This window comes from Chelonia mydas, chromosome 18 (genome assembly GCF_015237465.2).
Source record: "Chelonia mydas isolate rCheMyd1 chromosome 18, rCheMyd1.pri.v2, whole genome shotgun sequence".
In the NCBI taxonomy this organism is placed as follows: domain Eukaryota; kingdom Metazoa; phylum Chordata; order Testudines; family Cheloniidae; genus Chelonia; species Chelonia mydas.
In genome coordinates, this window is record NC_051258.2 from 1891797 (window position 1) to 2034715 (window position 142919).

General features: G+C 53.9%; 1 protein-coding gene across 1 annotated transcript; it reads right to left on the reverse strand.

The window, feature by feature from the left end:
• Positions 1–53483: 53483 nt before the first annotated feature.
• Positions 53484–110563, reverse strand: TRIM62 (tripartite motif containing 62). The gene is made up of 5 exons (XM_037881270.2): positions 109603–110563; positions 89438–89533; positions 63936–64192; positions 63273–63388; positions 53484–59768 (listed from the first exon to the last, which is right to left on the reverse strand). The coding sequence occupies exons 1-5, from the start codon at positions 110008–110010 to the stop codon at positions 59218–59220; spliced, it is 1428 nt and encodes a 475-aa protein (XP_037737198.1). The 5' UTR covers positions 110011–110563; the 3' UTR covers positions 53484–59217.
• Positions 110564–142919: the final 32356 nt, after the last annotated feature.

Sequence of the window (142919 nt, forward strand, 5' to 3'; positions counted from 1 at the left end):
TGCAAACCACTCTCATGCTGCCAAACACTTCATCCCTTGCCAATCACATGTAGCACTTCTGCAGCAGTTTTCACCCACAGGTGTCAAAGGGCTTCACCAAAGCAGGTCAGTGGCATTACCGCATTTTACAGATTGGGAAACTGAGGCACTAGGGATGGAGGGGAGAAGGGACTTGCCTTAATCTCTGTCCAGCTGATCAGTGGCAGAGCTGGGATTAGAGCCCAGGTCTCTTGATTCCCAGGCCTGTGGTCTAACTGCTACATAATGCTACCTCCCTTTTAACTTAAAAACAAAACCAACAACCCACACCACTCCACGCAGGCCACCGGCCACCCACCCACACATGCTGCAGCCACTATTACAGCTCCCAGGAAGCAGTTGGGGGCGATTGAAAAGTAGCAGGCATGCTGAGAGTCCACTTATCAGAGGGGAACGAGGGCTGTCACTTTGCTCTAGCAGTGAGTAGCCAGGAGGGCTATGGTGCTTTGCTGGAGTACGCTCACCGGTACATGACTGGGGAAGTTGGAAGAAAGAAAACTTCCTAGTGTCTGATGATCACAGAGATTCAATATTTTCCAGAAAAGGGCAATTTGAGGGAGGCCAGATTTTAACAGCGCTGAAGCCTCAACTGATTCCTAGATTCCAGGGCCAGGTGAAACCATTGTGATCATTCTAGCCTGACCCTGGAGAGCACCAGCCAGAGACCTGCCCCACAATAGCTCCTGTTTGAACTAGAGCAGACTTTTCTTTGTTTAAAAATGGTCAGTGATGGAGAATCCACCACAACCCTGGGTAAATTGTTCCAGTGGTTATTTACTCTCACTGTTAAACTGGAGATGGAGTTATGATGTCGGTGTAGGAAGGCACGTCAGCAGGAGCAAGGCTGTAGTGTCCACACTGACATAGTTAGGTCAATATAAGCTGCCTTATGTCAATCTAACTGTGTAGTGTGGACCAGGGCTAATGATGATGTCCCAGTACTAAAGATGACCTCCAACCCAGAAAAACGGGTTTGGGATTTTTTTGCTTCCTTATGAGGCATACAGAAGGCTTGGGAGTGTGTTTAAAGTTTTTTCTCCCCCCTTGCTTCTTTTTTAGGTTAGAAATTCAGGTTTATTGATGTGTGTTATTATTTATTATTATTGTGGAAAATAGTATTATTATTTATATTGCAGTGATGCCTAGAGCTCCCAAACAAGACCCAGGCCCCATTGTACTCGTCACTCCACATACACACACAGGGTCTGTCTACACTACGAAATTAGGTCAATATTATAGAAGTCAATTTTTATAAATCGATTTTATACAGTTGATTGCATATGTACCACAAAGCGCATTAAGTCAGCGGAGTGCGTCCTCACTACCGTGGCTAGCATCGACTTACGGAGCAGTGCACTGTGGGTAGCTATCCCACAGTTCCCGCAGTCTCCGCCGCCCATTAGAATTCTGGGTTAAGCTCCCAATGCCTGATGGGGCAAAAACATTGTCGTGGGTGGTTTTGGGTACATGTCGTCAGTCGCCACCTCCCTCTGTGAAAGCAACGGCAGACAATCGTTTTGTGCCTTTTTTCCGCGCAGACGCCATACCACGGCAAGCGTGCAGCCTGCTCAACTCAGCTCACCCACACTGCCGCTGTTGTGTCCTGGGTGCTGCTGGCAGCAGACGGTGCAGTAGGCCTGCTAACCGTCGTCCTCCACCGCTTCCACTGCAACTCTGCTCTCCTGCTATTGTCTCAATGGCGAATTTCTCCATGGTGTCTGTCATGGGCTTCCAGGTACGTGTGTTCTTCCTCGGGAAATGTGCGCGGTGCTAACCGTCGTCCTCCACCACTTCCACTGCAACTCTGCTCTCCTGCTCTCACGAGTCCGCCTCGCAGGTCGTCTCGTCGTACTCTATAAATATCTACTCTCGTGGCATCCGTCGTCAACCACCGCTTCCGCTGGCACTCTGCTCTCCTGCAGACGCCGTACCACGGCAAGCATGGAGCCCGCTCAGATCACCCCGGCAGTTATGAGCATTGTAAACACCTCGCTCATTATCATACAGTATGTGCAGAACTAGAACCTGCAAAAGCAGGCGAGGAGGCAGCACGGTGACGAGAGTGATGAGAACATGGACACAGACTTCTCTCAAAGCATGGGCCCTGGCAATTTGGACATCCTGGTGGCAATGGGGCAGGCTCATGCGTGGAATGCCGATTCTGGGCCTGGGAAACAAGCACAGACTGGTGGGACCGCATAGTGTTGCAGGTCTGGGACGATTCCCAGTGGCTGAGAAACTTTCGCATGCGTAAGGGCACTTTCATGGAACTTTGTGACTTGCTTTCCCCTGCCCTGAAGCGCCAGAATACAAAGATGAGAGCAGCCCTCACAGTTCACAAGCGAGTGGCAATAGCCCTGTGGAAGCTTGCAACTCCAGACAGCTACCAGTCAGCTGGGAATCAGTTTGGAGTGGGCAAATCTACTATGGGGGCTGCTGTGATGCAAGTAGCCAACGCAATCACTGAGCTGCTGCTATCAAGGGTAGTGACTCTGGGAAATGTGCAGGTCATAGTGGATGGTTTTGCTGCAATGGGATTCCCTAACTGCGACGGGGCGATAGACGGAACCCATATCCCTATCTTGGCACCAGACCAGCTTGGCAGCGAGTACATGAACCGCAAGGGGTACTTTTCAATGGTGCTGCAAGCACTGGTGGATCACAAGGGACGTTTCACCAACATCAACGTGGGATGGCCGGGAAAGGTACATGACGCTCGCATCTTCAGGAACTCTGGTCTGTTTGAACAGCTGCAGGAAGGGACTTACTTCCCAGACCAGAAAATAACTGTTGGGGATGTTGAAATGCCTATAGTTATCCTTGGGGACCCAGCCTACCCCTTAATACCATGGCTCATGAAGCCATACACAGGCAGCCTGGACAGTTGTCAGGAGCTGTTCAACTATAGGCTGAGCAAGTGCAGAATGGTGGTAGAATGTGCATTTGGACTTTTAAAAGCGCTCTGGCGCAATTTACTGACTCGGTTAGACCTCAACGAAACCAATATTCCCACTGTTATTGCTGCTTGCTGTGCACTCAATATCTGTGAGAGTAAGAGGGAGACGTTTATGGCGGGGTGGGAACTTGAGGCAAATCGCCTGGCCACTGATTACGCGCAGCCAGACACCAGGGCGATTAGAAGAGCACAGCAGGATGCGCTGCACATCAGAGAAGCTTTGAAAACCAGTTTCATGGATGACCAGGCTACGGTGTGAAAGTTCTGTTTGTTTCTCCTTGATGAAAACCCGCCCCCTTGGTTCACTCTACTTCCCTGTAAGCCAACTGCCCTCCCCTCCCCCCTTCGATCAGCACTTGCAGAGGCAATAAAGTCATTGTTGTTTCAAATTCATGCATTCTTTGTTAATTTGTCACACAAATAGGGGGATAGCTGCCAAGGTAGCCCGGGAGGGGTGGGGGAGGAGGGAAGCACCAGGTGGGGTGAGGGAGGAGGGAGGAGCCTCAGCATTGCCTCCTGCCTCCTCTTACCACACTGCCACCATCTCTCCTCTTGCTCCCACCACTTCTCTCACGCGTCCCTCGTGTCCTTGCGTTCATTTTGTGCTTTTCTGGACTCTGCCATTGCTTGCCTCCACGCCTTCTGCTGGGATCTTTCAGTTTAGGTGGACTGCATGAGCTCAGAGAACATTTCATCGCGAGTGCGTTTTTTTTCGCCTTCTTATCTGCGCTAGCCTCTGGGATGGAGATGATAGGGAGAGTGTTGAAACATTTGCAGCTGCGGGAGGAAAAAAAGGGAGAGTAGTATTTTAAAAGACACATTTTAGAGAACAATGGGTAGACTCTTTCATGGTGAACCAAGCTGTTAACATTACGTAGCACATGTGCTTTCGGTACAAGGTCGCATTTTGCTTCTTATATTGAGGGCCTGCTGGTTTGGTGTGAGAGATCACACACGCAGGGCTGGGCAACAGAATTCGGCTTGCAGGCAGCCATAGTAAGCCACAGTCTTTTGGCTTCTTCAACCTTCATAAGATGTGGGAATGGTTTCATACAGCAGCGCCCTCCTTTCCCATACCAAGCACCCGTTGGGTTGGCCATTTAAAAGGAGGGGCTGCGGTTTTCACGTTAACGTGCAGCACAAACCTAACTAAACCCCCACCACCACCCAATTCTCTGGGATGATCACTCTCCTGAGGATAACACAGAGAGATAAAGAACGGATGTTGCTTGAATGCCAGCAAACACCGGGACCATACGCTGCCATGCTTTATTATGCAATGATTCCAGACTATGTGCTACTGGCCTGGCGTGGTAAAATGTCGTACCATGGAGGACGGAATAAGGCTGCCCTCCCCAGAAACCTTTTGCAAACGCTTTGGGAGTACCTCCAGAAGAGCTTCATGGAGATGTCCCTGGAGCATTTCTGCTCCATCCCCAGACACATTAACAGACTTTTCCAGAAGCTGTACTGGCCACGAATGCATCCCAAGTCTTCAGGGCAAATTAAAAATTAAACACACTTGCTTTTAAACCCTGTATTATATTTACAAAGGTATACTCACCAGAGGTGCCTTCTCCAGCTTCATGGTCCGGGAGCCCGCCTTGGGAGGGTTGGGAGGGTATTGGCTCCAGGGTGATAAACAGTTCCTGGCTGTCAGGGAGAATGGTTTCTCTGCTTGCCTGCTGTGTGCTATCCTTCTCCTCCTCCTCCTCCTCATCTTCCTCGTCCCCAAAATCCTCATCCCTGTTGCATGAGACTCCCCCCTTGCAGGTGTCCACGGACAGGGTGGGGTAGTGGTAGGGGGCCCCCCTAGAATTGCATGCAGCTCATCATAATAGCGACATGTCTTGGGCTCTGATCCAGAGCGGCCGTTTGCCTCTTTGGTTTTTTGGTAGGCTTGCCTGAGCTCCTTAATTTTCACATGGCACTGCTGCGGGTCCCTGTTGTAGCCTCTGTCCTTCATGCCCTTGGAGATTTTTGCAAATATTTTGGCATTTCATCTTTTGGAACAGAGTTCTGATAGCATGGATTTGTCTCCCCATACAGTGATCAGATCCAGTATCTCCCATTCGGTCCACGCTGGAGCTCTTTTGCGATTCTGGGACTGCATGCTCGCCACCCTGGCCACGCTGGCCAAACAAGAAATGAAATTCAAAAGTTCCCGGGGCTTTTCCTGTGTACCTTGCTAATGCATCAGAGTTGAGAGTGCTGTCCGGAGTGGTCACAATGGAGCACTCTGGGATAGTTCCCGGAGGCCAATACCGTCGAATTGTGTCCACACTATGCCAAATTCGAACCAGCAATGTCGATTTCAGCGCTAATCCCCTCGTTGGGGAGGAGTACAGAAATCAATTTTAAGAGCCCTTTAAATCAACAAAAATGGCTTCATCATGTGGACAGGTGCAGGGTTAAATCGATCTAACGCTGCTAAATTCGACCTAAATTCGTAGTGTAGACCAGGGCTTAGAGAAAGAATCATAGAAGATTAGGGTTGGAAGAGACCTCAGGAGGTCATCTAGTCCAACCCCCTGCTCAAAGCAGGACCAACACCAACTAAATCAGCCCAGCCAGGGCTTTGTCAAGCCGGGCCTTAAAAACCTCTAAGGATGGAGATTCCACCACCTCCCTAGGTAACGCATTCCAGTGTTTCACCACCCTCCTAGTGAAATAGTGTTTCCTAATATCCAACCTAGACCTCCCCCACTGCAACTTGAGACCATTGCTTCTTGTTCTGTCATCTGCCACCACTGAGGACAGCCGAGCTCCATCCTCTTTGGAACCCCACTTTAGGTAGTTGAAGGTTGCTATCAAATCCCCCCTCACTCTTCTCTTCTGCAGACTAAATAACTCCAGTTCCCTCAGCCTCTCCTCGTAAGTCATGTGCCCTAGCCCCCGGCTGGATGCAGTGCACTGGAAAACTTGACACCCCTGCTTTGACTATAGTTACACCCCAGCTGTTGGCATTCCCCCCTCCCCCCCAGTCCTGGACTGGAATGCAATGGACTGCTTTTAAGATGGACTAGCAAGGGTATTTCTTGGGAAGAGACGTCTCTCAGGCTGCCCCCTTAACCAGAGAGAAAGCAACAGAGACTATCCTCCTCCTCCCAAATGAGTTTTCCAAAGGGAAGGACCTAACTATGACTCACATAGCTCACCACGCTCTTGAGAGCAGATGAAAACAGTGCATGATCCACTGAGGCTCTTCCCCAGAATCACCTTCTTCTTATTCTTATTCTTCCTCTTCTAAAGTATCTACCACTCTCCATAGCACCTGCCCTCTTACAGAAATCCCTTTCCTGCATGACTTCCAGGGCTGGCCCTGTAAGTCTCGCAGAACCAATCAGCAGTTGCTCTGAAGAAGCCATTTGGCTGGAGTACCTGTTCGGATTCCTACTGTCTGAGTGCTGAGGAGCTGAAACATTCCCGGAGCAAAGCTTTTTCTCAGCAGGTGTCTCCTGAATGGGAGACTAAAGAGACTCTGTTTGCTCAAGCCAGTGCCGCTCTCCTCTACTGCTTGCTCTTCTGAGATGGGACACAGGAATGGGAGGGAAATTGATCATTTGAAAGATTTCTGGAGGGCAAAAGGAGAAAATATCCAGGAAGAAAATAATCAGACTCAAGAGGGGAAACCCACCTCCAAGGTGACGTGTCGGACTGAAGAGTCACTCTAGTGGCTTTTCCTCACTGGAGGAAAATCCAGATGGCCCAAGTCTAACCCCCTGCATCCAAATATCCCCGATTTCTGCCATCCAGCTAACCGTCAAGCAGCCCTCTTGTTGCATTCTCTTATGGGAGCAGCTGCTGGCAGGGGACTGCTGAGGTTTTTTTATGTATTGTTTATTAAGGCCGGATATTTTCCACAAGAGAGCTTAGCACACAGTGTTCAGAGTGGGGAACCCTTGACAATTCTGGCCATCTGTGTCCTCACAGGGGCAGCTGCTGGGAGCGGAGGCCCAGATCCTCACTGGGAGTTAGGTGCCTAAATACCTTTGAAGATCTGGGTCCGAGTGCTACTAAAAACCAGGCTTCAGTTGTGAGTGTGGAGCTCTTGAATATCAGACCCTGAATGTGTAGTGCAGTTCCAGAGACTCCCACAGTGCAGTCTCCTAGGTGATGATGGGGTGTCTGTGCTGCCCCACTCAAACGATTTTATCAAACATCTAGCGATTTTGGGTGTGTTTCTTACCAGCGCAGCTGCTGAAAGCAGGAGATTGCAGGAGAATCTCAGCTTTCATTTAGGCCTCAAGGTTGCAGAGGAGATCTTGGGAATGTGACCTGAGCGCAACCAAAAGGCTCAGAAGTGCAGGCCAAATCCAACCCCAGGTGTGTCAGTATTTTAAAAACTCTCCTGTTTTTCCATGCTTGTGCGTGGCAATACTGGGTTGTATGGGTGAGATCCTGCTGCCAGGGAAGTCAATGGGGTCTTTGTCAAGGATTTCAGTAGGGCAGGAGTTTATCCTCTGTGTTCTCAGTGTGATGTGTGGGTGGGACAGCAGGGGCCTGTAGGAATGCAATGCACGGTTGCTTCGCTTGGTGTTGTGATGTGTGTTGAGTGTGTGATGCCGTAGGGCTGGGAAAGGTACACAGAGCTTGCACGTTTGTATTTTGAACTATTTCAGCTCTATTGTGTACCAACTAAAGGTAGTGTGCAGGGTGTCGCACTGCAAATTACGCTAGCGTTAGAGTGCATTGCAGACATAGCCTTTGAGTAGGGAATGGGATTTTATAATCTAGTAACTCATTATTTTGACCTTGGCATGTTCACTCTGCAAATACAAGGGGGCAAAATTCAAGTTGAGAGTGAGGTATATAAATGGGGTGTGGTCATGGTGATAGCTGGACTGCCTGAAGGGGAGGGGAGGGGTCGTGGGCTGGGGTGGGGAGTGACTGTTCATTGCCACACTTAATTTTTGTTTTTAAATGTGTAACATTCTCGTAAGTGGGGCGTGAGCTGCGGATAAAACCTGTCTTCAGCATTAACTCCTCTCATAACCAAGTTATTGGATTAGGAATTTCCTTGTTTGTGTAAAAGACATCGTCTGGCTGATGATAAAGCCAGCCAGCTCTGCGCTGTCCGATATCACGAGCCCTCCAAAGGACTCTCCACCTGCAAACATTAGTGACCCACTCTCTGGGTGGACTGTGGCAAATGGAAGGGAGAGAAGCTCTTTAAGCCCTCAATGGTTTAAAAGGCTTCTGGTTTCAAACCTGGATAAAAGCCCCTGTCTCTCCATGCCCCCTCTCCTTTCTGCCCCACGGCTGGGTCTTGTACCAACACCTGAGCAACACGTTTGGAATAAATTTTTTTTCATCACAAATTGGCCTTTTCTCAAAAATGAAAATGTTGTGACTTTTTTGTGTTTTGATTTTGAAACGTTTCTATTAAACTCTGAAAAATGTTCAGACCTTTTAGTTATTTTCCTTCCCTTCTTCTTTTTCAGGGGGAAAGGAAGAAAACCACAAAATCCTTGGTATTAAAACTCTCCAACTTTTGAAAATGTTCTTGTTTTTTTTCCAGCCAGCTCTGCTCTTGCCCCTTCACTGACCCCCATGCCCTGCCAATTCCCCCTTTAGAGATCATTCTGAAACCACCCCTCCATTTGCCCCCCAGTATTCTCCCCTCCCCCACCTCATTGGTGCCTCCAGATTTTCTGTTCCTGGCTCCAGCCCCTTTGCCTTTCCTCTGTACGGCACTGGGAGGAAGGCGCACAGGCTCGAGCCAGCGGAGTATCAGTTTCCATTTAGAATCACTTGAAAGTTATTGTAACACACAATTACTAGTAATAGGGTGTTTGTGACCCAAGCACAAAATAGGGTGTTTAAAGATGTGATGAGCCAAAAGAAAAATGTTTCCCTGTTGTGACTTGGTGTAAAGATTTAAACACCACAACTTTGATATTTTTTCCCAGAACTTCCCAGACAAGCTCTCCCCTGGGCTGAGAGGTGGCATGTGCCATCAGGGGATCCGGTTTCTTTTTGAGGAAGTTAGGAGTGGAGTTTGGTACGTGGATCTAATGGGAAGCTAGCTTCCAACTTTGCTCTGGAGTGGCTGCCATGGCTTGGTGATAGGCCTAGACAGGTTAGGACTATGCACAGAGAACACCCCAAAGAAGCCTAGACAAGAGGAAGTGTACAGGACCTACTGCAGAGATAATCTCCACTGGAGAAGTTGCAGTGAGGGTGCTGGCTTCCCGTTGGAAAGTGTCCTCTTCCAAGCGTAGAACTCCAACAAGTGTGGCTCAGCCTGCCCCAGCTCCAGGGCTCCTAGCAGGAAAGGCAAGTGTGTCTCAGCAAAGGGAACTGGGTGCCCTGTAATGCTACAGGGCCTGGCCACTTCCCTCTCTTCTCCAGCTGCGCAGGTAACCGGGGAGCCCTCTCCCACGCGCAGATGCCTGGGTGGGTAGGTTACGATGTGAAGCACTGCGCAAAGGTTTCAGAGCAGGCGGTTTTATGATTGCAGATGTGGCACTGGGGTATCGGGCTCAAGTTCAAGGACTCCATGTGCTATTTAACTCTTTTATTTGTTGTCTCTAGTCTGTGGCGGGGCCTGATCCAGATCCCCTGAACTCTGGGAAACTTCCATTGGCTTCCAGGGAGCAGCATCAAGTTTAGTACTTTGTAGGCTCTTGTTGTTTCTTTCCTCTTTCTCTGCAGGCAGGAAATAATTGGAAAGAGGGAGGATGCCCTGGAGAGCTCCCAATGCTGTGGCAGCCTTGGGGGCCTGCCAAGTACTCTCTGCACCCGCCTGCAGAGATCGCGTGGGGCTCACGCAGCCTCTCCACTCTCTTGCTGTAGCTGTCAGTAGCACGTGGCACACAGAGGAAAGGCAGGGCAGATAATGTGCTAATAGCCACCGGGCATAGGCGCCGACTCCGTGGATGCTCCGGGGCTGGAGCACTCAAAGGGAAAAATTAGGGGGTGCTCTGCACCCACCGGCACCCAAGCTCCCCGCCCCCCCTCACCTCCGCCTCCTCCCCTGAGCGCGCCGCGTCCCCGCTCCTCCGCCTACCTCCCAGCGCTTGCCGCCGCCAAACAGCTGTAGCAGGCTCCGGGAGGGAGGGGGGAGGAGCGGGAATGTGGCGCGCTCAGGGGAGGAGGCGGGGAAGAGGCGGGGCCAGGTCGGGGACTTTGGGGAAGGGGTTGGAATGGGGGCGGGAGAGGGCGGGGCAGGGGTGGAGTCAGACTGGGGCTGGGGGCAGAGGGGGGCCGAGCACCCACCGGCTCCAGTAGAAGTCGGCGCCTATGCCACCGGGCAAGCTCATTGCCATGCTGCCTGGGAACCAAACTCAGGGGGGGTTGTGACCTGGACTAGCCAGTGACCCATCGGTCTCATTGAACTTGGCTTAGACCAGGGATTGAATGTAGCTCTCCAGAGATGAGAAGCTCTTGCCCAAACCCACTTGCCTTCCTCCCTCTGCCCCCAGATTCTGTGTCTCCAGAATTTACTGAGCCAGCGTAGAACAGGCCTGGGACGGGCGCTGTAGTTACTACGGTGATACATGCAACACACAGAGCACACGGCTCTTGACTTGTCTGCTCTCCATGTCTCATCTCTAAGAATCTCTGTCCTCCCTGCCTTATAATTATGCTGCCAGATTTATCCCGGGAGAAATTTGACTGATTTAACAGAGTTACACCAGCTGTGAATTTGGCTCAATAACCCTATTTTTTAGGTGTAAACCTGGAAAAAAACCCGCCTTGTGTAAATATATTCCCACATGGCCAGACACCAGCTTTCTAGGGCATTTTGCCTGTCTCCTTGAGTTCCCAGCCTGTGTGATGTAACAATAACCCAGCAGACAAACTCACTGTCTCACTGCATGGACTCCCCATCAAGCTACACCTGTCACCCACCTGTGGCACCTGGGACTTTCTCTGGGCTCCAGGAGGTGAGATCTGCTGCTGAAGTCTTCTCAGGTACGTTGCTTTCAGAACTGGTCTAAATCCTCAGTTACCTGGATTTCTTGGGGGGTGGGGGGTGTGAATTTCATTCTTGGCTCCAAAAATGGGTTGTTATTATTTCTTTGGTGTGTGCCCCAGCCATGGACCCATTGCACTTGTGCTGTGCAAACACAGAACAACAAGATGGCCCCTTCCCCAGCGAGCTGACCAACCCCAGTGGAAATGTGGCCAGAGTGTCTGATCTGGGAAGCCAGAACTCCCAGACTCTTCGCAGCTAGTGCCCGAAGGGCTGGCTTCACACACAACCATAGGCATGGCAGCACTCAGCCTTTCCAGTGCCTAGAAAATCGCTGGGACTTACAAAGCCAGAGTTAAGGGCCCAGGCACGCTGTGCCGTGACTGGGGAGAGACCAGTGCCTCCGAGTGGGATTCACAATGGCCAGCATGGTAGGCAGTGCCTGACCTAAATGGGAGGTGCCAAGCTGAGGGGTCTGTGCTAACTGCTGAGCCTTGTTCCTTTCCTGGAGCTACGCACCTTAAAGTCCAGGTTGCAGGAAGGCACCGACTGCCTCAGCTGAACCCTGTCTCGGCATTAGGCAGGGGAAGGGGAGCTCCCTCTGCCCATAGCTCTTAGTCCCGCGGGTAGGGCATATGCCTGGGACACGGGAAGCCCCTGTTCAAGTTCCCCTCCAGCCGAGGAGGGGAGAAGATTTGAACAGGGAGCTGCCAGCTCTCAGGAGGGTGCTCTAACCGCTGGGCTGCAGGTATTCTGCTGGGGGGCTCCCTCAGTCCCTCCTGGAAAGCTGGTCCCCTGGGGATAAATAATGGAAGAGGGACTGGAGCAGGGGACTGGATCCAGGGGCTGCCAGTGGAGTGCTCCAGCCACCTGGCTGTAGAGCCCTTCTCATGCTTGCGTGCGCATTCTCTCGCTCACTCTGGCAAAATGGTTCTGTCATTATTTATCCTCAGGAGGGACTGAGGGAGCCCCACAGCCGAATGCCTCATAGCTTGATGCCTGAAGTGGCAGATCCCTGTTCAGATTGCTTCTCCCCCGCAGGTGGCGGGGACTTGTTCCAGGGTTTGCCATGTCCCTGAGGAATACCCTAACCATTGGGGTAAACGTTGTGAAGGAGGCCCTCCCCAGCCATTGTGTGAGCTCACCTATAGGAGCCCGATCCAGCAGGCTTACCCTGCAGGTGAGGTAGGTGGAGACACGTCCATCTTCACTGGCTTCATAGAATCATAGAATGTCAGCGTTGGAAGGGACCTCAGGAGGTATCTAGTCCAACCCCCTGCTCAAAGCAGGACTGATCCCCAACTTTTGCCCCAGATCCCTAAATGGCCCCCTCGAGGACTGAACTCACAACCCGGGGTTTAGCAGGCCAATGCTCAAACCACAGAGCTATCCCTCCCCCCGGCGCTGGGGCTCAGCTGTCTGTGGGGCTGGGGCACGTGCCCAGAGGCAGAAACACAGGTGCCTAGAGAGCTCCTATTGCGAACGTTTAGGCGCTGAGTGATTTTTAGGCACCTACATGGTTTGGGTGAAGCTGGGAAAGGATCATGCAAATCCCCAGGGGGCCTGATTCTGGGACTTAGGGAACGTCTACACTGTGATAAAAGCCCTGCAGCACTCAGTCTCAGAACTGGGTCAGCTGGCTCGGGCTGTGGGGTATAATATTGCAGTGTAGACATTTGGCCTGGGACTGGAGCCTGGGCTCTGAGACCCTCCCCCCTCGCAGGGCCTCAGAACCTGGGTTCCAGCCAGAGCCTGAACCTGGCGATTTTATAGTGAGCCTGAGTCAGCAGAGCCAGGCCAGCCGCAGCCACGCCGCGGGTCTTGTATTGCAGTGTAGACGTACTCTTAGGCACCTTAGTCCCTTTGTGAATCTAGCCTGAAGTTCCCTTCCTAAGAGTTAATGCATAGGATCGTTTTGAACCAAACTGATCTTTTATATCGGACACCTACCAATGAAACAATTCCTCTTAAGTGTGCACTGAAATGATTAACCGTGAACAAATTTGTAATAAAAGAGGCCTCAGGTTCCTCTTGAGAAACAGCAAGGCGACATAATTTCCTGATGAACAAAGCATGTATTTTATTGAGCTTTCTTCCAAAAAGAAAAGGTTTTCAACAAGGACTGTATGTACAACTTGTGAGAAATGATTCATCTTGAACAAGGTTGGGTTGCAATCTGAAATGAACTGGGGTTGGTTTTATTGATAAAAATGTTATTGAATGTATATCTCCTGTGAGTCTGGAGAAATTACTCTGCATCCGTTTACAATGGAATGATTTATCTTCAAGGAGCTTGCAGTGAAATGAGCTTAGTGGGAATAAATGTCAAACTAGATATTGCTGAACGACTGTGGCAATGAGAAGAATAAGCACCAGCAATTCCTGACCAAAAACATGTTTGTTTTTTTCAGAAAGACTGCAGTACTCTCTGTGCCTTTGGGTTGCCAGCATGATTGATGTCACCTGGCGAGAGAACAGAGCTTCAGATGTACAATTGTCCTTGCTTCTCGCGGACAAAATAAAAACACAGTTTGCCTTTGAAACTTTGGGTGTCATCACTACTTACCTAGAAAATAAAATCTGTTTGTTCGCCATGAGCTATGTGCTTGTATTGATGTCATGATCATAGTATTTAAAAAAACAATTCCTAGACGAAACCTTTGTTAGCTTTCACGTTATATTGCTAAGTTATTTCCTACCTTTCCCCGCCCCCAAAAGCTTTTAATAGCAAATAGTTTTATGAACAGAAAAGGCAAAGGCCCCATGCAAGTCAGACAAAGCAGCCACTTTGCCCTCTCGTACAGTACAGCTTTTCCCTGCTTCTATTGAGCTCCTTATTTACACCCAGTCTTCTTTTTCAATGTTCTGTCTCCTACCAAAACCCGTAGAATCATAGGCCTGGTCTGCACTACGAGTTTATGTCGAATTTAGCAGCGTTAAATCCGAATGAACCCTGCACCCATCCACACAATGAAGCCATTTTTTTGACATAAAGGGCTCTTAAAACCGATTTCTGTACTCCTCCCCAAAGAGGGGATTAGTGCTGAAATCAACATCGCCGTTTTGAATTACGGTTAGTGTGGACGCAATTCGAAGGTATTGGCCTCCGGTAGCTATCCCTCAGTGCACCATTGTGACCGCTCTGGACAGCACTCTGAACTCGGATGCACTGGCCTCGTGTACAGGAAAAGCCCCTGGAACTTTTGAATCTCATTTCCTGTTTGGCCAGGTGAGCTCATCAGCACAGGTGACCATGCAGTCCCAGAATCTAAAAAGAGCTCCAGCATGGACCAAACGGGAGGTACTGGATCTGATCGCTGTATGGGGAGAGGAATCTGTGCTATCAGAACTACGTTCCAAAAGATGAAATGCCAAAACATTTCAAAAAATCTCTGAGGCCATGAGGGACAGAGGCTACAGCAGGGACACGACACAGTGCCGCATGAAACTTAAGGAGCTCAGACAAGCGTACCAGAAAACCAAAGAATCAAACGGACGCTCCAGGACAGAGCCCCAGACATGCCGCTTCTACGCTGAGCTGCATGCAATGCTAGAGGGGGCTGCCACCACTACCCCACCCCTGTCCGTGGACTCCGAGGATGGGATACTTTCTGCCATGGCTGAGGATTTTGCAGATGGGGAAGATGAGGAGGAGGAGGAGGAGCTTGAGGAGAGCACACAGCACACCGTTCTCCCCAACAGCCAGGATCTTTTTCTCACCCTCACTGAAATATCCTCCCAACCCAATGACATCAGAGAAGGGACCTCTGGTGAGTGTACCTTTTTAAATATAATATATGTTATAAAATTAAGTGTTTTTTAATGATTAAGTAGCCCTGAGGACTTGGGATGCATTCATGGCCAGTACAGCTACTGGAAAAGTCTGTTAACGTGTCTGGGGATGGAGCAGAAATCCTCCAGGGACATCTCCATGAAGCTCTCCTGGAGGTACTCTGAAAGCCTTTGCAGAAGGTTTCTGGGGAGAGCAGCCTTATTCCGTCCTCCATGGTAGGACACTTTACCACGCCATGCTAGTAGCAAGTAATCTGGTATCACTGCATGACAAAGCCTGGCAGCGTATGGTCCCGGTGTTTGCTGGCATTCAAACAACATCCGTTCTTTATCTCTCTGTGTTATCCTCAGGAGAGTGATATTGTTTATGGTAACCTGGTTGAAATAGGGGAATTTGATTAAGGGGACACTCAGAGGTGGCCGTTCCTACTGGGCTGTTTGCCTGTGGCTGAAAATAAATCCTCCCTGCAGTTAGCCACGTTGGGGAGGGGGGCATTGGTGCTGAGCTGTTCGCGTTTGGCTAGCAGGGATCTTCCCTGATAGCAGCCAGGCGGTGAGGGGAGGGGAAAAGCGATCATCCCAAAGAATTGGATGGGGGAGGGGGTTAGTTTGGTTTCTGCTGCTACACGTTAACAGGAAAACCGCAGCACTAAATGGCCAACTCAATGTGCTTTGCTTGGTATGGGAGAGGAGGCGCTGCTGTTATGAAGGTTGCAGAAGCTGAAAGACTATGGCTTACCATGGCCACCTGCAAGCCAAATTCTGTTGCCTGGCCCTGCGTGTGTGATCTCTAACACCAAAGCCGCAGGCAGTCAATATAAGATGCAAAATGCGACCTTGTACCAAAATCACATGTGCTATGTAATGGGAATAGAGTTGTTCACCGTGAAAGAGTATAGCCATTGTTCTGTAAAATGTATCTTTTAAAATACTTCACTCCCTTTTTTTCCTCCAGCAGCTGCAAATGTTTCAAGCCTTCCTCCTCCATCCCAAAAGCTCTCTCAGATAAGGCGGCAAAAAAAAACGCATGCGCGATGAAATGTTCTCTGAGCTCATGCAGTCGTCCGGCACTGTCAGAGCTGTGTGGAGGGTCACAATAACAGAGTACAGGACAGTGGCCGATGAACATGAGGAGAGGTGGCGGCAGGAAGATCAGAGGAGGCATGAGGCAACGCTGAGGCTACTGCGGGATCAAATGGACATGCTCCGGCGTCTGGTGGAGGTTCATGAATGGCAGCAGGATCACAGACTGCTGCTGCAGCCCCTGCTTAACCGCCCTCTCTCCTCCCCAAGTTCCATAGCCTCCTCACCCAGATGCCCAAGAACACGGGGTGGGAGGCTCTGGGCACCCAACCACTCCACCCCAGTGGACAGCCCAAGCAACAGAAGGCTGTCATTCAGCAAGTTTTAAAGTGGCCTTTTCCTTCCCTCATAGCCTCCGCCCACACCCCACCCAGGATACCTTGTGAGTTATCTCCCTATTTTTATAATCAATTAATAAAGAATACATGTTTTTTAAACGATAGTGACTTTATTTCCTTTGCAAGCAAGCTGTGATCGAAGGCGGGAGGGCGGGTGGCTTACAGGGAATTAGAGTCAACCAAGGGGGTGGGTTTTCATCAAGGAGAAACAAACAGAAGTGTCACACAGTACCCTGGCCAGTCATGAAACTGGTTTTCAAAGCGTCTCTTGATGCGCAGCGCACCCTGCTGTGCTCTTCCAACTGCCCTGGTGTCTGGCTGCGCGTATTCAGTGGCCAGGCGATTTGCATCAACCTCCCACCCCAACATAAATGTCTCCCCCTTACTCTCACAGAGATTGTGGAGCACACAACAAGCAGCAATAACGATATGCTATGCATCCGATGAAGTGAGCTGTAGCTCACGAAAGCTCATGCTCAAATAAACTGGTTAGTCTCTAAGGTGCCACAAGTACTCCTTTTCTTTTTAATGGGAATATTGGTTTCACTGAGGTCTGAGCGAGTCAGTAAACTGCGCCAGTGACCCTTTAAACATCCAAATGCACACTCTACCACCATTCTGCACTTGCTCAACCTATAGTTGAACAGCTCCTGACTACTGTCCAGGCTGCCTGTGTACAGCTTCATGAGCCATGGCATTAAGGGGTAGGCTGGATCCCCAAGGATAACTATAGGCATTTCAACATCCCCAACGGTTATTTTCTGGTCTGGGAAGTAAGTCCCTTCCTGCAGCTGTTTAAACAGACCAGAGTTCCTGAAGACGCGAGCGTCATGAACCTTTCCCAGCCATCCCACGTTGATGTTGGTGAAACGTCCCTTGTGATCCACCAGTGTTTGCAGCACCATTGAAAAGTATCCCTTTCGGTTTATGTACTGGCTGCCCTGGTGATCCGGTCCTAAGATAGGGATATGCGTTCTGTCTATCACCACACCACAGTTAGGGAATCCCATTGCAGCAAAGCCATCCACTATGACCTGCACATTTCTCAGAGTCACTACCTTTGATAGCAGCAGCTCAGTAATAGCGTTGGCTACTTGCATCACAGCAACCCCCACAGTAGATTTGCCCACTCCAAATTGTTTCCCAACTGACCGGTAGCTGTCTGGCGTTGCAAGCTTCCACAGGGCTATTGCCACTTCCTTGTGAACTGCGAGAGCTGCTCTCATCTTGGTATTCTGGTGCTTCAGGGCAGGGGAAAGCAAGTCACAAAGTTCCATGAAAGTGCCCTTACGCATGCAAATGTTTTGGAGCCACTGGGAATCATCCCAGACCTGCAACACATCCCACGAGTCTGTGCTTGTTTCCCAGGCCCAGAATCGGCGTTCCACGGCATGAGCCTGCCCCATTAACACCATGATCTCCAAATTGCGGGGGAACGCGGTTTTAGAGAAAAGTGTGTTCATGTCCTCATCACCGCGCTGCCGTCGCCACCTCGCCTGGTTTTTCAGGTGCTGGTTCTGCATAAGCTGCACGATAATGCGCGAGGTGTTTACAATGGTCATAACTGCTGCGGTGAGCTGAATGGGCTCCATGCTTGCTGTGCCATGGCGTCTGCTCCTGCTCGGGCAATCCAGGGAAAAGGGCGTGAAATGATGGTTTGCTGTTGCTCTGGTGGAGGGAGGGGTGACTGACGACATGGCTTACAGGGTTGGCTTACAGGGAATTAAAATCAACAAAGGGGGTGGCTTTGTGAGAAATGGAATGGCCCCCTCAAGGATAGAACTCAAAACTGGGTTTAGCAGGCCGTTGATTTCACGGAGGGAGGGAGGAGAAAATGAATACAAGACAAATCTGGTCTATTTCTTGTTTTGATCCACTTCATCTATCTTTATACATCTTGCTGGCAGCAGACGGTGCAGTACGACTGCTGGCCATTGTCGTCTCCTGGGTGCCCGGCAGAAGATGGTGCAGTAGGACTGCTGGCTGGCTGCAGATTAAAAGACAGTGCACTGCCGGGAGGACTGAATCGCCATGAGACGAAACTTAAAAGGGAAATGACCTGGCTGAGTCACTCCCATGTTTGCCCAGGCGCCCCTGACCTCATTGACGTCGGTTAAAAGAGCACCCTGGATTACGTCAATGACGGCTACCAGTCACACTGCACTGTCTGCTGCCAAAAGGCAATGAGCGGCTGCTGTGTAGCAATGCAGTACTGCGTCTGCCAGCACCCAGGAGACATACGGTGACGATGAGCAGAGCGGGCTCCATGCTTGCCGTGGTATGGTGTCTGCACGGGTAACCCAGGAAAAAAGGCGCCGAACGATTGTCTGCCGTTGCTTTCACGGAGGGAGTGAGGGAGGGAAGGGGGGGCCTGACGATATGTACCCAGAACTACCAGCGACAATGTTTTAGCCCCATCAGGCACTGGGATTTCTACCCAGAATTCAAATGGGCGGCGGAGACTGCGGGAACTGTGGGATAGCTACCCACAGTGCAACGCTCCGGAAGTCGACGGTTGCCTCGGTACTGTGGACACACTCCGCCGACTACATGCACTTAGAGCATTTGTGTGGGGACACACACAATCGACTGTATAAAAACGCTTTCTACAAAACCGACTTCTATAAATTTGACCTAATTTCATAGTGTAGACAAGGCCACAGAATATCAGGGCTGGAAGGGACCTCAGGAGATCATCTAGTCCAACTCCCTGCTCAAAGCAGGACCAATCCCCAATTTTTGCCCCAGATCCCTAAATGGGCCCCTCAAGGATTGAACTCACAACCCTGTTTTTAGCAGGCCAATGCTCAAACCACTGAACCAGCCAAAACTAAAACCAAAGTGCGAGTGTTGGTTTTGGGGAGGGGTAGCTAAGCTGAGCCATAGAACCTGGGGAGAAAAGTCACCTGGCGAGCACAAGAAAGTCTTCATCAAATGGTCCAGAACTGTGAGACTTCTCGTCAGGAAGTAACGGCAACAGACCACGCCCCACTCTGGGGGCGGGCGCAGGAGAGAGACAATATTGTGTTGTGCAGCAATCTCCCTGCCATGGATGGGTGGGGCTCATTACAGGAATAAGTGGGTTAATTCCCTGGCCTGTGTTAAGCAGATGGTCAGACTAGATGAGTTAATGGTCCTTTCTGGCCTTAAGTGCTCTGACTCAGGAATGGACATTAGTGACAAACGGGCCCAGGGGGTGAACCCCCAAGTCCCCAGGCAGCCATCTCCATGGCAGATCTTACGTGCCTTGGGGAATGAATACTTGATGGGTCTGACTCTGTTACATCTTGCCCAGATCTATGTAGCTTGTCATGCCAATTAGGGCTGGTTGGGTTGAACGGGGACATAGAGCTGGCTGGGAATTTTTCAGCAAAATGTGTTTTCATTGAAACCTAAACGTTTCACCGAAACCCCAAGGTTTTGCTGTCACGTCTGTTGGGAAGGTTCCTTAGGTACAGGATGGGATTTCTGATCAAAATGAGAGAGAGAGAGAGAAAGAGAGAGCACACCTAGTTCAAGTCCTTTCTCTACCTGCTTCAAAGCAGGGACCTGAACCTCACTTTCTCACAAGTGCCCTAACTGCTGTGGGATTGGCTGTTCTGGATGGGGGCTCTCTCTCCCAGGTGATTTACAGGAACGCTTTGGAAGGTCTTGCTTTTTTTCTGATGGGGAACAAAAATAAAGTTTGGAACCTCAACATTGTTTGCAAAATGGAAAGTTGTTTTCCAGCTAGCATGACCGGAGTGATGTGTTGTCTTGCTGTGGGACCCCGAGGGCCATTTTACTGGGACCGCAGCATTGATGTCCCCAGTTGATGCCACTCACGAATACAGATCTCCATTAGCGTAGTCATTTTTCAGTGACATTGATGATCTGTGCTGTGTGAATGCCAAGGAACAGGTCATGGCCAAGGGTCCTGTTAGCCAGGTGCTGCAGACACTGAAGTCAAAGCGGTTCCTGCCTGAAGGAGCTGATCATCCACATGTAAGAAAAGAAAAGGAGGACTTGTGGCACCTTAGAGACTAACCAATTTATTTGAGCATAAGCTTTCGTGAGCTACAGCTCACTTCATCGGATGCATCCGATGAAGTGAGCTGTAGCTCACGAAAGCTTATGCTCAAATAAATTGGTTAGTCTTTAAGGTGCCACAAGTCTTCCTTTTCTTTTTGCGAATACAGACTAACATGGCTGTTACTCTGCAACATGTAAGAGAAGAGTGTCTGAAACTGAAGTTTCACAAATGGGAGGGGGCAGCAAAGTAGAATTGGCACATGTGCTCTTCCTGTTCGTCTGCCTGGAGCTCCTGGGAGGATAGCACAGACAGGGAGAGCACAGGATGCAAGGGAGGCTAGGTTTGTCTCTGGAATGAGATGGTAAATGGGATTGGCACCATCTGGCTTCCAGTCAATGGGAGGGTTGAGGAGGCAGCTGGAGCTCCCCAGCTCATGGCAAGACAGTGGGTGGAAGGATGGTGTCTGGAGCACAAGGTATGATCTCAGGCCACTTTCTCGTCCATCCTCCCCGTGGAAGGAAAAGGCCAGGGCAGGGACCGTCGAATCGTGGAAGTCAACGAATGGCTACGCAGGTGGTGTCGGAGAGAAGGCTTTGGATTCTTTGACCATGGGATGGTGTTCCATGAAGGAGGAGTGCTGGGCAGAGACGGGCTCCATCTTACGAAGAGAGGGAAGAGCATCTTTGCGAGCAGGCTGGCTAACCTAGTGAGGAGGGCTTTAAACTAGGTTCACCGGGGGAAGGAGACCAAAGCCCTGAGGTAAGTGGGAAAACGGGATACCGGGAGGAAGCACAGGCAGGAACGTCTGTGAGGGGAGGGCTCCTGCCTCATACTGAGAATGAGGGGCAATCAGCAGGTTATCTCAAGTGCTTATATACGAATGCACAAAGCCTTGGAAACAAGCAGGGAGAACTGGAGGTCCTGGTGATGTCAAGGAATTATGACGTGATTGGAATAACAGAGACTTGGTGGGATAACTCACATGACTGGAGTACTGTCATGGATGGTTATAAACTGTTCAGGAAGGACAGGCAGGGCAGAAAAGGTGGGGGAGTAGCACTGTATGTAAGGGAGCAGTATGACTGCTCAGAGCTCCGGTACGAAACTGCAGAAAAACCTGAGTGTCTCTGGATTAAGTTTAGAAGTGTGAGCAAAAAGAGTGATGTAGTGGTGGGAGTCTGCTATAGACCACCGGACCAGGGGGATGAGGTGGATGAGGCTTTCTTCCGGCAACTCGCAGAAGCTACTAGATCGCACACCCTGGTTCTCATGGGTGACTTTAATTTTCCTGATATTTGCTGGGAGAGCAATACAGCAGTGCATAGACAATCCAGGAAGTTTTTGGAAAGCGTAGGGGACAATTTCCTGGTGCAAGTGCTAGACGAGCCAACTAGGGGGGAGCTTTTCTTGACCTGCTGCTCACAAACAGGGAAGAATTAGTGGAGGAAGCAAAAGTGGACGGGAATCTGGGAGGCAGTGACCATGAGTTGGTTGAGTTCAGGATCCTGACACAGGGAAGAAAGGTAAGCAGCAGGATACGGACCCTGGACTTCAGGAAAGCGGACTTCGACTCCCTCAGGGAGCGGATGGGTAGGATCCCCTGGGGGACTAACATGAAGGGGAAAGGAGTCCAGGAGAGCTGGCTGTATTTCAAGGAATCCCTGTTGAGGTTACAGGGACAAACCATCCCGATGAGTTGAAAGAATAGTAAATATGGCAGGCGACCAGCTTGGCTTAACGGTGAAATCCTAGCGGATCTTAAACATAAAAAAGAAGCTTACAAGAAGTGGAAGGTTGGACATATGACCAGGGAAGAGTATAAAAATATTGCTCGGGCATGTAGGAATGAAATCAGGAGGGCCAAATCGCACCTGGAGCTGCAGCTAGCAAGAGATGTCAAGAGGAACAAGAAGGGTTTCTTCAGGTATGCTGGCAACAAGAAGAAAGCCAAGGAAAGTGTGGGCCCCTTACTGAATGAGGGAGGCAACCTAGTGACAGAGGATGTGGAAAAAGCTAATGTGCTCAATGCTTTTTTTGCCTCTGTCTTCACTAACAAGGACAGCTCCCAGACTGCTGCGCTGGGCATCACAACATGGGGAGTAGATGGCCAGCCCTCTGTGGAGAAAGAGGTGGTTAGGGACTATTTAGAAAAGCTGGACGTGCACAAGTCCATGGGGCCGGACGAGTTGCATCCGAGAGTGCTAAAGGAATTGGCGGATGTGATTGCAGAGCCATTGGCCATTATCTTTGAAAACTCGTGGCGAACGGGGGAAGTCCCAGATGACTGGAAAAAGGCTAATGTAGTGCCAATCTTTAAAAAAGGGAAGAAGAGGATCCTGGGAACTACAGGCCAGTCAGCCTCACCTCAGTCCCTGGAAAAGTCATGGAGCAGGTCCTCAAGGAATCAATCCTGAAGCACTTACACGAGAGGAAAGTGATCAGGAACAGTCAGCATTGATTCACCAAGGGAAGGTCATGCCTGACTAATCTAATCGCCTTCTATGATGAGATTACTGGTTCTGTGGATGAAGGGAAAGCAGTGGATGTATTGTTTCTTGACTTTAGCAAAGCTTTTGACACGGTCTCCCACAGTATTCTTGTCAGCAAGTTAAGGAAGTATGGGCTGGATGAATGCACTATAAGGTGGGTAGAAAGTTGGCTAGATTGTCGGGCTCAACGGGTAGTGATCAATGGCTCCATGTCTAGTTGGCAGCCGGTGTCAAGTGGAGTGCCCCAGGGGTCGGTCCTGGGGCCGGTTTTGTTCAATATCTTCATAAATGATCTGGAGGATGGTGTGGATTGCACTCTCAGCAAATTTGCGGATGATACTAAACTGGGAGGAGTGGTAGATACGCTTGAGGGCAGGGATAGGATACAGAGGGACCTAGACAAATTGGAGGATTGGGCCAAAAGAAATCTGATGAGGTTCAATAAGGATAAGTGCAGGGTCCTGCACTTAGGATGGAAGAACCCAATGCACCGCTACAGACTAGGGATCGAATGGCTCAGCAGCAGTTCTGCGGAAAAGGACCTACGGGCTACAGTGGACGAGAAGCTGGATATGAGTCAGCAGTGTGCCATTGTTGCCAAGAAGGCCAATGGCATTTTGGGATGTATAAGTAGGGGCATAGCGAGCAGATCGAGGGACGTGATCGTTCCCCTCTATTCGACATTGGTGAGGCCTCATCTGGAGTACTGTGTCCAGTTTTGGGCCCCACACTACAAGAAGGATGTGGATAAATTGGAGAGAGTCCAGCGAAGGGCAACAAAAATGATTAGGGGACTGGAACACATGACTTATGAGGAGAGGCTGAGGGAACTGGGATTGTTTAGTCTGCAGAAGAGAAGAATGAGGGGGGATTTGATAGCTGCTTTCAACTACCTGAGGGGTGGTTCCAGAGAGGATGGTTCTAGACTATTCTCAGTGGTAGAAGAGGACAGGACAAGGAGTAATGGTCTCAAGTTGCAGTGGGGGAGGTTTAGGTTGGATATTAGGAAAAACTTTTTCACTAGGAGGGTGGTGAAACTCTGGAATGCGTTACCTAGGGAGGTGGTAGAATCTCCTTCCTTAGATGTTTTTAAGGTCAGGCTTGACAAATCCCTTGCTGGGATGATTGGAATGGGGATTGGTCCTGCTTTGAGCAGGGGGTTGGACTAGATGACCTCCTGAGGTCCCTTCCAACCCTGATATTCTATGATTCTATGATTCTATTCTATTAGAGTATTTCTGGGGAGCGGGTTGAGTTTCTGGCTCTATGCTGGTTTGGTGGGCACAGCCCAGTTGATGGCAGATAGTGGTGGCCTTGTGGCCTATGAGAAATGAAGATGAGGTGGAGGGGGGCATTGATCTGAAGATGGGTTGGGGACACAGTAAAGGAGGGTGAGCTCTGGGGAACAAGGTAGTCCCTTTCAGGTTTCCTTTTAGCATTGTGCATGGGAGGATATTGTTGGGTTGTCTGTGTGAGCAGGGGCCTGGATTTGAAGAGCCAGGGGGTCCCCTCCAGCCCTAGGTCTTTGCTGCCTTTCCAGGACTGATGTCCTCTGAAGGAAACACGTGATTTTTGTGTCTTGTTTATCACTGGCACAGCCCTGACAGGCCTCCACTCTTTATCTCCTCCTCAGTGATATGTCCATCTGGCCCCTGGTTCCTCAGGGGGAAACCACCCAGGCAGCCAAACCAAGGGGCTCCATTACTGTGGCTGTGCCGAATAGGAGACACTGACCCATACTCTGCATGTGAGCATGTTGGGAAGCCAAGAATGCCCAGCCCCCTCCCTCCCCAGCCCCTGCTCAGCTTTGGCCGGTGAGTCAGGTGCAATAAAGGCCCATCTGCAGGGGGGAGGGAAAGCTGCATCAGTTGAACTTTAGGTGTGACTTTACGAGGGTTTAACTGCACTGGTGCAACCCCCCATGTGGACATGCTGAATTTGGTTTAAAGCGAGGCTTATTTTGGTTTAGTTTACATCGATGAAGGAGCAGGCTTAAGCTAAAGGGCTATAAGCTGCTCTCAACTAGAGCGGATTGGAAAACTTCCCACACCACGTTCCCTTGTGAATACAGACAGGGCTCCGGAAATGGGCTGGTTTGGACACAGGCTTTGTCAGGAAGGTTTCCCACAGCCAGATTCTGGAAGCGGGAAGGAGAGGGAGAGAGAGAGGCCCCCAGCTGCATCCCAAAGGCTCAGGCCCTCCCCAGGGTGTGGAAGACATAGTTCAAGCCCCTCCTCTGCTAGATTCAAGCAGCAACTTGACCTGGGTGTGACGGGCTCCCCGGGGTATAGCCTGGGACTGTGGGACCGCTGTGCCCCCTGAACTCTCTTCAGCCTGGGCTGTGTCTCACAATGCCTCACTAGGGACTAGCAGCAACCCCTCCAGGCGCTATCATCACTCAACACAACCGCATGTGGAGCCCCACACCCAGCTCTATTGCATGGATGCTCCCAGAGCCACGCACGAATCATGCAGAGAAAGGCCCTAGAGCCAAATCCCCCCAGCTCCCAGAACTGTACCTCAGGAATATACCGTCTTGCACTGCTCAAGATGAGCAATGCAGATTTATTAATTGGTTCACCACTTCATCAATGGAAAGTGGACATACACCAGCCTTTGTAAACCTGAGCAGATTTGCCACACACTTCATACAAATTCACTGGTAAAGGTCAACAGTAAAACAGATTTATTGACTACAAAAGATAGATTTTAAGTGATATTAAGTGATTGGTAACTAACTGACTTTTTGCCTAAGGAAATAAAATACAAGCACGCAGTCTAAATTCTGAACCCTATTGGACATGGCAACATCTAGATTAAGCAGTTTTTCTCACCAGACTGGATACTGCAGTCCTTAATATACAGTCCCTTAAATCTGGGCCAGTCCCCTCAGTTACAGTCTTCGGTCTTCTTCTGAGTATCTTTGTTGCTTGCAGCATAGGTGGGAGCAGGAGAAAGGCCCAGCATGTGGCCACTGTGTCTGTTTTATACCCTCAGTCCATGTGCTTGTAGAACACAAGTCCGGGCATGTCTGGGGCATTGCTGAGTCTCCAGGCAAGGTTGAGCAATTCCCCTGGTGTGACCTCATGCAGATGAGTCATTGAATTGTAGCTCCCTTGCTGGACAATGGCTGTTGATGGGTTGTTTGTTTGACACCCCGCCTGGGCGTTGGTTACTTTCCTTGCTGTTACCCCTGGGGATCTAATAGCTGGCTGATTCCCCAACTTACAGCATGTTTTAGTGACCACCATACAACACAATTCTCATAACTTCATATGCATTAATGATAGAATCATAGAACTGGAAGGGATCTCGAGAGGTCATCCTATCCAGTCCCCTGCACTCAAGGCAGGACTAAGTATTATCTAGACCAGTGCTACTCAAAGTGGTGGTCCGCGGACCGATGCCGGTCCACAAGCCATCGGCTGCCGGTCTGTGCGCACATTGGGGAAAAAAATTGCTGGTCCCCCACATGAGATAGCTTGAGTAGCACTGAGCTCGACCATCCCTGACAGGTGTTTGTCCAACCCACTCTTAAAAATCCCCAATGATGGAGATTCCACAACCTCCCTTCGCAATTTATTCCAGTGCTTAACCACTCTTGACAGTTAGAAAGTTTTTCCTAATGTCCAACCTAAACCGCCCTTGCTGCAATTTAAGCCCATTGTTTCTTGTCCTATCCTCAGAGGTTAAGAAGAACAATTTTTCTCCCTCCTCCTTGTAACAGCCTTTTACATACTTGAAAACTGTTATCATGTCCCCTCTCAGTCTTCTCTTCTCCAGGCTAAACAAACTCAGTTTTTTCAATCTTCCCTCATTGGTCATGTCTTCTAGACCTTTAATTGTTTTTGTTGCTCTTCTCTGGACTTTCTCCAATTTGTCCACATCTTTCCTGAAATGTGGTGCCCAGAACTGGACAAAATACTCCAGTTGAGGCCTCATCAGCATGGAGTAGAGCGGAAAAATTACTTCTTGTGTCTTGCTTACAACACTCCTGCTAATACATACAATACTCCTGCTATACATATATGGATAGAGAAATGACTTTCAGCAGTTCATAACCTTTCCCCGATACCTTACAAGGCATGCTTTATATGTAAAATCACGATTATATAAAATGAGGACTATGCGGGTTCCAGGATGCTCCCCCAAGATATAGAATGTCACACTGGGTCTCTAGTATCCTAGGTGAGTGTCCTGGGCATGGGGGTGTGCCCTGGCCTTGGAGGGTTGTCCTGAACACCAGGCTGGGGGGGTGCCCTGGCCTTGGCAGTTGTCCTGACCACCGGCGGCCAGGAGGATCAGGTTGGGGAGGAGTGTCCTGCTTTTCAGGAAAAATGTCAAGCCAGTGGGATTTGATCTGATGTGGAATTACACCAGAGTTTGAAACCTCCAATGTTTTCCTGTGGTGGAATTGTTGTTTTCCAGCAAGCCCCAAGCCCCACCCTGCCTGAAATCCCTGTGCCCAGGGGCCTTGTGGGGCTGCCCCAATGGGTGTCCAAACTGCAGCTTTCTCATGCGGATGAGCCCGGAGCGTCTGAGCAAAGCTGCCTCCTCGCACCACAGGCCAGTAGCAGCTCCACAGCAGCTCAGGCCGATGCCCTCAGCCAGGGCTGTGTCTGGCGTGTCCTGCCCCACTGACCCTGGCGCTGGCAGGAGAAGCCAAGGAGGGGGTGAACTGGAGGGAGCTCAGACATGCCTGCAGGGTGGGCAAAAGGGGAGCGATGCCCAGGGATTAATGGGGAGGAAATACAGGGAGTGACACTCACCCCCCAGCAGAGGGCCCAGCCCTGGGCCATGGTGCCGTTTAACCACTGATGGCCCTGTGCGGCCCACTGCCTGCCTGGGGCAGTTTTGCCCTGGGTGGGGAGGGGCTCACTGGAAGCATGGGGTAGAGTTGCTGCTGGTGAATACCAGCCACACCCGTGTGTGCCAGAGCCCTGTGCCCTGGCTGGCTATTGGCCGTGCTGGCGTGGGGAGGCCTGTGCACCATGCTGCCCTGTTTGCTTTATAAACACATGATAATGGTGCTGCTCTCACTGCCAGGAGGGGAATGGGGGGCCCAGGCAGCATCGTTTAATCACCAGTACGTTACTTTTCCTGGGGGGATCCGCATTTCTGCAGGGGCAGCTGGTGTGAAGGGGGCACAGATACATTTCAGTGCCATCCCCATGAGCTTGCCAGCAGCATGTCCTGGCCTGGAACACCCTGAGCTGGCAGCCAAGGTGCCCATCAGCCTCATGGGCGCTCTTGCCTGGGCCCTGCGGAGCGCCCTCCAGTGGTGATGGAATTATTCACCAATTTCTCAAGCCCCCTGCACTCCCTTCCCTGCTTCTGCCACTCCCTGGCCAAGGCACCTGGAAGATGTGGGATTTTGCTGGCATTTGGTGACTGTTGGGTGAGGTGTGTAAGGTGGCCATGGCAGGGTGCTCAGCCTCGTTTCCAGTGTCCTAGTGTCCACAGTGCAGCTGGCCCCCTTTCCCCCTCCCTGGGCACAGACCCCAAGGACTGAGCTCCCGCTGTTGCCCCCAGAGCTGGCTGCACCAAGGCAGCAGAGAGGCAAGCTGACTTGGAGGCTGCTTGCCTTGCTGATGCCCAACCATGTCAGGTCTCACTGGGTGTGAGACACACTCCTCAGCCTGCTATCTCACTCCCACTCTCATTCCTAAATTCAGCTCACTCATTTGCAGTGAATCATAGAATCATAGAATATCAGGGTTGGAAAGGACCTCAGGAGGTCATCTAGTCCAACCCCCAACTCTAAGCAGGACCAATCCCCAACTAAATCATCCCAGCAAGCCTGACCTTAAAAACTTCTAAGGAAGGAGATTCTACCACCTCCCTAGGGAACGCATTCCAGTGTTTCACACCCTCCTAGTGAAAAAGTTTTTCCTAATATCCAACCTAAACCTCCCCCACTGCAACTTGAGACCATTATTCCTTCTTCTCTCATCTGCTACCACTGAGAACAGTTTAGATCGATCATCTTTGGAACCCCCTTTCAGGTAGTTGAAAGCAGCTATCAAATCTCCCCTCATTCTTCTCTTCTGCAGACTAAACAATCCCAGTTCCCTCAGCCTCTCCTCATAACTCATGTGTTCCAGTCCCCTAATCATTTTTGTTGCCCTCCGCTGGACTCTTTCCAATTTTTCCACATCCTTCTTGAAGTGTGGGGCCCAAAACTGGACAGTACTCCAGATGAGGCCTCACCAATGTCGAATAGAGGGGAACAATCACGTCCCTCGATCTGCTGGCAATGCCCCTACTTATACATCCCAAAATGCCATTGGCCTTCTTGGCAACAAGGGCACACTGTTGACTCATATCCAGCTTCTCGTCCACTGTAACCCCTAGATCCTTTTCTGCAGAACTGCTGCCGAGCCATTCGGTCCCGAGTCTGTAGCGGTGCATGGGATTCTTCCGTCCTAAGGGCAGGACTCTGCACTTGTCCTTGTTGAACTTCATCAGATTTCTTTTGGCCCGATCCTCTAATTTGTCTAGGGCCCTCTGTATCCTATCCCTACCCTCCAGCGTATCTACCTCTCCTCCCAGTTTAGTGTCATCTGCAAACTTGTTGAGGGTGAAATCCACGCCATCCTCCAGATCATTTATGAAGATATTGAACAAAACCGGCCCCAGGACCGACCCTTGGGGCACTCCACCTGATACCGGCTGCCAACTAGACATGGAGCCATTGATCACTACCCATTGAGTCCGATAATCTAGCCAACTTTCTGTCCACCTTATAGTCCATTCATCCAGCCCATACTTCTTTAACTTGCTGGCAAGAATACTGTGGGAGACTGTGTCAAAAGCTTTGCTAAAGTCAAGGAATAGCACGTCCACTGCTTTCCCCTCATCCACAGAGCCAGTTATCTCATCATAGAAGGCAATTAGATTAGTCAGGCATGACTTGCCCTTAGTGAATCTATGCTGACTGTTCCTGATCACTTTCCTCTCCTCTGAGTGCTTCAGAATTGATTCCTTGAGGACCTGTTCCATGATTTTTCCAGGGACTGAGATGAGGCTGACTGGCCTGTAGTTCCCAGGATCCTCCTCCTTCCCTTTTTTAAAGATGGGCACTACATTAGCCTTTTTCCAGTGTTCTGGGACCTCCCCCAATCGCCATGAGTTTTCAAAGATAATGCCCAATGGCTCTGCAATCACATCCGCCAACTCCTTTAGCACTCTCGGATGCAGTGCATCCGGCCCCATGGACTTGTGCTCGTCCAGCTTTTCTAAATAGTCCCGAACCACTTCTTTCTCCACAGAGGGCTGGTCACCTCCTCCCCATGCTGGGCTGCCCAGTGCAGTAGTCTGGGAGCTGACCTTGTTCATGAAGACAGAGGCAAAAAAAGCATTGAGTACATTAGCTTTTTCCACATCCTCTGTCACTAGGTTGCCTCCCTCATTCAGTCAGGGGCCCACACTTTCCTTGACTTTTTTCTTGTTGCTAACATACCTGAAGAAACCCTTCTTGTTACTCTTAACATCTCTTGCTAGTTGCAACTCCAGGTGTAATTTGGCCTTCCTGATTTACTCCTGCATCCCCGAGCAATATTTTTATACTCTTCCCTGGTCATTTGTCCAAACTTCCACTTCTTTTAAGCTTCCTTTTTGTGTTTAAGATCAGCAAGGATTTCACTGTGAAGCCAAGCTGGTCGCCTGCCATATTTACTATTCTTTCTACACATCGGGATGGTTTGTCCCTGTAACCTCAATAAGGATTCTTTAAAATACAGGCAGCTCTCCTGCACTCCTTTCCCCCTCATGTTATTCTCCCAGGGGATCCAGCCCCTCAGTTCCCTGAGCTTGTCAAAGTCTGCTTTTCTGAGTCCAGGGTCCATAAAGCTTTACATTATTTGTGCTCTGGTGCTGCAAGAGCCAAACAGTGTTTGTAGGTTTGGACACAAACCAGGGTGCACGGAAGTGGGAAGAGCCAGGGGCTATCGGTTCTGCTAACCAGACATTCTTCTGAGTCGCCAGGGCTGCCCGGGCGATGCTCCGCTCCCTTGGAACTGTTCCAGATGGCAGCGTTTGTGACCTTTGAGATTAGGGGGAATGGCACTTTTGAACAGGTTGAGCAGTTTGCCGGCAGATTCCAGCACAGGTTCAATCTCTCCCCACCTGAGATAGAGAAGCTGCAAGAGGAGTTTGTTGATTACCAGTTGCAGCAGCAATCAGCTAGCCCTCCGTGTGCATGGGATGAGGCAGCTGTGACGGTGCTGCCCGTGGGAGCCAGCTGAGGTCACTCAGTCAGGGTGACCTGCAGACAGAGCGGGGCAGACAAACCCCACACGCTGGTGGCTATTCCAATACTGAGATTTGCCCAGCTAGCCCAAACCAGCTTCTGTAGCACCTCCCTGGGTACTCAGACATCCAAATAATGCAGTTCCCTTAAAGTGCCCAGTCTCCGGCCTCCCTCCAGACACACACGTCAAACATAGGATGATAAATTCTGAAAATCTTATTTCATCATAGAAAAGAAAAGGTTCTCCTGACCCCGAAGGACCAAGCCCCAGACCCAGGTCAAATGATAACTCAGATCTTACCCCAAATACACGCTTATGGCCAATTCTTGTTATCTAAGCTAACGTATTAAAAAAGAAAAGAGAGAGAGTTGGTTAAAAGATCAATATACAGACAGACTTGAATTCAATTCTTGAGGTTCAGATACAGAGCAGAGCTGAGCTTGTAGTTGCCAAAAGTCCTTTCAGAAACAGTCCACAGGTTATAGTCCAATGTCCATATTCAGGGTGACTCCAGTCAGTGACTGGGGATCTCAATCCTTATGGCTTAAGGTTTCCCCCTCTTGAAACCCAAAACAGATCTGAGATGAAGAAGGATCGAGTCCCAGAGTTTTTATACATTTCCTGCAGCCTCTTGGCCTGAGAAAACAATAGGCTTAACTTTCCTTCTTCCAAACATCATGGCAATTAGCACAGGAAAATTTATCCATTAAACAGTTCAGATACAGGCAGGGGTGGCAAGTTTGTAGACATTTTGGTGGTGCCCAGAACCTGCCCCCCCCCCAAACTCCACCCCCCACCTGCCTAAGGCTCTGGGAGGGAGTTTGGGTGTGGGGAGGAGGTCTGGGGTGCAGGCCCTGGGCTGGGGATTAGGGTGCAGGAGGGGTGAAGGTGCAGGCTCTGGGAGGGAATTTGGGTGGGGGAGGGGGTCTGGGATACAGGCTCTGGGATGGAGTTTGGGTGCTGGGTGCAGGGTCCGGGCTGGGGCAGGGGGTGGGGGTGCAGGAGGGGATGAGGGGTGCAGGCTCTGGGACAGAGTTTGGGTGTAGGCTCTGGGCTGGGGGTGGGGCTGTAGGAGGGGGTGAGGGGTGCAGGCTCTGGGATGGAGTTTGGGTGCAGGCTCTGGGCTGGGGGTGGGGGTATAGCAGGGGGGAGGGGTGCAGGCTCTGGGAGGGAGTTTGGGGATAGGAGGGGGTGCAGGGGTGAGGGCTGTGGGGCTGAGGATGGGAGGTTTGAGGTGTGGGAGGAGGCTCAGGGCTGGGACAGAGGATTAGGGTGTGGGGGGATGAGGGCTCTGTCTGGGGCTGGGGCTGAGGGGTTTGGGGCGTTGGAGAGGCTCAGGGCTAGGGTGGAAGGGCAGGGTAAGGGCAGCCTGCCCTGCCATTAGTGAAAGGGGGGCACGAGGACCCTGAGGCAGCAGTTGATGCGGGGAGCCGGCAGAGAGGAGTCAGGGTGAGCTGCAGGCTCGGGGCCGGGGGAGGTGAGCGGGGCAGCGAGTGGGGGCCGGGGGACACTCAGGGGAGGTGCGGGGGGGGGCGGCAGGGCTGGGGGAGAGACCCGGCCCCAAACATTGGTGGAGCCGGGCACCCGGGCCCTGAATATTGCTGGAGCCTGGGCCCCACGAGCGTATATAACCCGCTGCCCCTGGACACAGGGTATCACAACCTTCAAAGAGCTAGAGACGTAAACCTGTGTCACTCGAGTCTGTGTTCAGAGTAGCAGCCGTGTTAGTCTGTATTCGCAAAAAGAAAAGGAGGACTTGTGGCACCTTAGAGACTAACCAATTTATCTGAGCATAAGCTTTCGTGAGCCACAGCTCACTTCATCGGATGCATACTGTGGAAAGTGTAGAAGATCTTATTATATACACACAAAGCATGAAAAAATACCTCCTCCCACCCCACTCTCCTGCTGGTAATAGCTTATCTAAAGTGATCTCTCTCCTTACATTGTGTATGATAATCAAGGTGGGCCATTTCCAGCACAAAAGCAGGGTTTAACAAGAACGTCTGAGGGGGGGTGGGGTAGGAAAAAACAAGGGGAAATAGGCTATCTTGCATAATGACTAAGCCACTCCCAGTCTCTATTCAAGCCTAAGTTAATTGTATCCAATTTGCAAATGAATTCCAATTCAGCAGTTTCTCACTGGAGTCTGGATTTGAAGTTTTTTTGTTGTAAAATAGCGACTTTCATGTCTGTAATTGCGTGACCAGAGAGATTGAAGTGTTCTCCGACTGGTTTATGAATGTTATAATTCTTGACATCTGATTTGTGTCCATTTACTCTTTTACGTAGAGACTGTCCAGTTTGACCAATGTACATGGCAGAGGGGCATTGCTGGCACATGATGGCATATATCACATTGGTGGATGTGCAGGTGAACGAGCCTCTGATAGTGTGGCTGATGTTATTAGGCCCTATGATGGTGTCCCCTGAATAGATATGTGGACACAGTTGGCAACGGCTTTGTTGCAAGGATAGGTTCCTGGGTTAGTGGTTCTGTTGTGTGGTATGTGGTTGCTGGTGAGTATTTGCTTCAGGTTGGGGGGCTGTCTGTAGGCAAGGACTGGCCTGTCTCCCAAGATCTGTGAGAGTGTTGGGTCATCCTTCAGGATAGGTTGTAGATCCTTAGTGGCCAATGCCAGGTGCCCCAGAGGAGGTGAACCTAACAGGTAATGATCAAGTGATCTCTCTCCTACCATCCATCTCCACCCTCTGACAAACAGAGGCTAGGGACACCGTTCCTTAGAGTATGGCTACACTTGCAGATGTAGAGCGCTTTGAGTTAAACCAGCCTTCAGAGAGCGCAGCAGGGAAAGTGCTGCAATCTGTCCACACTGACAGTTTCAAGTGCACTGGCGTGGCCACATTTGCAGCACTTGCAGCAGCATTGGGAGCGGTGCATTGTGGGCAGCTATCCCAGCATGCAATTGACTGCAACGTGCTTTTCAAATGGGGGTGGAGTGTGACAGGGAGTGTGTTGTGTGTATGTTGGGGGAGAGAGTGGGTTTTGGGGGGCTGAAACACGTCAGCATGCTGTCTTGTAAGTTCAGACATCAGCAGAACCCCCCCTGCCTCCCGCCTCTCTCGCACACACAGCATTCCACAGTAACGGCTTGCTTCGTCTCGGAGCCAGCTGTCAGAAACGGAGCTTTCAAAGGGCATATCCACATTCCTAGGCGAGTTCAAAACAATGACAAGAGTGGCCACGTGACTTAAGGGGATTATGGGACGTTTCCGGAGGCCGATCAGAGCGCAGTAATGCAACACCTCCTTCACACTGACGCCCGGGTGTTTCAGCCGAGGCGCAACAAGCGTTAATCTTCTCGCTGAGGTGGAGTACCAGCGGCGCTCGAGCCGTGGAGTCCGAGCTCTCTACATGCCTTGCCAGTGTGGACGGGGAGTGAGCTAGGGCGCCCAGGGCTGCTTTAATGCGCTCTACCTCGCAAGTGTAGCCAAGCCCTTCTACCCATCCTGGCTAATAGCCATTAATGGACTTAACCTCCATGAATTTATCGTCCATCCATGCAGCTCTCCTTGCTGGCTAACCTGCCTCCCACACCCAGCCTGCTTCATTAGCCATCTTCCCCTGCATCACAGGCTGGGCTACCTACAGTACTACGGAGCAGCAACAAAGAACACGTCTGGGTAAAAACAAGCCCTGGCTAATGTGCTGCTCTCTCCAATGTGCGCCTGGCTTTAGCAACATATTTAATTAGTCTCCACAAACTTCATTTCCTCGCCTGCAGATTCGAGTGATCTCAGCGCAAACGGCCCTGGAATGCGATTCCTTCCGAGGACGTGCTCAGTTGAGACATAATGACGTTGACTTTGGGTGCAACAGAACATAGTAAGAAGAGCATGGAATGGATTTTATTAACACTATTGAGCTGCTTGTGAATGATTTGGTGACTACGCCTGTTGGTGACGTCTTTCTCTGAACGTCACTGTCATTGGCAGTGAAAGTCGCTAGATTTGTCACTGGTCACTTGGACACTTATTTGCTCGCTGAGGAAACCAAAAAGTCACTAAATCTAGTGACAAAGTCGCTAAGTTGGCAACTCTACGGCAGCTCCTAGCTCCACGGGCTGCCTCTGCTCTGCCCCAGGCCCTGGTTCTGCAGCTCCCATTGGCTGGGAACCGTTGCCAATGGGAGCTGCGGGGGTGGTGCCTGTGGGAGGAGGCAGCCCGTGGAGCTAGGAGATGAGGGAGGGGAGCGCTTGTCGGGAGCTCCCTGCAGGTAAGCACCATCCGGCAGCCCAGCCCCCAGCCTTGAGCCCCCCCACCACACACACACCCAAACTCCTGCTGCTGTGGGGCAGGGAGGCCAAGACTGCCCCAGCAGACTGCCCCCAGGCCAGGTGCACTGGCCACTGCAGAAGTCACGGAGGTCACAGAAAGTCACGGAATCCGTGACTTCTGTGACCTCTGTGACAAACACGGAGCCTTAGAGATGAGCAATAACCTGGGTCTCTAGTATCCTAGATGAGTGTCCTGACCACCAAGCTGTGGGGGTGGGAGGGGTTCCTGACCACCAGACTATGGGGGGGGAGCTGTGGGGGTGTTACCCCAAATAGTATTTGGACTGTAAGGTGTTTTTCAAATGGATGAGTGCTATGACCAGGTGATATGCAAAATAAACATATTGTTGTATTGATAAAACACTTTTCTTTTTTAATATCTTTTTGAATATAAAACAAGCTTATTTTTGAATATTTCTCTTGTTCTGTCCACTAACTCTGTGTTTAAACCAGGGGTTAACAACTCTGGGCCTCAGGGATCTCCAACCACCCAAGTTTTTGTTCCAACCAGCAAATAATTGTTTTTATTAAAATCCACTAGTTTGCCCTGTACAGAGAATTCTCACATGCCCCAGCCTTTAGTATGAACTCAGACATGGAAGTGCTGCAGACTCATGGCCCCCGGGAGGAGCCAGCTCCCGTATATTCCTGTGCAGGTAGCTCCCCCCGACCCCCCAGCAATGTGGCTGTGTCCTGCCGTGGGGCTGCTGGCTCTGGAAAGGGCAGAGGAGACATCTTGTCAACACGCCACTCTCCCAGCCCAGCTGCCCCCCACGCTACATCCAGCCTGGCTCCCTGGCCCCCCTGGCATCCTGCCACCCTTCCCCAACCCTGGCACCCAAGGTTCCAAGGGCTTGGCTGGGCAGTGCCTCCCTGGGGGAGTCCCAGCTCTGTCTTACCAATAGCCTCCCTATTCGCAGGGGAAGCACCTGTGGGAGTCTGTCTCACTCACCCTGCTCCTCTGGCATTGCAGGTCGGAGGAGGGGGCGCGGGGCCTGAGAATCCCCTTCCCGCGTCCAGGCAGCTGCAAAAGGAACCAGCAAACCAAAGGCTAAGCAGGCTGCCCTGCCGGTGGGTAATGACACCCGGCTGCAGACACTGCTTGGTGTTCCTGTGTCAAATCACACGTTCTCCCAACGCCCACAGGAGGCTGGAATGAGGCCTTGGCCCCTGGAGCTAGGGAGATCCGCCTTCCCTTGGTCCGCCTGTGGGCCAGCCACTCGCTCACACAGCCAGCGTGTTACCATGTGCCTGGTGCTTCCAGAGAGGCCAGGCAACTGGGGGTGGCGGGGGCGGGGGGGAGAGACAGAAATATCCCAGCAAGAGGCACTGTCCCCTCCAATGGCCATGAGCTCTGGGGTGTCTTGGGTTTCAGAGGTTGCTGGGTGCCAGAGGACAGGTTGAATCCCTTCACCTGTGGGCAGCAATTTACCAGGCAAACATCCTGGTTGGACTCCATGGCATTTATAAATTGATGACAGACTCAGAGAGGCTCTAGCATAGGACTAGGGAGACCATGGTTCAAATCCCTGCTCTGCCACAGCTCTCCTGTGGGAGCGTGAGTAAGGTACTTCGCTGCTCTGTGCCTCAGTTTCTCCCATCTGTACAATGGAGATAACAGCCCTGTCTTGCCTCGCAGGCGGTGTGAGGATAAATCTGTTAAATATGGTGAGATGCTCAGATTTTGCAGCAATGGAGGCTACATAAATCCCTTAGCTGCTTTTCTAATGCAGGCTCATAAGCTGCTTGGAGGACTTGGCACATGCAGTGTTGTAGCCATGTTGGCCCCTGGATATCAGAGCGACAAGGGGTGGAGGGGATACCTTTTACTGGACCAACTTCTGCTGATGAGAGAGACAAGCTTTTGAGCTACACAGAGATCTTCTCCAGGTTGGCATCAGACTTAGGGCTTGTCTACACTAGAAGTGGTACATCAGCGCAGCTGCACTGATCCAGATGTAGTGCATCTGGTGAAGATGCTCTATGCCGATGGGAGAGCTGTCTCCCGTCGGCAGCATAAGAAATCCACCTAGGTGAGAGGGGGAGCTATGTCGGTGGGAGAAGCTCTCCTGCCAACATAGCGCATCCACACCGGCGCTTAGGTCAGTGTAACTTATGTCGCTCAGGGGTGTGATGTACGTTATTCCAAAGTAAGGTCTAGTGTGGACCAAACTTTAGAGACATTCTTGTCTTGTCAAACCTATGGCTGGCTGCTCATCAGGTGCGAGCCATAGACAGCAGCTTTGCCACCTGGATCTGCTTTTGTTGTAGACTTGCAAAAAAATTCATATTACATTTCCATTTATTAATAGCTTAGAAAGGGTTAATAAATTATTAGCAGATGTTGACCATTTGTGTTAGAGGCCCAGGGATCATTAGAAGGGTTGAGTCACATATTGTTTGCATTTAGGACAGAGGTGGGCAAACTACAGCCCACGGGCCACATCCGGCAGGCGAGATCATCCTGCCCGGCCCCTGAGCTCCTGGCCAGGGGGGCTAGCCCCCGGCCCCTCCCCCGAAGCCACACCGCCACACGGGCAGTGCTCTAGCCCGCCGCTCCTGATGGGCAGCGCGGCGGCATGGCTGACTCCGGCATGGTAAGGGGCAGGGGGTCCTCGGGGGCAGTCAGGGGACAGGAGCAAGGGGAGCTGGATAGGGGGTGGGGTCCTGGGGGCGGTTAGGGAGGAGGGTCCTGGGAGGGGGCAGTCAGGGGTCAAGGAGCCAGGGGGGCCATACAGTTGCGCAACCCCGATGTGGTCCTTGGGCCAACAAGTTTGCCCACCCCTGATTTAGGAGGAACATGCAGCTTTTAGCATGGACTGGCCACTTGAGGGGGCCACCTGCCCGCAGGCTGCAGTCCATTGTATCTCTCTAAGTAGAGCACAGCAGTGCCTCCTCCACGCCACTCTTGTTGGGTGTTAGGGTTGTGATTTCTGTCCACTGCTGTCTTGCAGAGCCATAGGGAATTTGTGCTGTCAGGAGGTCTGAGATGTCTACTGTCCGTCTGTCTGATGTTCACTTCCCTAGTTTTTAACATTCCTCTTTGGGGTGTACTGAGGGGTTAGCAGCCCGCAGCTTTCTCACAATGTAGGGCGTGGGGGGATTGGAGGGGGGATATTTTGTTTTTCCTTTGAATTTCCCAGCTTTTTGCTCATATGTGGCATGTTCTCTGATGAAAGGTGGCAGACACAAATATCAGCATACCTGGCAATTCTAATGTCTTTAGACACTTACATTTAAGGAGCTAGTGTTCAGGATAACATTTCTGCTCATATGGCAGGATAACATTTCTGCTCATATGGTTTCCTGTGTGCAAGTGTTTAATTAGCCGGTTGTAAAAAGGAAATCTTTCACAAGAGAAGCATGCATTATTATCGAGGCAGCTTGTTGAAATGCTGTCATCTACAAACCCTACTTTGCAAATATATCTCTTTTGTTGCAAAGTGTGTTCCCATGGAATGAGTTGTCAGCTGTTTGAAGGTCTCCCTTTAGAATCATAGAACACAGAATCTTTACGCTTGCTTGTCTCTTTGTGCTCACTTAAAGAGGCCAGAATTTGCACATCTGTATACCCTAAAGTGTGATTCCTCCCCATCCCTCTAAATTTAGCTTCATTTCCTCCTCCCCATTTTGATCAAAAACATTCTGTTACCCTGGAGAAGAGTCTATCACTTGCATCCTGTGTAGCTATGAGCATCCAGCTGTCTACCCCATGGTGCCTGTGTGTTGGGGGCGGGGTGGGGGAGGAGGGGGAGAAGGAGGCAAAGTTCCCTGCATTCTGCTGTTGCTAGCCTCTCCACTTCAGGAGACTAAAGATTATTTCCCTTTTCCTCAAACTCTGGAGACATCCCAGGGTACTTTATGTCAAGATGATCAAGTAAGTCATCTTCCTGTGATCACATCGTGGGTGCGTACAGGGTCTCTCAGTCCACTGTCTCACTTTAACCAATAGAATTAAGGCATGTAAATTAACGGATGAGGAATTATGATGATTGGTTGAATTATCTCTGTCAGAAGTTGTGGGAGTAGGCCAGGTAGCCGTTGGTGAAAGACAAAGTAATGGACCATGCAGGGTTCCGCTGTAGCCACCTAATTTGACATTCCTGCATGTACCCCAGAATTTGACAGTACTGCATCAGCTGTTTTGTATGTGACACTTTGTACCCCAAAGCAACACCCTGGCACCCCACATTTACCATGGTGATATGATTATGATTTGTTTTCAGGGGGAGGGATAGCTCAGTGGTTTGAGCATTGGCCTGCTAAACCCAGGGTTGTGAGTTCAATCCTTGAGGGGGCCATTTGGGGCAAAAATTGGGGATTGGTCCTGCTTTGAGCAGGGGGTTGGACTAGATGACCTCCTGAGGTCCCTTCCAACCCGGATATTCTATGATTTTAAAAGTCTTGATCTGTTGGATTGATATGCTGTCATTGGATGGGAAGTTATGAAGTTTTGCTATGTGTGTGTTACTGAAATGTGTTGTAAGGTTGGGAACACCCACAACCAGCTTTTCAGGTACAACAGTGGGGCAGGCAGACACTGATGATGGCCCATTAAGGGGACTACACACTCACAGTGACTACCCCAGGAACTGTGTACAATGGAGACCTCTCAGAGAGAGCACATAGACAATGGAGACTGCTTAACTCACCTCATAGCAAAAGATCTTTTCAGCAAGCTGGAAGAAGCTATAAAAGGGGCAAGTGACGTCATCGCTTGTTCTCACTCCCCTCACAACTCAACACCTGGAAACATGTCTGGAGAACAAAGACTTTGAATGGGAGAGGGGGGGTCCCAGTTTGAAAAGAGGAATCCCAGCCTGTGTATGAAGGAGCTACACCATCAGGGTGAGACACTGCTTGATTCAAATCCTGTCTAGTTTTAGAAGTCAGATTGAGATTTTACTTTTATTTCTTAGGTGACCAACTTTGATCTGTGCTATTATTACTTACAATCACTTAAAATCTATCTTTCTATAGTTAATAAATCTGTTTTATATTTTACCTTAAACAGTGTGTTTTGCTTGAAGTGATTGGGGAATCTGCTCAGGAACAAAAGCTGGTGCATTGTCCTCTCCACATTGAGGGAGGGGCAGACTAGGTAATACATTTACAGTGCTCGGGCTTCTGACCAGGACAAGACGATACAGCTCTGGGGTCTTAGGCTAGGGAGCTGGGGGAATTGGCTGGAGCCTCTCTATTGTTGTTTCATGAGAAGCATTCATGTAACTCAGCTGGGTGTGTCCCTGCCTGTGGATGTCTGTACAAGTTATTACCTGGAAAGATTTGCAGCTTCTCACAGCATCACAGTGTGAGAGGGAGCCCAAGATGGTGAGACAAAGGGCTCAGCGGTACCCCAGTTCCAGGTTGCACCCCGGGGAACCTCTCACAGTATGTTCAACCACTGCCAGATGAAACCCAAACATCATAGAATCATAGAATATCAGGGTTGGAAGGGACCTCAGGAGGTCATCTAGTCCAACCCCCTGCTCAAAGCAGAACCAATCCCCAACTAAATCATCCTAGCCAGGGCTTTGTCAAGCCTGACCTTAAAAGCCTCAAAGGAAGGAGATTCCACCACCTCCCTAGGTAACGCATTGCAGTGCTTCACCACCCACCTAGTGAAAAAGTTTTTCCTAATATCCAACCTAAACCTCCCCCACTGCAACTTGAGACCATTACTCCTTGTTTCGTCATCTGGTACCACTGAGAACAGTTTAGATTGATCCTCTTTGAAACCCCCTTTGAGGTAGCTGAAAGCAGCTATCAAATCTCCCCCTCATTCTTCTCCTCTGCAGAATAAATAATCCCAGTTCCCTCAGCCTCTCATCATAAATACTGTGCTCCAGCCCCCTAATCATTTTTGTTGACCTCCGCTGGACTCTTTCCAATTTTTCCACATTTTTCTTGTAGTGTGGGGCCCAAAACTGGTCACAGTACTCCAGATGAGGCCTCACCAATGCCGAATAGAGGGGAACGATCACATCACTCGATCTCCTGGCAATGCTCCTACTTATACAGCCCAAAATGTCGTTAGCCTTCTTGGCAACAAGGGCACACGGTTGACTCATATCCAGCCTCTCGTCCACTGTAACCCCTAGGTCTTTTTCTGCAGAACTGCTGCCTAGCCATTTGGCTCCTAGTCTGTAGCGGTGCATGGGATTCTTCTGTCCTAAGTGCAGGACTCTGCACTTGTCTTTGTTGAACCTCATCAGATTTCATTTGGCCCAATCCTCTAATTTGTCTAGGGCCCTCTGTATCCTACCCCTACCCTCCAGTGTATCTACCACTCCTCCCAGTTTAGTGTCATCTGCAAACTTGCTGAGGGTGCAGTTAACACCATCCTCCAGATCATTAATGAAGATATTGAACAAAACCAGCCCCAGGACCGACCCTTGGGGCACTCCACTTGATACCGGCTGCCAACTAGACACAGCTAGAAATAGTTTTAGGACCCTGAGGGGCAAGGCCATGCAGCTGCACATTTACAGCTCTGCCAATCAGACTGGGAGGTTGGGACAGACTACTGCACTGGGCAGCACAGCATGGGGAGGAGGTGACCAGCCCTCTGTGGAGAAAGAAGTGGTTCGGGACTATTTAGAAAAGCTGGACAAGCACAAGTCCATGGGGCCGGATGCGCTGCATCCAAGAGTGCTAAAGGAGTTGGCGGATGTGATTGCAGAGCTATTGGCCATTATCTTTGAAAACTCATGGCGATCGGGGGAAGTCCCAGAAGACTGGAAAAAGGCAAATGTAGTGCCCATCTTTAAAAAAGGGAAGATGGAGGATCCTGGGAACTACAGGCCAGTCAGCCTCACCTAAATCCCTGGAAAAATCATGGAGCAGGTCCTCAAGGAATCAATTCTGAAGCACTCAGAGGAGAGGAAAGTGATCAGGAACAGTCAGCATGGATTCACCAAGGGCAAGTCATGCCTGACTAATCTAATTGCCGTCTATGACGAGATAACTGGCTCTGTGGATGAGGGGAAAGTGGTGGACGTGTTGTTCCTTGACGTTAGCAAAGCTTTTGACACGGTCTCCCACAGTATTCTTTCCAGCAAGTTAAAGAAGTATGGGCTGGATGAATGGACTATAAGGTGGATAGAAAGTTGGCTAGATCGTCGGGCTCAATGGGTAGTGATCAATGGCTCCATGTCTAGCTGGCAGGCGGTATCAAGTGGAGTGCCCCAAGGGTCGGTCCTGGGACCGGTTTTCTTCAATATCTTCATAAATGATCTGGAGGATGGTGTGGATTGCACCCTCAGCAAGTTTGCAGATGACACTAAACTGGGAGGAGAGGTAGATACGCTAGAGGGTAGGGATAGGATACAGAGGGACCTAGACAAATTAGAGGATTGGGCCAAAAGAAATCTGATGAGGTTCAACAAGGACAAGTGCAGAGTCCTGCCCTTAGGACGGAAGAATCCAATGCACCGCTACAGACTAGGGACCTAATGGCTCGGCAGCAGTTCTGCGGAAAAGGACCTAGGGGTTACAGTGGACAAGAAGCTGGATATGAGTCAACAGTGTGCCCTTGTTGCCAAGAAGACCAATGGCATTTTGGGATGTATAAGTAGGGGCATTGCCAGCAGATCGAGGGACGTGATCGTTCCCCTCTATTTGACATTGGTGAGGCCTCATCTGGAGTACTGTGTCCAGTTTTGGACCCCACACTATAAGAAGGATGTGGAAAAATTAGAAAGAGTCCAGCGGAGGGCAACAAAAATGATTAGGGGACTGGAACACATGACTTATGAGGAGAGGCTGGGGGAACTGGGATTGTTTAGTCTGCGGAAGAGAAGAATGAGGGGGGATTTGATAGCTGCTTTCAACTACCTGAAAGGGGGTTCCAAAGAGGATGGATCTAGACTGTTCTCAGTTGTAGCAGATGACAGAACGAGGAGTAATGGTCTCAAGTTGCAGTGTGGGAGGTTTAGGTTGGATATTAGGAAAAAAATTTTCACTAGGAGGGTGGTGAAACACTGGAATGCGTTACCCAGGGAGGTGGTGGAATCTCCTTCCTTAGATATTTTTAAGGTCAGGCTTGACAAAGCCCTGGCTGGGTTGATTTAGCTGGGGATTGGTCCGCTTTGAGCAGGGGGTTGGACTAAATGACCTCCTGAGGTCCCTTCCAACCCTGATATTCTATGATTCTATGACAGGGAGTTGCGGTTCCCTGAAAACAGAAAGAATGTTTGGACAGCTGGCTTTGGTTTTAGGCACCTCTGACATGTAAGGTTTATTGTTGTTATGATTAGAAATGTTTTGTTGATAAGGAGAATAGTGAATTGTTACTGGCTGTTGCTAGGGAAATTATTAGCCTATTGGGAGCTATTATGAGTTATGTGCTTTCTTCTGAGAAAATGTGTAAAAAGTTTAGTTAGAAAGTGTGCTTTGTAGCATCTGAAGGAACTTTTCTTTGGGCAAGGATCTGACACCTAAGTTCCCCAGCAACTAGATGGAAGGTGCCTCCTCCTTCCCCTGCAGAACCCGGCTGCTGATTCCTCAAAACCATCTTAAATTTGGTAAATATAAAGATTTAAGATGCTCTGAACCCACTGCTACAGCATGTGTGTGTAGTTTTAGGTGAAAGCACTCTGGTTTGCATCAATCATTTATCAGCCAGAGGAGCTGTTCCCCCATTGATTTATTCCTGACTCTGGCTGGAGAGAAACAGTTAGTTACCACTGCTTTGGGTTCTGTTAAACCCGGGTAACATGCCACCAGAGGGCACCCACATCACCACAGGAGCCTGATACAAACTAGGGCCTTTTGAAAATGGTTTTCTGCAAGAATTTTTTGAAAAATCTTTTTTCCCCTCTAAATTTTTAATCAAAAGTTCAGGTTTTGAAATTGAGAAAAAATCTTTTTTCTTCCTCCTCATCTTCTTCCAGGGAAGGATTTTCACTCTCTCAATGCTAAGGGTGCTGGGTGACACTATGAAACCCTGATAGAGAGATGGCACCTCTCACTGTGTCTCATCTGGCATTTGACTGGCCTTCCTCTTCTTCGGGCACTTGTGTCACTTAGTCAATCCAAGCCAGACAAAGGGCTCTCGGACCATCTCCAGTCCCCACCGCAGGCTTAGCCCTCCACTCTTCCGTTCATAGCCAGCCTGGCTCCACCCTATCCTGGCTGTCCATCAGACTTAATTTCTTGACCCTTGATTCATTGTCCCTTTGGCAGCTGCATCCACCCTTGTTAGAGCAACAATCAGGGTCCTCTGGGGACTTGGGGAACATTTGTCAATTCCCCCTGTGCATGAGAACATGCAGCTTACACTTCCCTTGCTGGCCTATGGGTACCACCTAGGTACCTGATTGATCCTTGAGAGCCTGGCTATTAACTGCTCCACTCCAGCCCCTTTCCCTGTGGGTCTGGCAATATGGCTGGTGAGCGATGCTGTGGGCCTGCAGTGCCACTGGGAACGCCAAGCCCCAGCCTTAGGGTGGCCATATTTCCAGATGGGAAAATGGGACACTGTGCAGGGCTGGCCCTCGCCTTCCCCCCCACAGCCACTCGCCCCTCCCCCAGCCACTCGCCCTCACCCCCTCCACCCCTTCTCCTCCAGCCACTCACCCTCCCCATTCCCTCCCCCCAGCCACTCGCCCTCCCCCCCAGCCACTCCCTCCCCCCGCTGGGCAGGCCCCAGCCGCTCACCTGACCCCCCCCATGGGAGACCCCAGGCATGAGTTCTATCTCCACCTGGTGCCTTGGCACCAGCAATATTCAGAGCCCAGGGGCCCAGCTCCACCCATATTTGGGGCTGAGCGTCCCCCCCCCCCGGCCCCACCTGCCGCCCCCCCGCACCTCCTACGAGTGTCCCCCAGCCTCTGCCCTGCAGCTCCAAGCGCCTCCCTGCAGCAGCTGCTGCCGCAGAGTCCCAGTTCCCGCCAACTCGACTGCCAGGGCAGACTGACTCTGAGCCTGCCCTTCCCCCTCAGACCCTTCCCTTTTCCGCCGGGACCCTCCACCAGCACAGGGGGCCCCCCGCCCGCAGTCACCGCTCCTGCCCCACGCTGGGCAAGGGGCAGCCCATCCCCCACCCCCAGTGAGGCTACGGTCAGGGACAACAGCACGGGGGGAGGCGCACGCAGCACCCCCTGGCACCCACCATGGGGGAGGCGAGGGAGATTCCTGGGCCTGAGAGGGGCCCTAGGATCACATGCAGTGACAGTGGTGGGGGTGAGTGTGCTGCTGGGGGGGCGGGAAAGGGGGGCTCCTCCCCCAGAGCTCGCTGCTGCCAGCAGGGAAAGGGCTGGGGGAGTCCTCCTCTCTGGCCCCCGTCCCGGAGCAGCCTGCCTGCACCCCAAACTCCTCATCCCCAGCCCTGCCCCACCCCAGAGCCCACACCCCAGCCAGAGCCCTCACCCCCCCACCGCACCCTCAACCCTCTGCCCTCGCCCTGAGCCCCTCCAGCACCCCAAACACCTTATCCCCAGTCCCAGCCAGAGCCCTTATCCCCCTGCACTCCAATCCTCTGCCTTAGCCCTGAGCCTCTCTAAGCCCCCAACCCCCCCAGCCCCAGACAGAGCCCTCACCCCCCTCACTCCTACTCTCACCCTGAGCCCATCCCACACCCCAAATCCCTCATCTGCAGCCACACCCCACAGCCCTCACTCCTGCACCCCCTCCCTCCGCACCCCCTCCCATCCCCAAACTCCCTCCCAGAGCCTGCACCCCAATCCCCTGCCCCAGCCTAGGGCCTGCACCCCAGATCTCCTCCCCCACCCAAACTCCCTCCCAGAGCCTTGGGCAGGTGGGGGGCGGAGTTTGGGCAGGGGCAGGTTCTGGGCACCACCAAAAATTATACAAGACTGCCGCCCCTCTCCCTAGTCACTCAAGCCCCCCCACTCGAGGCTGTCACTGGTCACTCAAACCCTGCCTGTCCCCCGCATGCTGGAATCCTTCCTCCCTCCTCCCCCGCCACGGGACCTCTGCTTCTCCCCCTGCATGGGGCTGGCATCTCCCTCCTGACCCACACCCCACTTTTTTGACGAAAGTGGGCATCTGTCCTGTTTGCTCTTGCCAACTGATCAAGTCAGCAAGAGAAATTGGGACAAATGCCCACTTTTGCCAAAAAAAAAAAAAAAAAAAAAAAGCCGGGACGATTGGGACAGGGGTTAAAAAAGGGACCGTCCTGGCCAAAACGGGACGTATGGTCACCCTACCAGGCTGCTACGAGAGCACGGAACGGAAGGGGGCTGAAATACGTCTATACCCACAAAAGTGGTCTAAAAAGGCTCTGGCAGGGACCCTGTTCATTCCCCATCCTGGGATCAGCTGCAGCAGGCTCCATCCCCAAGACACTGGGGGATTTTCCAGCTGTCCAGCACAGCCGACTGCCCTGGGCTCTGCAATCCCTTCTCAGCCCTCCGCCGCCTCAGAGACAATGACGCTGGGGTCGGCACCTTACCTGACTGCCCTGGCGACGCTGCAGGAGGCAGAACAGCCACCAGCCAGCTCCCCCAGGGCTGGGCCAGTCCCTGCAGGGCTGGCAGGAATCATCACGTTTCTGGGGCGGTCCAGCCAGCTGAGTAAAAAGGGGCCGTGAGACTTGCTCAGCACAGGAGCCATCACAGCAGGAAGCGACCGGCCCATGCTTGCTGAGCAGCTGCTGCAACCCAGACCTCCTGCAGCTAACATCAAACCCACACCCAGTGGCCTCATCTCCTCTGAGCACCCAGGCAGCCAGACGGAGGGTTCCTCTAGCCGCGGCTTTATTCCACTCCATTGCCTCAGGGAGCGTCTGCTCTCTGCACCCCTGAGCTCAGCTGGGGTAAGGGAGCTGGGGAGGCGGCTGGCAGCTGCAGGCCTGATGAGGAAGGGTTGTATGGACTTGGACAGAGCAGAATGCACTGGAGGTTGGCTCTAGCCACTTGAAGAAAATGGTTCTGTGTCCCGAGGGCCAGGTGCGTGTACCAGCCCTTACCTGGGCATGGCACTTCAGGGCAGGGAATACCATCGGCACTAGGCAGACTCCTGGCGGGGCCAGGTGCTGGGCCCCACCTGACAGCTTGGCGCTAGCCCAGGAGACTGAAATCAGAGCAGGTTCAGGCTAGGCAGAGCAAGCGTCCCGCTGCCACCCATGCCACTGGGCTGCAAAGCTGAGCTGGAGGAAGTGGAACCATTCCTGGAGGAGCTGGAATTCGGCCTCCATGCTGGGAATGCCAACCATTCTGGCCCTGCCCTGACTCCATCCCTGCCCCGCCCCCTCCCAACCCCATTCCAACCCCTTCCCCAAAGTCCCCCCCAACTCCCCCCTCCCTTATTCGACCCCTTCCCCAAATCCCTGCCCCAGCCCTGCCTCTTCCCCACCTTCTCCCCTGAGCGCGCCACATTCCCTCTCCTCCCCCTCCCTCCCGGAGCCTGCTACAGCTGTTTGGCGGCAGCAAGCGCTGGGAGGTAGGCGGAGGAGCGGGGACGCGGCGCGCTCAGGGGAGGAGGCAGAGGTGGAGGAGGAGGTGAGGTGGGGCTGGGAGGGGAGCTTAGCTGCCGGTGGGTGTAGAGCGCCCACTAGTTTTTCCCCATATTCCTCATTTTTATATAATCATGATCTTGCATCTAAAGCAGGCCTTGTAAGGTATCAGGGGAAAGGTTACCATCTGCTGAAAGTCATTTCTCTATCCCAGTGGCTCTCAAATTTTTTTACTGATGACCCCTTTCACATAGCAAGCCTCTGAGTGTGCCCTCCCCCATAAATTAAAAACACTTTTTAATATATTTAACACCATTATAAATGCTGGAGGCAAAGCGGGGTTTGGGGTGGAGGCTGACAGCTCATGACCCCCCCCATGTAATAACCTCGCAACCCCTGAGGGGTCCCAACCCCCAGTTTGAGAAACCCTGACCTAACCATAGATGTGTATCATTAATGAATATGAAGTTATGAGAACTGTGTTATATGGTTGTCACTGAAACATGCTGTAAATTGGGGAATCAGCCCGATATTAGATCCCCAGAGGCAACAGCAAGGAAAGTAACCAACGCTCAGGTAGGGTGTCAAACAAACAACGCATCAACAGCCATTGTCCAGCAAGGGAGCTACAATTCAATGACTCACCTGCATGAAGCCACACCAGGGGAATTGCTCAGTCTTGCTTGGAGAGACTCAGCAAAGCCCCCCAGACATGCCTGGAGTTGTGTTTTCCAAGCACATGGACTGAGGGTATAAAACAGACACAGTGGCCACATGCTGGGCCTTTCTCCTTCATCCATCTGAGCTGCAAGCAACAAAGACACTCAGAAAAAGACTGAAGATTCCAAGTGAATGGACTGGCCTGGTTTTAAGGGTGAAATCTGTGTACTATGAACTGAAATATCCAGTGGGGTGAGAAAAAACTGCTTAGTCTAGACGTTGCCCAGTCTAATAGGGTTGAGAGTTTAGACTGTGTGCTTATATTTTATTTCTTTTGGTAACTAACTCTGACTTTTTGCCTATCACTTAATATCACTTAAAAGCTATCTTTTATAGTCAATACATTTGTTTAACTATTTATCTTTACCAGTGAGTTTGTATGAAGTGTGTGGCAAATCTGCTCAGGTTTTGCAAAGGCTGGTGTATGTCCATTTTCCACTGGTGAAGTGGTAAATTTGCACTACTCGTCTTGAGGTACAGTGCTGGGAGCTGGGGGGATTTGGCTCCGGGGCCTTTCTCTGTGTGTGGCTCTGGGAGCATCCATGCAATAGAGCTGGGTGTGGGGCTCCACATGTGGTTGTGCTGAGTGATCACAGCGCCTGGAGGGGTTGCTGCTGGTCCCTAGTGAGGCATTGTGAGACACAGCCCAGACTGGAGAGAGTTCAGGGAGCACAGCGGTCTTACAGTCCCAGGCCTCACCCTGGGGAGCCCGTCACACCCTCCCTACCTCTCTCCAGGAAACCTGGTCTCTTCTCTGCAGGCTGCCTCAGCTGCCATCGCCACCGTAATATCTGAGCCGCTGGAAGCTGTGCACTGATGGACAGCTGCCACGGGGGGAGGGGATCATTCTCTCTTTTCTCCTCCCCCCAGGGAGAGAACTGTGGGTGCAGCCCTCCTCCTCCAGACTCTACCAGGCACTTCCTCAGTGTGGGTGGAGCTGGCACTGGGGATAAATCCAGCTCCTGACCCCGCCCTGATGCCATGAGCCTGCCAGGCGCAGAAGCACTGACCACAGGGACCCGCTTTAGGATGAGAGCGGGGTGTGTGTGTGTGTGTGTGTGTGTGTGTGACATTATTGACACAAACTGGGACCGTATAGATGATTGTTGCAACCAAGGTCCTGCAGTGGCACCAAATCTTGTATAAAGGATGTCACGTAAGGTGTCTAAGACGAGGTTATGGTTGGCTGGTTAGGATTATGCTGTCTGTATGCAGGTATCATTTTTATATTTAAAGTTATAAGTATTGACTCTATGCTGTCTGTATATCAAACTTGTGCTATGCTTCTGGGTGACACCCCAGACATTGTGACATCAGCACTGCCTAGCCTGCTTGATGGCCCATTAAGGACCATCAGCTACACAACTGACCCACTGAGGGAAGGCAGACACGCCTGGGGACTCAGCAAGGTGTGCAGGGACCTGCCTAGGGACAGAACTCTGAGGTGTTTCCAGGCCATGGGATGGACAGCGTGTCTTTGGGACAAAGGAAGCAGAGACCACATGGCAAGAGACTATAAAAGCTGCTGCCGCTCCTCCATTTTGTCTTCAATCCTGCTTCTTACCTCTGGAGCGACTTTGCTACACTGAAGCTCTGAACAAAGGACTGAACGACCCATCCCAGCTGGGGATGTTCTCCAGAGACTTGATTTAAGCCAGCAATTTATTCCATCTCTGCTACAAGCCTGAACCAAGAACTTTGCCATCACTGTATGTAATTGATTCCATCTAACCAGTTTTAGCTCTCATCTATATTTCTTTCCTTTTACGAATAAACCTTTAGATTTTAGATTCTAAAGGATTGGCAACAGCGTGATTTGTGGGTAAGATCTGACTTGACCTGGGTCTGGGGCTTGGTCCTGTGGGATCGAGAGAACCTTTTTTCTTTTACTGGGGTATTGGTTTTCATAACCATTTATCCCCATAACGAGGGGCACTGGTGGTGATACAAGGGAACTGGAGTATCTGAGGGAATTGCTTGTGTGACTTCTGGTTAGCCAGTGGGGTAAAACCGAAGTCCTCTCTGTTTGGCTGGTTTGGTTGTGCCGTAGTAATAAAGGACACTCAACTTTGGGCTGTGACTGCCCTGCTCTCAGCAATTTGTCCTGAACTGATACTCTCAGTTGTGTCCTGCCAGAGGCAGCATCATTACAGGTGGGAGAGCATCAACCTGCTGAATGCCTGGGGGTGTCTGCAGAAAGGGAGGGTTCTGTTGCTTCAAGGGGAACAGAAATGTAGAGCCACCTCTCCGACTGGTGCAAGCCCATTGACATCACTGGAAGCAAGCCTGATTTTCACCAGATGAGACCAGTATCAAGCCCACAGTTGGTGCATTAGTGTTCCTGCAAAGGTTTTGGGCTGTGGGCTCTCGGGACTGGCAGCTCTGCTCTGTCCAGCACTGGCAGCAGCCACAAAGCACCGCCAGCACTGACTCCCTGTGAGGCCCAGAAAGGCAGCCAAGTGGCCCACATGGCCCTTGGTCTTGCTTCAAGGTGGCTAATTAGAGGAGTAATTAGGAGAGTAATAAACTTTCTCCGCGGGTTCATTTCAGCCGAGTCCAGCTTGTACCGAGAGACTCTTTGGCAGTAGAGAAGCGCGGCAAATCCTCCTAGTGGAGACGCGGAGCGCTGTGCTAGTGACGCTTGCAGCCGTTCCCCCCGCAAACTAAGCTGTCCCAGCAAAAGCCCTTCTCTGCCAGTGTACCTGTGTCCACGCAAGGCCTTTGCCAGGACAGACATGTTGCTAAAATTAAAATCACACCCCTAGGGAGAACTGGACGGGAATTTGTTGTTAAAAAATACTAATTCATTGAGGGTGTGTAAGCATGGGCTTCCCACATCCCTGCTGAATGCCCAGCCCACCAGTTGGACTCTCCCAGGCTAGAGTCACATGGAACATGTGGAAAGGCTCAGCTTCAGCCCAATGGGATATCGGACCTTTTTTTTTCGAAACGCTCAAAGTTTTTGCTGGACAGGAAAGCAGTTCCCTGCCCGTCGCTCCCTGTAGCCCACTATACTGGCACCAGCTTCCAGTGCAGCACTGGCCTTCGTCTGGGCTCTCGGGGCCTGGTTCTGCTCCACAGCAGCCGGCTGAGCCAGTCAAAGAGCCCCAATGATCTTTTGCAGGAAATTTCTTTGGTCTCTTTCTTTTGAATTTTTATGGGAAAACTTAATGACCCCCTCCCACCCCCCAGCGATTTTTTCAGTAACAATTTTTCTGGGTTTTCGTTTTCAAAAAACAATTGGGTTTTCGTTTTCAAAAAAATCTTGGCTTTTGTAAAGCAACAAATGTAAATTTCTAAACCCCCAAATGAAAACTTTAGCTGAAACTGTTTACTGTGGAGTCCCTTTGGCTTTGCCCCATTTGGTAACTGAGGGCAGAATCTGCATTTGTGGCTCCACTTGGTCTGTGCAAATCCTTTGTTCCTTATTTTCCCAGAATCTATTTTCTCCCTCGCTTGTTTGCAAGTGCACAAGGAGGCTCTGCCCCCTCACGAGCTGGCTTGAGAGTCAGCACTGACAGCAGCTTTGCAATTCAGTTGGCGCCTCTGAATGCAGGCCCAGGCGTGGCCACGCTGAGCTGACAGATGATGTCCTTAACTGCAGATGGCACTGCCAAGGCTCCCTCTGGAGAAAGTCCTGGTCGTGGTACAGAGTTGGCTAGCTGCAGCTCGCCCATTAGGAAGAGGAGTTGGTAAGAGAGCTCATTTTGTCAGCAGAGATGGGGGTGGGGGGCGCTTAGCTAGTCCTGCATTTTCTGTAATCCTGGATGGCTGGAGGAGCCAGGCCAATGATGCATAATACCCAGGAGACTCCATCCAGCTCCTCTCCCCCAACCCTCGTCTAACACAGATGGAATTGTCTTAGCGAGACAGCAGCAGAGAGGGAATCAGGGTCCCTGTCACTGACTAGCTCTGAGACCTTGGGCAAGTCACTATCTTGGCACAAATATGGCCATCATTGCAGTATCAGGGCATTCCCGGTGCCTCAGTTTACCTATGCATCTTGAGTTGTCTGGCTGTGCCTTAGGGCTGGCTGGCTCTTTGTTGTTGTGATGGGGTGCTGGGCAATAAGGGGTTAAGGGATTATTTTGGGCTCAGCCAGCCCCACCCCGCCACACCTGCAGCAAATACTCCATCTGCTGAAGGAATTAAAAGGCCGGGAATTAGCTCATTTGGGTGGCAGAGCTGGAGGTGAGCAGATCTGCAGCCCACAGCTCCAGCAGCGCAGAGGGAAGCCTAACGGCTCTGACAGCTGCCCAAAGGGGCCCTGCCTGAGGGAAAGGAGGACCCACCCCACAGACAACCAGAGAGGGAAGGATCCAGTGGACATGGGTAATCTCCTCTTACTCATTGTGGTTTGGATCTCCCCACCAGAGGAAAGCCTTGGACTGAGCTGACCCCAGGGAGGTGGATGAGAGGAAGAGGCCCAGGGTGGACAGCCTTGGTTGCCAGACTACCAGTAGCCCAAAGGGCCCTGGATCAGAGCTCAGTGGAGTAGGAGCGCCTGGGCTCCCCTCCCACAATCCCCTTGAATGTCAGGACTTGCAGCCATGACCACACGGCCACGCTCCCCAAGAGAGGAGCATTACAGTTGCCAACAGCAGTATTTTGTAACTGAGGAGGATCAGGTCCCATGGCTACAATAGTGTAAAACCCAGCGTGTGTGACTCCACTGAGTCAGGCCTGTGGTGTTGAGACCTCGTGGTAGAGCCTGATTCCTGTGGCACATAGATAAAGGACCCAATCTGCCCTCAGAGTTATCCATGAGTGGTCACTTGATTCAGGTCAATAGAATTGCACCAGTGAGAACAGAATCGGGTCCAAGAATGGTGTATCATGCCTGCTACCTTGGCGGGGGGGGGGGGGGGGGGGGTGCGTGCGGTAGGAATGTTATGAACCAATGGAGATCCATTCGGCAGAACAATAGCATGCGAATGGCAGCCTTTCTGCAGGTCTGGCTGCCAGCTGCAGTGTTGTCCTTTGTCTGTGTTTGCATGCAATCCGCGGGGCGTCTGCAAGGAGATGGGCCAGGAGGGGAAGGCAGGAGCTCCGGGGGCGGCTGCATTGCAGAAACAAGTTTCCATTCCTTTTTTCAAAAAATTGCCTTTATTGCAGCAGTCAGAGACTACGTGCTACGGAACTAGGAATAAATACAGAATCCATCAGCTTCTGAAAAAGGAAAAACCACAGCACTGGCGGAGCCCGCAGGCAGGTGGTGGAGATGGAAGTGCACCCAGCAGGCACTGGAGTCACTTGGATGGTGAAGCCAGGAAGGGCCGACTCATGCCAGGCACTGAGCTTACCTTGCAGGATCGCAGCCCGTGGGTGCACTACCCTGCCACACTCCATCCTGCCAGGCTACAGAAGGATGCTGTCCCCCTACCACACCAGCTCTCTCCCTGCAGCTCCTGTCCATACCTCGGGATTTCCCAGTGACGTCAACAGAGCAGCCTCCTTGCCAAGAGGCTGAACCTGCTCAGACGAGTAACCTCACGGGGCTGCACCCCATAGGACTCCCTACACACAGAAGGAGTTTTCAGGATTCATCCCCAAAGTGGGATGGGGCTGAGTTTCAGCACCTCCCTCCAAATAGCGTCCTCAGCCTGGTCTGCAAGCTGGAGCTCTTTTTCCCAGAAAGAACTGGGCCAGGATGGGGCAGACACCACATGTCACCAGTGATGTTGGGTTTTGCTCCCCTACATCCACCAGGCTGTGTGCAATGTACTCAGAGAGGGGAGTAGCTCTCCAGGTGGGGGAGTCTGCAGCCAGGCACTCAGCACAGAATGGCCAGCTGGTGCCTTGGAGTTGGGCTTTCTGCCCTCCTGGTAGGAGGAAGTGTTGCTCATCAGCTACCTCCAGTGGAAGCCGTGAAATGGGGGAGCATTATTCATCCCCTCTCTGTCACCAAGTGAGCAGCCAGGCCAGGCTGCAGAGCAGCAATTAGTGTTGGCCATTCACTGAACAGAAAGTCTCCAGGGAGCCTGGTGGCTGACAAGACATGGCCCCAGAAGGGGCAAGAAGCAAATCACACTGCATGTGATCCAGCTCACAGGGGTAGGAGGACAGGAGGGCCTGAGTCCAGTCACAACATCTAGTGTCCTCTGGATCTTGAGTCCTTATGGTGGGCGGCTCATGTCTCAGCTGGATCTCTGGAAGGGGAGAACGGGCTCTTCATACAACCAGAGCAATCCCTGTCCACGCCCTTCTCCCCTCAGTGCACGGAGCAGATGTGCCCAAGGCAGCGATGTACCAGGCTGCTGCGCACACTTGTCCAGAGAGTGAGCACAGCTGGCTGCTTCCTCCTTGCTCAGACCAGAGACCCTGACATGTCCCAAGTTCGTTCATTTACAAAGCAACATGATCAGCCTGGAGTCCCCAGATCCAAGAAATACCAGTGGGGAACACCCCGTTTGTCTCTCCAAACACCTGCAGACAGCGGCTCCTTGGGGCTCACAAAACCTGGACTTAGCAAGTCTGTTGCCACGTGAAATTCACCACACGCCAGCTGCCTTGGGCCGGGCTGGAGCCACACACGTGTGGGGCTGCCACCCTACCCGTCATGTTGCCACATTGTCTCTGCACCCATTGCCCATGGGACCTCCTGGCTGCCATTCAGACACTGCTACCATGGCACTATGGCCCACAAAGGCACCACAGCAAGTCCAAGTTCCCTGTGCTTCCACTGGCTTCCTGGTGCAGTGAGGGGGAGGGTCTGGTGACATCCATTGCCAGCAATGGACTTCTCCCCTTGGGGCACCTAGCCAAGCCCAGCCTGGGTCTGGGGGAGGTGACAGGGCCCAGAACCAGGAATCTGCTGTTGGTATCAGTCCCAGAGTTGCGTGGGACTCTGGCCAAGTGCCTTCCCCTCTCTGTGCCTCAGTTTCCCCAGCTGTAATGCAGATCGTGATGCTGTTGCTCTGTTGTCGGATGCGTTGAAATCAGTGACTATAGAGTGGAAAGTCTCATCAGCCGCCTGCCCTTCTCAAAGCCCTGGTGTGCAGGGCCCCACCTGCCTCCGTGGGGGTCTGTTTCCCTGCCTCAGGGTTCTCACCATTATGGAACTGATTCCCAGGGGCCTGTCACAAACACGCTCCTGCCGAAGGCTCAGAGCCTTTGACCTGAGACAGGAGTAAGGGCATCAGGCCAGCACCAGATGGGCTCCAGGCAGCCTCAAGAGAACTACCTCAATGTTCAGCTTTGTGCCTGCTCCCCACCATTGTGCATAGCTCCCTGCTGCCCCATGAGGATCTCCACAGACAGGGCCCGGCTTTGACATCTCCTGTCCAGATCTGTCCTTCAACCCCTTGCCACAGCCCCAAGGCAAATCTGCAGGCTCCACGCCTCCCGGTAACAGGACTTCCCCCAGCTAGCCTCCCCGCTGCTCTGGGTGCAGACCAGTGGCCCCGGCTCCTGGGCCAGCTATGGGCTTAGTGCCCACTGGGCTAGGTACTACCACTAACTGGCTACAATGTGAGGCCTATGTCTTCAGTCATAGCAGCTGCTTTTGTGTGCCTGTTGTGAGCCCCTTTTGGCCTGTTCTTCCAGGCTCTAGCTGGTGTTGATGGGCACTGGTGGTGTTCGCTCAGTGCCCCTGGATATCAGGCCCAAGGGGCCCCCCAAAACAGAAGCCCCTGTTAGGAAAGTCTAGGTCTCAGCCTCTCTAATGTTAGCTACTCGATCCAGATTCCCGGCCAAGGTCCCTACCTGTACGCACTGGAGCGCTTCCCGTCCCCCTTGGCTGCTGGGCTGGCAGGAGCTGATCGCACTGACTACTCGGTGTGTGTTGGCCACCCGGGTCACGTGCTCTAACTTCTGCCCCGTGTGGAGATGGTATGATGGGATAAAGGTTTTGGTAATTAAATATTCATGTTAATAGGCCCAATGGCCTGTGATGGGATATTAGATGGGGTGGGAGCTGAGTTACCCAGGAAAGAATTTTCTGTAGTATCTGGCTGGTGAATCTTGCCCATATGCTCAGGGTTTAGCTGATTGCCATATTTGGGGTTGGGAAGGAATTTTCCTCCAGGGCAGATTGGAAGAGGCCCTGGAGGTTTTTCGCCTTCCTCTGCAGCATGGGGCACGGGTCACTTGCTGGAGGATTCTCTGCTCCTTGAAGTCTTTAATCATGATTTGAGGACTTCAATAGCTCAGACATAGGTGAGAGGTTTTTCCTAGGAGTGGGTGGGTGAGATTCTGTGGCCTGTGTTGTGCAGGAGGTCAGACTAGATGATCATGATGGTCCCTTCTGACCTAAATATCTACGAATCTATGAATCATGAACAAGGAGCCCAGCCCGTCATGCTTCCTGGTACGGGCCTTTGGAGGACACAGCGCTTGGAGCCGGTGAAGGTGCCAGTACTGAGGGTGGCTCCGCGCGGAGACCCAGGCGGGCTAGGCGATCCCAGCCCCTCCCACGGCAAGGGTACTTGCCAAGGCTGCTGCCTTCTGGCTGCCTCTGTATCACTAGCAGTGCCTGGCAAAATGCCATTGCCCAGGTAGCGTGCGAGCGCGTCCCTCACGGGCCAGGAGCAGCGCCTGCCAGGCCGCACTGGGCTGAGCACTGTCCCATCACCTGTCTGCCCCACCGTGCACGGGGAGAGGCCACGGCACAAAGAACCAGGAGCTGCTGATTCCTGGGGCCCTGCTCAGGCTGCTCCAGCTGGAGAGAGGAAATTGGACTCCTTGCTTATTGCTGTCACCCGCCTCACACGCTCCTATCCTATCCTCACACACCTTGCCTATCCCCACCCTTTACTCTGATATCCCTTGTTCCTCTCCTCCAGCCCACCCCCACCTCCCCAGGGTCCTCTTCTCCAGCCCCCTCTGCCCTTGCCCACTGCACAGCTCAGGCGTTTGCCCGAGTCCAGGCAGCTGCAGGCATTCCCCCAAGAGGTGACCTCCACCCGGGAGAGGGTGCGGGGGAACCTGAAGCACATCTCGCTCACTGACAAGAGCCAAGGAACTGGTTCCAGAGCGAGGTGGAGGGAGGAACGTACGCCTCCGGAGCCGGGTACACGGTCACAGTCACAGATCTGTCCTGGCAACCCGCAGGTCAACACTCCACTCCGTAGAAAACAAACTGCGCCAAGGGGCGCGGCCCACACTGCACGTGCACCGTGCTCAGTAACTGACACTCACCTGATCCACCTGCAGCACCAGGGAGCTGTGCCAACGCACCAGGTGCATCCGTGCTCTGCTACCTAGGTGTTGGTAGCAGTGCATTCTGGGAAAACCTAAGTTGCTGTCCCACCATGCTTGAGCAGGGGCAGAGGGCCCCATGGGCATGCACGCAGAGCAGCACCAGCAACGTGTTCGGCAGTGTCACACTACCCGTGACGCCAGGAGGACCAGCCAGCCTGGTTACACAGGTGCAGTGACTGTTCTGTCCACACAGGGCTCTGGGCAGGGAAGCCCACAGGCAGCTGCCACAGGACCAAGCCATGATCACGGCTGACCATTATTCCCTGGTGCCAAACTGGCTTCAGCGAGGACTGTGGCATACAGTGCCGGAGCAGGCTCCACCGGTGCTGGGCTGAGGGTCATGCACCTCAGCTGGCCTCTACCCATGGCAGATCTGGGGCCAGGCACCAGCAATGTGTGCCCCTAAGGCAGCCATCAGACTGCGGAGCCAGGCTGGCTCCCAGGGTACTCCAATCCAGGCTCCTCTTGGCAGATTTTGCCCCAGCCAACGAACCTGGTGAAGGGGACAGCTGGGGGGGAGGGCCTCACACAAGAGGGAACTGGCCTGGGGGAGGGTGGCCTCGTTGGGGTCATGCGCACACCCCATGCCCTGTACTGGGATCAGCTGAGGGAGCCGTTCTGCTGCCTTCTGCAGTGGGTGGGTCACTTGCCAGGGTTACCTGGGTGTATCTCAGTCATTTCCCCGCCATCAGCCCCGCCTGTGCTCTGCCTGGGGCACTGCCAACCCAGGCTCCTGTGGACTGAGCACCTTTGGTCTCATTTCAGTTGCTGGATTCAGGATCGGGTGCGGGGTGGTGCTGGTGCTGGTGACATGCAGGCGGTCAGGCTTGATGACCTGGTGGCTCTATGGCTTTACCTCTGGCAATCTGAGCCCTCTGCTCTCAGGGAGGCACACGGCAACGCTGCCTCAGCCTCCAGCTGCTGCTAAAAGGAACTGCAAGCCCAGCTGGCAAGCCCAGACTGCAGCCCACTCTGCAAAACATGCTCATCTAACCCTCCCCCTTGTCCTTCCCCACCCTCTCCGCCTTAGTTGCACCTTGTCATAAACCTAGATTGCAGCTCTCTGGGGAAGAGGCTGCCACCCACTTCTTTGCAGAGGGCCTAGCAGCACGGGATCCTGACCCCTTGGTGCCAGGGGCCCCTGAGTGCCAATGTAACACATACTAAGTGCAGATGCTGCCAGGTCACTAGCCCTGTGCAGGATGGTTCATGCTCTGTCCGTAGGAGCAAACCCAGCTAGGAGCTCACAGGTGAGCTGAGATACCAAGCAGCGGTTCAGCAGCAGCTCTGCTCCATGCCAGCAGGAGGCTCCAACAGCACAGGGTCCCACCTGCATCCATCCTGGCAGAGTGCCCATGGCAATGCCGGGGTCATGCCAGGGATAGCCAGCTGGATGTCCACACTCAGCCCGGATCCTTGGGTTAGTCTGGAAACTGACGCAGACAGGGAGGCAGGAATGCTGCATCCTCTCACACTGAAATACCAACAGTTCCATGGCCTCCCTCCATCCCCACAACCCCCCAGCCCCAGCCCTGCACCCTCCTGCACCCGGATAATGCCAGGAGGTCAGAGCTAGGAATGGCACAGCCCCGGAGCCTGCAGAAAGGAGTACATGGGAACTGTCTTAGCAGGGACTCTGGACTCAGCCTGCCGGCCAGGAGGCTCTATACAGCTCCAGGCTCCCTTCCCTGCTCCCTCCTAGATCCGGACGGTGTTTATGCGGAGTGGCTGCACGTTCTTGCCATTGGCATGGCTCTGGCCAGGACTAAAGTATGAGCAGAGCTTGCCGGGGAACTTCTCCCGGAAGGTGTACAGCCACGACATGTCATCAGCATTGTAGAAGATCAGGAGGCCTTTGTCATAGTCCAAGAAGACGCCGACTTTCTCTAGCTTGCTCTTAACATTGAGCCGGGTCCAGGGCTGGGTGCAGGCGCTGTACTGGTTGCCGTCGTGCATGACGATGCAGTAAAAGCCGCGGCTGGGCTGGATCTGAATGCTCCCCTTGCGGGTGACAGCCTCGTGTGCCAGCCCGATCATCCACTGGGTCTTCTCCGAGACGATGACCTCCCAGTAGTGCACGCCGCTGCCGAAGGCCTCTGAGCCCAGCACCGACACCTCCACGTCAAAGCGCTTGGGTGAATCCTGCAGCGGCTGCGGGTGCAAGTTGCCGTAGGCCACGATGGTGCAGTCATCCGACAGGATGAGACGCTGGTGAGCTGTGACGGGGTCCAGCGTGAGGGCTGCTGGCACTGGGAAAGCAGAGGGACAGGAAGGGGCTCAGAACCTAGCCACACCCCACACGGCTAGTCAATTACCGGCAAAGCACTTGCTTATGCAACGGGAATGTAAATGCCCCCAAAATAGGGGCCTACAAGCACCCACCCAGCCACCCCTCACACAGACAGCACTTCACAAAGAGCCGCAGGGACACCAGAGGGGGCTGTGCTGAGGGACGTGTGATGGGGTCAGTCAGGTGGCTCGGCAGCCAGCCCCCTGTAACTCCCCATCTGCCCTTGTACTCCGCACAGGGACTGGCCCCACAGGCGGTGAAAGCTGTTGGAGGGACCTTCTTGCGCCCTGTAGCACGGGAGAGGCAGTATAGCTAGCTAGGCTCTACCAGTGCCTCGGCTGCATTTAAAATCGCACCCGTGACGCTGCTTAGCAATCCCTTTGGCACTGAAGCTTCCTTTAGGAGGAGGAAGATGCAAAGAGGTAGGGAATGCTCTTGCCAGAGTACAGACCACATGCACAGATGTGCCAGGGCCTCGGAGATGGGGGCTGATGCTTTGGGGCCTTTCTGGGGGACCCCACACCACGGCTACATCTCTGAGAGCTCACCCAGTGGTGGGAGTTAGACACACAGATCAACGCCCTGGGTGAGCTGATCTGGGGTGGGATAACAAACACACCAACCAGGTGTGTCACAGGGCTTGGCTCTGCTGGGCTCCCAGCTCGAGATGTACCCAGGCTAGCTCTGACTGAGTGAGCACACTAAAAATAGATAGGTAGCCACGGTGGCACCAGAGGCCAGCTGCCCCACATACAACCTCCCTGAGACCCTAGGTGCGGACGCAGGGCGGCTAACCCTCCCCCATCTGTGCAGCTGCGGCTGCAGCGTTATTTGCAGCGTTCTAGCTCGATCAGAGCTAGTGTGGGTATGCCTCGAAATTACACCCCAGGGCCAGTGCAGGCGTAGCCTCAATGTGGGATGCTCCAGCACAAGCAGCAGCTTCCTTGGTGTCTGTGGTGGGATCCCCGCAGCGAGCTACAGAGGCTGACAGCCCCTGCCCCAACCCTGCCTCAAGAAATCTTTGATGAGGGTGGGTCTATGGATATAGGGGGAAAAGGGGAGAGTGGAGCCAGGAGGCCCGAGAGGGCAGGAATCTTGCTGCAAGGGGGAGTAGGGCACTGGAGAAGGAGAAGGTGGGGTGGCTGGTGGGAAGCACCAGAGCTCCCTGCCTGCTCCATCTAACAGACCTCCTGGGGTTTGGCAAGAGGGGCCCCACGCTGCTCGGAGCCACAGGGCAGGAGTACAAGGTCAGCTCCAGGCTGGCAGGGGCAGTAGATTCCTGGGGCGCCTTGCTGGGGGCCCCAGGATCCATAGAGACTCTGGCTCCCTCACAAGCTTTGGACAAGCAGTTCTCTCTTCCCACCACTGCCCAGCCCCCAGCGAGGGGGTTCCTGTGGGGAAAGGCCCACAGCCTCCTCTATGGAAGCTCAGGTCCCCAGCGCTCACAGATGCCCCGCGCTGGGCTTGGCAGAGCTGATGTTGCCCAGCGATATTAATTAACACCATTGGTGACTTCACATTCGTCAGCGAAAGGCTGGTGCCAGGCACTCGAGCTCAGTGAGGGGAGCCAGGCACGGTGATTTCATCCCTCTCCTTTCTCTTGGTTTTGCTGCAGAGTGGTAAACTCCACCTCCCACAGGCGCTTTTGGAATGGTGTGGAATGCCTCCGTGGTTAGACAGTCATAACTCAGGAAGCCCTTGTCCAAGTCACTTCAAAATTTGTAGACAAATTTGACCAAGGCACCAGGTCTAACCTACCAATTCTGAGGCCAATCTGACTTATTTTGTGGATGGGGGAGGGGGGAGGGGGAGAAAACTTGGTCTAAAAGGGAAACCCACAGTCACAATGGGCGGGCACCACTCGGAGTCTGGCTCTTTGCAACCCAGCTCCCGCCAACCCACCAAAGGAGCTCGTGCCCGCTGGGGCCGCAGGCAGTGCGTCAGCTCAAGCCGGGCTGCTGCTGTGCGGAGTGCAAAGGCAGATGGGTTGGGAACAACAGGAGAGCTGGCACAGAGCAGTTTTAGCCACATCCAGGCAAGTGTAATGGTACTCGACAGACCTTATGCCCGGGCAGGACAGAGGGTGGGGCCCGAATAAACAAGAGCAGAAAGGCCAGCAGGCCTGGAGCAAGCTCTCTTACAGGTCACTGTGTCTCAGCAGAACACTCCATGTCCCAGGGGATGGATCGGCTAATTAATAACCATGGGTTGCGAATGTCTGTATCAGACACTGAGCTCAGTGACGAGAAACCCAGCTAGAAATGGAATTAACCCCCACCTCCCTGGATTAACCCCCCACTCCCCAGCCTGCCTCCAGGGCCCTGCCTCCCACAGCCAGTCTCCAGGCCAGCTCCATCTGGGGCCCTATCCTTGCACTGCAGGCCCCCAAGCTCCCGTTACCATAGCAGTGGGAGCAGCCCTGCGGAAAGGGCCTTTGTCAGCCTCTGATGCATTCTCCCTTCTCCCAGGAACAGGAGCTGGTGTCTGGGCTGCACACTAGGACATGCATGGCCCTGGCTGGGGGAACAGCAGCAGCGGTTGCGGGGGAGGGGGAAGGGAAGGGGAGGGTGGTGCATAGGCTCTGGGCCCCGTCCCTGCAGGATCTCAGGACCCCCCAGACACAGGGTGTTCTCCCCAAGGCACTCTCACCCCACTGCAGTCAATGGGCGCTTTGCTGCCTCGGTGCTCAGCCTTCTGCCCATTCGGATTTTGCATGGGTCCCGGAGCAGCCACATGCAACTACTGGAGGGGGCGGCATTTGAACCAGTGACCTGGAGGCAAAGGATTCTGTCCCCTCACCAGTCTGCCACTTGCAGGTCCCTAAAGGGGAAGCCCCCAGCACTCCCGCAGAGCCTTAGAACAGGAGAAACATCAAACCACACAGCCGGGGCCCCTTTGACAGAGGCGCATCGTGGACAGGCCAGGTGCTGGATCCCAGGCACTGCTGCCCAGCAGGCACCGGCACGTCACACACCGTCTGCTGCTGCTCGTCCCCAGCTGACGTGCTGAGTCCTGCAGCCCTGAATGCACCCGATGAAGTGAGCTGTAGCTCACAAAAGCTCATGCTCAAATAAATTGGTCAGTCTCGAAGGTGCCACAAGTCCTCCTTTTCTTTCTGCAGCCCTGTGACTTCCAGTTCAGAATCTGGCCCTACGTGCAGGGTTTTCCTGCCGGCGTCAGACCACAATGCCCTGAGGAGGCCACCGCGGCCATCTGTCTGCAGTTTAATCCCTCCTAGCACAAAGGCTGGGCCCAGCAGCCTGTATTTACCTAGCTGAGGCGACTCTCCCCACACGGCAGGTTTGCAGGGAGGCTGAGCCTCACCGCCCTCAGACCAGTAGACTTGTGGGTGCTCAGCACTTCTGATAATCAGGCCAGAGGCCCCGGCTGCCACATTGTGCCAGGAAAGGCCTGTAGTATGTTAGAGGGAGCAGGCTGCTCTCCCTGGGCTGGGGAGCCATACCTGGATGGATGTCCTGGAAGAGCGATTTCCAGATCGTGTACTGCAGGGGGCCCATGTATTTGGAGGGAGGAAAGTCTTCGTACGTGAGGTTTGTTTCATGGATCTTTCCCTCGAGCCTGGTTGGAGAGTCAAGCTGGTTAGCACGGAGCCCCTGCAGCTCCCCCACTGCAATGTGGGGTTTGCTGGTGAGGAAGGGGAGAGGTTACGGGGTAGGGGGTCAACTGAGTGAGGGCCTGGCCTAGAGGCAGGAGCTCTGGCAGGAGCATAGGGCACTGCCTCTTGCGTCACAGCCACGTGGGCCCTGGGGTGCATACAGCATGGGAGCGCTGAGCGAGGCCAGGCGCTGTGCACACCTGGCAGTGTCCCGTTGGTGCCAGGGTGGGTATGGGGAGCTGCTCTGGACTAGAAAGGTCCTGTCCTCACCTACTAAACCCTTCGGTGGGTGTGGGGCTAAGCAGGGCTTCAGGATGACCAGGGACTAGGAATGGATGGGAGGGAGCCATAACAGGAAGGGCTTTGTCCTGCACTGGGCTGGGCCGGTCTGGGCTGGGTGCTGACGAGAGGGAAAAGCTGCTGTCCAGGGAGATGCACTGAGACGGTGCTGGCTGCAAAGGCCATATGCACCTCTCTGAGAGCCAGGTGATGCCCCCCAGGCCCCAGTACCTCTCCGAGAGCGAGGCGATGCCGGCCAGGAAGGCATGCCTGTCCATCTCAGCCAGCCGCTCCTGCAGGATCTGGCTGCCCTCCTGCACCTTGCGCAGCTGCTGGCTGTAGCGCTGGATCTTCTGCTCGATGTCGGTCAGAGTCCTGGCGGTGTCGGCCTCCAGCTCCTCCAGCATGGCCTTCTGGCGCTCGCGCAGCAGCCGGTGCAGCCGCTCAAAGGCCTCCCCAATGGTGGCTCGCAGGCTCTTGGCAGACGACTGCACAGGACAGACAAGCAGAGAAGAGTCACAGCAGAGCCACACACCACCCTCATTCCTTCCCCGACAGCACCACCCAGCTCTGCCAGTGCCCCCCACGCCTGACCCACAGCGTGCCCGGCCTTGAGCTCCCCACACCCAGCTCTGCCAGTGCCCCCCACACCTCACCCACAGCCCGCCCGGCCCTGAGCTCCCCACACCCAGCTCTGCCAGAGCCCCCACTCCTGACCCAGAGCGTGCCCGGCCCTGAGCTCCCCACACCCAGCTCTGCCAGTGCCCCCCACGCCTGACCCACAGCCCACCCGGCCCTGAGCTCCCCACACCCAGCTCTGCCAGTGCCCCCCACTCCTCACCCACAGCCCGCCCGGCCCTGAGCTCCCCACACCCAGCTCTGCCAGAGCCCCCACTCCTGACCCAGAGCGTGCCCGGCCCTGAGCTCCCCACACCCAGCTCTGCCAGTGCCCCCCACGCCTGACCCACAGCCCACCCGGCCCTGAGCTCCCCACACCCAGCTCTGCCAGAGCCCCCACTCCTGACCCACAGCCCGCCCGGCCCTGAGCTCCCCACAACCAGCTCTGCCAGAGACCCCACTCCTGACCCAGAGCGTGCCCGGCCCTGAGCTCCCCACACCCAGCTCTGCCACTACCCCCCACTCCTCACCCACAGCCCGCCCGGCCCTGAGCTCCCCACACCCAGCTCTGCCAGAGCCCCCACGCCTGACCCACAGCCCGCCCGGCCCTGAGCTCCCCACACCCAGCTCTGCCAGAGCCCCCACTCCTGACCCAGAGCGTGCCCGGCCCTGAGCTCCCCACACCCAGCTCTGCCACTACCCCCCACTCCTCACCCACAGCCCGCCCGGCCCTGAGCTCCCCACACCCAGCTCTGCCAGAGCCCCCACTCCTGACCCACAGCGTGCCCGGCCCTGAGCTCCCCACACCCAGCTCTGCCAGTGCCCCCCACGCCTGACCCACAGCCCACCCGGCCCTGAGCTCCCCACACCCAGCTCTGCCAGAGCCCCCACTCCTGACCCACAGCCCGCCCGGCCCTGAGCTCCCCACAACCAGCTCTGCCAGTGCCCCCCACTCCTGACCCACAGCCCGCCCGGCCCTGAGCTCCCCACACCCAGCTCTGCCAGTGCCCCCCGCGCCTGACCCACAGCCCGCCCGGCCCTGAGCTCCCCACACCCAGCTCTGCCAGTGCCCCCCGCGCCTGACCCACAGCCCGCCCGGCCCTGAGCTCCCCACACCCAGCTCTGCCAGAGCCCCCACTCCTGACCCACAGCCCGCCCGGCCCTGAGCTCCCCACACCCAGCTCTGCCAGAGCCCCCCACGCCTGACCCACAGCCCGCCCGGCCCTGAGCTCCCCACACCCAGCTCTGCCAGAGCCCCCACTCCTGACCCACAGCCCGCCCGGCCCTGAGCTCCCCACACCCAGCTCTGCAAGAGCCCCCCACTCCTGACCCACAGCCCGCCCGGCCCTGAGCTCCCCACACCCAGCTCTGCCACTGCCCCCCACTCATCACCCACAGCCCGCCCGGCCCTGAGCTCCCCACACCCAGCTCTGCCAGTGCCCCCCACGCCTGACCCACAGCCCGCCCGGCCCTGAGCTCCCCACACCCAGCTCTGCCAGTGCCCCCCACGCCTGACCCACAGCCCGCCTGGCCCTGAGCTCCCCACACCCAGCTCTGCCAGAGCCCCCACTCCTGACCCAGAGCCCGCCCGGCCCTGAGCTCCCCACACCCAGCTCTGCCAGAGCCCCCACTCCTGACCCAGAGCGTGCCCGGCCCTGAGCTCCCTACACCCAGCTCTGCCAGTGCCCCCCACGCCTGACCCACAGCCCGCTCGGCCCTGAGCTCCCCACACCCAGCTCTGCCAGAGCCCCCACTCCTGACCCACAGCCCGCCCGGCCATGAGCTCCCCACACCCAGCTCTGCCAGAGCCCCCACTCCTGACCCACAGCCCGCCCGGCCATGAGCTCCCCACACCCAGCTCTGCCAGAGCCTCCACTCCTGACCCAGAGCGTGCCCGGCCCTGAGCTCCCCACACCCAGCTCTGCCAGTGCCCCCCACGCCTCACCCACAGCCCGCCCGGCCCTGAGCTCCCCACACCCAGCTCTGCCACTGCCCCCCACTCCTGACCCACAGCCCGCCCGGCCCTGAGCTCCCCACACCCAGCTCTGCCAGAGCCCCCCACGCCTGACCCACAGCCCGCCCGGCCCTGAGCTCCCCACACCCAGCTCTGCCAGAGCCCCCACTCCTGACCCACAGCCCGCCCGGCCCTGAGCTCCCCACACCCAGCTCTCCCAGAGCCCCCCACGCCTGACCCACAGCCCGCCCGGCCCTGAGCTCCCCACACCCAGCTCTGCCAGAGCCCCCACTCCTGACCCACAGCCCGCCCGGCCCTGAGCTCCCCACACGCAGCTCTCCCAGAGCCCCCCACGCCTGACCCACAGCGTGCCCGGCCCTGAGCTCCCCACACCCAGCTCTGCCACTGCCCCCACTCCTCACCCACAGCCCGCCCGGCCCTGAGCTCCCCACACCCAGCTCTGCCAGAGCCCCCACTCCTGACCCAGAGCCCGCCCGGCCCTGAGCTCCCCACACCCAGCTCTGCCAGAGCCCCCACTCCTGACCCACAGCCCGCCCGGCCCTGAGCTCCCCACACCCAGCTCTGCCAGTGCCCCCCACGCCTGACCCACAGCCCGCCCGGCCCTGAGCTCCCCACACCCAGCTCTGCCACTGCCCCCCACTCCTGACCCACAGCCCGCCCGGCCCTGAGCTCCCCACACCCAGCTCTGCCAGAGCCCCCACTCCTGACCCAGAGCGTTCCCGGCCCTGAGCTCCCCACACCCAGCTCTGCCAGAGCCCCCACTCCTGACCCACAGCCCGCCCGGCCCTGAGCTCCCCACACCCAGCTCTGCCAGAGCCCCCACTCCTGACCCACAGCCCGCCCGGCCCTGAGCTCCCCACACCCAGCTCTGCCAGAGCCCCCACTCCTGACCCACAGCGTGCCCGGCCCTGAGCTCCCCACACCCAGCTCTGCCAGTGCCCCCCACGCCTGACCCACAGCCCGCTCGGCCCTGAGCTCCCCACACCCAGCTCTGCCAGAGCCCCCACTCCTGACCCACAGCCCGCCCGGCCATGAGCTCCCCACACCCAGCTCTGCCAGAGCCTCCACTCCTGACCCAGAGCGTGCCCGGCCCTGAGCTCCCCACACCCAGCTCTGCCAGTGCCCCCCACGCCTGACCCACAGCCCGCCCGGCCCTGAGCTCCCCACACCCAGCTCTGCCACTGCCCCCCACTCCTGACCCACAGCCCGCCCGGCCCTGAGCTCCCCACACCCAGCTCTGCCAGAGCCCCCACTCCTGACCCACAGCCCGCCCGGCCCTGAGCTCCCCACACCCAGCTCTGCCAGAGCCCCCCACGCCTGACCCACAGCGTGCCCGGCCCTGAGCTCCCCACACCCAGCTCTGCCACTGCCCCCACTCCTCACCCACAGCCCGCCCGGCCCTGAGCTCCCCACACCCAGCTCTGCCAGAGCCCCCCACGCCTGACCCACAGCGTGCCCGGCCCTGAGCTCCCCACACCCAGCTCTGCCACTGCCCCCACTCCTCACCCACAGCCCGCCCTGCCCTGAGCTCCCCACACCCAGCTCTGCCAGAGCCCCCACTCCTGACCCAGAGCCCGCCCGGCCCTGAGCTCCCCACACCCAGCTCTGCCAGAGCCCCCACTCCTGACCCACAGCCCGCTCGGCCCTGAGCTCCCCACACCCAGCTCTGCCAGAGCCCCCACTCCTGACCCACAGCCCGCCCGGCCATGAGCTCCCCACACCCAGCTCTGCCAGAGCCTCCACTCCTGACCCAGAGCGTGCCCGGCCCTGAGCTCCCCACACCCAGCTCTGCCAGAGCCCCCACTCCTGACCCACAGCCTGCCCGGCCCTGAGCTCCCCACACCCAGCTCTGCCAGAGCCCCCCACTCCTGACCCAGAGCCCGCCCGGCCCTGAGCTCCCCACACCCAGCTCTGCCGGTGCCCACTCCTGACCCACAGCGTGCCCGGCCCTGAGCTCCCCACACCCAGCTCTGCCAGAGCCCCCACTCCTGACCCACAGCCCGCCCGGCCCTGAGCTCCCCACACCCAGCTCTGCCAGAGCCCCCACTCCTGACCCAGAGCGTGCCCGGCCCTGAGCTCCCCACACCCAGCTCTGCCAGACCCCCTACGCCTCACCCACAGCCCGCCCAGCACTGAGGTCCCCACACCCAGCTCTGCCAGAGACGACACTCCTGACCCAGAGCGTGCCCGGCCCTGAGCTCCCCACACCCAGCTCTGCCAGAGCCCCCACTCCTGACCCACAGCCCGCCCGGCCCTGAGCTCCCCACACCCAGCTCTGCCAGAGCCCCCACTCCTGACCCACAGCCCGCCCGGCCCTGAGCTCCTCACACCCAGCTCTGCCAGAGCCCCCACTCCTGACCCACAGCGTGCCCGGCCCTGAGCTCCCCACACCCAGCTCTGCCAGTGCCCCCCACGCCTGACCCACAGCCCGCTCGGCCCTGAGCTCCCCACACCCAGCTCTGCCAGAGCCCCCACTCCTGACCCACAGCCCGCCCGGCCATGAGCTCCCCACACCCAGCTCTGCCAGAGCCTCCACTCCTGACCCAGAGCGTGCCCGGCCCTGAGCTCCCCACACCCAGCTCTGCCAGTGCCCCCCACGCCTGACCCACAGCCCGCCCGGCCCTGAGCTCCCCACACCCAGCTCTGCCAGAGCCCCCACTCCTGACCCACAGCCCGCCCGGCCCTGAGCTCCCCACACCCAGCTCTGCCAGACCCCCTACGCCTCACCCACAGCCCGCCCAGCACTGAGCTCCCCACACCCAGCTCTGCCAGAGACGACACTCCTGACCCACAGCGTGCCCGGCCCTGAGCTCCCCACACCCAGCTCTGCCAGAGCCCCCACTCCTGACCCACAGCCCGCCCGGCCCTGAGCTCCCCACACCCAGCTCTGCCAGAGCCCCCACTCCTGACCCACAGCGTGCCCGGCCCTGAGCTCCCCACACCCAGCTCTGCCAGTGCCCCCCACGCCTGACCCACAGCCCGCCCAGCCCTGAGCTCCCCACACCCAGCTCTGCCACTGCCCTCCACTCCTGACCCACAGCCCGCCCGGCCCTGAGCTCCCCACACCCAGCTCTGCCAGTGCCCCCCACGCCTCACCCACAGCCCGCCCGGCCCTGAGCTCCCCACACGCAGCTCTCCCAGAGCCCCCCACGCCTGACCCACAGCGTGCCCGGCCCTGAGCTCCCCACACCCAGCTCTGCCACTGCCCCCCACTCCTCACCCACAGCCCGCCCGGCCCTGAGCTCCCCACACCCAGCTCTGCCACTGCCCCCCACTCCTGACCCACAGCCCGCCCGGCCCTGAGCTCCCCACACCCAGCTCTGCCAGAGCCCCCCACGCCTGACCCACAGCCCGCCCGGCCCTGAGCTCCCCACACCCAGCTCTGCCAGAGCCCCCCACTCCTCACCCACAGCCCGCCCAGCCCTGAGCTCCCCACACCCAGCTCTGCCAGTGCCCCCCACGCCTGACCCACAGCCCGCTCGGCCCTGAGCTCCCCACACCCAGCTCTGCCAGAGCCCCCACTCCTGACCCACAGCCCGCCCGGCCATGAGCTCCCCACACCCAGCTCTGCCAGAGCCTCCACTCCTGACCCAGAGCGTGCCCGGCCCTGAGCTCCCCACACCCAGCTCTGCCAGTGCCCCCCACGCCTGACCCACAGCCCGCCCGGCCCTGAGCTCCCCACACCCAGCTCTGCCAGAGCCCCCACTCCTGACCCACAGCCCGCCCGGCCCTGAGCTCCCCACACCCAGCTCTGCCAGACCCCCTACGCCTCACCCACAGCCCGCCCAGCACTGAGCTCCCCACACCCAGCTCTGCCAGAGACGACACTCCTGACCCACAGCGTGCCCGGCCCTGAGCTCCCCACACCCAGCTCTGCCAGAGCCCCCACTCCTGACCCACAGCCCGCCCGGCCCTGAGCTCCCCACACCCAGCTCTGCCAGAGCCCCCACTCCTGACCCACAGCGTGCCCGGCCCTGAGCTCCCCACACCCAGCTCTGCCAGTGCCCCCCACGCCTGACCCACAGCCCGCCCAGCCCTGAGCTCCCCACACCCAGCTCTGCCACTGCCCTCCACTCCTGACCCACAGCCCGCCCGGCCCTGAGCTCCCCACACCCAGCTCTGCCAGTGCCCCCCACGCCTCACCCACAGCCCGCCCGGCCCTGAGCTCCCCACACGCAGCTCTCCCAGAGCCCCCCACGCCTGACCCACAGCGTGCCCGGCCCTGAGCTCCCCACACCCAGCTCTGCCACTGCCCCCCACTCCTCACCCACAGCCCGCCCGGCCCTGAGCTCCCCACACCCAGCTCTGCCACTGCCCCCCACTCCTGACCCACAGCCCGCCCGGCCCTGAGCTCCCCACACCCAGCTCTGCCAGAGCCCCCCACGCCTGACCCACAGCCCGCCCGGCCCTGAGCTCCCCACACCCAGCTCTGCCAGAGCCCCCCACTCCTCACCCACAGCCCGCCCAGCCCTGAGCTCCCCACACCCAGCTCTGCCGGTGCCCACTCCTGACCCACAGCGTGCCCGGCCCTGAGCTCCCCACACCCAGCTCTGCCAGTGCCCCCCACGCCTCACCCACAGCCCGCCCGGCCCTGAGCTCCCCACAAGCAGCTCTGCCACTGCCCCCCACTCCTCACCCACAGCCCGCCCGGCCCTGAGCTCCCCACACCCAGCTCTGCCACTACCCCCCACTCCTGACCCACAGCCCGCCCGGCCCTGAGCTCCCCACACCCAGCTCTGCCAGAGCCCCCACTCCTGACCCAGAGCGTGCCCGGCCCTGAGCTCCCCACACCCAGCTCTGCCAGTGCCCCCCACGCCTGACCCACAGCCCGCCCGGCCCTGAGCTCCCCACACCCAGCTCTGCCAGAGCCCCCACTCCTGACCCAGAGCGTGCCCGGCCATGAGCTCCCCACACCCAGCTCTGCCAGTGCCCCCCATGCCTGACCCACAGCCCGCCCGGCCCTGAGCTGCCCACACCCAGCTCTGCCAGAGCCCCCACTCCTGACCCAGAGCGTGCCCGGCCCTGAGCTCCCCACACCCAGCTCTGCCAGACCCCCTACGCCTCACCCACAGCCCGCCCAGCCCTGAGCTCCCCACACCCAGCTCTGCCAGAGCCCCCACTCCTGACCCACAGCCCGCCCGGCCCTGAGCTCCCCACACCCAGCTCTGCCAGAGCCCCCACTCCTGACCCACAGCCTGCCCAGCCCTGAGCTCCCCACACCCAGCTCTGCCAGAGCCCCCACTCCTGACCCAGAGCCCGCCCGGCCCTGAGCTCCCCACACCCAGCTCTGCCGGTGCCCACTCCTGACCCACAGCGTGCCCGGCCCTGAGCTCCCCACACCCAGCTCTGCCAGAGCCCCCACTCCTGACCCACAGCCCGCCCGGCCCTGAGCTCCCCACACCCAGCTCTGCCAGTGCCCCCACTCCTGACCCACAGCCCGCCCGGCCCTGAGCTCCCCACACCCAGCTCTGCCAGTGCCCCCCACGCCTCACCCACAGCCCGCCCAGCCCTGAGCTCCCCACACCCAGCTCTGCCGGTGCCCCCCACTCCTGACCCACAGCCCGCCGGGCCCTGAGCTGCCCACACCCAGCTCTGCCACTGCCCCCCACTCCTGACCCACAGCCCGCCCGGCCCTGAGCTCCCCACACCCAGCTCTGCCAGTACCCCCCACTCCTGACCCACAGCCTGCCCGGCCCTGAGCTCCCCACACCCAGCTCTGCCACTGCCCCCCACACCTCACCCACAGCCCTCCCGGCCCTGAGCTCCCCACACCCAGCTCTGCCAGTGCCCCCCACGCCTGACCCACAGCCCGCCCGGCCCTGAGCTCCCCACACCCAGCTCTGCCAGAGCCCCCACTCCTGACCCACAGCCCGCCCGGCCCTGAGCTCCCCACACCCAGCTCTGCCAGTGCCCCCCACGCCTCACCCACAGCCCGCCCGGCCCTGAGCACCCCACACCCAGCTCTGCCAGTGCCCCCCACGCCTCACCCACAGCCCGCTCAGCCCTGAGCTCCCCACACCCAGCTCTGCCAGTGCCCCCCACGCCTGACCCACAGCCCGCCCGGCCCTGAGCTCCCCACACCCAGCTCTGCCAGTGCCCCCCACTCCTCACCCACAGCCCACCCGGCCCTGAGCTCCCTACACCCAGCTCTGCCAGTGCCCCCCACGCCTGACCCACAGCCCGCCCGGCCCTGAGCTCCCCACACCCAGCTCTGCCACTGCCCCCCACTCCTCACCCACAGCCCGCCCGGCCCTGAGCTCCCCACACCCAGCTCTGCCACTGCCCCCCACTCCTGACCCACAGCCCGCCCGGCCCTGAGCTCCCCACACCCAGCTCTGCCAGAGCCCCCCACGCCTGACCCACAGCCCGCCCGGCCCTGAGCTCCCCACACCCAGCTCTGCCGGTGCCCCCCACTCCTGACCCACAGCCCGCCCGGCCCTGAGCTGCCCACACCCAGCTCTGCCACTGCCCCCCACTCCTGACCCACAGCCTGCCCGGCCCTGAGCTCCCCACACCCAGCTCTGCCACTGCCCCCCACACCTCACCCACAGCCCTCCCGGTCCTGAGCTCCCCACACCCAGCTCTGCCAGAGCCCCCACTCCTGACCCAGAGCGTGCCCGGCCCTGAGCTCCCCACACCCAGCTCTGCCAGTGCCCCCCACGCCTGACCCACAGCCCGCCCGGCCCTGAGCTCCCCACACCCAGCTCTGCCAGAGCCCCCACTCCTGACCCAGAGCGTGCCCGGCCCTGAGCTCCCCACACCCAGCTCTGCCAGTGCCCCCCACGCCTGACCCACAGCCCGCCCGGCCCTGAGCTCCCCACACCCAGCTCTGCCAGAGCCCCCACTCCTGACCCACAGCCCGCCCGGCCCTGAGCTCCCCACACCCAGCTCTGCCAGAGCCCCCACTCCTGACCCAGAGCGTGCCCGGCCCTGAGCTCCCCACACCCAGCTCTGCCAGAGCCCCCACTCCTGACCCACAGCCCGCCCGGCCCTGAGCTCCCCACACCCAGCTCTGCCAGAGCCCCCACTCCTGACCCACAGCGTGCCCGGCCCTGAGCTCCCCACACCCAGCTCTGCCAGTGCCCCCCACGCCTGACCCACAGCCCGCCCGGCCCTGAGCTCCCCACACCCAGCTCTGCCAGAGCCTCCCACGCCTGACCCACAGCCCGCCCGGCCCTGAGCTCCCCACACCCAGCTCTGCCAGTGCCCCCCATGCCTGACCCACAGCGTGCCCGGCCCTGAGCTCCCCACACCCAGCTCTGCCAGATCCCCCACTCCTGACCCACAGCCCGCCCGGCCCTGAGCTCCCCACACCCAGCTCTGCCAGTGCCCCCCACTCCTGACCCACAGCCCGCCCGGCCCTGAGCTCCCCACACCCAGCTCTGCCAGTGCCCCCCACTCCTGCCCCACAGCCTGCCCGGCCCTGAGCTCCCCACACCCAGCTCTGCCAGTGCCCCCCACGCCTCACCCACAGCCCGCCCAGCCCTGAGCTCCCCACACCCAGCTCTGCCAGAGCCTCCACTCCTGCCCCACAGCCTGCCCGGCCCTGAGCTCCCCACACCCAGCTCTGCCAGTGCCCCCCACGCCTCACCCACAGCCCGCCCGGCCCTGAGCTCCCCACACCCAGCTCTGCCAGTGCCCCTGGCTCGACCCACAGCCCACCCAGCCCTGAGCTCCCCACACCCAGCTCTGCCAGTACCCCCCACTCCTGACCCACAGCCTGCCCGGCCCTGAGCTCCCCACACCCAGCTCTGCCACTGCCCCCCACACCTCACCCACAGCCCTCCCGGTCCTGAGCTCCCCACACCCAGCTCTGCCAGGGCCCCTGGCTCCAGACGTGCAGCCCTTCCACTCTATTTTCAGGGCTCATCTCTCTCATTCCGAATTCGAGACGTGCTCTGCAGACTGGCTGGGTTCTGAAAGCTCGGCTCCAGGAACTGCCCAGTAGCTCAGACCCAACGATTACCGAGCTCTCCTGGAGTGGAATCTATGAATCATCTCTACAGGTTTGCTGAGACCCCTTCTCCAGACCTGCGTGCCCAGAAGTATTCCACCCCTGGGCTCCCCACACACCTCCCTGCTCTGGCCATTATTCCCTCACTATAGCACCCAGCCTTGCTCTCTGGCTGTGCCAGGCACTGACACTGCACCCTGTGTCTTCATGGCACTACACCTAGTCACTCTGCAAGGCTGGTCAGTGTTACAGCTGGGGAGCCTCTGGCACCTCACCCCACAGTTGACTCAGTCTCTCCTCCCTACAGCACCCAGCACCGCTGACCTTCCCCCTCCCTCCCAATTGCTTGCCTGTGGAAAGAACGTTAAGGATATTTAACAACACCTTTGCTGCCCTTAAATCCCAGCTTACTTCCCTTCACCGCACACCACTCTACTCCTCCCTCCCGTGGAATCATGCTGTCCCCACCCCTGAGAGCAACCTCAGCCTGCCTCCAACACCCATGTGACGCTTTGCTCCGGAATCCACTATTTCAGAATCGCACTGCTACTGCAAACCCTGCTGATGAGATTTTTTTCCCAAGGGACACAGTCAGCTTGAAATCTAGTCGCTTTAAAATGGGAGGGTCAGGTGTGTTTGCCTCCATCCCCTTGTTGCAATCACATTTCCCCATTGTTTAAAAAAAAATGTTCTCTCCCCTATCACTGTCAAAAGATCCTTGCAGACTGGGGTGGATGGGTGGAGTGACTTACTGAGAACACCCAGGAGAAGCAGTGAAACTGACTATAAAAGAGAAAGAGGGGAACCGACTATACACCGACGTTTTCCAAAGAGCTGTTTCCACTTAGGATGCTCAGGGACTCGGCATGCTGGGTGCAGGGCACTTTTGCCAGCCCAGCCATAAGTGTCAGAATGGGGGCTGCTGGAAGCAAAGTGCTTGTGCAAACTCGGACCTTATCCAATGGGAGCTGAGGTCTTTGGAACATCTGGCCCCAGCTGTAAGGGTTGAGCCCTTGGAAATCTTGCTTGGGGCTCTTTGGAAAATCTGGCCCAGCGCGCTATCAGATGTAGGAATTCTGGTGATTTATTACTGGTATTGTGAGAGCACCTGGCCAGAACCCCATGGCTCTAGTGCTGCACAAACACAGAACAAAGAGATGGCCCCTGCTCCCCGGAGCTCACAGTCAAAGTCCGAGACAAGAGACAGCAGATGGACGAGACAATACTGGCCAGCACATTGGGCTGTGGTCCTAGTTGCCTAACTACTGCCAGTTAAGCCTCTTGTAAGCATCTCAGCAAAGGAGTTTTGAGACGGGATGGGCCGACCACGTGACTTGTAAGCACAATGGGCACAACGTTTTCAGGTTTTCAAGTGAGGCTGTTCCTGTTAATTCAGGCCCAACATTTTGATGTAATAGAAAAGGGCTCTTAGGAGACATAATTCTGACTAGGAATAGGGCTATGTTTTATTTTTAATTTCAATGAAAACAAACGGCTTTTTCAGCATGGCCAACTCTTGTAATTTTATTGCAAGTCCAGTGATACTTGCAGGTTTTCTTAAAGCTCCTGCAATCATGTGACTAAGTGAGACTCTCAGCTTTCATTTAAAGGAAGTAAGGAAGGCTGGATCCACAAAGGTCTTGGGCACTGTGACGCCAAACATCATGGCGCCAAACTTTTAAAGGTGCCTAGGAAATCTCAGGAACAATACTGGGATCTGTAACGCTGAATCTGCTGCTTAGGCTCCCTATATAGTGAACGGAGAGAGCCAGGTGTCCTAGACTGTGATCCACAAACTGGGGCAACATAGTCATTCCTCTACCTAACTTGCACGCAGGGCTCAGTCTGGCAGGCGTTTCAGAGGCTGCCTAGCTCACACAAAACAGATGGAGGAGGAGGAGGAAAAAAGAGAGGCCCACCCTATAGGCTTTAGCCCAGTGGTTCAGGTACTCGCTCAGGCTGTGGGAGATGCTTGGGTCATGTCCCCTCTCGGGGAGAAGGAATCTGAACAGGGATCTGCCACCTTTCAATGAGGGCTAGGGGCTATTCTGAGGGGGGTCTCCCTCAATTTCTCCTGTTGAAGTAGTTCCAGTTTAATTGAATAATTTAGTATTATTTGGGCCAGAAAAAGAGTGAGAATCATAGAAATGTCGGGCTGGAAGGGACCTTGAGAAGTCATCTAGTCCAGCAACCTACACTGAGGCAGGACCAAGTAAACCTAGACCATCCCCGAGAGGGGTTTATCCAACCTGTTCTTAAAAACCTCCACTGACGGGGATTCCATAACCTCTCTGGGAAGCCTGTTCCAGCATTTAACTACCGTTATACTTAGAAAGGGTTCAGAGTAGCAGCCGTGTTAGTCTGTATTCGCAAAAAGAAAAGGAGTACTTGTGGCACCTTAGAGACTAACCAATTTGTTTGAGCATAAGCTTTCGTGAGCTACAGCTCACTTCATCAGATGCATACTGTGCAGTTTCCACAGTATGCATCCGATGAAGTGAGCTGTAGCTCACAAAAGCTTATGCTCAAATAAATTGGTTAGTGTCTACGGTGCCACAGGTACTCCTTTTCTTTATACTCAGAAAGTTTTTCCTAATATCTAACCTGACTCTCCCTTGCTGCAGATTAAGATCATCACTTTTTGTCCTACTTTCAGTAGACATGGAGAGCAACTGAACCCCATCCTCTTTATAACAGCCCTTAACATATTTGGTGACTGTTATCAGGTCCCCCCCTGTTATCTTTCCTCAAGACTAAACGATCCCAGTTCTTTTTTTAACTTTTCCTCATAGGTCAGGTTTTCTAAACCATTTCTCATTTTTGTTGCTCTCCTCTGGACTCCCTTCAATGTCTTCACATCTGTAAATACAGCCCACAGTGATATCAGCCTTTTCACAACAGCATCACACTGTTGACTCATATTCAATTTGTGATCCACTCTAACCCCCAAATCCTTTCCAGCAGTACAACCACCGTGCCAGTTATTCCACATTTTGTAGTTGTACATTTGATTTTTCTTTCCTAAATGCAGTACTTTGCACTTATCTTTATTAAATTTCATCTTGTTGATTTCAGACCAGCTCACCACTTTGTCAAGGTCATTTTGAATTCTAATCCTGTCCTCCAAAGTGCTTGCAATCGCTCCCAGCTTGGTGTCATCTCCAAATTTTATAAGCATACTCTCTGCTCCATTAACCAGGTCATTAATGAAAATATTGCATAGTACCAGACTAAGGACTGACCCTTGCGGGAGCCCACTATATGTGCCCCTCTCCACAGTTTAATAGCAAACCATTGATAACAGCTCTTTGAGTACGTTCTTTCAACCAGCTGTGCACCCACCTTATAGTGGCCTAATCTCATCTCGGCCACAATTCACTAGTTTCCTTAAGAGAGCATCCCGTGGGACTGTGTCAAAAATCACTTTAGCAAAATAAGAATGGCCATACTGGGTCAGACCAAAGGTCCATCTAGCTCAGTATCCTGTCTGCCAACAGTGGCCAATGCCAGGTGCTCCAGAAGGAACAGGTAACCATCAAGTGATCCATCCCATTGCCAATTCCCAGCTTCTGGCAAACAGAGGCTAGGGACACCCTCCCTGCCCATCCTGGCTAACAGTCATTGATGGACCTATCCTCCATGAACTTATCTAGTTTTTTTTTAACACTGTTATAGCCTTAGCCTTCACAACATCCTCTGGCAAGGAGTTCCACAGGTTGATGGTGCATTGTGTGAAAAAATACTTCCTTTTGTTTGTTTTAAACCTACCGCATATTAATTTCATTTGGTGACCCCTAGTTCTTGTGTTATGAGAAGGAGTAAATAACACTTCCCTATGTTGCCAAGAAGGCCAATGGCATTTTGGGATGTATATGTAGGGGCACTGCCAGCAGATCGAGGGACGTGATCGTTCCCCTCTATTCGACCTTGGTGAGGCCTCATCTGGAGTACTGTGCCCAGTTTTGGGCCCCACACTTCAAGAAGGATGTGGAAAAATTGGAAAGAGTCCAGTGGAGGGCAACAAAAATGCTACCACTGTTCTCAGTGGTAGCAGACGACAGAACAAGGAGTAATGGTCTCAAGTTGCAGTGCGGGAGGTTTAGGTTGGATATTAGGAAAAACTTTTTCACTAGGAGGGTGGTGAAGCACTGGAATGCGTTCCCTAGGGAGGTGGTGGAATCTCCTTCCTTAGATATTTTTAAGGTCAGGCTTGACAAAGCCCTGGCTGGGATGATTTAGTTGGGGATTGGTCCTGCTCTGAGCAGGGGGTTGGACTAGATGACCTCCTGAGGTCCCTTCCAACCCTGATATTCTACAATTCTATGATTTTCTTTCTCTACACCAGTTATGATTTTATAGACCTCTATCATATCCCCCTAGTCATCTCTTTTCCAAGATGAAAAGTCCCAGTCTTATTAATCTCTCCTCATATTGCAGCCGTTCCATACCCCTAATAATTTTTGTTGCCCTTTTCTGAACCTTTTCCAATTGCAATATATCATTTTTAAGATGGGACGACCACATCTGCACACAGTATTCAAGATGTGGGCATACCATGGATTTATATAGAGGCAATATGATATTTTCTGTCTTACTATCTATCCCTTTCTTAATGATTCCCAATGTTCTGTTTGCTTTTTTGACTGCTGCTGCGCATTGAGTGGATGTTTTCAGAGAACTCTCCACAATGACTCCAAGATCTCTTTCTGAGTGGTAACAGCTAACTTAGACCCCATCATTTTATATGTATAGTTGGGATTATGTTTTCCAATGTGCATTACTTTGCATTTATCAACATTGAATTTCATCTGCCATTTTGTTGCCCAGTCACCCAGTTTTGAGGAATCCTTTTGCAGCTCTTCGCAGTCTGCCTGGGACTTAACTATCTTGAGAAGTTTTGTATCATCTGAAAATTTTGCCACCTCACTGTTTACCCCTTTTTCCAGATCATTTATGAATATGTTGAATAGGACTGGGCCCAGTATAGACCCCTGGGGGACACCACTATTTACCTCTCTACATTCTGAAAACTGACCATTTATTCATACCTTTTGTTTCCTATCTTTTCACCAGTTACTGATCCATGAGAGGACTTTCCCTCTTATCCCATGACAGCTTACTTTGCCTGAGAGCCCTTGGTGAGGGACCTTGTCAAAGGCTTTCTGAAAGACCAAGTACATTATATCCATTGGATCACTCTTGACAACATGCTTGTTGACCCCCTCAGAGAATTCTAGTAGATTGGTGAGGCATCATTGCCCTTTCCAAAACCATACTGACTCTTCACCAACAAATTATGTTCATCTGTGTCTGACAATTTTGTTCTTTACTATAGTTTCAACCAGTTTGCCCGGCACTGAAGTCAGGTTTACCAGCCTGTAATTGCCAGCATCACCTCTGGAGCCATTTTTAAAAATTGGCGTCACATTAGCTACCCTCCAGTCATCAGGTACAGAAGCTGATTTAAATGATAGGTTACAAACTACAGTTTGCAGTTCTGCAATTTCACATTTGAGTTCCTTCAGAACTCTTGGGTGAATACCATCTGGTCCTGGTGACTTGTTACAGTTTAGTTTATCAATTTGTTCCAAAACCTCCTCTAATGACACCTCAGTCTGGGACAATTCCTCAGATTTGTCGTCTAAAAAGAATGGCTCGGGTTTGGGAATCTCCCTCAAATCTTCAGCTGTGAAGGCCGATGCAAAGAATTCATTTAGTTTCTCTGAAATGGCGTTATCGTCCTTGAGCATCCTGCTAAAACATCTCAATCGTCCAGTGGCCCCACTAACGGTTTAGCAGCTCCCTGCTTCTGATGTACTTCGAAAAAATGTGCTATTACTTTCTGAGTCTTTGGCTAGCTGTCCCTCAAATTCTTTTTTGGCCTTCCTAATTGTATTTTTACACTTCATTTGCCAGTGTTTATGCTCCTTTCTATTTTCCTCACTAGGATTTAACTTCCACTTTTAAAGGATGCCTTTTTGCCTCTCACTGCTTCTTTTACTTTGTTGGTTAGCCACGGTGGCACTTTTTTGGTTCTCTTACTATGTTTTTTAAATTTGGGGTGTACACTTAAGTTGAGCCTCTACTGTGGTGTCTTTAAAAATTTTCCATGCAGCTTTCAGGGATTTCACTTTTGGTGCCATATCTTTTAATTTCTGTTTAACTAGCTTCCTCATTTTTGTGTAGCTCCCCTTTCTGAAATTAAATGCTACAGTGCTGTGCTTCTGTGGTGTTTTACCGCCACAAGGATTTTAAATTTAATTATGTTACGGTCACTATTACCAAGCTGTCCAGCTATATTCACCTCTTGAACCAGATCCTGTTCTCCACTTAGGCCTAAATCATAGAATATCAGGGTTGGAAGGGACCTCAGGAGGTCATCTAGTCCAACCCCCTGCTCAAAGCAGGACCAAGCCCCAACTAAATCATCCCAGCCACGGCTTTGTCAAGCCTGACCTTAAAAACCTCAAAGGAAGGAGACTCCACCACCTCCCTAGGGAATGCATTCCAGTGCTTCACCACCCTCCTAGTGAAAAAGTTTTTCCTAATATCCAACCTAAACCTCCCGCACTGCAACTTGAGACCATTACTCCTCGTTCTGTCATCTGCTACCACTGAGAACAGTCTAGATCCATCCTCTTTGGAACCCCCTTTCAGGTAGTTGAAAGCAGCTATCAAATCCCCCCTCATTCTTCTCTTCCGCAGACTAAACAATCCCAGTTCCCTCAGCCTCTCCTCATAACTCATGTGTTCCAGTCCCCTAATCATTTTTGTTGCCCTCTGCTGGACTCTCTCCAATTTGTCCACATCCTTCTTGTAGTGTGGGGCCCAAAACTGGACACAGTACTCCAGATGAGGCCTCACCAATGCCAGATAGAGGGAAATGATCACGTCCCTCGATCTGCTGGCAATGCTCCTACTTATACAGCTCAAAATGCTGTTAGCCTTCTTGGTAACAAGGGCACACTGTTGACTCATATCCAGCTTCTTGTCCACTGTAACCCCTAGGTCCTTTTCTGCAAAACTGCTGCCTCGCCACTCAGTCCCTAGTCTGTAGCAGGGCATGGGATTCTTCCATCCTAAGTGCAGGACTCTGCACTTGTCCTTGTTGAACCTCATCAGATTTCTTTTGGCCCAATCCTCTAATTTGTCTAGGGCCCTCTGTATCCTATCCCTGCCCTCCAGTGTATCTACCTCTCCTTCCAGTTTAATGCCATCTGCAAACTTGCTGAGGGTGCAATCCACGCCATCCTCCAGATTATTAATGAAGATATTGAACAAAATCAAGAATTGCCTCTCCTCTTGTGGGTTCCAGGACTAGCTTCTCGAAGAAGCAGTCATTTAAGGTGTCAAGAAACTTTATCTCTTCATCCCATCCTGAGGTGACATGTACCCAGTCAATATGGGGATAGCTGAAATCCCCCATTATTATTGAGGTTTTTTATTTTAATAATCTCTCTAATCTCCCTGAGCATTTCACAATCATTATCACCATCCTGGTCAGGTGGTCAGTAACATATCTCTACTGCTATATTCTTATTATTAGAGCATGGAATTACTATCTATAGAGATTCTGTGGAACATGTGGATTCATTTAAGATTTTTATTTCATTTGATTCTACATTTTCTTTCACATATAGTGCCACTCCCCCCGCTGCCCCCCCCCCCCACGACCTGTTCTGTCCTTCCGATATATTTTGTACCCTGGAATAATTGTCCCGTTGATTGTCCTCACTCCACCAGGTTTCTGTGATACCTATTATGTCAATATCCTCCTTTAACACAACACACTCTAGTTCACCCATCTTATTATTTAGACTTCTAGCATTTGTGTACAAGCACTTTAAAAAATGGAAACTTTTAGCTGTCTGCCATTACATGATGTAATTGAATGAGACTCTTTTTCATCTGTGATTCTATGATTTGACTGTTTCTGATCAGATCCTACCTGTATTTTATCATCTTTCATCCTCTCCTCCTTACTAGAATCTCCATTAATCGATCCTCCCCTAAGAGGTGTTTCTGTCCGAACCACACGCTCTTCCGCACCTGTCAGCTTTCCCCCAGCCCTTAGTTTAAAAACTGTTCTACAACCTTTTTAATGTGAAGTGCCAGCAATCTGGTTCCATTTCGGTTTAGGTGGAGCCCATCCTTCCTGTATAGGTTCCCCCTTTCCCAACAGTCTACCCAGTTCCTAATAAATCTAAACCCCTCCTCCCTACACCATCGTCTCATCCACGCATTGAGACCCTGCAGTTCCACCTGGCCCTGCACGTGGAACTGGAAGCATTTCAGAGAATGCTACCATGGAGGTCCTGGACTTCAATCTCTTACCTACACCAGCCTAAATTCGGTCCCCAGGACCTCTCTCCTATCCTTCCCTATGTCATTGGTACCTACGTGTACCACGACCACCGGCTCCTCCCGAGCATTACACAGAAGTCTATCTAGATGTCTTGAGAGATCTGGAACCTTCACACCAGGCAGGCGAGTCACCATGCGGTTCTCCTGCTCATCGCAAACCCAGCTATCTGTGTTTCTAATGATTGAATCCCCCATAACTATTACCTGTCTCTTCCTAACTATACCTATCTCTTCCTTTATAGTCCAATAGTTTGCACACGCACGTGAAAGGGATCAGATCTCTGTTTAAATCCCTTCTCCTCATTAGACATAGGGAGGACTTGAACTGAGGGTCTCCCACATCCCAGGTAAGTGCCCCAACCACTGCGTTAAAGGGACATCTTCCACCACCTTATCGGAAGTTAGGCGGCCTCTGAGCATGCCTACCAGAGCAGGCCCCTCAGATGAGTTGGGTGGCCGAATGCCTATCTTCCCCCAGTTCATGAAGTTCTCTGGAGCTCGGATGGAAGATCAGCCCCTAGATGTCCAGCAGTGTGCATGGTTGGAGGCAGAAACATTGGCACCTAAGGAACTTTTGCTGCAGAAACGTAAGTGAGTTTAGGCCCCTACAGAGTTAGATGGTAGCTAAGGGGAGTTCTGTGATCCCAGAGTGGCACCTAGAAACTGGACTTAGGTGGCTAAGTACCTTTGGGGATCAAGCCCTAAGTTTCTAGTCCTCCTGGTTTATTAGAAAAGCTTAAAAAGGGGACCCCTAAAGGTTCAAGAAACAGAAAGCAAAAGAAAAAGTACCTCAGTGTTATTTATTATTGTTTACAATTTTATAATAAGTATTTACTAATAGTTTATTTCATTTCAGGAATTGTAAGTCTATCATGCATTTTTAGGGCCTGGCTCACGATTTTAGGAAGCAGGGGTCTGGCAATACCAAACTGTCCTGGAATGTAGGGAAGGAAACAAGATCAGAAACAGGAAATGAAACTGACTAGAAACAAAATGAAATTGACAAGTCTCCTTGCAGTACAAAATGTGAAGGCTAGATTGTACAAGCAGTGAAAAGTAAATCCAAGGTTTACGGTTCTTTCCGCTTCCACAATCTGAGGCATTTTAGGGCAGCCCTGCAAAAATCATCTTTTTAAATATGATTTTTTTTTTATCTTGATAGGGTAATTTTAAGCAAAGGAATCTGAATATCTGAAATGGGATATTGGATGGCCTAATTCTCTGAATTCAGAATATCTCCAAATGATTTGATTTAAACCACACATTCCATTTTAATTTCCTCTCTGGTGCAGGCCTTTGTATAAAAAAAATATCATGGCACATTACGCTGTCCTGTCTCAGCAACAATCCCAGTTCTGGTGGCCTCCCATCATCTAACGGTAATTTACAGTTGTTACGTTTTATTTGTTTTAAAAAACAAATGTCCTGGGAAGTGAACATGGCACCTCGCTCCAGGCGAGTTACAAGGAGCCTGACTGGTGAAACATAATTCAGAGAGTTTAGGTAGCACTTTATCCCAATGCACCAGGACTGTAATTGTGGAGAGGTGAGTTCAATCCTTTTAAGTTCATGTGTGAGGAGAGTTTTGGAGATTCCCCTTAGGCTCTAGGGAATCCACATCCCCAAAACCCCCCACAATTCGTGCCAGTCCCTGCAGAGGAGAGGTCCAGAACTAGAATAAGGGGGGCAGGGGAGTAGAAGCGAGGGGCATCAGCAGAGCTGGGTGAGCGGAGACCCCAGGGCTGGAATAGCAGGGGGTTGTAGGTAGGGACTGAGGAGCTGTGGGAAAGCAGTGGAGCCCCAGGACTGGAACTGCAGGGCAGAGTGGGGTGCGGGTGAGGAGGAAATTGTACCAACAGAGCTTTGTGTGAGAAGCCCAGGACTGAAATAGCAGCAGGATGTGCAGGTCAGGACCAAGGTGCCCTGGCAGAGTTGGGTGTGGGAAGGCTGCGTGGGCAGGGGCACAGGATGCCGGGGTTCAGCTGCCAATCCCTCACTTTCATAAGCACTAAATTCATTCACAAACTGCAAGAAAAAGCAGCCTCTTAAACCTGGCATCTGAAAGAGGCAAGACCCAAGCGTGCCGCCGTGGCTGATACAGCCTGAGAAGTGGTTTCACCACCAATGACAGAGGGTGAGATCATCACCCCCACTCCAGCCCCTTTACACCAGGTAAAAGGGCTGGAGCAAAGTAAAGGGGCTGTAAAGGCCCCAGATCCAGCTGGGGGAAGATGTGCCTACAGCAGGCACTGCGGAAGAGAGCAGCGAGGCCGCCCTCTGGGGACCCCCACAGAAGCCCTGCTGCAGGGGTGTGCTGGGGGCAGGAGTGTGGCATGGCAAGGCTGTAGCACAGAGGAGATTCTGTCCCACTTTGCAGCGCACAGGCAGCCCGGGCCAGGATCATGGATCAGCCAAGAACTGGGATGGCATAAAGGTGACAAAGCTACCTTAGCCTCCCTGCCCTGGGCTATGAGCTCTGATCTGTGCTTCTAAGGGTAGGTCTGCACTAGAGTCAGAGGTGTGACTGCAGCATGACACCAGCTACCTCTGACCTAGCCAGCGTGAACAGGAACAGCAGTGACGCAGCGGCAGCATGGACTGCACAAGGCTGCCCAGGACCCTGGGTGCGTATTCGAGTGGCTGCTGATGCAGCGTCACTGCTATTATTACCGGAGCTACTGGGATCAAAGCTAGCCGGGGTTTGTCTACATATGCTGCAGTCACACCTTTGACTGCAGTGTAAACCTACCCTCAGCCTCTCAGCCTAGTATTCCACTAGCCCAAGGCCTGGGATCAGCCACACCCAGGGTGACTGAGAACAGGCAAACAATTTGGACACCAAGTTCCAAATTCGGAAAAGGGAACCCACATCTGTTCCAAGAACACAACGCTCCTGGTATGAGCCAAGGTCAGACTTCCCCCAGTTGGGATTGTTCCCTGGTGGTGCCAACTTGTATGATTTTACTCCAAGTCTCTCAATATTTGTATGCTGTCTTGTTGTAGCCTCGTCAGTCCCAAGATATTAGAGACAAGGTGGGTGAGGTAATATCTTTCACTGGATGAAAGCTTGTCTCTCTCACCAATAGAAGCTGGTCCAATAAAAGATAGCATCTCACTCACCTTGTGCCTCTCACAATATTTGGTATTTTGGTTAAAGCCCCAGCTTCTGGAGTCACATTATTATATGAAAATCTTGGCTTTCATTAAAAATAAAGGTGTCAGAGTAGTAGCCGTGTTAGTCTGTATCCGCAAAAAGAAAAGGAGGACTTGTGGCACCTTAGAGACTAACCAATTTATCTGAGCATAAGCTTTCGTGAGCTACAGCTCACTTCATCGGATGCATTCCGTGGAAAATACAGTGGGGCGATTTATACACATAGAGAACATGAAACAATGGGTGTTACCATACACACTGTAACCAAAGTGATCACTTACAGTGAGCTATTACCAGCAGGAAAGCAGGGGGGAAAAACCTTTGTAGTGCTAATGAAGGTGGGCCATTTCCAGCAGTTGACAAGAACGTCTGAGGAACAGTGGGGGGTGGAAGGGGGGAATAAACATGGGGAAATAGTTTTACTTTGTGTAATGACCCATCCACTCCCAGTCTCTATTCAAGCATAAGTTAACTGTATCCAGTTTGCAAATTAATTCCAATTCAGCAGTATCTCATTGGAGTCTGTTTTTGAAGTTTTTTTGTTGAAGAATTGCCACTCTTAGGTCTGTAATCGAGTGACCAAAGAGACTGAAGTGTTCTCCGATTGGTTTTTGAATGTTATAATTCTTGACGTCTGATTTGTGTCCATTTATTCTTTTATCATGAATAGGCCGGAATATGAACAAGAGGCTGCTAGGCTGCTCTCCAACACCACTTTCTACAAGCCATTACCCTCTGATCCCACTGAGGGTTACCAAAAGAAACTACACCTTTGCTCAAGAAACTCCCTGAAAAAGCACAAGAACAAATCTGCACAGACACACTCCTGGAACCCCGACCTGGGGTATTCTATGTGCTACCCAAGATCCATAAACCTGGAAATCCTGGACAACTCTCCTCCCAGTTTAGTGTCATCTGCAAACTTGCTGAGGGTACAATCCACACCATCCTCCAGATCATTCATGCAGATATTGAACAAAACCAGCTCCAGGACCGACCCTTGGGGCACTCCACTTGATACCGGCTGCCAACTAGACATGGAGCCATTGACCACTACCCGTTGAGCCCGACAATCTAGCCAGCTTTCTATCCACCTTATCGTCCATTCATCCAGCCCATACTTCTTTAATTTGCTGGCAAGAATACTGTGGGAGACCGTGTCAAAAACTTTGCTAAAGTCAAGGAACAACACGTCCACTGCTTTCCCCTCATCCACAGAGCCAGTTATCTCGTCATAGAAGGCAATTAGATTAGTCAGGAAGGACTTGCCCTTGGTGAATCCATGCTGACTGTTCCTGATCACTTTCCTCTCCTCTAAGTGCTTCAGAATTGATTCCTTGAGGACCTGTTCCATGATTTTTCCAGGGACTGAGGTGAGGCTGACTGGCCTGTAGTTCCCAGGATCCTCCTCCTTCCCTTTTTTAAAGATGGGCACTACATTAGCCTTTTTCCAGTGTTCTGGGACCTCCCCCGATCGCCATGAGTTTTCAAAGATAATGCCCAATGGCTCTGCAATCACATCCGCCAACTCCTTTAGCACTCTCGGATGCAATGCATCCGGCCCCATGGACTTGTGCTCGTCCAGCTCTTCTAAATAGCCCTGAACCACTTCTTTCTTCACAGAGGGCTGGTCACCTCCTCCCCATGCTGTGCTGCCCAGTGCAGTAGTCTGGGAGCTGACCTTGTTTGTGAAATCAGAGGCAAAAAAAGCATTGAGTACATTTAATTGAGTACATTAGCTTTTTCCACATCCTCTGTCATTAGGTTGCCTCCCTCATTCAGTAAGGGGCCCACACTTTTCTTGACTTTCTTCTTGTTGCTAACATACCTGAAGAAACCCTTCTTGTTACTCTTAACATCTCTGGCTAGCTGCAACTCCAGGTGTGATTTGGCCTTCCTGATTTCACTCCTGCATCCCCGAGCAATATTTTTATACTCTTCCCTGGTCATTTGTCCAAACTTCCACTTCTTGTAAGCTTCTTTTTTGTGTTTAAGATCAGCAAGGATTTCACTGTGAAGCCAAGCTGGTCGCCTGCCATATTTACTTGTCTTTCTACACATCGGTATGGTTTGTCCCTGTAACCTCAATAAGGATTCTTTAAAATACAGCCAGCTCTCCTGCACTCCTTTCCCCCTCATGTTACTCTCCCAGGGGATCCTGCCCATCAGTTCCCTGAGGGAGCCAAAATCTGCTTTTCTGAAGTCCAGGGTCCGTATTCTGCTACTCTCCTTTCTTCCTTGTGTCAGGATCCTTAACTTGACCATCTCATGGTCACTGCCTCCCAGGTTCCCATCCACTTTTGCTTCCCCTACTAATTCTTCCCGGTTTGTGAGCAGCAGGTCAAGAAGAGCTCTGCCCCTAGTTGGTTCCTCCAGCACTTTCACCAGAAAAGTGTCCCCTACACGTTCCAAAAACTTCCTAGATTGTCTGTGCACCGCTGTATTGCTCTCCCTGCAGATATCAGGGTGATTGAAGTCTCCCATGAGAACCAGGGCCTGTGATCTAGTAACTTCTGTTAGTTGCCGTAAGAAAGCCTCGTCCACCTCTTCCCCCTGGTCCGGTGGTCTCTAGCAGACTCCCCAGCACGACATCACCCTGAGAAGAAGAGGAGCTGCTGGGTGGGGGCACATGATCCTCTGCAATTAATCTTTCCAGGCCTTGACTCCCCATCTGTACATGGGGTCATAGCACCCCCCTTCTCCCACCCGCTGTCTGCCTCAATTGCTTACACAGCAAGGTCAGAGCCACACCAGCATTTAGGCTCCTCACCTCTACTGATTTCAGATAGAGGTAGGACCCAAACTAGAATTGTGGAGCTGGCCTAAGCTTTTTGGGGCAGCCCCTAGCATCATGGGGCCCTGATCTCAGCCAGGGCCTCGAGGGTCTCCTGTAACACACAAAAGGGATCCATGAGAGGTGCTCAATGGGGGGGCAACAAGGGCGCTTTCCTCTGGACTGTGAGGCACAGACGGCACCAAGAGCCCAAGGGCCACAGGCCAGGCAAGAGCAAACCTCTGCTGCGTCCGCACATGATGCAAGGCCTCTGGCTGCCCTCCCGAGCCGCCCCCCGACCGGGCACACCTCAGGCCATGGCAGCCTGGGGCTGTGATGCCCGACCACAGCAGGTGGCTGTCCAGATTTGTCATGGCCAGCTGGGCTGTGGCGTCACCGGCCTCAGGGAAGGGCCTACTGCTGGGACACCGGGAACAAGGCAAGTGCAGCATGAGAAAATGGTCCGATAGGAACAGGCCTGCGTCGGGCAGCCGATGGGACCTAACGGGTCTGCTCGGTCTCTAGGGACCAGGTAAAGGTATTTAGGCACCACCATCCCATTGACTTCAGTAGGAGTTTGGCATCTGAATACCTCCGATGATCTGGCCCTAGAACCTCTAGTCTGCAGTTCCTGGGAGTACACACCACAGCCACCGCTACACAAGCCTCCCGGTTTGGAGAGAGCTGGGCTTTTTTCTGGAGGCTGACGGGGACTGGATATGGCAGGGGTTGGGGGAGAATGAGGCTGTGAAAGGTCTGTCGCCCCATCCACGGACTGCAGCTCCTCCCAGTCGGAGACACTCAAGCTCACTGAGACCTTCATCTCCACAGGCCACAGCTGGGCGATCATGATCCACCCCCCAACCAGTGGGGGCTCTGCACCTGAGTCAGTTACCTTGGTCTCGGCTAGCTGGCGTTTGAGCAGGTGCAGGGCCTCAGTGTGGCCGCACTCGCTGTCCTGCAGTGCCTGGAGCTGCTCCTTCAGTTCTCTCTGAAACACAAGGCAAGGAGACAGACAAAGAGTAGTCAGGCAGGGCCAGAGCCGTCCAGCCTCATTGCTCCGAGCAGGGTGGGTTCTCTGAGCTACGATGCAGCACCTAAGCAGAGGACCCAGGGCCACTCAGGAGAGAGGTGACCTCAGGTGCCATTGCCCAGAACACCTTGCATGGCAGTAAGGGACACAGAGACTGTTCAGGTGCTGATCTGGATCCAGAGCATTTTAATAAATCAGAGGGACTTTTACCCAGACAGATCTCAGCACAGGCTTGCCAGCCTTCTGCCCAACCACCCCTGGGGCTGAGTAGGGATCACGAGCCCTGTCCTACAGAGAGGAAGCAGTTTGTCCAAGGCCACGTCAGGGCCAAGGCTAGAACCCACGAGCTCTGGGCAGCCAGGCCAGTGCTCACACCACTAGATCACACTGCCTTGCTGTGCTTACAGCTGTCCTCTCTCCAAGCCCATCCCCTCACTCCCCACAAGCTCAGACTTCCAGGCTCACAGGTGACCAACTTGATGTGATGGACCCCCACCCCGTCCGAGTGACCCACTGTCTGGGCAAAGGTTTATGGATGGGAGATTTAGAGCCAGAGAGAATGCATGGGGGAGCGAGGAAGAGCCTCCATTGCTGGGGTGTGCGATGCTGGCACCCACAATCCAGTCCGTCACGACCCACCCTGTGCACACTCGGCTCACTAGTGCTGGACAGGCTGTGATTTTCAAAGCAGCCCGCGGGCCCTGGGAATGTTGTGCCCAGTCCAGATCCCCACGGCAGTGATGGAAATCTCAGCCAGAGCGTGATGGAGGAGTAGCCACCCATCCTGCACTCAGGGAGAAGCAGCCATGACAAGCACCCCTCTCTGGCTGCCACATAGCTGACCCCCTCACTAGGCATCAGTGCAGGACATGCCAAGCCCAGATGCCAGAGCACCTCCTGCTTCTCCCCTGCAGACAGCGCCATGCACTGGAGAGACCACTCCTGGGGGCAGTCAGGATGCAGTAAGCTGCAGTGAGGATGGAGGTGCACCCCCCGGGCTGGATCTGGCCCATTTCAGCCACTACAGCTTTTGATTTTGGAGGAGCCAACAGATGTGCTCGGTGCCAAAGGGGAGAAGCCAAAGGGCTAGCGCTGCTATTGAGGCATTAGCCCCTCTCCCCACAGCACCATCCGAGCCAGGAGAGGGCTGCTCCACCCTGGGCTGGCCCCGCCTGCTGCAGTGTGATGCTCAGGCACTTGTCACAGAAGGGACCATAGTGCCTGCGACAGGCCTCCAGCCTGGCAGTCAGTGCTGGGCTGCGTGTGGTCCCCATTCAGTGCAGGAGGGAATTCAGCTCTGTGCGCTCTGCCACAATCACTCACGCCCGCTCTGTAGCATCTAATGGGGAGGCTTGGCCAGGCCTGGGGAAACAGAGTGTGATGGCGCAGTAGCGGCCATGTTCAGAACAGAGACAAGTGCAGGGGCCAGGAGCTGCCACCCCAATACTTCCTATATCCCCCCAAACACACCCCTAAGTTCCCCCTTAACACACACACTTCCCCACCCCCACAAATACACAACCCCTCAACATCCCCCCACACACACACCCAGCACACATGCTCCCATCAGAAAGTTTACAGTTAATACAAACAACTCTATGTCCTGTAAAAGGAGCCTGCTAAATACTTTCCGGGTTACTCCAGCCCTGATGCTCAGACGACCCCAGAACTGAAGTGTGCTTATGTCTGGCCATGGCAGACCATGGCAAGGTGCCGCCAGCCAGCACAGCACAGGACACCACACCCAGGGTGCCCAAAGCCCTCCTAGTGCTGGTAAGTCTGCAGAGCCAGGCAGCGATCCCTAGAATCAGGCCCGCTCTACCAAACGTACAGGCCTCTGATTTCCCAGCTTTTGCACATCTCCCTGTAGCTGCAGGGGGGAATGAAGGTTGTATCAAAAAGATCTCATAACACTTTGCCCTTTCCCAATGCCCTTCCTCTGGGGAGCTCAAAGTGCTTGCCAAACATCAATACATTTAGCCTCCCTGCTCCCCTGAGACGTGGGGCAGTATCACCTGGGTTAAAGCAGAGGTACACATCGACCTGGCCTTAACCTCTCAGCTGTCCTGAAGGGACCCCTCTTCTGCACAGTCAGTTCCAGCCAATGACACACTTCCCACGACCAGGTCAGGTGACACTTTGGGGCTCCAGGACAGCAGCCAATCCCATCCCCATACATTAGCTAAAGGGCAGCTGGGCCATTAGCAAAACTCCCACAGGAAAGGGGTGTGACGGGTTCGGTCAAAGAGACCCCCTTGGGACTGTCACCTGACATGCGAACCAGCGGAGTGGCGAACAGCAGAGAGGCTAACAGAGGGAGTTTGCCTGGGATCTGCCTGAGAGGAGGTACGCTAAGGGCTGCATTAGGGAGGCTGTGTTGGTGAGTATGTGAGTATCTGTTGTGGGGACAGTTTGACCGTGTGCTTGATTGGTTGTTTGAAAAGTGTGAATTGGGTGTGCTTTGTTCCAGGTGAGCCTTGAGTGGGCCTGACTGGTATAAAAAGCCAGTCAGCTGCGAACCAGCGAACAGCAGAGCGGCTAACAGAGGGAGTTTGCCTGGGAGTTCGTCTGGGGAGAGCCCACTGAGGCTTACATCTTGCCAGCTTCTCCAAGTAGTCACTACAACTCCTGAGGAAGCTCGTAGAAGGAAGGTAACATGGATGAGGAGTGTTCAGCTGTTGTGACCTGCACTGGATGTGCCATGTTTGTCTTTCTTCCACAGGACAGAAGCGACTTTGTACAAAGTGCAAGCTGGTCTCCATATTGGAAGAGAAGGTTCAAGGTCTGGAGCGTTGCATAAGAGAAACGGAAGATTTCCTGGACAGACGTCAGGATATGCTTCTACGGGCACAACGTTCTGAAGATTCAGAGCAGGCTGCGCAGCGGGGACAGGAGGACAGGGAAGAAATTTGGCAGCATGTGACTTCCAGAAGAAGAAAGGGGAGCGTCCATGTACCAGCAGCGCAGATACAGGTAAGCAACCGTTTTCGTGTTCTCTCCACAGGTACTAATGTGGAGAGTGGACCAGATGATACATCTGAGGGAAGGGAACAGAAGGAGACTCCGCCGATTGGAAGGCATGAGATGCACTGTCCCAGGGATGGGGGTTCCACGACCACCGCTCCCAAGAGGAGGAGGCAGGTGGTGGTGGTCAGGGACTCTCTCCTCAGGGGGACTGAGTCACAGAATCATAGAATATCAGGGTTGGAAGGGACGTCAGGAGGTCATCTAGTCCAACCCCCTGCTCAAAGCAGGACCAATCCCCAACTACATCATCCCAGCCATGGCTTTGTCAAGCCTGTCATCTATCTGCCGCCCTGACCGGGAAAACTGAGAAGTCTGCTGCTTGCCAGGAGCTAGGACTCAAGATGTGACGGAGAGACTGCGGAGAGTCATCAAGCCCTCAGATCGCTACCCCTTCCTGCTTCTCCACGTGGGCACCAATGATACTGCCAAGAATGACCTTGAGCGGATCACTGCAGACTACGTGGCTCTGGGAAGAAGGATAAAGGAGTTTGAGGCACAAGTGGTGTTCTCGTCCATCCTCCCCGTGGAAGGAAAAGGCCTGGATAGAGACCGTCGAATCGTGGAAGTCAACGAATGGCTATGCAGATGGTGTCGGAGAGAAGGCTTTGGATTCTTTGTCCATGGGATGGTGTTCCAAGAAGGAGGAGTGCTAGGAAGAGATGGGCTCCACCTAATGAAGAGAGGGAAGAGCATTTTCGCAAGCAGGCTGGCTAACCTAGTGAGGAGGGCTTCAAACTAGGTTCACCGGGGGAAGGAGACCAAAGCCCTGAGGTTAGTGGGGACGTGTGATACCGGGAGGAAGCACGAGCAGGAGAACGCGAAAGGGGAGGGCTCCTGCCTCATACTAAGAAAGCAGGACAAACAGCAAGTTATCTCAAGTGCCTATACACAAATGCAAGAAGCCTGGGAAACAAGCAGGGAGAACTGGAAGTCCTGGCACAGGCAAGGAATTATGATGTGATTGGAATAACAGACTTCATGGAATAACTCACATGACTGGAGACTGTCATGGATGGATATAAACTGTTCAGGAAGGACAGGCAGGGCAGAAAAGGTGGGGGAGTTGCACTGTATGTAAGGGAGCAGTATGACTGCTCAGAGCTCCGGTATGAAACTGCAGAAAAACCTGAGTGTCTCTGGATTAAGTTTAGAAGCATGAGCAACAAGGGTGATGTCGTGATGGGAGTCTGCTAGAGACCACCGGACCAGGGGGATGAGGTGGACGAGGCTTTCTTACGGCAACTCACGGAAGTTACTAGATGGCAGGCCCTGGTTCTCATGGGAGACTTCAATCACCCTGATATCTGCTGGGAGAGCAATACAGTGGTGCACAGACAATCCAGGAAGTTTTTGGAAAGTGGAGGGGACAATTTCCTGGTGCAAGTGCTGGAGGAACCAACTGGGGCAGAGCTCTTCTTGACCTGCTGCTCACAAACCGGAAAGAATTAGTAGGGGAAGCAAAAGTGGATGGGAACCTGGGAGACAGTGACCATGAGAAGGTGGAGTTCAGAATCCTGACACAGGGAAGAAAGGAGAGCAGCAGAATACGGACCCTGGACTTCAGAAAAACAGACTTTGACAACCTCAGGGAACTGATGGGCAGGATCCCCTGGGAGAATAACAGGACGGGGAAAGGAGTCCAGGAGAGCATGGGGAGGAGGTGACCAGCCCTCTGTGGAGAAAGAAGTGGTTCGGGACTATTTAGAAAAGCTGGATGAGCACAAGTCCATGGGGCCAGATGCGCTGCATCCGAGAATGCTAAAGGAGTTGGTGGATGTGATTGCAGAGCCATTGGCCATTATCTTTGAAAACTCATGGAGATCGGGGGAGATCCCGGACGACTGGAAAAAGGCTAATATAGTGCCCATCTTTAAAAAAGGGAAGGAGGAGGATCCTGGGAACTACAGGCCAGTCAGCCTCACCTCAGTCCCTAGAAAAATCATGGAGCAGGTCCTCAAGGAATCGATTCTGAAGCACTTAGAGGAGAGGAAAGTGATCAGGAACAGTCAGCATGGATTCACCAAGGGCAAGTCATGCCTGACTAATCTAATTGCCTTCTATGACGAGATAACTGGCTCTGTGGATGAGGGGAAAGCAGTGGACGTGTTGTTCCTTGACTTTAGCAAAGCTTTTGACACGGTCTCCCACAGTATTCTTGCCAGCAAGTTAAAGAAGTATGGGCTGGATGAATGGACGATAAGGTGGATAGAAAGCTGGCTAGATTGTTGGGCTCAACAGGTAGTGATCAATGGCTCCACGTCTAGTTGGCAGCCGGTATCAAGTGGAGTGCCCCAAGGGTCGGTCCTGGGGCCGGTTTTGTTCAATATCTTCATAAATGATCTGGAGGATGGTGTGGATTGCATCCTCAGCAAGTTTGCAGATGACACTAAACTGGAAGGAGAGGTAGATACGCTGGAGGGTATGGATAGGATACAGAGGGACCAGCCAAATTAGAGGATTGGGCCAAAAGAAATCTGATGAGGTTCAACAAGGACAAGTGCAGAGTCCTGCACTTAGGATGGAAGAATCCCATGCACCGCTACAGACTAGGGACCGAATGGCTCGGCAGCAGTTCTGCGGAAAAGGACCTAGGGGTTACAGTGGACGAGAAGCTGGATATAAGTCAACAGTGTGCCCTTGTTGCCAAGAAGGCCAATGGCATTTTGAGCTGTATATGTAGGGGCATTGCCAGCAGATCGAGGGACGTGATCGTTCCCCTCTATTCAACATTGGTGAGGCCTCATCTGGAGTACTGTGTCCAGTTTTGGGCCCCACACTTCAAGAAGGATGTGGAAAAATTGGAAAGAGTCCAGCGGAGGGCAACAAAAATGATTAGGGGACTGGAACACATGAGTTATGAGGAGAGGCTGAGGGAACTGGGATTGTTTAGTCTACAGAAGAGAAGAATGAGGGGGGATTTGATAGCTGCTTTCAACTACCTGAAAGGGGGTTCCAAAGAGGATGGCTCTAGACTGTTCTTAGTGGTAGCAGATGACAGAACAGGAGTCATGGTCTCAAGTTGCAGTGCGGGACGTTTAGGTTGGATATTAGGAAAAACTTTTTGACTAGGAGGGTGGTGAAACACTGGAATGCGTTCCCTAGGGAGGTGGTGGAATCTCCTTCCTTAGATATTTTTAAGGTCAGGCTTGACAAAGCCGTGGCTGGGATGATTTAGTTGGGGATTGGTCCTGTTTTGAGCAGGGGGTTGGACTAGATGACCTCCTGAGGTCCCTTCCAACCCTGATATTCTATGATTCTATGACATGCTGAAATTACCTGCTGAGCAATTTTTAGTTAACGTCGGCAGCTTTGGGGGTGTGGACCAGACCTGGGTCTGTATTTTATCAGGCTAGCGTGTCTGGCTCAACAAGGCAGGGTTCTGGAGTCCCAAGCTGGCAGGGAAAAGAAGCTCATGGCCCCAGAGGGCAGCCCGGGTGTGTTGGGAATTTCCCGTGTCAGGCTGTGAACGGACCTGCTCCTGAGTGGTTTGCATGCCAGAACAGGTGCCAGGAGAGCTGAGGATGGGACTTGGGCTCAAGCAAACACAGTGAGGGTTTGAGGCTGCAGGAATCTCTACGCCTTCATCGCAAGCACCATCCTGCCTTAATCCCTGCAGCTAACACTCTCTGGCGTAGCACTGTTGTGATACTGAGAGGTGTGGCAGTGAGAGCAGGGAGACAAACGCCAGAGCCAGGAACAGGGTTTCCACATGCTCAACCTTGTGGATTCGGGGGTCTCGGGAGAAAAGCTGAAAGGAAACTATAACGTATCATACCATGGCCCTACGTGCAGGCACCTCGGTCGCCGGAGAGCTCTGCACGCCGCATCATCTGCTTGGGCAATAACGCACCACCCTGGCTTAGCTGTTAGAGCATGTCTCCCGCTAGGGCTGCCCTCTCTGACTGACAGCCTGCTCCTGACAGCAGCGGACCGAGTGGCTTGTTAGCTCCAGGAACAGGGGCTTGAGGTCACCGATTTGGTCCCTGCCAAGGACTGTAGCACCTGCATGTGCACAGCCATGGTTTGTGAAAACAAGAGAGGAGACGAGGGAAGCATTGTCATCATGTAAAGAGAGATCAGAGAGGGAGGGTGCAGTGAAGGGAAGGGAGGAAGCCTTCAAACCAAGATGTGCAGCAGAAGGAGGGAACTAAACTAGCAGAGAAAGGGGGAAGATGGTGAAAGTTAATTATTTAAACAATACAGCTATAATGCAACAGAACTATTTAGAAGCAGTGAGGCCTAATGGCCAGGGCACTGACCTGGCACCCATGAGAGCTGGGTTCTACTCCCAGCTCTGCCACTGGCCTGCTGGATGACCTTGGGCAAGTCACTTTGCTGCTGTGTGCCACCGTTTCTCCATCTGTACAATGAAGATAATGATCCTCACCTCCTCTGTACAGTGCTCTGAAAGCTAGAGTGAAAAGTGCAATTACTATAACACTGCCCTTGAAGCAGTATTATACTTGTACAGCTATTACTTAGCAACAGGTTCAGTGCAATTCTGCAGGACTTGTGTTAGAGGAAGAGACAAAAGCTCTTTGCCTCCCCATAGGACCACCCCATCTCTGCCTGGGACTAGCCAGAGATACTGCGACAGGCTCAGAGCCATTCCTGGGCACCCCTGCCCTGGTACATAGCAAAGAAGACCCTTCTTTATTCTGGCAAGAGATTTGCCAGTCCTGGAACAGCCCCTAAAAACCAAGGGAGCCAAGAGGGAACTGCAGACAGAGGCAGGAGGCCATGTTCTCACAGTGACCAGAGAAGGTGACTTCAGCCAGAAGGAAAAGCAGCGTAGATGGCTTGTACCCTTGCTGCCTCAGCCTGTGCACTAGCTTCATAAGCCAGATAAGGTCACAGCCTTCATCGGTGCTCGGGTGGGAGACCTCCAGAACAACCCGAGGTGCTGCATTCAGTAGCTATCGCTCTTCCTTTGGCTTGATAGTGAGCCAGTGCAATGGCAGGTAGGGAGATGCAGGCTTTAGGATGGGACATAAAACTGAGGCCCTGAGTATTTGTCCTCAGAACAGATCCTACGGAACTTCCTGCCCAGCAATAGCTGGCCCAATAACCCAGGATTATCATTACTTGCCTCCCTGACATCCCCTCGTACAGTATTTGCAAGTCTGGAACTGCTGGGCAGTGCTGTTGTGTACGGCTGCAGCGCCCCACCCCAGAAGTAGTTGCTGTTAAGCAGTACATGAGGCAAGTCCTCTATGGAGGGTTTATACAGGAATTCAGGGTGAAAGAGACAAGGTATGCATGAAGTGTTATGCTTGGCCTGGTTTCTGGAGAAGGCAGGGGACTGAGGGGTGCAATGGAGAAGCCAGGGGCTGGGATCCTGGCCAGCGAGGGAGGCCTCTCCTCTCTCTAATCGCTCTGCCCGCCTGATCCGGGGAGCCCGTGCTGCAGCAGGCGCCACGTGGACAGCTCCCATCAGCTGTACACGGCAAGGTGGCCATGACCAAAGCTGGTGCTGGCAGCAGTGTGGACACTCGCCATGGGGCTGAATCGGGCTGAGCAAGCAACCGGCTCCTAGCGCCACCTCCCCCGTGCGTGTTCGCGCCGCCTGCTGTCATGTTCCCACCAAGGCATACAGGAGCAACAAGCCCTTTTGTTCCCGCGCCGTGCTCCACCTCCCTGCCGCAAGCGCCCCGACATACGCCAGCCCCCCCGTTAACACCGCCTGCGGAGCGAGGCCCATCAACGTCTCCCCCTCCTGGCAGCTCAGCGGGGGCTGTGCAGAGTGCTCTTCCTCCACGGCAGTGTGGGAAGCAATCAGCGAGAGGCAGCCCATTCGCAAGCCCCACCGCCCCTCCCCCGGGGCAGAGGGAAGGAGGCTGACGCCGGCCTCGCAGAAGTGGGTTTGCGGGGTGGCAATCAGGACCCCCCAGTCGCCTGCTAATGACACGTCATCCTGTCGCCCTGGAGGTACCATGTCAGCTGAGAGCCAGCAAGCAGGGAGATCCTTGCTGTGCCAGCAGCACCGCTCTTGCAGAAAGCCCCCGTAGCTGAAGGATGCTCATTCTCACCAGCAGCACCCAGGGAATCAGTGGCAGTGGGACGGGCACTTCAGGGGATCGGATCACTCCTGCTGCTGTGAGTCAAGGGTCTCTATGGAGGTGGAGGTAGCGGCAGGCCCCAGCTGCTGGAGGGACGCTTCTCACTGGCCGCTTTCAAGATTCCCACTCACCCTGGTTAATTCAGTCAGGCCAGAGCCTCACCCAGCCGATGCTGGCCCCTTCCCATCTCCCCCACCCTGCACCACAGTGCAGCTAGGCCCCATCATGAGTCACTGCATTTGCATGAAGACTGTAAGCCCAAGATTTCCTGAGGGCTGGTCTCTATCACTCCATCAGTGCTAGGCACTCACACAGATAATGAGTTTGCTAGGCCTCTGGCTTAGATACCCTTCACAGAGATTAAACTCTCCAGGCAAAGTGCTTTCACGCCTCATGCTCCCAGCCGGCCTGCAGCCCAGAGCCAAGCTAACCACAGGCCTGGCCTCCACTGGGTGCCTGTGCTGGTCTCCAAGGCTGGCCTGCACTGCAGGGACAAGCCAGGTTTAACGAGTGCTAGGTAGGGATCTGCTTCCCCGGCAGGCAATGGCAGCCTGGATTTCGGTGGGACCAGGGTGGGGCTCACCGCCAGTCTAGGGGGTTAGGTAGAGGGGGCTGCAGGGCGGGGCTGGCCTGGAGTGTACGTCAGAGCAGCCCCAAGTCTTCCTCTAATTCATAGCAGCTTCCACAGCCACTAATGGGCTGCTCTGTAACTCAGGACCCCTGCGAGCAACTGCATGATGGGGGTTGCCGAAGAGCCAGGTATGCCAGCTCAATGCCTCCCCCGGCCTGGGGCTATGCCCTGGAGGCAGGTTAAGCCGACTCTGGGGGCCCCTGACGGCAGCTGAGTGGCTACAAAGGAGCCACAGCAGAGCCAGGAATGGGGGGCTCAGTTTCTAAGCCAAGGTAGATGAGGCCCTACCCTGCTTGTTCTCCTTAACATGGGAGCCCTTGCTGTGCGCCGGCTCTGGGGTGTCTGTCACCCAGGGCTCCAGGACAGCCCGCAGGAGGACACTATTAGGCCGATTCTGCACTGTGCCAGGCTAAAGCACAGACTCCCTCAAGGGCCAGGGTGCTATTGCGGGTGCACTGACCCCCCCAACAAAGGAAGCACGCCTCCATTGACGTGTCCCATTGGTAGAACAGCACAGGCCTGGCTGGTAGCCACCTCCCTTTAGCACTGGCCTCTGCGGGATTCTGCTAATTGTCAAGAAGATTATCACGCAACAGCAAGGCTGGGGAGCTGGCCGCTGGCGCTCAGCAGAGGCGCTAAGCCATCCCTAATCCCCAGTCCTGAGTTCCAACAGCCAGTGCCAACCCACTCCGGCTCCTCCCCACTTCCAGGTGCGGCCAGGCAGGCTGGGCAACCTGCTTGCATGGTCACGTTCTGCAGCTGGCGTTCCCCATCCTGGGCTACTGATCACACTTTGCATGCAAACGCATTTCCCTTTGGGTTATCCTCTAGCACCCTACTGCAATGGATGAGATGCATGTGCTGCAGGGGGTGGGTAAACCTGGGACCGAGGGGTAGAGCTGCAGCTCCCCAAGGTGAACTCTGCTCAGCAGCCTAAGAGGGGGCTTCAGGAAGACAGCTGGGCAGAGACAGAGGCCACCTGCCCTTCTAAGCACCTGCCTAATCTCATTAGATGGCTAAATCGCCCAGGTCGCCTGCAGAGGGCAACGGCCAGCGTGGCCGTCAGGCCCAAAGTTCAGTGGGTGCCAGCATGCGACAATCCACCTTGACCCAAGCAGCCAAGCCCCACTGCACCCTGGGAGGCCTCTGGGACTACACCACCCTCCCAAGGGAGAGCGGCTGCAGTCCGTGGCACCATGCATGTCTCCGAGGAAGTTACCAGTGTGGCCCTAGGTTGGACCCTCCTGACCTATAGCCAACCTTATTCCAGCAGCCCAACCCCACTCCCAGCCCTCCACATACTGCACCCTACAGGTCCCAGGGGTTGAGATGCACCGGGTTATACAGTCCTATATAGACACAGGAAGGGCCCTTATTGAGGAGGAACAAGGCCTTTCAGCTCAAGTCCACAGCAATCAGAGGAGCAGCTGAGGAGCTGCTTCTGGGGCCAGGCAGAGAACATCCTCCCACCCCCAGGCGATGGCGCTGCACACTTGGCTGCACAAGGAGAGTTAAACGCTTTCCCCTGACTGTACCTGGACCACCTGGGTGAAACAAGGGGAAAATTTCTGATGGAAATGACCATTTCCTCCTGCAAACACCATACAGATCCCTTAGCAGCCTCCCTCTCCCCAGTTAAGTCTCTCATTAGATCCCACTGCTAGAGCCCTGATCTCACTGTTGCCACCCTTCACTGTCTATATTGCATCAGCAAGCTCTTTGGGGCAGGGCCCTGGCATGACTGCGTTCACAACATGCCATGCCCAATTACCATGTGATGCAAGTAACGAAGACTAACTCGGCTACCTGGCCTTGCAGCATGTATGCTAGACGTGAGCTACCGCACCAAGGGGGTCGCTAGCCAACGGCAGCGCTGCATCTCGCACTGGGCGGACAGCGTGGGTGGAGCAGAAGCAGGACACACTGGGGGGCTGCAGACACTGCTGATTCCTTCGGGACAGCCAGCGATCCCTGCTGGAACAGAATACAGCTGCCCCCCTTCTCCACAGCTCAGGCTGCCAGGAGCACATCAGGCCGTGGGACAGCCCCTCCACTGGCTCCCAGTTGCTTTCAGTGCCAATTTAATGCCTTGGTCCTAATTTTAAAAGCAATTTATAGCCCAACCCCCAGCTACATCAGCGACTGAATTCTGATCCATGAACTACTGTAACAGCTGCGCTTTTCGGGGACAATGTGGAGCGCTAAGCCCAGGACAAAGCACGTAGGAGTAGGGGACAAAGCAATCTTCCAAGCCGAACGGGGGAATCCTGAATCGGACCATCTTTAGGAAACGCTGCAAAAGTTTCCTTTCTGAGAAGCCCTTTCCACGACAAGAATGAAACGCACAGCACGACATCTCCTCTACCTCAAGCCCCTACCAGCAAAAAAGAAAAAACCTACCCCAGCCAGAGTTTGGGTCCTGAAAATGGAGAAATGCCAGAGACCTCTACTAGGGACTCCACTATTGCTAAGGATTTTACACTGAAGGTGTCCAGATACTATCATGATGAGTGGCAGGATAAAATCCTAAGATACGATACGAGTTCTGAGCAGCCAAGCCCCCAGCCATTTCACAGCTAATGCGACGAGTGCCAACACACCACTATGGCAAGAGGAGAAATGTCCGGAGCCTCATCCGGATTCTCCAAGCAGGAGAGGTCGCTGTTCCTGGCCATGCAAAGCAACCGCTCAATCTAGCATAGGCAGTGGAGGAAGCTGCTCAACCAGGCACAGCTACCATCCTGTGCTGGGATGCCACAGGATTCCTGACCTAGCAGAGAGCAAGGCAACCAGATTCAGAGAGGATCAGCAAGCCTGGCAAACCCCTCCCAGCTCCAATCAGCCCCCAATCGATCTCAGGGTATGTCTACACTACAAAATTAGGTCGAATTTATAGAAGTCGATTTTTAGAAAGCGATTTTATACCGTTGATTGTGTGTCCCCCCACACTAATGCACTAAACGCATTAAGTCGGCGGAGTGCATCCACAGTGCCAAGGCAAGCATCGACTTTCGGAGCGTTGCACTGTGGGTAGCTATCCCACAGTTCCCGCAGTCTCCGCTGCCCATTGGAATTCTGGGTTAAGCTCCCAATGCCTGATGGGGCTAAAACATTGTCGCAGGTGGTTCTCCGTACACGTCGTCAGTCGCCACCTCCCTCCGTGAAAGCAACGGCAGACAATCATTTTGCGCCTTTTTTCCGTGCGGGCGCCATACTGCTTTCAGCAGACGGTGCAGTAGGACTGCTCACCGTCGTCATCCACTCTGCTCTCCTGATGCTATGAATTCACCTCGCAGGTCCTCTATGACCGTTGTCATCCACCGCTTCCGCTGGCACTCTGCTCTCCTGGTGGTCTCGCAGGGCGGCTTCCGCTGCAACTCTGCTCAGCTGCTCTTGTCTCGCCATACCACGGCAAGCGTGCAGGCCTCTCAGCTGTTGTGTCCTGGCAGCAGACGGTGCAGTAAGTCTGCAAAACTGGTCATCCAACCACCACTTCCCCTGCAAACCTGCTCTCCTGCAGACGCCGTACCACGGCAAGCATGGAGCCTGCTCAGATCCCCACAGCAGTTATGAGCATTGTAAACACCTCATGCATTATCATACAGTATCTGCAAAAGCAGGCGAGTAGGCGATGGCAGCGCGATGACGAGAGTGATGAGGACATGGACACAGACTTCTCTCAAACCACGGGCCCTGGCAACTTGGACATCCTGGCAGTAATGGGGCAGACTCATGCTCTGGAACGCCGATTCTGGGCCCGGGAAACAAGAACAGACTGCTGGGACCGCATAGTGTTGCAGGTCTGGGACGATTCCCAGTGGCTGCGAAACTTTCGCATGCATAAGGGCACTTTCATGGAACTTTGTGACTTGCTTTCCCCTGCCCTGAAGCGCCAGAATACCAAGATGAGAGCAGCCCTCACAGTTCACAAGTGAGTGGCGATAGCCCTGTGGAAGCTTGCAACTCCATACAGCTACCGGTCAGTCGAGAATCAATTTGGAGTGGGCAAATCTACTGTGGGGGCTGCTGTGATGCAAGTAGCCAACGCAGTCACTGAGCTGCTGCTATCAAGGGTAGTGACTCTGGGAAATGTGCAGGTCATAGTGGATGGCTTTGCGGCAATGGGATTCCCTAACTGTGGTGGGACGATAGACGGAACGCATATCCCTATCTTGGGACCGGACCACCAAGGCAGCCAGTACATAAACCGCAAGGGGTACTTTTCAATGGTGCTGCAAGCACTGGTGGATCACAAGGGACGTTTCACCAACATCAGAGTGGGATGGCCGGGAAAGGTTCATGACACTCGCATCTTCAGGAACTCTGGTCTGTTTCAAAAGCTGCAGGAAGGGACTTTATTCCCAGACCAGAAAATAACTGTTGGGAACGTTGAAATGCCTATAGTTATCCTAGGGGACCCAGCCTACCCCTTAATGCCATGGCTCATGAAGCCATACACAGGCAGCCTGGACAGTAGTCAGGAGCTGTTCAACTATAGGCTGAGCAAGTGCAGAATGGTGATAGAATGTGCATTTGGATGTTTAAAAGTGCGCTGGCGCAGTTTACTGACTCATTCAGACCTCAGCGAAACCAATGTTCCCATTGTTATTACTGCTTGCTGTGTGCTCCACAATATCTGTGAGAGTAAGGGGGAAGACATTTATGGCAGGGTGGGAAGTTGAGGCAAATTGCCTGTCTGCTGATTACACACAGCCAGACAGCAGGGCGCGGTGCGCATCAGAGAAGCTTTGAAAACCAGTTTCGTGGCTGACCAGGCTACAGTGTGACATTTCTGTTTGTTTCTCCTTGATGAAAACCCACCCCCTTGGTTCACTCTACTTCCCTGTTAGCCAACCGCCCTCCCCCCTTCAATCACCGCTTGCAGAGGCAATAAAGTCATTGTTGTTTCAAATTCATGCATTCTTTATTAATTCGTCACACAAATAGGGGGATAACTGCCAAGGTACCCGGGGGTGGGGGGTGGGGAAGGAGGGAAGCACAGGGTGGGGTGGTGGATGAGGGGAGGAGGGAAGGACAAGGCCACACTGCACTTCAAAACTTATTGAATGCCAGCCTTCTGTTGCTTGGGCAGTCCTCTGGGGTTGAGTAGTTGGGTGCCAGGAGGGCCCCCCCAACCCACCGCGTTCTTGGGCGTCTGGGTGAGGAGGCTAGGGAACTTGGGGAGGAGGGTGGTTGGTTACACAGGGGTTGCAGTGGCAGTCTGTGCTCTTGCTGCCTTTCCTGCAGCTAAACCATACGCCGGAGCATATCAGTTTGATCCTCCAGTAGCCTCAGCATTGCATCCTGCCTCTGTTATCATGCTGCTGCCACGTCGCCTGTTGCTCCAGCCATCTGTCCTCACGTTCATTTTGTGCTTTCCTGGACTCTGCCATTTTCTGCCTCCATGCATTCTGCTGGGCTCTTTCAGTTTGGGTGGACTGCATGAGCTCAGAGAACATTTCATTGTGAGTGCGTTTTTTTCACCTTCTTATCTGCACTAGCCTCTGGGACGTAGATGCTAGTCGCAGTGTTGAAACATTTGCAGCTGCGGGAGGAAAAAAAGGGAGGTTAAAACTGAAAAAGACACATTGGCCATTTAAAAGGAGGGGCTGATGTTTTCGGGTTAACGTGCAGCACAAACCCAACTAACCCCCCCCACATACACCCCCCCCAATTATCTGGGATGATTGCTTCACCCCTCCCCCGACCGCGTGGCTAACAGCGGGGATGGTTTCTTTTCAGACACAGGCAAACAGCCTAGCAGGAATGGCCACCTCTGATGTCCCCTTAATAAAATTCCACTATTTCAACCAGGTGACCATGAACGATATCACTCTCCTGAGGATAACACAGAGAAGTAAAGTCTCGGAATGCCAGCAAACACCGGGACCACACGCTGCCATGCTTTCTTATGCAATGGATTCCAGACTATGTGCTACTGGCCTGCCGTGGTAAAGTGTCCTACCATGGATACAATAAGGCTGCCCTCCCCAGAAACCTTTTGCAAAGGCTTTGGGAGTACTCCAAGACAGCTTCATTAAGATGTCCCTGGAGGATTTCTGCCCCAACCCCGGACACATTAACAGACTTTTCCAGTAGCTGTACTGGCCACGAATGCATCCCAAGTCTTCAGGGCAAATTAATCATTAAACACGCTTGCTTTTAAACTGTGTATTATATTTACAAAGGTACACTCACCAGAGGTGCCTTCTCCGCCTTCAAGGTCCGGGAGCCCGGGTTGGGAGGGTATTGGCTCCAGGGTGATAAACAGTCCCTGGCTGTCAGGGAGAACGGTTTCTCCGCTGGCCTGGTGTGCGCTATCATCTTCCTCATCCCCAAAATCCTCATCCCTGTTGTGTGAGACTCCCCCCTTGCAGGAGTCCGCGTACAGGGGTGGGGCAGTGGTAGGGGCACCCCCTAGAATGGCATGCAGCTCATCATATAAGCGGCATGTTTGGGGCTCTGACCCTAAGTGGGCATTTGCCTCTCTGTTTTTTTGGTAGGCTTGCCTGAGCTCCTTAATTTTTACACGGCACTGCTGTGGGTCCCTGTTATAGCCTCTGTCCTTTGTGCCCTTGGAGATTTTTTCAAATATTTTGGCATTTGGTCTTTTGGAACGGAGTTCTGATAGAACGGATTCGTCTCCCCATACAGCGATCAGAACGAGTACCTCCCATTCGGTACCGTCGAATTGCGTCCGCACTAACCCAAATTCGACCCGGCAATGTCGATTTCAGCGCTAATCCCCTCGTCGGGGAGGAGTACAGAAATCGATTTTAAGAGCCCATTAAGTCGACAAAAATGGCTTCGTTGTGTGGACAAGTGCAGGGTTAAATCGATCTAACACTGCTAAATTCAATCTAAACTCGTAGCATAGACCAGGGCTCAGATTCCCATAGTCTCCCAGAGCACCCGCCTTCCCAGCCAAAAGCCCTAACCCCAGTCCTGCTACTAAATACCAACAGCTTTCAAATGCAGCAAGATAGAGCCTGAGGAAAGGTCATAGTCACCAGTCATGGAGTTGTTCCCATGATGACCAGCCCGTTAGAGATTCACTGAGTGACAGAAGCTACTTATGTTTGCAAAATACGTATCTTCTGAAATCAGGCCGATTTGCCTGTCACAGGCTGAGCAGAGTGCGCCGAGCAAAGCAGCATACACCAACGCCAGTGTGAACACCTTGTGATCCTCTCGCATTCAATTCCCTGGAAAGAGGAGCTCCAGTCACCCTTCCTAAGAACAGGGAGGCAGCTCATAAAGTTGAAAGCCAGAAAAACCTAAAACGGATCCTAACAAATATTTCTCTACACAGCGCAGTATTGACCCCTGGAACCACAAGATATCACATAGTTCAAGAACTTATTAGGAGACCTAAACAAAAAGAATGAGAGGTTTATATGGATGAGGGCTATAAATCCTCCTGCTCCATGCATCAGCCAACCACTGAGTAACAGGGGTTAGGTAAAAACATCCCTTGTGGGCAGGTTATTCCATAACTGAAGGCTCTTTGCACCTTCCTCTGAAGCAACTGGTACTGGCCATGTCAGAGTCAGGATACCAGGCTAAACAGGTCCCTGTTCTGATTTGGCCGGGCAATGCCTGTGTTCCTAAGAGACTTTTCAGTCTGGGGTCCCTCAGTGCAAAGCAGAACCAGCACTAAGGAAATTTTCAAATTTGATCTCTGAAATGATTTCAGAATCCATGGCAGTTGCTGGTTAGCTGCATAAGTCACCCAAGCAGGAACAATACTATGTGACTTCTATTGCTAACCAATAAAGAACCTGATTTCACAAACTCAGTGGGCAAACAACCCATAGGGAGAGAATAATTCGGAGGAGGAATTTGGGAACAATTTTGAATCATGAATGAGCCCAGGAACTTCATGCTAGGGGTACTTTGGCCACTCCCAAATAATCAGCATTCTCCACTGGAGAACCCCCCACACTAGTCTCCCTCCTGAACCACCCCTTGCCTCACAGCCCAACTAGATATATCTCCCACCCCGCAGGCATCCTAGGACAATCCAAAGCACACACAAACTCTGAGGCCCTGTGATTTTTTGGGCAATTTACTACAGGCTACCCCTTTTATCTTCACCAACACCCCACCATCCCTATCCCCTTCCCCACCAATAGTTCTGGGACCCAAAGATCCTAAAGCCAGCTCCGATACCACTCGGGAGTGGAAGGGTAATAACTGTACCCTAACGCTGAGATCTCAGGCTGCGTGCCACCCTGATACCAGCCAGATGTATCCTGAATAAGGCGATAAGTGCTGTTATCAACTGGGAAGCAATTAGTTGGTGGGTCTGAGGCCAGTGTCTGGCTCTTACCCAGTGCAGAGATCTTAGCCAGTTTCACTTCATAGCCATAAAAAACCCCAGCTCCCCTGGTTAAAGTCCAATGCACAGAGAAAGAGGAAATTTGCTTTAAAAATCCCAAAGAGTACTAAGCAGCAGGAGACTGAGACCAGGCCCCCAGCCTCCCTCTTGCTAGATTATTAATCCAAAAACTAAAACAGATATGTGGTTTCCAGCTTCCTGCCCAACACGATGCCTCCAACGATACTGGCAGAGCATGCGCTGTAAATCATCCACTGCGCTGTGCCCAGCTACGTGACCCATTGGAAATGCAGGAGACAGGCTCATGGATGTCTCAAGTTTGGGAATCTCAGCTCAATCTCTTGCCCTGGAGGCAAGCAAACTTTGTCACTGAGAGCAGAGGGAGATGTAGACACCCACCACTCACATCCACCCAAATGAACCTCCGCAGCAAAGCGTCACACAGAGGAGGTCCATCATGTCCTGTATCCTGGCACCTGAGGCTCCAAGAGGAAGGGGAAAGAAAAGCCCCATGATGTCCCAGGCCAATTGTGCACTGCTGCACAGGAGGGACACAGTTCCTTCCTGACCCTGCAAAGCATGGCATTCAATCATCCCTATCTTAAATCTCAACCTCTGCTGCTCACCCCCAAAGCATGGCACACTGCAGACTGGAGAGAAAGCTGTTTACCTTGCTATCCCTTTCAGCAGCACTCAGGATAGAAGGAACACCATATTACTCCCCAGCAGAAGGAAGTGGATTCATTCCACAGGTCTATTGGTCTTTCTGCACCATTTGGTCTTTGGCATCTTCCTTGTGGGTATTTCTAGCTCTGTGGACCGCACGATCCTGGGAGGTAGTATACAGCCAGTCCATGTCACTTACAATGTTACTCAAGTCAAGCACCATCTGAATCACTGGACGGTACCGGGGAGCTGAGATGCCGAGGCGCATGCTCAGACAGATGCAGAGCAGCAAAGCAGGCAGGCTGGGGGTGAGAAGAGAACTGCGGGTGGGGGATGGAGTCAAGAGGAGGCGCAATTCGCTGAGGGTTGTTGTGGGGGCATGAGCCCTGCTAAACGGCTCAGAAAGGGGCTGGCTGCTCCTTTTGTTAAATGAGGGGTTCACCACCCCTCCTTGTGAAGCAGATGGAGCACAGCATGCCCTGCCTGGGGAACAGGCCCTCCTGGGGGGCTGGCTCCAGTCAGAAACCCCAAAAACAAGAACGGTGGTTAATGAAACAAGGGGAGGGTAGAGGATGAGATGAGGCTGCCGCCTCTGGGGAAGGGACAGAAGGGGGGCGTGTGGCACCATCTGTACCCTCAGCAGAAGCTCTCTCCAGGAGCTCGGCATAGGGCTGAGGTGCTAATGCTGGACCTGCCACACAGCGCTCCCTCCCTCCCTCCCCCGGCACAGGGCAGAGGCTCTGGGCTCTTGTCAGCTGCCCCAGGAGAGAGCTACTGCCTGAGCCAAGCAGGTTCAGGGCTCCGGACCGACCCAGAGCCGGGCTGGGGGCAGGCACCGCCCGGCCGCAGGAATGAGAGCCTAGGTCTGGGCGGAGCAGCAGCTGGCCAGCCAGGCTGAGCGCAGGGCTTTAGCCCACGGGCACCTCCTCGGCAGAGCTCAACGTGTAATGAAAGAGGTGCCAGGGCTTTTTACATTCACAACTGAGTACCGGGGGGTCGCTGTGTCCGTCTGTACCCACAAAAACTACGAGGAGTCCGGTGGCACCTTAAAGACGAACAGATTTATACCCACTCCTTCAGATGGGTGGCGGGAAGAAAGGGGTTTTTACCCACCACAGCTTCTGCCCAGATCAATCTGTTCGCCTTTGAGGCGCCACCGGACTCCTCGTTGTTTTTATTCCCGACTGAGGCAGCGAGCGCGGGGCTCGGCCCTGCCAGGCAGCGGGGCCCCCCAGCACCGGGCACCGCCCGGGAGGCTCGGCCGGGGGCAGGGCCCTCCCCGCCTGCAGCCCGGGGCGCCCACCTGCAGCTCCTCGAAGGCGTCGTCCACGTTGGTGACCTGGTGCTGCTCGTGCACGGCGGGCTCGTCGCAGAAGAAGCAGACCACGGCGCGGTCCGTGAGGCAGAAGAGTTTCACCTTCTCGTGGTCCTTGCAGGGCGCGGGGCGGCGCCGCGCGCTCAGGATGGCGTCCAGCGGGAAGGCCGCGTAGCGCTCCACGATGTTGGCGAGCTTGAGGCTCGGCGCCAGCGCGGGCTCGGCGAAGGTGCGGCGGCACTCGGGGCAGTCGCGGGCGCCCTGCTGCTCCTGCCGGACCCAGTGCTCCGTGATGCATTTCCGGCAGAAGTAGTGCTCGCAGCCGAAGCTCACCGGGTCCTGGTAGATGCTCAGGCAGATGGAGCAGAGCAGCTCGTCTTTCAGGCTGCAGGCCATGGCGGGCGGGCGGGCGGCGCCGCCTCCCGCGGCGGGGATGGCCCGCGGGGCCCGAAAGCGGCTCTGCCCCCGCCCCGGCTCCCCGCGCCTCCCCCGGCGGGTTCAGCCGCCCGCCCCCGGGCAGCCTGGCCCCGGCTCAGGGCGAGGCGCCCCCCGGCGCAGCGCGCACACGCCCAGCCTTTGTGCCCCTGCCTCCGCGGAGCCGGCCGGCCGCCGGCACTGCGCGTCCACACCCCCTGGGCGAGCTGCCGCGGGGCCGGCCCGAGCTGGGGACGCTGCCGCGGGGGCTCGGGCCCGCCCTGTCCCGCGGCTCCAGCTCCGGAAGCGGCGGCAGAGCGGCGCCGGCAGCCGCGAGCACGGAACGAGCCGCGCCCGGCTCGCTGGGCGGTCGGGTCGGGTCTGGCTCCCCGCCCCGCCCAGCCCCGCCGCCAGGACAAAGGGAGACCGCGGGGCCCCGCGCCTGCTCCCCGTGCCGCGTCAGGGGCGGGCGGCCGGGGAATTTCCGCCCGGTTCTGCGCACTGGCGGGGCGGGGGCTAAAGGCGCAGGGATCCCGGCCGCCGGGGCGGGCTGGGGGCGCTCCGCCCGCCGACAGGGAGCCCCGCGCGGCGCGCTCCTGCCCGCGGTCCGCGGAGCCCGCAGCAGCCCGCACCCCCCGCCTGCGCCGGGCGCGGCCGCCCTGGGGGCTCGGAGTTGCACCCCGCTGGGGGGTTGCATGGGACCCGGCCGCAGCACACGGCTGGCTGGCTCTGGGCGTGGGGCTCGGGCGGCAGGAGCAGCTTGTGCCCAGCCGGGGTCAGTGTCCCCTACATGGGCCGTGCCCTCCCCCCGTCTCGGCACAACCCGCACGCGTCCCGACTCACTCCGAGAGCTGGCGGGGGAAATTCCAGGAGGAAAATGTTTGGTTGGAATTTGCTGATTTGGCGAAGTCGTGGGACTGGCTCCATTTCGCCCAAACTCCCGCAGAAATCAGGCGGGTTTCCCCGCCCGGCTGCTGGACAGCCCGCCAGGCAGGTGGCTGGGTGCTAGCCGGGCGCAGTGCCCTGCCCTGCAGCTGGGGCTCTGTCCCCCCGGAGACTTTAGAGCTTCGGGGCTTGGCTTCAGGTCGGACCCAAACCACATTCTGACATTGGAACCCCCTGAAAGGGAAGGACTGGGTCCAGCTCTAGTCAGGGGCTTCCCCTGGCCTGAGACCCTGCCACCATCTGTGGCTTAGCGGGCGCATCCGCCCTGCTGCCAACCCTAAAAGTTCAAAAATCATGACTCAGATCCCCCAAAATCATCAGATGGTTTTAATAAGATGATTCTGGTTTTTTTCCCCACACTCCCCAACCCCCCATTGCATAGGGTGGAGGCAGTTACAGCTCTGCCAGCCCCCCTCCCCATGCACAGTGCTGGGGCAGTTACAGCTCTGCCAGCCCCCCTCCCCATGCACAGTGCTGGGGCAGTTACAGCTCTGCCAGCCCCCCCCCCCGCCCCCATGCACAGTGCTGGGGCAGTTACAGCTCTGCCAGCCCCCCCCCCGCCCCCATGCACAGTGCTGGGGCAGTTATGGCTCCGCCAGCCCCCATCCCCATTCACAGTGCTGGGGCAGTTACGGCTCTGCAAGCCTCCCCCCTCCCCATGCACAGTGCTGGGGAAGTTACAGCTCTGCCAGCCCCCTTTCCCCCATCCGAAGCGAGGGCAGTTGGGTCCCAGTTACACCATAGTCCCAGTTCCATTCCCAGCTCTGCCCCACCTGCAGCTGTGGGGCCCTTGAGCCCTCCTCAAGGTCTAGGGCACCACAATGGGTTCCTCGTCTCCCCTGTCCCATGCCTGGGTGGGGGCAGCTCCAGGGCTCTTTACCAGCCACTCCAGGGAAGGAAGGGCTGCTCCTCTCCCTCCTCCCCTACCCCAAACTCCTCTGGCTCCTGAGGGAAGGGGGGAGAGTGCTGCATGCCTCCTGCAGTAGCTCTGATGGGTTGCTTTTCAAGGGAGGATGAGGAACAGAGGGGGTTTCTCCAGGGCAGGGCTGGAAATCCCTTAGGGGTGAAGCTTCTGCTGTGATTGATTTACTACAGCAAAGGTCAAAATCCCTGCAACTAGAAAGTAGGCATTTGTACCTTCTGTCCCTGCCCTATCGCTGGGCCTGAGGTCCCAATAAACAGGGGGAAAGCAGCAAACTGCCTTGGCTCAAATGCAGGTGGGATCCTGAAAGTCTAGGGCCTAGATCCATAAAGGTATTTAGGCTCCTAACCTCCCATTGCAATCAACAGCGCATGTCCCATTGACAACTGGGCTTGTGCTCCTAAATCAATCCGTTGCTTTGGAAAAGACCACGCTCCTCTCTGGCTGTTCTAGTCACCTTATATGTTACTTGTAACAGCAAATACATTTTCAGACCAAGGAGTGATTTTAAAATTGTCCTTCGAAGCTTTAAAGCCTCCCCCAGCCCCCCAAGGTAATTATTATTGTCCCAATTTCATCAGCGGGGCTACTCAGCTCCTGAGATGACTTGCCCAGTAGCAGTGGTGGAACCAGGGCATGAACCTGGATCACAGTCCTTCCCGCAACTGGGAGCAGAACCCTAGAGTCCTGACTTCCGCTTCTCAGCTTTAATGACTAGAGCCCACTCTGTACACCACACAAGGCTGATACTACAGAGCATGAGACCACAGCCTGAGCTGGATTTAGAGCCTTAACCGAGGGACATTTCAGTGGGTAGGAGGGGACAGTATTTAATGTTATACTTCATTTTAAAATACAGTGTTCTTCTTTGTTTTATCCCTATCCCTTCAACCCATTTCCCACACTGTGTCTTTGCTCCTCTGTACCACGTGCTTTATTTCAGGCCCCTGATATCTATCTATCTATCTGTCCCGAAACAGCCCCTCTCTCTATCCATCTATCTATCCCTATACAGCCCACTATCTATCTAATCTGACTCAGGTGACCTCACACCTTTGTACTGACCTATCTATTATTTTTTACAGTATGTGTACAGTGCCATTGTTGTGAATCTAATTAGCTGTCTGTCTGTCTTCCTCCCCCACATCTGTCTCGCCCCTCTTCCAGACCCCTCACCTATCCCCTCGCTTGACAGTTTGAAATCTCACAACGATTTGCATCCTCAAAGGTCCCTAAAGGGACTCTTGTTCCTTACTTTACAGATGCCACGTTCTTATTATGACAACAAACGCTGAGCAATTTAAGGCTGGAAATCCAAATCCAAAAAGCGTATTACCGAAATCCATGCCTAATGACAGTGTAATCAGACCAGAATCACCTAACATGCACCGGATGCGTCTCTGACTCCAGATGAAGATGCTCAGCACGTAGTCTGCCTGCAAATAATGGGAAATGAAGTATGCAGCGCATCGTAAGACATTGTTTCCCCACTGACGGCACCGGGAATACAAAGTTTGAAAGGGAGCTGTGACTTCTGAGCCAGAGACACAAGGGAGGAGCTGCTGGGGGTGCAGCTGCGTGAATGAGAGAGGCTGGTCCTCTGGGAGGAAAGCCACTGAGTTCACAGCTGGGAAGGCTGTGCCCTTTCTGAATGCTGGCAGGATCTGCAGCAGGCCCGGTCTCTTTCAGCAGCTCCCTAGAGAGATGTAACCCAGCTGGTCTCCACTTCAGGGGAAACATCAATCACAGGCCTTTCAAGCTCCAGTGAATGCATCCGATGAACTGAGCTGTAGCTCACGAAAGCTTACGCTCAAATAAATTAGTCTCTAAGGTGCCACAAGTACTCCTTTTGTTTTAGTGAGGATAACGACATTGATGGAAACCATGACAGTGAGTGAAGTTGAATGATGATAGCTTGTGAGAGGAAATCAAGAGCTGTCCGGCTCAGACTCCCTGATTGGACCTGATTGTTGTGTCCACAGCACCCGCAGGAGCTTGGGGAAGCGAGGAGTCAAGTGAGAATCCAAAGGCTGGCTCTCACTTTCTGCACTATGGGAGTGGCTGGTGCAGGGACTAGCCCAGAGCAGGTTTAGGACTCCGAGCTGGATGGAGAGTAAGGATGGTTTCTTTACAGCATTTTATGTCCACCTTTAAATCAGAGCAGGACATGACAGACCTGATTCACCTCAGCGTTCTGCGACACTGCTGTCATGAGAAGACAGTCCGTCACACTGCTACTGGGGCTGCCAAGGAGGGATAGCTCAGTGCAAGGGAGGGATAGCTCAGTGGTTTGAGCATTGGCCTGCTAAACCCAGGATTGTGAGCTCAATCCTTGAGGGGGTCATTTCTGCCCACCCATCCCTTTCCACAGCCCTCCCTCCTCCCCTCTCTTTCCCAGCTCTTTCCTGCTGTCTCCCACCCTGGCTTGCCCTAGCAATATCCACAAGGTAGGCACCTTCTACTGCAGGGCAAATTTTTTGGCCCAAAGGCCACATCGGGGTTGTGAAATAGTATGGAGGGCCGAGTAGGGAAGGCTGTGCCTCTGCAAAGAGCCAGGCCTCCTCCCACTTCCTGCCCCCTGACTGCCCCCCTCAGAACTCCCAACCCCCCCACTCCTTGTCCCCTAACCGCCCTCCCCGGGACCCCACCCCCTGTCCAACCCCCCCTGCTTCCTGTCCCCTGACTGCCCCGACCCCTATCCACACCCTCCCCACAACAGGCCCCCAACCCATCCAACCTCCCACCCCTCCACTCCTTGTCCCCTGACCGCCACCTCCTGGGATCCCTGTACCTAACTGCCCCCCCCCCCCCCAGGACCCCACCTCCATCCAACCCCACCTGCTCCCGGTCTCCTGACCCAGCCCCCGAACTTCTGCCGCATCCAACCACCCCCTCTTCCCTGACTGCCCCTCAGGACCTCCTGCCCCTTATCCAACCCCCCCTCCTCCCCCTGCCCCCTTACCATGCTGCTCAGAGTGGCAGGACAGGCTTATTGGAAAGCCTGGGAAGTGGGCGGGTGCAAACCATGCTGCCCATGTGGCGGTGTGACTGCGGGGGAAGGGGGACAGCGGACGAGGGGCCTGGGGCTAGCCTCCCCGGCCGGGAGCTCAGGGGCCAGGCAGGACAGATGTGGCCCACGGGCCACAGTTTGCCCACCTCTGTTCTACTGGCAGCATTGCCCCTGTGCTGATTGGGCCCTGTCATAACCATACAGCCTAGGGTAGCCTAGAATTCCTCCTTACCCGTAAGGGGTTAAGAAGCTCAAATAACCTGGTTGGCACCTGACCAAAAGGACCAATGGGGAAAGAAGATACTTTCAAATCTGGGGGGGCGGGGGAGACTTTTTGTGCTCTGTGTTGTGTGTTCTCTTGGGAAGCCGAGAAGCATCAGGTCAGAAAACTCCTTCTCATATAAACCATCCTAAAAGTCTCTCATATTACAAAAATTGTAAGTAAAAGCCAGGCAAGGCGTGTTAGGTTATCTTTTGTTCTGCTTGTGAATTTTTCCTTTGCTGGGGGGAGGTTTATTCCTGTTTTTTGTAACTTTGAAACTAAGCCTAGAGGAAGTCCTGGTGTGCTTTTGTTACCCTGTAAAAATATTTTCCATCCTGATTTTACAGAGGTGATTTTTACCTTTTTTTTAAAAAATAAAATCCTTCTTTTAAGAACCTGACTGATTTTTCTATTGTCCTAAAACCCAGGGTTTGGGTTTGTGATCACGTTGTAACCAATTGGTTAGGATATTATTCTCAAGCCTCCCCAGGAAAGGGGGTGTAAGGGCTTGATGGGATATTTTGGGGGAATAGGAACTCCAAGTGGTCCTTTCCCTGATTCTTTGTTAAATCACTTGGTGGTGGCAGCGTACCCTCCAAGGGCAAAGAATTTGTGCCTTGGGGAAGTTTTAACCTAAGCTCGTAGAAATAAGCTTAGGGGGACTTTCATGCCGGTCCCCACATCTGTACCCCAGAGTTCAGAGTGGGGAGGGAACCCTGACAGGCACGCTCTGTGCTGCCGCCACACCTGGAGCACTTCCTATGAGCAGCTTTGCAGCAATCCACATGTGCCTGATGTACCTCATGGTCACACAGTGCGGCTCTTCGATGAGTCTGCTGCTGCCTGCAGGGGACCTTGCCCTTCAGCTCAGGCACTAGAGACTCTGGGTTTGAGGTCCCCAGGTCATAGGTTCAGTCCCTGTAGGTGATGACTTACCAGCAATTTTATTACCCAGGCTAGATGAGTAGCCTGAGTTGAGGGGAATGCTGCAGGGGCAAAGCCATTTCAGAGCTGATCCCAGGGGAGGGGAAGGAAACAAGTTCATTGCTCCAGGCCCATGATATGCTTCTCTCTCACATACACCCATTTCTTGATTGCTCCTCCAAGACCAACTGGTCCCTACAATTACCCTGCTGCTGCTCAGAGTCCAGTGATGGTATCTGAGGTCAACAGCACTAAAATACTGCTCTGGTGTCAATAGTTCTTGAGACTGCACATTGGGAGGTGTGGCAAATTCCCCACAGCTGTTCTAGCCCAGGGTGATGACCACTGCTCACAGGCAGTCAAAGCTTTGTTCTCACCCATAACTATTTCACATTTGGGGACAATGTATACCTTCAAATCAGCGGCACTGCTTTGTGGCCCCACAGCATGCCAACATTTTTATGGCTGACTTAGAACAACGCTTCCTCAGCTCTCGTCCCCTAATGCCCCTACTCTACTTGTGCTACGTTGATGACATCTTCATCATCTGGACCCACAGAAAAGAAGCCCTTGAGGAATTCCACTAGGATTTCAGCAATTTCCATCCCACCGTCAACCTCAGCCTAAACCAGTCCACACAAGAGATCCACTTCCTGGACGCTACTCTGCTAATAAGCGATGGTCACATAAACACCACCCTATACCAGAAACCTACTGACGGCTATGCTTACCTACATGCCTCCAGCTTTCATCCAGACCACACCACATGATCCATTGTCTACAGCCAAGCTCTACGATACAACCGCATTTGCTCCAACCCCTCAGACAGAGACAAACACCTACAAGATCTCTATCAAGCGTTCTTACAACTACAATACCCACCTGCTGAAGTGAAGAAACAGATTGACAGAGCCAGAAGAGTACCCAGAAGTTACCTACTACACGACAGGCCCAACAAAGAGAATAACAGAATGCCACTAGCCATCACCTTCAGTCCCCAACTAAAACCTCTCCAACACATCATCAAGGATCTACAACCTATCCTGAAGGACGACCCATCAGTCTCACAGATCTTGGGAGACAGGCCAGTCCTTGCCTACAGACAGCCCCCCAACCTGAAGCAAATACTCACCAGCAACCACACACAACACAACAAAACCACTAACCCAGGAACCTATCCTTGCAACAAAGCCCGTTGCCAACTGTGTCCACATATCTATTCAGGGGACATTCATTAAACCAGTGGGAGAACACTTCAATCTCTCTGGTCACTCGATTACAGACCTAAAAGTCGCAATATTACAACAAAAAAACTTCAAAAACAGACTCCAACGAGAGACTGCTGAATTGGAATTAATTTGCAAACTGGATACAATTACCTTAGGCTTGAATAAAGACTGGGAGTGGATGTGTCATTACACAAAGTAAAACTATTTCCCCATGTTTATTTCCCCCCGTCCCCCACTGTTCCTCACACGTTCTTGTCAACTGCTGGAAATGGCCCACCTTAATTATCACTACACCAGTTTCCCCCCTCCCTGCCTCCCCCCCCCGCCGCTTTCCTGCTGGTAATAGCTCACGTTACCTGATCTCCGGAGCTCCGGTACGAAACTGTGGAAAAACCTGAGTGTCTCTGGATTAAGTTTAGAAGTGTGTGCAACAAGAGTGATGTCGTGGTGGGAGTCTGCTATAGACCACCGGACCAGGGGGATGAGGTGGATGAGGCTTTCTTCCGGCAACTCACGGAAGCTACTAGATCGCATGCCCTGATTCTCATGGGTGACTTTAATTTTCCTGATATCTGCTGGGAGAGCAATACAGCGGTGCATAGACAATCCAGGAAGTTTTTGGAAAGCGTAGGGGACAATTTCCTGGTGCAAGTGCTAGGGGAGCCAACTAGGGGGGGTGCTTTTCTTGACCTGCTGCTCACAAACCGGGTAGAATTAGTGGGGGAAGCAAAAGTGGATGGGAATCTGGGAGGCAGTGACCATGAGTTGGTTGAGTTCAGGATCCTGACGCAGGGAAGAAAGGTAAGCAGCAGGATACGGACCCTGGACTTCGACTCCCTCAGGGAACAGATGGCCAGGATCCCCTGGGGGACTAACATGAAGGGGAAGGGAGTCCAGGAGAGCTGGCTGTATTTCAAGGAATCCCTGTTGAGGTTACAGGGACAAACCATCCCGATGAGTCGAAAGAATAGTAAATATGGCAGGCGACCAGCTTGGCTTAATGGTGAAATCCTAGCGGATCTTAAACATAAAAAAGAAGCTTACAAGAAGTGGAAGGTTGGACATATGACCAGGGAAGAGTATAAAAATATTGCTCGGGCATGTAGGAAAGATATCAGGAGGGCCAAATCGCACCTGGAGCTGCAGCTAGCAAGAGATGTCAAGAGTAACAAGAAGGGTTTCTTCAGGTATGTTGGCAACAAGAAGAAAGCCAAGGAAAGTGTGGGCCCCTTACTGAATGAGGGAGGCAACCTAGTGACAGAGGATGTGGAAAAAGCTAATGTACTCAATGCTTTTTTTGCCTCTGTTTTCACTAACAAGGTCAGCTCCCAGACTGCTGCGCTGGGCATCACAACATGGGGAGTAGATGGCCAGCCCTCTGTGGAGATAGAGGTGGTTAGGGACTATTTAGAAAAGCTGGACATGCACAAGTCCATGGGGCCGGACGAGTTGCATCCGAGAGTGCTGAAGGAGTTGGCGGCTGTGATTGCAGAGCCCTTGGCCATTATCTTTGAAAACTCGTGGCGAACGGGGGAAGTCCCGGATGACTGGAAAAAGGCTAATGTAGTGCCAATCTTTAAAAAAGGGAAGAAGGAGGATCCTGGGAACTACAGGCCAGTCAGCCTCACCTCAGTCCCTGGAAAAATCATGGAGCAGGTCCTCAAAGAATCAATCCTGAAGCACTTACATGAGAGGAAAGTGATCAGGAACAGTCAGCATGGATTCACCAAGGGAAGGTCATGCCTGACTAATCTAATCGCCTTTTATGATGAGATTACTGGTTCTGTGGATGAAGGGAAAGCAGTGGATGTATTGTTTCTTGACTTTAGCAAAGCTTTTGACACGGTCTCCCACAGTATTCTTGTCAGCAAGTTAAGGAAGTATGGGCTGGATGAATGCACTATACGGTGGGTAGAAAGCTGGCTAGATTGTCGGGCTCAACGGGTAGTGATCAATGGCTCCATGTCTAGTTGGCAGCCGGTGTCAAGTGGAGTGCCCCAGGGGTCGGTCCTGGGGCCGGTTTTGTTCAATATCTTCATAAATGATCTGGAGGATGGTGTGGATTGCACTCTCAGCAAATTTGCGGATGATACTAAACTGGGAGGAGTGGTAGATATGCTGGAGGGGAGGGATAGGATACAGAAGGACCTAGACAAATTGGAGGATTGGGCCAAAAGAAATCTGATGAGGTTTAATAAGGATAAGTGCAGGGTCCTGCACTTAGGATGGAAGAATCCAATGCACCGCTACAGACTAGGGAGCGAATGGCTAGGCAGCAGTTCTGCGGAAAAGGACCTAGGGGTGACAGTGGACGAGAAGCTGGATATGAGTCAGCAGTGTGCCCTTTTTGCCAAGAAGGCCAATGGCATTTTGGGATGTATAAGTAGGGGCATTGCCAGCAGATCGAGGGACGTGATCGTTCCCCTCTATTCGACACTGGTGAGGCCTCATCTGGAGTACTGTGTCCAGTTTTGGGCCCCACACTACAAGAAGGATGTGGATAAATTGGAGAGAGTCCAGCGAAGGGCAACAAAAATGATTAGGGGTCTAGAGCACATGACTTATGAGGAGAGGCTGAGGGAGCTGGGATTGTTTAGTCTGCAGAAGAGAAGAATGAGGGGGGATTTGATAGCTGCTTTCAACTACCTGAAAGGGGGTTCCAAAGAGGATGGCTCTAGACTGTTCTCAATGGTAGCAGATGACAGAACGAGGAGTAATGGTCTCAAGTTGCAATGGGGGAGGTTTAGATTGGATATTAGGAAAAACTTTTTCACTAAGAGGGTGGTGAAACACTGGAATGCGTTACCTAGGGAGGTGGTAGAATCTCCTTCCTCAGAGGTTTTTAAGGTCAGGCTTGACACAGCCCTGGCTGGGATGATTTAACTGGGACTTGGTCCTGCTTCGAGCAGGGGGTTGGACTAGATGACCTTCTGGGGTCCCTTCCAACCCTGATATTCTATGATTCTATGATTCTATGATCACTCTTGTTACAGTGTGTATGGTAACACCCATTGTTTCATGTTCTTTGCGTATATAAATCTCCCCACTGTATTTTCCACTGCATGCATCCGATGAAGTGAGCTGAAGCTCACGAAAGCTTATGCTCAAATAAATTGGTTAGTCTCTAAGGTGCCGCAAGTCCTCCTTTTCTTTTTGCAGATACAGACTAACAGGGCTGCTACTCTGAGAGCTAATTGTGATTCCTGTTCTAGCCCCAGGGTGATGACCACTGCTCACAAGCGGTCAGAGCTGATCGTGATTATCAATATTTGTTGAGCACTAGCATCATGCTCAGCCTGGCATCAAACATCCGTGAGAGCACAGTCCCTGCCCCAAGCTACATAAGCAACTGGATAGGTTGGCTGCCTCCTTTCTTCATCCTCCGGGTGCATATCCACCTTCCTCATCTTTGTCTTCTCTATCGCTTTCCACCATCCGCTGTGTAGGATCAATGGGATCTGGGTCCTATGATCAGAGGGAGCCTCGTTGCAGCCTTGGGGCAGACCAGCAACTGGCAATGCAGGGCACAGAAGGTCACTGCTGGCTGGACAGTCTCCTTCTGGGCTGGGCTGGACCACTTGGGAGGGAGATGAAGAGATCTGTGTGAGTAATGGATGGTTCGGTTCACTGGCCATTCCAAAACAACAACAAAATAGTTTTGTGACAAACTGGAAACAATTGTTTTTGAAATTTTTGGTGAATTGAAAAACTGGGGAAAAAATTAATTTTGGGTCAGACAAAATGTTTTGTTTCCTTTCAGTGTTGAGCTTTTTTTCATTTTTACATTAAAAAAATTAAATTCCAAGGGTTAATTTCTAAACAAAAAGCCATTTTGAATTGAAAAGTCAAAGCATTTCATCGAAAACATGTCAGAACCAAGTGTTTTGACTTTTTTAGAATTTTTTTTAGTTTTTTTTCCCCGACCAAAACAATTAGCCAAAACTGACCTAAAATCACACAATATTTCTGTTTACTTGAGTCTGCATTTTTGTCTGAAAAAAGTTTTAGTCAAAATTCCACACACACCCCCCTCCCCACCCCCGGCTCTAAAGAGGAAGGGCTCAGATCTGGGAGGAAGACAAGAGCCCACAGAGCGAAAGCCTCTTTGGGGAGCCTGACTCTTCTGGAGCCTCAAAACTAGAGTGTTGAGCCTCATGGAGCATGAACCTACCTTTGCTCTGCCCTTCCTTTACCTAGTCACAGGGGAGCTGGCTCTTTGGAAGACTCCCCTCTACTTGCATTGCCCCCTGGCTTCTTGCCTCTGCACAGCCTACTGTGCTTGGAGTGCAGGTATTGCTTCTTGGCTGACTTGTTCCTCTTCACCCACTCATGTGATGCTGTTGCTCCATACAGGGCATGCTATCAACTGGTGTAACATCCTGGAATATAACTAACACCAGGTGGTGCTGTTACATAGAGTTCTCCAAGACCTTTTTCTAGTGTGCGAGCAAATGTGCAGTCTTGGGAAGAAATGCTATGTGATGTTAGTTTTGTTATGCAAGGTTCTGGCTAGCGGGAGCTGTGTGAGCAGCAGGAGCATTTGCTCTCTGCCATGAGCTCTGATTAGAGTCACTGTTTGAGGCAGAATTGCTCTCTGAGAACTGGATATTAGTATTGGGCTGAGATTCCTGAGGATTTCCCTGCCTGCTGTTTGTGAACACCACTGCTCCAGGACTGGAGTATATGTGTAAATAACACAAGTTACACTTAGAACTTGTCTGCAGAAAGACACTCAGGAAAAATAACCTGAATTAACTAAAGGTGTGAATTTAAAATGGATTAGTTAAACTGCATTATACGCCTGTGTGGACACTCTCAGAATTAATGTGGCCTTAATCCAGTTTAGTTTAATTCACAAACTGAATTAAGGCCACTTTAGTTATGAATGAGAATGTCCACACAGGGGTTTAATGCAGTTCAACTAATGCACTTTTAATTCATCCCTGTACAGACAAACCCTTAGAATACACCTAGACTCCATGTCAGTAATTTCTCCTCCATTGGATAGCCAACTTGCAAGGTCCTTCCCATCAGCTGCTGGATAGAGGAGCAATGATAATAATAATAGAGACCTTTGGAGCCTGGGTATTCACAGGCCTTATCTTCACTAGGAGAAGGGGTTGAGTTTAGTTTGGGACAGCTAACATGACCTAGCTAACTTTGATCTAAACTCAAGCACTTTTCCTTCCTAGTGTAGATGCAGGGTAGTTAAATTTTAGCAGGCTGAGTTGTCACCTAGGCTGAGCTTAGTGAGCCAGCTTGTGTTAGCGAAGTGAAAGCTAAACTCAACCACTTTTCCCAGTTCAGACAAAGCCACGCTGCTTATGCCCCAGCCCCCAGAAGCAGTCACTCTGTGGATTAAGAACATCAGCTCTTTCCCATTTTGAAATCCAAACTATCTGATGTAGCTTTCAACTGTGTCAGATTGAAAAACACAAACGATCAGGGCTCTCCCCAATACAGTCATTACTGGTGCAAGAGCCTTCTTCTTGGAACAGCCTTTCTGCAGCTCTTCCTCTTAACCATTCCTCATCCCCTTTCAAATCTGTTTTCTCCTTTGTCTCTTAATCTCTCTCCTTCAGCAACTCTGTAATTTGTATATTGTATATAACCCTGTTATAGAACGGTTCATAAACCCAGTCATTTAGATGCTGTGGCAAATTCTCCCAAATTGTTAGTCTACACCTCCAAGGCAAGTTCCAGTGCAGTTCATTACATTCAGCATCCTTAAATTCCCCTATATTTCATGAAGATATGACAGTCTCTTTCACTTGTCCTAAACTGCTTTGTAACATTGCTCTATACTGTTAAACAGCTGCAGCATTCCAGAGGTGGCTGCATTCCAGTGGTGGGTGAAGTCATCCCGACAGATATAGGCCAACATTTTCAAAAGTGGCTGTTGAGGTTTGGATGTCTCACTGTTGGGGCGGCTTAGTGTGATCCCTCCAAAATTGAGGCACTTGTAATTTCAGGGCTGCATCTGAAAATGTTGGGCAAATAGTTTGTAAAATGTTTTCAGACCCTTTGCACAGCGACTGTCAGAAATGGAAACTTGATACTGGGATGCCAAAAGAGTGGGAGAGAGAATAACACAGCAAATGTTCGAATGCCATTCTATACATCCACTAGGAATAGTGTGTGCAGACCCCTTCTCAGCAAGATATAGCAGGTCCAGAGGGGTTCAGAGATGGACGCTGAAAATGGTTAGAGGCCTAGTGAGACTTCTACAGAAAAGGTGACTGCGAAGACTGGGACTGTTTAGTTTAGAGAGAAGATGAATAAGCGGGGATATGACACTGAATGGCCCAGATTCTCCCGTTGACCATTTCTCATAATCCAAAACCAACACACTGGCAATGAAAGGCAGCCAACTGAACACAGAAAAAGGAAACATTGTTTTACAAACTATGTACTTAACCTGTGGAACTCACTGCCAGAAGATATCTCTGAGAGAGGGAGGATGATCAGGGCAGTGGCTTAGCCACTTCGGACACCTGGCTTCAATTCCCTGCTCCCCATAGACTTCCTGTGTGACCTTAGACAAGTCATTTCAGTTTCTGTGTGCCTCATTTTCCCATGGGGAGAACAGCCCCTCCATAACGGTGGTAAGGATAAAAACATTAAAGATTTGGAGGTTATCAGAGGCCAGGCAAATACCTATGATAGATAGGTGAGGAGCTCGGCAGGGTTAAAATAGGGAGTGGACATTTAAATGGCTAGTGAGAACCCCCATAAATAGGAAATATACATTATTAGAAGGGCTAAAATCGCTCTCAGCTGGCCATGATTCACCCTAACTGGATTAGGCTGAAACCTACGGGTAGGTTATTCCTTAGTGCTTCACTAGGGGGTCTCTTGCACCTTGGTCTGAAAGGTGCTGGTTGCTCTCAGGCAGGATGCTGGATGAGATGGACTCTGGTTTGGATTCTCCTTGGGATTCAGTCAGAGGGTTTCGTAGCTGGGTGTCTGCTGCTGCTGCCCCAGGGCATTCGGGGCAGGGAGAAAGGGGTGCACTCCTCTGGGCTTCGGCCACCCTGCAGAACCTGCAGCGCCATACAGCTTGGTCTGCAAGCCTGGCGCTGGAGCTGCCCCAGCACGCTGTGAGGCAGCATTGTGAGGCCAGGGAGCAGCCCATTCCTGGCAGAGCAATAAGAGCACTGCACAGACACTCCCCCGGGGCTCTCTGCGGGGCCCTCACAGCCCTGGCCAGCAGCCAACCTCCCTGCGTGTTTAGATTGGCAATGAGCGACCCATCGTCGCAGAAAGATGGAATTTGCTCCGATTTAAGGTGGGGTGTCATAATTCTGTGCTGCACAGGCTGCCGGCTGGGTGAGCAGTAACCCGGGGAGCATGTGTCGCTTCTCACTAGTCTTGTGGATGCTGGAAGAGTGCTGGGGGTGGGGTGGGGGACGGGATTCGTTCAAAATCCCGCCCCCCAACCCCCAGCTGTCTGATCCAAAATTCGTAAGTTTTAGGCTGTTCTTCATCTTGCGATTTTTTATTAAAGCAAACATTTCTGTGCCGTTTTTTTCTGCTTTAAAAAAACATCAGTCAGCAGCCCTTTTGCCACTGTCTGCAACCCTACAATAACAAACCTGTGTGCGCAGCCCAGCGCTCCTCAGCAACCCGACAATAACAAACCTGTGTGCGCAGCCCAGCGCTCCTCATCAACCCGACAATAACAAACCTGTGTGCACAGCCCAGCGCTCCTCAGCAACCCGACAATAACAAACCTGTGTGCACAGCCCAGCGCTCCTCAGCAACCCCACAATAACAAACCTGTGTGCGCAGCCCAGCGCTCCTCAGCAACCCCACAATAACAAACCTGTGTGCGCAGCCCAGCGCTCCTCAGCAACCCGACAATAACAAACCTGTGTGCGCAGCCCAGCGCTCCTCAGCAACCCGACAATAACAAACCTGTGTGCGCAGCCCAGCGCTCCTCAGCAACCCGACAATAACAAACCTGTGTGCTCAGCCCAGCGCTCCTCAGCAACCCTACAATAACAAACCTGTGTGCGCAGCCCAGCGCTCCTCAGCAACCCGACAATAACAAACCTGTGTGCGCAGCCCAGCGCTGCTCAACAACCCGACAATAACAAACCTGTGTGCGCAGCCCAGCGCTCCTCAGCAACCCGACAATAACAAACCTGTGTGCGCAGCCCAGCGCTCCTCAGCAACCCGACAATAACAAACCTGTGTGCTCAGCCCAGCGCTCCTCAGCAACCCTACAATAACAAACCTGTGTGCGCAGCCCAGCGCTCCTCAGCAACCCGACAATAACAAACCTGTGTGCGCAGCCCAGCGCTGCTCAACAACCCGACAATAACAAACCTGTGTGCGCAGCCCAGCGCTCCTCAGCAACCCGACAATAACAAACCTGTGTGCGCAGCCCAGCGCTCCTCAGCAACCCCACAATAACAAACCTGTGTGCGCAGCCCAGCGCTCCTCAGCAACCCCACAATAACAAACCTGTGTGCGCAGCCCAGCGCTCCTCAGCAACCCGACAATAACAAACCTGTGTGCGCAGCCCAGCGCTCCTCAGCAACCCGACAATAACAACCTGTGTGCGCAGCCCAGCGCTGCTCAACAACCCGACAATAAACAAACCTGTGTGCGCAGCCCAGCGCTCCTCAGCAACCCGACAATAACAAACCTGTTTGCGCAGCCCAGCGCTCCTCAGCAACCCGACAATAACAAACCTGTGTGCTCAGCCCAGCGCTCCTCAGCAACCCGACAATAACAAACCTGTGCGCTCAGCCCAGCGCTCCTCAGCAACCCGACAATAACAAACCTGTGCGCGCAGCCCAGCGCTCCTCAGCAACCCGACAATAACAAACCTGTGTGCGCAGCCCAGCGCTCCTCAGCAACCCGACAATAACAAACCTGTGTGCGCAGCCCAGCGCTCCTCAGCAACCCGACAATAACAAACCTGTGCGCGCAGCCCAGCGCTGCTCAGCAACCCGACAATAACAAACCTGTGTGCGCAGCCCAGCGCTCCTCAGCAACCCGACAATAACAAACCTGTGCGCGCAGCCCAGCGCTCCTCAGCAACCCCACAATAACAAACCTGTGTGCGCAGCCCAGCGCTCCTCAGCAACCCCACAATAACAAACCTGTGTGCGCAGCCCAGCGCTCCTCAGCAACCCCACAATAACAAACCTGTGTGCGCAGCCCAGCGCTGCTCAGCAACCCCACAATAACAAACCTGTGTGCGCAGCCCAGCGCTCCTCAACAACCCGACAATAACAAACCTGTGCGCTCAGCCCAGCGCTCCTCAGCAACCCCACAATAACAAACCTGTGTGCGCAGCCCAGCGCTGCTCAACAACCCGACAATAACAAACCTGTGTGCGCAGCCCAGCGCTGCTCAGCAACCCAACAATAACAAACCTGTGCGCCCAGCCCAGCGCTCCTCAGCAACCCGACAATAACAAACCTGTGTGCGCAGCCCAGCGCTCCTCAGCAACCCGACAATAACAAACCTGTGTGCGCAGCCCAGCGCTCCTCAGCAACCCCACAATAACAAACCTGTGTGCGCAGCCCAGCGCTCCTCAGCAACCCCACAATAACAAACCTGTGTGCGCAGCCCAGCGCTCCTCAGCAACCCGACAATAACAAACCTGTGTGCGCAGCCCAGCGCTCCTCAGCAACCCGACAATAACAAACCTGTGTGCGCAGCCCAGCGCTCCTCAGCAACCCGACAATAACAAACCTGTGTGCGCAGCCCAGCGCTCCTCAGCAACCCGACAATAACAAACCTGTGTGCGCAGCCCAGCGCTCCTCAGCAACCCGACAGTAACAAACCTGTGTGCGCAGCCCAGCGCTCCTCAGCAACCCGACAATAACAAACCTGTGTGCACAGCCCAGCGCTCCTCAGCAACCCGACAATAACAAACCTGTGTGCGCAGCCCAGCGCTCCTCAGCAACCCGACAATAACAAACCTGTGTGCGCAGCCCAGCGCTCCTCAGCAACCCGACAATAACAAACCTGTGTGCGCAGCCCAGCGCTCCTCAGCAACCCGACAATAACAAACCTGTGTGCGCAGCCCAGCGCTCCTCAGCAACCCGACAGTAACAAACCTGTGTGCGCAGCCCAGCGCTCCTCAGCAACCCGACAATAACAAACCTGTGTGCGTCAGCCCAGCGCTCCTCAGCAACCCGACAATAACAAACCTGTGTGCGCAGCCCAGCGCTCCTCAGCAACCCGACAATAACAAACCTGTGTGCTCAGCCCAGCGCTCCTCAGCAACCCGACAATAACAAACCTGTGTGCGCAGCCCAGCGCTCCTCAGCAACCCGACAATAACAAACCTGTGTGCGCAGCCCAGCGCTCCTCAGCAACCCGACAATAACAAACCTGTGTGCGCAGCCCAGCGCTCCTCAGCAACCCCACAATAACAAACCTGTGTGCGCAGCCCAGCGCTCCTCAGCAACCCGACAATAACAAACCTGTGTGCGCAGCCCAGCGCTCCTCAGCAACCCGACAATAACAAACCTGTGTGCGCAGCCCAGCGCTCCTCAGCAACCCGACAATAACAAACCTGTGCGCGCAGCCCAGCGCTGCTCAGCAACCCGACAATAACAAACCTGTGTGCGCAGCCCAGCGCTCCTCAGCAACCCGACAATAACAAACCTGTGCGCGCAGCCCAGCGCTCCTCAGCAACCCCACAATAACAAACCTGTGTGCGCAGCCCAGCGCTCCTCAGCAACCCCACAATAACAAACCTGTGCGCTCAGCCCAGCGCTCCTCAGCAACCCGACAATAACAAACCTGTGTGCGCAGCCCAGCGCTGCTCAGCAACCCCACAATAACAAACCTGTGCGCGCAGCCCAGCGCTGCTCAGCAACCCGACAATAACAAACCTGTGCGCGCAGCCCAGCGCTGCTCAGCAACCCGACAATAACAAACCTGTGTGCGCAGCCCAGCGCTCCTCAGCAACCCCACAATAACAAACCTGTGTGCTCAGCCCAGCGCTGCTCAGAAACCCGACAATAACAAACCTGTGTGCGCAGCCCAGCGCTGCTCAGCAACCCGACAATAACAAACCTGTGTGCGCAGCCCAGCGCTCCTCAGCAACCCCACAATAACAAACCTGTGTGCGCAGCCCAGCGCTCCTCAGCAACCCCACAATAACAAACCTGTGTGCGCAGCCCAGCGCTCCTCAGCAACCCCACAATAACAAACCTGTGTGCGCAGCCCAGCGCTGCTCAGCAACCCCACAATAACAAACCTGTGTGCGCAGCCCAGCGCTCCTCAACAACCCGACAATAACAAACCTGTGCGCTCAGCCCAGCGCTCCTCAGCAACCCCACAATAACAAACCTGTGTGCGCAGCCCAGCGCTCCTCAGCAACCCGACAATAACAAACCTGTGCGCTCAGCCCAGCGCTCCTCAGCAACCCCACAATAACAAACCTGTGTGCGCAGCCCAGCGCTCCTCAGCAACCCGACAATAACAAACCTGTGTGCGCAGCCCAGCGCTCCTCAGCAACCCGACAATAACAAACCTGTGTGCGCAGCCCAGCGCTCCTCAGCAACCCCACAATAACAAACCTGTGTGCGCAGCCCAGCGCTCCTCAGCAACCCGACAATAACAAACCTGTGTGCGCAGCCCAGCGCTCCTCAGCAACCCGACAATAACAAACCTGTGCGCAGCCCAGCGCTCCTCAGCAACCCCACAATAACAAACCTGTGTGCGCAGCCCAGCGCTCCTCAGCAACCCCACAATAACAAACCTGTGTGCTCAGCCCAGCGCTCCTCAGCAACCCTACAATAACAAACCTGTGCGCTCAGCCCAGCGCTCCTCAGCAACCCGACAATAACAAACCTGTGTGCGCAGCCCAGCGCTGCTCAACAACCCGACAATAACAAACCTGTGTGCGCAGCCCAGCGCTGCTCAGCAACCCAACAATAACAAACCTGTGCGCCCAGCCCAGCGCTCCTCAGCAACCCGACAATAACAAACCTGTGTGCGCAGCCCAGCGCTCCTCAGCAACCCGACAATAACAAACCTGTGTGCGCAGCCCAGCGCTCCTCAGCAACCCGACAATAACAAACCTGTGCGCTCAGCCCAGCGCTCCTCAGCAACCCTACAATAACAAACCTGTGTGCTCAGCCCAGCGCTCCTCAGCAACCCGACAATAACAAACCTGTGTGCGCAGCCCAGCGCTCCTCAGCAACCCGACAATAACAAACCTGTGTGCGCAGCCCAGCGCTCCTCAGCAACCCCACAATAACAAACCTGTGTGCGCAGCCCAGCGCTCCTCAGCAACCCGACAATAACAAACCTGTGTGCGCAGCCCAGCGCTCCTCAGCAACCCGACAATAACAAACCTGTGTGCGCAGCCCAGCGCTCCTCAGCAACCCGACAATAACAAACCTGTGTGCGCAGCCCAGCGCTCCTCAGCAACCCCACAATAACAAACCTGTGTGCGCAGCCCAGCGCTCCTCAGCAACCCGACAATAACAAACCTGTGTGCGCAGCCCAGCGCTCCTCAGCAACCCCACAATAACAAACCTGTGTGCGCAGCCCAGCGCTCCTCAGCAACCCGACAATAACAAACCTGTGTGCGCAGCCCAGCGCTCCTCAGCAACCCGACAGTAACAAACCTGTGTGCGCAGCCCAGCGCTCCTCAGCAACCCGACAGTAACAAACCTGTGTGCGCAGCCCAGCGCTCCTCAGCAACCCGACAATAACAAACCTGTGTGCTCAGCCCAGCGCTCCTCAGCAACCCGACAATAACAAACCTGTGTGCGCAGCCCAGCGCTCCTCAGCAACCCGACAATAACAAAACTGTGTGCTCAGCCCAGCGCTCCTCAGCAACCCGACAATAACAAACCTGTGTGCGCAGCCCAGCGCTCCTCAGCAACCCGACAATAACAAACCTGTGTGCGCAGCCCAGCGCTCCTCAGCAACCCGACAATAACAAACCTGTGTGCGCAGCCCAGCGCTCCTCAGCAACCCCACAATAACAAACCTGTGTGCGCAGTCCAGCGCTCCTCAGCAACCCGACAATAACAAACCTGTGTGCGCAGCCCAGCGCTCCTCAGCAACCCGACAATAACAAACCTGTGTGCGCAGCCCAGTGCTCCTCAGCATCCCCACAATAACAAACCTGTGTGCGCAGCCCAGCGCTCCTCAGCAACCCACAATAACAAACCTGTGTGCTCAGCCCAGCGCTCCTCAGCAACCCGACAATAACAAACCTGTGTGCGCAGCCCAGCGCTCCTCAGCAACCCCACAATAACAAACCTGTGTGCGCAGCCCAGCGCTGCTCAGCAACCCGACAATAACAAACCTGTGTGCGCAGCCCAGCGCTCCTCAGCAACCCGACAATAACAAACCTGTGCGCTCAGCCCAGCGCTCCTCAGCAACCCCACAATAACAAACCTGTGTGCGCAGCCCAGCGCTGCTCAGCAACCCGACAATAACAAACCTGTGCGCCCAGCCCAGCGCTCCTCAGCAACCCGACAATAACAAACCTGTGTGCGCAGCCCAGCGCTCCTCAGCAACCCGACAATAACAAACCTGTGCGCTCAGCCCAGCGCTCCTCAGCAACCCGACAATAACAAACCTGTGTGCGCAGCCCAGCGCTCCTCAGCAACCCCACAATAACAAACCTGTGTGCTCAGCCCAGCGCTCCTCAGCAACCCGACAATAACAAACCTGTGTGCGCAGCCCAGCGCTCCTCAGCAACCCGACAAAAACAAACCTGTGTGCGCAGCCCAGCGCTCCTCAACAACCCCACAATAACAAACCTGTGCGCGCAGCCCAGCGCTCCTCAGCAACCCGACAATAACAAACCTGTGTGCTCAGCCCAGCGCTCCTCAGCAACCCGACAATAACAAACCTGTGTGCTCAGCCCAGCGCTCCTCAGCAACCCGACAATAACAAACCTGTGTGCGCAGCCCAGCGCTCCTCAGCAACCCGACAAAAACAAACCTGTGTGCGCAGCCCAGCGCTCCTCAGCAACCCCACAATAACAAACCTGTGTGCGCAGCCCAGCGCTGCTCAACAACCCGACAATAACAAACCTGTGTGCGCAGCCCAGCGCTCCTCAGCAACCCGACAATAACAAACCTGTGTGCGCAGCCCAGCGCTCCTCAGCAACCCGACAATAACAAACCTGTGCGCTCAGCCCAGCGCTCCTCAGCAACCCGACAATAACAAACCTGTGTGCTCAGCCCAGCGCTCCTCAGCAACCCGACAATAACAAACCTGTGCGCTCAGCCCAGCGCTCCTCAGCAACCCCACAATAACAAACCTGTGTGCGCAGCCCAGCGCTCCTCAGCAACCCGACAATAACAAACCTGTGTGCGCAGCCCAGCGCTCCTCAGCAACCCCACAATAACAAACCTGTGTGCGCAGCCCAGCGCTCCTCAGCAACCCGACAATAACAAACCTGTGCGCTCAGCCCAGCGCTCCTCAGCAACCCCACAATAACAAACCTGTGTGCTCAGCCCAGCGCTCCTCAGCAACCCGACAATAACAAACCTGTGCGCTCAGCCCAGCGCTCCTCAGCAACCCGACAATAACAAACCTGTGCGCTCAGCCCAGCGCTCCTCAGCAACCCGACAATAACAAACCTGTGTGCGCAGCCCAGCGCTCCTCATCAACCCGACAATAACAAACCTGTGTGCGCAGCCCAGCGCTCCTCAGCAACCCCACAATAACAAACCTGTGCGCTCAGCCCAGCGCTCCTCAGCAACCCGACAATAACAAACCTGTGCGCTCAGCCCAGCGCTCCTCAGCAACCCCACAATAACAAACCTGTGTGCGCAGCCCAGCGCTCCTCAGCAACCCGACAATAACAAACCTGTGTGCGCAGCCCAGCGCTCCTCAGCAACCCGACAATAACAAACCTGTGTGCGCAGCCCAGCGCTCCTCAGCAACCCGACAATAACAAACCTGTGCGCTCAGCCCAGCGCTCCTCAGCAACCCTACAATAACAAACCTGTGTGCGCAGCCCAGCGCTGCTCAGCAACCCCACCATAACAAACCTGTGGGCGCAGCCCAGCGCTCCTCAGCAACCCCACAATAACAAACCTGTGTGCGCAGCCCAGCGCTGCTCAACAACCCGACAATAACAAACCTGTGTGCGCAGCCCAGCGCTCCTCAGCAACCCGACAATAACAAACCTGTGTGCGCAGCCCAGCGCTCCTCAGCAACCCGACAATAACAAACCTGTGTGCGCAGCCCAGCGCTCCTCATCAACCCGACAATAACAAACCTGTGTGCGCAGCCCAGCGCTCCTCAGCAACCCGACAATAACAAACCTGTGTGCGCAGCCCAGCGCTCCTCAGCAACCCCACAATAACAAACCTGTGTGCGCAGCCCAGCGCTCCTCAGCAACCCCACAATAACAAACCTGTGTGCGCAGCCCAGCGCTCCTCAGCAACCCCACAATAACAAACCTGTGTGCGCAGCCCAGCGCTCCTCAGCAACCCGACAATAACAACCTGTGTGCGCAGCCCAGCGCTCCTCAGCAACCCGACAATAACAAACCTGTGTGCGCAGCCCAGCGCTCCTCAGCAACCCGACAATAACAAACCTGTGTGCGCAGCCCAGCGCTCCTCAGCAACCCGACAATAACAAACCTGTGCGCTCAGCCCAGCGCTCCTCAGCAACCCGACAATAACAAACCTGTGTGCGCAGCCCAGCACTCCTCAGCAACCCCACAATAACAAACCTGTGTGCGCAGCCCAGCGCTCCTCAGCAACCCGACAATAACAAACCTGTGCGCTCAGCCCAGCGCTCCTCAGCAACCCGACAATAACAAACCTGTGTGCGCAGCCCAGCGCTCCTCAGCAACCCGACAATAACAAACCTGTGTGCGCAGCCCAGCGCTCCTCAGCAACCCCACAATAACAAACCTGTGTGCGCAGTCCAGCGCTCCTCAGCAACCCGACAATAACAAACCTGTGTGCGCAGCCCAGCGCTCCTCAGCAACCCCACAATAACAAACCTGTGTGCGCAGCCCAGCGCTCCTCAGCAACCCGACAATAACAAACCTGTGTGCGCAGCCCAGCGCTCCTCAGCAACCCGACAATAACAAACCTGTGCGCTCAGCCCAGCGCTCCTCAGCAACCCTACAATAACAAACCTGTGTGCTCAGCCCAGCGCTCCTCAGCAACCCCACAATAACAAACCTGTGTGCGCAGCCCAGCACTCCTCAGCAACCCGACAATAACAAACCTGTGTGCGCAGCCCAGCGCTCCTCAGCAACCCCACAATAACAAACCTGTGTGCGCAGCCCAGCGCTCCTCAGCAACCCGACAATAACAAACCTGTGTGCGCAGCCCAGCGCTCCTCAGCAACCCGACAATAACAAACCTGTGTGCGCAGCCCAGCGCTCCTCAGCAACCCGACAATAACAAACCTGTGTGCGCAGCCCAGCGCTCCTCAGCAACCCGACAATAACAAACCTGTGTGCGCAGCCCAGCGCTGCTCAACAACCCGACAATAACAAACCTGTGTGCTCAGCCCAGCGCTCCTCAGCAACCCGACAATAACAAACCTGTGTGCGCAGCCCAGCGCTCCTCAGCAACCCCACAATAACAAACCTGTGCGCCCAGCCCAGCGCTCCTCAGCAACCCGACAATAACAAACCTGTGTGCTCAGCCCAGCGCTCCTCAGCAACCCGACAATAACAAACCTGTGTGCGCAGCCCAGCGCTCCTCAGCAACCCGACAATAACAAACCTGTGTGCGCAGCCCAGCGCTCCTCAGCAACCCGACAATAACAAACCTGTGTGCGCAGCCCAGCGCTCCTCATCAACCCGACAATAACAAACCTGTGTGCGCAGCCCTATGTTAATTCAGGAGAGCTCTGCAATGAAAGGTCAGCGTGCACAGTGCCTGCCAGCCACCCTGCCATTAGGAACCAGTGTTTGCAGACAGTGCAGAGAAAACCAAATCATCATACTGTGCACAGAGGGCCTTTCATCCAAGGATCGAAAGAGGTCGGGGAGAAAATATCCCCTTGTCAATATCAGCTGCAATTCTTCTTTTAGGAAATGGATTCAGAAATCCATAGAAAGGCTGCAGATTTCTCGTCTGAGAGTCTCAACCCACCAGCCCAGCTTCCGCCCCGACAACTCGCTCTGAGGGTTTGTCTACACTAGAACTGGCACTGGGATCTCCTCAAAGCCTGGTGCAATATATCTCTGCTTCGATGAAACCCAATCTCACCCGCAACCCTTGATCCATACTCAGGCTGGTTAGCCTGGCTGGCCTCCTGTGCCAGCGCACTGGCTCAGTCAGATATTTCTACCTGATCTGGAAATAGAACTAGCTCCAGCACTGACAGACTCAAAGAGGCTTTGAGGTTCTCCCTGGGACACAAGATTTTGGCCTGTCGTGGAGTCAGTTGAACTTTTTCATTCCAAATTCTTTCTCAATGCAAAATGATCTTTTGCTGAAAAGAAAGACTTCCGGGGGGATTTTTCAAAATTTTCCAGTTTGTCGACAAAAATATGACCACTAAAAATGTTATTTTTCCATTTTTGTGTGTGTCTGTGTGTGTTGATTTCTTCCCCTTTCTCTCCTTCTTTCCCCCCTTTTTCAGCTTTGCAACTGAAAAAGGGGAAAAAAGGGAAAGGCGGTGACCCAGAACGTCAGCAATTTTTCAGTTTTATTTTTGAGGAAAATCAGAAAAGAAAACATTTTCAAACATTTCCACGTAACCCAGTGTTGTGATTTTGTCGTGAGTCTTTCAATACTTGGTGTTTTGTTGGAAACCCCAGCTCCCGCAGTTAAGTGTGTATATCAGGATCTCAGCTTTCTTTTTAAAAAAAGTAAGTTTCTAGCCTGCCTGGTTGCACAGAAGAGTTTGAAAACGTGACTCCTCGAAGGCACAGAAAAAGACTCCAACGTGTATTATATTTTAAAATCTCCTGATTTTTAAGCCAGTTTTCTGATTCTGGGGGGGCCTGGCTCATGGGAGTTGAAAGGCTGGATTCAGCAAGAATATGAAATGGACTTACCATTTTTTAAAACTTTTGTTGCATTATTTTGAATTAAGAATCTCTTCCCCTACAAAAGATAAAAACAAACAAGCAAACTAAGAGCCACTGATATTACAGGCTGAGGTTTACTGGTTCCAACCATGATTTATGCCCTTACTTTCTGCCCCTTACTAATGGGGAAAAAAGCTCAGTCAAAATCCACGAAGCTCCCCTTCGTCTCCATTCGAGTCCCTTCTCCAAACTCACCTCTGCAGCCAGAAAATCACCATCTGCAAATGGCAAGCCAGGCGGTGAGCTGTGACCGCTGCTCCTGATTGACTAAGCGTGGCCCATACAGCTAGCTGATGCTAACACATTTGTTAATCCCCACTCACCCCCTCCTTTGCTGTATCTGCCTGCTAAGCTTCACCTAGGGGCCAGGACTGTCACTGGCTGCATGTTTGTACAGCTCCAAGCACCACGGAGCCCTGACCTCAGCGGAACCCTTTCGGCATACTGCAGTGTAACCCGGTCTGTGTGGGGGCTGCACCTTCCTACATTTCAAACAGCTACTCTCCTCTGCTCAGCTCAGTCTGTGTGCGGTTCTCAGCACTGCACTCTCAGCCTGAGAGCTGACTTTCCAGTCATCAGGGAAGTCGAGTGCCTAGCCCAGGGGATTGGGAGTCAGGCCTCCATTCCTGACTCCATCACAGGCCTGAGAGAAGTCGCTGTGCCTCAGTGTATGTCCACACTGCAGTGTAAGCCCAGGCTCAGGCTCAATCCTGAATCCCCCTTCTGTCTACACACAGATCGTTCAGACTTGGGCTCAGACTCAGGGTCCGAGGACCCCACAGGGAGTTCCAAATCTGAGTCCCTCTGGGACCCAGGGTTCAAGCCCTATTATTTTGCAGTGTGATGCAGCCATGACAGACTCTTCCCTGGAGAGTGTGCCAACTCTATCCCACAGCCCCACTGGCCGGTGTTCCTTGTCATCTCTATCCCACAAGATGCCAGTCAACTCACTTTGTTCAAATACAGCGCAGCATCTAACCTCTGAGCTGCAAAGAGAGTGAACCTCCGGCACTTGCAATGGCCACCGACCAGCCCTTGTTTTCTGCCCCTTCCTCACAGGACAAATGCAGGACCCACAAGACCCACAACTTCCAGGTGGCACGAGCACAACCAGATTTCGGGGACTCTCTGGTGTGAGACCAACAAACTAACCATTTGATTTCACTAAGTCCAAGGAATGACTGCACCTACCCGCAAACGGCAAAGTGGCTGGCAGCATTGGAAATTCCCCAGACCAGGCTGTCAATGCAGAGAGCAGATTAAGCAGCTCAAAAAAACCATTGCAAAGCAAGGGATGAGAACCCCACCTCTGGGAACATGCCATCATCATGCATCTTTTACCAAGACTTTGCCCAGGTGCTGGGCAGTGCAGAGAATGGGAAATGAAAAATCACAATGGCTTTTTTCTAAGAAGTGCAGACCAGTCCGGGCTCGGGGCAGGACAGCTCCTGGGGCGTCCACCTAAGGCGCCCCTACCATTTGAGGCATTCCACACCTTGAAGGACACAAGGGTTTATTCCCCAGTGGCAAGCCAGCCATGTGTGCCACCAAAGTATTCAGATGTATGGTGATGACCAGCACATCTGTGAGTGGAGTGGGCTGGTCAGCTACCGAAGTGGCCCTGAAAAATATGCCCTTCCCCAAAATGTGACTGCCTCTCTGGAGTTCCTGCTCTGGGAAAAGTTTGCAGCTCTCAGCACCTGGGATTAGGTCACAATTCATGAGGGACACTACAGGATGCCGCATTAGCATCCATATGGGTTGGTGCCTCCCCAGGGTGTACAGAACAGCCCATTACGACTGTCTGGAGACACAGAGAACTCTGCAGGCGCTCCCCTTCCTTCCCCCCGGCACATTTCTGGGCTGCACTCAACCCCCCAGCATATTTAATCCAAACAAAAGATTTTGCCACCTGTGGACCAGATGGACTACACTGAACTGAAATGGACTACAATTGTAAATGGCCCCCATTTCAATCCCCCCTTCCCCAGTTCACTGTTAGCAGGCAGCTTGTTACATCGTTGAGTTAATTACGCCTGCTGAGAGTGTAATCTTTTGGCAGAGTTTCTGAGATCAGTTCCATAAGCCAAGGCAAAAAGGGGTGAGCAGGGTCCCCAAGAGGAACAGTGGGGACACTAACTCCATTTAAGACAACGTCACTTGGAGGGACTAGTGCACAGCCTGTCCTTGGACGTAGATTCCTGATCAGCAGAAAACCCTGGCACCATGATCTTTCCCAGTGCAGCCAGGTTGTCATTCATAAATCAGCCTCTGTGGTCCCCAAGGGCCTGTGTGCTGCAGTTTGCATACTCATGTGCTCCTTGAGGAGGGCAAACTATGGGCACTGTCCCATCAATGACCCCAGCCCAGTTTGGAAACCCCATTCTCTCAAAGCCAGCAGCTACCTCCGGAATATCTAACGCACGCCACTGTGGGGTAACCCACATACTGGAGCCTCCGCCCCCGCTGTACCCACAGTTGACTTTCCAGTCCCAGAGTGGTTGGCAATGGACCCGGAACAGTCTAAGGTAGTTTCCAGAGGACTCTAGCAACCGGCGTCAAGACCAGCATGGCTGCCCTCATGCATGCGTGGGTCGTGACGCTGGAGGAGTGGGGCAAGCGGCTCACTAGGCTCCACAAATGTAGTTTTCTTCAGGCAAAAGTGCTGGTCATCTCAGGTCTGCATGACTCTGTGCCTGTGGCGCTGCTCCAGACACGCCCGTCTAGGAAGGGGACATCAGCCGCTTCGAGTCTGCCATGTCTGTGTCCTCCTCGACCTGCTCCATCGTCAGCTGTCAGGTGCCTTCGGGGGGTCAGGTTGAGGCCTCTTGGGAGAAAGGTGTCCTGAGCGGGGGGGAGGCTCGGAGCTGGGGAGGATGGAGGGATAGTGGATCATATCAGGGAGGGGGCTTCTACCATAGGGGCCTCATGGAAGGAGTCCCAGAAACGAGAGGAGGGTTCTGCTAGAAGTGCCCCTTCGGGCATCCTCATCCCTGACTAAGCAGTGATGATCCCTTGCTAAGGTGTGCCTGGAGACACAGAGAGGGCCAGTGGCTCTGCTGGGGGCAGGACTGGGGCCAGGGTCCGTAGCACAGGTCTTGTGGCTAAGTGGCAAGTGATGTATTTGTTTCACAGCCACATGCTCTAACGTCCCGACGCCAGGGGTGTGGGAGCAGAACCATCTCCGGACCAGCTTAGTGCCATAATGCAGAGGGGCAGGTTCGCTGACAGAGCCCGGCACAGTGCTCAGGACAGGCTCGCCTGTCTCCATGTCCAGCCTCTGCTGCTTGTAATTCACAGTGCTGCCGATCAACACTGACATTATCAGTGCTCCCAAGCGCCTGCTGGGAACGCGCTCGCTCCCTCTTGGTTAGACTGCAGTTACCCCGATCCCACAGCCAGGCAGCCCCGGGCCCAGGCTGGGCGAAACAGTGCAGGGTCAGAAGGCGCCCACTAAGCTGCTCTGAAGAGACCAGGCAAGGCTATGTAGGCTTGTGCTGAGCTGGTCAAGTGAAACCCTAGCCTGCCCCGTGCTTTCCCTTAGCCAGCTTAGCACTTGTTTGGACCCGAGAGCGCAGTTCTTCCCCTAGGGAACGTGCTGTCTCCAGCCCGGCTGTGGAGGAGGGGTACTCGACCTGTGCTCTCTCCCGGCTTCCCAGCCGTTAACGGTCTCTCTTTGACTGAACCTGAGTCTGATCCGCCCAATTACTCCTCCCCAGGTGTGCACAATAAGGGCCCAGGTTCCCCTCCCCTGTGAAAATGCCTGGGGATGGGGGAGTTGGTGCATATCCCCCACCACGGTGCTGCCAGGGGCAAGATCCAGGATGAAGACCACAATCAATAGCTCCACTCCTCTGGCCCAGTGGAATCTCAACAAGAGCAAAGCTCGTCTGAGCGGGAGACAGACCCTTCTCAGGGGCTGCTCTGACATTGCAGTGAACTCCCCCATCACACACCTCCCCACCTTCCAGTCCAAGCAGGAGCAGCAGGCCCTGCCCTTCTCTCTGAGCCCCCGCCCTCACACTGCCCCTTCCCCCAAGACCCTGCCCCCACACCCTCTCTTCCCCCAAGGCCCCAGCTCCAAGCTGTATCTTCCCCCCAAGACCCTGCCCCCTCTCCCCTGTCACTCGCTCCAACCCTTCCCCCTGTTCTGGTGCCCCTGACTCCAAGCGTGAGGCACATTTCTTTGGCCTGCCTTTGCTAACAGAAACACACAGCCAAGGTTATATTTAAAAAACATGCACACACTGCCAAGCCAAGCAAAGCCACTGCACATAAGAACACAAGAACGCCCTGGGTCAGACCAAAGGTCCAGCTAGCCCAGTCTCCGGTCTTCCGACAGTGGCCAATGCCAGGTGCCCCAGAGGGAATGACCAGACCAGGCCATTGAGTGATCCGTCCCCTGTCGCCCACTCCCAGCTTCTGGCAGACAGAGGCCAGGGCCCAACCCCTGCCCATGCTTCTTCCCTGGAGGCGAGCAAGAGAGACCAAACACCTGAGAGCTGTGTAGTCACAAGGCTCAGTGCATCACTGGAGGGTGTCTAGGCAATCTGGAGGATGGTGTGGATTGCACCCTCAGCAAGTCTGCAGATGACACTAAACTGGGAGGAGAGGTAGATACACTGGAGGGTAGGGATAGGATACAGAGGGACCTAGACAAATTAGAGGATTGGGCCAAAAGAAATCTGATGAGGTTCAACAAGGACAAGTGCAGAGTCCTGCACTTAGGACGGAAGAATCCCATGCACCGCTACAGACTAGGGAGCGAATGGCTCGGCAGCAGTTCTGCGGAAAAGGACCTATGGGTTACAGTGGACGAGAAGCTGGGATATGAGTCAACAGTGTGCCCTTGTTGCCAAGAAGGCCAATGGCATTTTGGGATGTATAAGTAGGGGCATTGCCAGCAGATCGAGGGACGTGATCGTTCCCCTCTGTTCGACACTGGTGAGGCCTCATCTGGAGTACTGTGTCCAGTTTTGGGCCCCACACTACAAGAAGTATGTGGACAAATTGGAAAATGTCCAGCAGAGGGCAACAAAAATGATTAGGGGACTGGAACACATGACTTATGAGGTGAGGCTGAGGGAACTGGGATTGTTTAGTCTGCGGAAGAGAAGAATGAGGGGGGATTTGATAGCTGCTTTCAACTACCTGAAAGGGGGTTCCAAAGAGGATGGCTCTAGACTGTTCTCAGTGGTAGCTGATGACAGAACAAGGAGTAATGGTCTCAAGTTGCAGTGCGGGAGGTTTAGGTTGGATATTAGGAAAAACTTTTTCACTAGGAGGGTGGTGAAACACTGGAATGCATTACCTAGGGAGGTGGTGGAATCTCCTTCCTTAGATATTTTTAAGGTCAGGTTTGACAAAGCCCTGGCTGGGATGATTTAGTTGGGGATTGGTCCTGCTTTGAGCAGGGGGTTGGACTAGATACCTCCTGAGGTCCCTTCCAACCCTGATATTCTATGATTCTAGGCCCCTATACTGTGCTCAGCACCTTCGTGCTCAGATACTCTGGTGACGAACGCAGTATAGAAACCGAGACAGAACAGAACAGAGGAGCTGCAGCCTCAGCTCCACCCAGAAAAGGACCCTGGAACCCCACAGACCTGGCCCACTGATTAGGGTGACCAGATGTCCCAATTTTATAGGGACAGCCCCAATATTTAGGGCTTTTTCTTATATAGAGGCCTATTACCTCCCACCCCATCCCAATTTTTCACACTTGCTGTCTGGTCACCCTACCACTGATACACACACATCTCCTGCTCCATGGATCTCCTGCCCCAAGTGCCAGGCCGGGGGATCGTTTGTGTGGGACACACAGCTGCTGTATCTCAGGATAACCACGGAGCTGCCGCTGTCCCCGGTGCAGCCGCGCTCTCAGCAGCACTCTCTATTGATGAGTCATGCAGACGCCGACTCACTGATCCAGCTAGTGCTGTGTCCCATCTCCTGCCCCTCCGGAGCAAACCACAGGGCCAACGAGCATCCAGCATCTTCCCTCTGACAGTGCCCAATACCTGATGCTCTGCCTGGGAACCCCGCACCCTCAGATTTCTCAGCCCCCCCTGGTGTGTGCTGGTGGGGTGCTGGGAATGGAGTGAGGCAGCAATAGGGATGGATTACCCATAGGCCTCTGCAGCAGAGCCCAGGCCACAAACTTGCGCCATGCCAGAGACTCCCACCACCCATGGCACTAAGAAACCAAGGGCTAAACAGCACTGAGCAGGGCAGGGCCATCCTGGGATCCTTCCATGCCAGGGGAGGGGCCGGAGAATCCACGCCAGAGGCAGGGGCAGCAGGCTGAGGTGGAAACCCCACAGTGACTACACAATAGTCAGCAGTCTAGATCCCTGGGCGGGTACCTGGGCACTGCCCTCTAGCCAAATCAGTGCCCACATTCCAGCAGTGGGACAGCTGCACCAGTCCTGGCAACAGCAGGGCCAGCACTGGCTGGGCTCGCTGTCCCGAACACCTGCTGCATAGTGGGAACAACATCTGAGCCGCATCGGCACCGGCAGCCGCACCCGCGCTGCAGCTGACACGAATCCAGTCCAGTCCAGGCCCTGCTGGGGAATACACCAGCTCCCGCCGCTTGCTGAGCTCAGGCAGGGCCGACCCTTCCCACAGGCCTGGGGGTGGTGCCTATCCTGGTGTGGTACAAAATAATCCTTACCTGCTGCAAGGCAGAGCTGTGTGTCAGTCGCACCCGCTGTCTTCCACAGGGCCCCAGCCTGCCCTGGCGAACAGAGCGGCTGCTTTAGCTCTCCTGACTTGAGAGCCTGGGTGGTTGGCGCGCACGGTGCTGAGTTCAGATCCTAGTGGGAATCTCTGGCTGAGTCGTGGAGTGTTTCTGGCGGGGGTTGGTGGCGCGTGAAGCCTGTGCCCCATGCTGTGACCCCACTCCTGAGGGATAACCAGTCCCCTGGATGGTCTCCAATGGGTATGTCCCACTGCCTTCTACTGGAATATGCCAGAATTGCTCCCCTCTAATGGCTCCTCAGGGCCGGCCGGCTGGGTCCCTGGGGCTGACAGTTACTGGTGTAGGAAGCTGCGAGTTCGAATGCTGCCAGCTGCGCCGGCTGCCTGTGCTGTGCAGAGGGCGCGTGGCTGCGGGGCCCAGCAGCGCTCGGCACAGATCACTGCAGCTGCTCCGGCCCCCAGCTGGGTCGCTGTGATCGGGGGCAGCTCTCCAGAGAGCGAAGGGCTTGGCAGATGAGTTGTGGCAGAGCGGAGATGACAGGGTGACAGGGAACATATGCTTTTGGTGTTTAATTTGTTGAAGGCAAATTGCTATTCACAGCTCTGGCTCCCCAGCAGGGCCGGTGCCTGCAATGGCGAGGGCTGATTGGAGCAGCTCCTGCCTGCAGAATTGGCCCAGGGGAGATTGCAAGGAGTCGGTGCGCTGCTAATGTAGCACTCCCCTGGGGCCAGCCCCTTCATCGAGGCTGACCAGACAGCAAACGTCAAAAATCGGGACAGGAGGTGGGGGGTAATAGGTGCCTATGTGAAAAAAGACACAAAAATCGGGACTGCCCCTATAAAATCGGGACATCTGGTCACCCTACCTTCATCTATCCCCT

Excerpts from the sequence above, each read along its gene's own strand:
- TRIM62 (XM_037881270.2), bottom strand. The coding sequence starts at position 110,010 with ATGGCCTGCAGCCTGAAAGACGAGCTGCTCTGCTCCATCTGCCTGAGC. Across the intron at positions 89,534-109,602 it reads ACGCCTTCGAGGAGCTGCAG|AGAGAACTGAAGGAGCAGCT; the intron begins GTGGGCGCCCCG and ends CTTGTGTTTCAG. Across the intron at positions 59,769-63,272 it reads CTTCCAGGACATCCATCCAG|TGCCAGCAGCCCTCACGCTG; the intron begins GTATGGCTCCCC and ends CTGCTTTCCCAG.